The sequence below is a fragment of the Mesoplodon bidens genome, assembly GCF_964165515.1.
Source record: "Mesoplodon bidens genome assembly, chromosome: 2".
Taxonomy (NCBI): domain Eukaryota; kingdom Metazoa; phylum Chordata; class Mammalia; order Artiodactyla; family Ziphiidae; genus Mesoplodon; species Mesoplodon bidens.
The window spans coordinates 13,504,120-13,648,298 of NC_138177.1; positions in this window are offsets into that span (position 1 = coordinate 13,504,120).

Here is a 144,179-nt window from a genome sequence, read left to right on the forward strand (position 1 = left end):
TTGTCCCTTGATAATCGTCCCACACACACAGTAGCCAAGGAGATGCTTTCTAAATATAAACTGGATCATGTTCCTCACCTGCTCAAAGCTTTCCTGTGGCTTCCCATGTCTCTCAGCACCAAGTCCAATGCTTTCCCACAATCGATAAAGCCTTCCCTAGCCTGGCCCCTTCCCTATAGAGCTTAATCTCCTGCCGCGCTCTGTCTAGCTCACTGCCACTGGGCCACAACTGGTTTTCTTGCTATTCCTCAAAATACCAGACTCAGTGCCGCTTCTTCAGGGGATGTTCACTTGCTGCTACCTCTGACAGGGATTCTCCTTCCTCAGAACGTCAACCCTGGCAGGGTTCCCTGGCAGTCCACTGGTTAAGGACTTCCCTGGCAGTCCACTGGTTAAGACTTTGCCTTCCAGCACAGGGGGTACAGGTTCGATCCCTGGTCAGGGAGCTAAGATCCCACATGCCTCGAGGCCAAAAACCCAAAACATAAAACAGAAGCAGTATTGTAACAAATTCAATAAAGACTTTAAAAATGGTCCACATCAAAAAAATCTTTAAAAAAAAAAGAATGAAAACCCCTGTCACCCTCTCACTTCATCCAATTCTCTCCTTGAAGGTCAGGTTCCATGCTCTTGACCTCCTCTTTCTGAAAGGGCAGCCCCACCCATCACCGCATCACTTTCTACCTCCTTCCTCTGCCTCATTTCTCCTCTTAGCACTCACCACGCTCTCAGGTCCTATTAAATATTTACTTGTTTGTTTCCTTCCTCTCCAACTGGAATATTAGCTTTCAGAGGCCAAGGACCAACTCTCCTTCCTTGAAAATATTTCCAAAAGCTAAAACAGTCAGATCTTGGCACATTATGGAACTCAATGAAGATTTGTTGAAGAAATAAATGAAAAGGCATTGCCTTCAACCATTCTTGCTTATAAAAATAAGTATTTTATAGATGCCTTAATAAGATTGTGTCTTCTTTTCTACCTTCCATAATTTGTATCTAGTGCTTTCTCTATGATTAACAGTAATCTTATTTTATATTTTAATCATTTGAAAAAAGAGCAAACTGGAAATAGTACTTTATCTAAATCAAATCATCTTCCATCTCTCTCCCATGAGATCAGTCTGTGCTAAGTTCCATAGGGGATACCTGGATACTATTCCGTGACCTTAAATCACAAACTTTTTTTTACTACATTTTATCAATCAACTTAAATAAGATTAAATTAAAATACAATTATACCTTAATGTGAAAAATGGAAAAATATTTTTGATACGGAAATTGAATTTTCTTATTAAGATAGACTATAACATTTTAATCTTATACATTCCCCAGAGGAATAGTTCCTTTTGCATGAAATACTTAGAATATCACATATAACAGCCACAGCAAGAGAAAATTAATTGCAGGCAAGATGAATGGGAGTAGTAGCATAGATAAAGAATTATTAACAAGTATATCTTCTTGTAATTTTTCAGAGGGTGCCTCACAAACTTTTTGTTTGGTGACAACTAGGTCATAGGAAGGAGAGAACAGGAGGGGTAGTCAGTGAGCACGGCAAGACTCCATGTATTTTCCAAAGTTAGAACCTTTGATGAAGCAAATCAGAGAGGGAGTTTTCTGCCATATTCCAATTTCCAAGGCCTGGCACTTGTAACTTGGTTCTGAAAGTGCTTAATTTGGATTGTATCAGGCATGCTAGAAAGGAGAGTATTCCACTAGGAATCTTCTATGAAACCGACTGCCTGAGGAGATCCATGAAATTTTTCACAGGTTAACTTTTACACTCATCAAGAGCACTTGTACCAGAAAGAAATGAACCAGTTTCCCAAATGTTACTTAAATTGGAAGCATGTGGAATATCTCTCACATGCACTTAAGTTTATTAGTACAACAGATAATGACATTGCATTATGGTACTGTTAATATCAAGCTTGATTTTAAATACAATATAATTCATAAAGAAATAGTTGTATCAGAATAAATATTAATAAAATGCCTAGCATATGCTACAGATTGGTGTTGAAAAAATGAGCTGCCTAAGATATATTATTTACCCTTAAGGAACTCCTAGTTTAATATGCATATATAACCATAAGGTACTACCCCTAACTTTCTCACCAATCAAGATCATCACTACTACCCAGATATTACTCCAACTCTTCAGGAAATTAAAGAATGTTTTGACATCACTTTTAAATGTATCTCATGTGATCATGACCTTGCAGCTAAATAAGAAGAGCCAAGCAATAATATCAGAAATGATACTGAACCCAAAGGTTAATCTTAAAAATTATCTGAAACTCAAATAATTCTACTCCATCTCATTTTATCTGAATTTGTCTAAAGGCAAAAGTGCGTGGATGTCCAGATAACTGCATGTCTATTTTGTTTTTTTTTTGCGGTACGCGGGCCTCTCACTGTTGTGGCCTCTCCCGTTGTGGAGCACAGGCTCCGGATGCGCAGGCTCAGTGGCCATGGCTCACGGGCCCAGCTGCTCCGCGGCATGTGGGATCCTCCCGGACGGGGGCACAAACCCGTGTCCCCTGAATCGGCAGGCGGACTCTCAACCACTGCACCACCAGGGAAGTCCTTCCCATAACTTTTTGATTATAGATTTTATTACCTCTGAAATAAGCTTAGACAACCTACTTATGCGTATACATAAGACAACTTGAGATTTGAAAACTCAAATGCTCCTATTGGTTATGGGAAGAGTAAGATAGTTCAAAGTTTTAACTGTTTTTTGCTTTGACAAGTACTTATCTGCCATACCCCAACTGGTGTTTTAGGTTTCTTTCATGCAAAACTCAAGTAGTATTTATGGAGCATTTATCATATAACAGGCACTGACGTAGCTTCTGAGCAGATAATAGCGGGCAAAAGCCAAACAAAACAAAACAAAAACGCAGACGTATCCTCTACCCTCATGAAGTTAACAGTCGACTTGAAGATTCAAATACTGATCAAAGACCCACATGAATACATAATAAGTAGAAAATAGCAACTGTATTAAGTGACATGAAGACAAGGTGACTGGGGGAGAAATCGAGTGAACTGTAGAAAGCGTTTGTAGTCAGCAAGTCTTTAAGAAAATGAGCTGGGGCTTCCCTGGTGGCACAGTGGTTGAGAGTCCGCCTGCCGATGCAGGGGACATGGGTTTGTGCCCCGGTCCGGGAGGATCCCACATGCCGCGGAGCGGCTGGGCCCGTGAGCCATGGCTGCTGAGCCTGCGCGTCTGGAGCCTGTGCTCCGTGGCAGGAGAGGCCACAACAGTGAGAGGCCTGCGTACCGGAAAAAAAACAAAAAACAAAAGAAAAAATAGAAAATGAGCTGATATTCAATAGCAAGGTTAATCTGGTGAAGGAGGGAGTGAAAGTTCTAGAAAAAGAGAATAATATTTTAAAAGCACTGTGATGAAATAATGGCAGGTCATAGATCAAGAAGAGGAATAAAGCCAGTATGGCTAGAAATCAGACCGCAAGGGAGAACACAAGAAGGCAGGACATATAAGCAGGGACCAGTCCATAGAAGACCTTGTAGGCAAGCCACAAGAAGTGCTTTTAGGGCTAGAGAATAAAAACCTGCTTGGGGGGGCTTCCCTGGTGGCGCAGTGGTTGAGAGTCCGCCTGCCGATGCAGGGGAGACGGGTTCGTGCCCCGGTCCTGGAAGATCCCACATACCGCGGAGCGGCTGGGCCCGTAAGCCATGGCCGCTGAGCCTGCGTGTCCGGAGCCTGTGCTCCGCAACGGGAGACGCCACAACAGTGAGAGGCCCGCGTACCGCAAAAAAAAAAAAACAAAAAAAAACACCTGCTTGGGTCTCCATGTCGAACAGATCACTGTGAGTGCACTGCGGAGAAGAGGCAGAGAAGTTTCAGAGTGACCAATTAGCAAGTTACTACAAACTAGAAGAAATGATTGGACTAGTGGTGGGCAATGAAGGTGGGAAGGATAATACATTAGAAGGATCTACAGAAAGTAAAATTTAGAGGATTTAGGGGTAGATTTGATAAGTGGTTAAAGGTAGAGGAGTCTTACAGAGGGCCACTAGATTTCCATCCAGAATAATTGTATCATTCACTAAGATCATGAGTTCAGGGCTGGACACATTAATTTGGAGATATCTTCAAGAACTACAAGTAGAAATCAAAGCAGGTGGTTGGGTATATGGCTCTGGATATCAAAGAAGAACCATACATTAGAGATACGCATGAATCCATCAGCAAGACGCCCATTAAAGCCATGATCGTGGGTCATATCTGTGGAGGAGTAGACAGTGAGAAGAACCAAAGGACTGTATCTGAGCTTTGAGGAAATCCAGTCTCTTAATGGTCAGGAAAAATTATGGCCTGAAAAGAAGCAAAGCAGGAATAGCCAGCGTTGAAACAGAACATCCAGGCTAGAATTAGAAGCCCAGCTGAAGATGAGGGAAGAGATTATGTCTTAGTCAGCACAGGGTGCCATAACAAAATATTACGGTTTAAACAGCAGAGCTTTATTTTCTCATGGTTCAGGAGGCTGAAGTCTGAGGGCAGAGTGCCAGCATGATTGGTTTCTGGGCCCTCTGCCTTGATTGCATTTAGCAGCCTTCTTGCTATAGGCTCACATGGTGGAGCGAGAGTGATTCTTTCTCTTCCTGTCCTTACAAAGCCACAAATCTCATCACAAGGGCCTTACTGTCATGACCTTATCTTCCCGTAATTAACTTCCAAAGGCTCCATTTCCAAATAACATCACTTTGGGGATTTAGGCCTTAAACATAGGAATTGGGGGGGGGGGTACCTTTCAGTCTATAGCAGAGAACTTGCAATGAGAAAGCCTCAGTCTGTTTTAATGCTGTTGAAAAATTAAGTAAAATAAGATCTAGCCACAGAGAGGTCAATGATGACCTTGGTAGGAAGAGTCTTATTAGAGTGGGTGGGCTTGCTGGACATGCAGACAGCAAGCATATAAACCCTCTATAAGTGGGAATTCCCTGGTGGTCCAGTGGTTAGGACTCCGCGCTTTCACTGCTGAAGGCCTGGGTTCAATCCCTGGTAGGGGAGCTAAGACCCCACAACCCACACAGAGTGGCTTGTTAAAAAGAAAAACAGACAGACAAACAAACCCCAAAACCCTCTATAAGCTGGTCAGTGAAGGAGGGGAGAGAGAGAGGGCAATTTGGCAATAAGTGTCTCTTATATTTGTAGAAAAACAGCTTAGAGGTAACTTGGGAAGTTATTGGTGCTTTGAAGCTTATAAAATCTGGCTCTCCCTAAAAAAAGCTCTCTGAGCTTTGGCTTGGGATGAAACTTAGCCTCTTGTGACACATTCATTTCAGGAACCAATTAAACCTACCAAATTATTTCTGCCTTCTATGTTACATCAGGAATCAAGGGGCCACATTTATAGGCAGTGTAGATAATAGAAACTTAAAGTGTAGGGATGTTAAGTGACCTGCTTAGAATCTCATAGCCAGTGAGTAGTAGTCCTGAAACTCAAACACTTTTTCCTCCTGATTTCTAGTTGTGACAAACAGAGTATGCTCTCCAATCTCTCCCCTCCATCACTCTGTCAGCAACTCTGACCTTCTGACTGGTCCTTTAGCACACGAAGTACTCCACTGCCTCAGGACCTTTGCACTTGCTGGCTCTTCTTCTTCAGATACTCTGCTACTGAATGTCCAGATGGTGTACTCCTTCCCTGCCTTTATATTTTTGATTAAAGGTCACCTTGCCACGGGGACTTTCTCTGGCTACTCTAAAATTGCAAAGGTCCTTATTCTCATACATTCCTGCTTTACTTTCTCCAAAACATTTATTACCCTGTACTATATGCCCTTTACTTATTTTTGTTATCATTTATTGTCTGTACCCTACAACAACTAGAAAGTATGCTTTGTAAGAGCAGAATTTTTTGTATCTTTTTTCCTCACTATATCACTAGGACTTTGACCAGTGCCTACTCCAGAGTAGGTGCTCAATAAATGCTTTTTAAATACATGAATGAAAGAAAAAATCCTTAAAATATGCACAAGGTTTTGATTATGTATTGCTTCTAATGCCTATCAATTTGACTGATGCTAGAAAAAAAATTAAAAGCAAATAAAAGCAATTCTAAGAGGAGTTAAAACAACATGGTCCAAATATTCATCGCTATTATGGACTGGTTTGATTCAGTGAATAAATTTAGAACATGAGCTCTTAATTTATGTGGATCTTCATGGACCTCTGAGAATGGATTCAGGGGTCAATACATTATGAATAAATGTATAAATTAAACTATATGCTTTTAGCATGTTTAGCCAGAGGAGTCCCTCAGAAATCCTGCCACAAGAATATTTTTGAATATATTTCATTGTGCCAGGTGCCCCTCCACCCCTAAGCCCCCCCCAAAATACTGTTTCCACTGGCCTGGCTTGACGAGAATTGAATATGCCTACTACCCAGGGCCAGTCCTTCACAGTTTAGTCTTATTGTGTGCATTTATGTATGAAATAAAATACTATCTCTATCCTGATGGGAATGATGATATAGTTTATATTTATTTAAAAAATCCTACTATGGGTAATTTTTAATATGAAGTAAAAGAAATATTCACCATAAAGATGTCATTGACTTATTGGGTATTATTCTTTTTATTTTACTTTGAATTGGTCTTTACCTGCAGTTGATAACATCCCAATTTATGTATGAGTATAATTAGCCCATTTTGCACATAAGTAAACTGAGGTTAGGAATGATTCACCTCCTTGTCCAAAGTCACACAGCAACAGAAAACTAATACACTATATTGGATATTATTCTTAATGAAGTTCTTTATAAATTTAAATTCTATAACTAGTTTAGCATTTGGTGTGCTTATAAAAATCTGAATTAGTTGATGTGGCTATTTTGAAATTTGAGAGAAATTTGGTATTAGACTGCAAATAAAAAATATATTGTAGTTGTCTCTCTCACTTTAAAATGTAGTACTGGAGGATTTAAATCATTTTCATTTGGAGGATCACTTATTTCCCCTAGGTTTTTCTGAATTCTCAGTTATTATTACCACCACAATGAAGATTAAGATAGTGGGCTCCAGAGTCTTGGTCAGAATGGAATATTAAGTGGATGATTTTCATAGACTTAGGATTCATTACTATCGATTTGGCTACTTTGAGTACTCCGCCTTGTCACTCTTCACAATTACACATGACATAAGCCACAAAGCCTCCCTTGCAGAATGCTAGTACTTATAATATCTTACACTAGGTTTGGAATCAAGTTTTTAAAGAAATAAATAGAATGGGGGGGATGAATTGGGAGACTGGCATTGACATATATACACTATTGATACTATGTATAAAATAGATAACTAATGAGAACCTCCTGTATAGCACAGGGAACTCTACTCAATGCTCTGTGGTGACCTAAATGGGAAAGATATCCAAAAAATAGGGGATAAATGAATATGTATAGCTGATTCACTTTGCTGTACAGTAGAAACTAACACAACATTGTAAAGCAACTATACCCCAAAAAATTTTTTAAAAAGAGAAATAAATAGAATATTGTTTCTGATGTTTTACAATTCTGTTCCCCCAGAGCAATGTACTTGAATGTTGACTCAGGTGGGCCTGAGAGGCTGTGAATTAGATGTGTGATCTAACGAAGTATCTATCGCACAGTCCAGAAGCACCGCCACCGCTGGAGGAAGGGGACCTGCACGACCCCGATATCAGAGCATCTGAACCGCCTCAGGTGCTCGGAGACCAGGAAGAGCTGCATCCTTCAGAGAAAGCATATGGAAAGGCTGCCGCTGAGGTCAGGCATCCTGTTGTGAGGCGGCACTGTCAGGACCATCTGTGTCCATATGTTTCAAGACTATGTCCCCAGGCTATGAGTTCTACAGAAAGGTTTGTGGAAATGAAACGGTAAAGTTCAAGGACAGAAAAATCTGCAAGGTGTGGATTATTTCTGAATCGCCATCTTGCAAATAATGGTATGTTTCTTTTGTTTTGTTTTAGGTTATTGCTACCACCTTCCTTCTCTTCTGGAGTGAGAACAAACGTACACAAGTGAATAAAATTACCTGTTCTTGGCAGTCAATTAAGGAGGACAAGAATACTGAATACATTTGAGAAAGATTTCCAGCAAAAATGGTTACATATTAATAAATAAACTGACACTTGAACATGATTTACCTACTTGTCTACCACATGTAGTCTTTCTTGCATTGGGGCTGTGGCATGGCTGGCCACGTAATGAAGCGAGGAACCGACCAATTACTACCGACCGCTAGGAAGTTTAATCCAAGCCTGTATGGATTTACCAGAGAACCCATCCTAACAAAGTTTACTTTTTCTAGGGATCAATGCTATCTTCTTCAGAATTAGTACACAGGGTTGAGCTGGTTAATTTGTTTCCTTCTAGTCCAAATATTCTAAAATTATGTAACTTCAGGGAGCAAAAACAGTGAAATGAAATTGCTTAAATAAGGTATTGGTGTAAACTATTCTTAGCAAATACTTTTTTTTTTTTTTGCGGTACGCAGGCCTCTCACTGTTGTGGCCTCCCCCGTTGCGGAGCACAGGCTTCGGACACGCAGGCTCAGCGGCCATGGCTCACGGGCCCAGCTGTTCCACGGCATGTGGGATCTTCCCGGACCAGGGCACGAACCCGTGGCCCCTGCATCGGCAGGCGGACTCTCAACCACTGTGCCACCAGGGAAGCCCAGCAAATACATTTTTAAAAATGATTATTCCAAAGATTCAAAATACAGACAGAAAACACCATCTGACTGCTTGCTAAGTAATCAACATTAACAAATTCATCAATTTAACCTGAAATTATCAAATGGAGATTATGATGATTATGGACTTAGTGAAGAAACCAAAAAAGTCAATGTGATCTTTGACCCAATTGGGAAAAATTCTTACTCTGTACTTTTAAATTATATGTCAATAACATTAAGAGTGGTTACCAGGAAAATAAAATTCTTTTAAATGTCATGTTATTGCCCAATTCCATTAGACCACCTGAGATATTTAAAATAAGCCTGAGGCAGGGAAGGAGCAAAATTAAGTCATTCATCTTTTGACTAATTTGTTCATGAAACAGACTCATGCAGGACTCCTTTCAGATAAAGTACAACAAATGCTTTCCTGATGTTCAAAGTCTTTTTTTTTTTTTTTTGCGGTACGTGGGCCTCTCACTGTTGTGACCTCTCCCGTTGCGGAGCACAGGCTCCGGACGTGCAGGCCCAGCGGCCATGGCTCACGTGCCCAGCCGCTCCGCAGCATGTGGGATCTTCCCGGACCGGGGCACGAACCCGTGTCCCCTGCATCGGCAGGCGGACTCTCAACCACTGCGCCACCAGGGAAGCCCCAAAGTCGTTTTAATCTACATACTTTGATTCATAATTAACTGTCAAAATTATGATATTTTATTTAAATGGACCCCTATTGAAGAAAAATCTTATGTTAGAAATTTGTGTATTTTCAAAATGAATTTCCACAATGCCCATGATAGATCATAGCATAATACCTTTGAAATCAAAGCTACACGTCAGCTGTGTTTAATTCCCACTAACAGTTTGCTTTATTCACTATCCAGTGGAATCTCCATCCCTATTTATAACCATATATAGATCTCTGGAATTCCAACTCTAGGAATAAATGTCTGCAAACATAAAATTTAGGATAAGAAAGGATGGAGAAAGTGTCATAACCTTGGTTTTGGTCTATTCTTGCTAATTTGTTGCTGTTGGGTGTAAATTCTACTAAAAAAGATAATTATAACCACAATAAGATATTACTTCACACCCACTAGGATGGCTGTTATTAAAACAAAACAAAATGAAACAAAATAACAAGTGTTGGTAAAGATGCAGAGAAATTGGAACCCTGTGCATTGCTGAGGGGAATGCAAAATAGTGCAGCAACTGTGGAAAACAGTATGCTGGCTCAGCAAAAAATAAACAAACATAGAATTACCAAATGATCAAGTAATTTCAGTTCTGAGACTCAAGCAGATATTTGTACACTCATGTTTATAGCAGCATTATTCACAATGGCCAAACAGTGGAAGCAACCCAAGTGTCCACTGACAGATAAATGCATAAATGTGAGATAGATACATACACACACACACACACACCATGGAATATTATTCAGCTTTTAAAAAGAAAGATATTTGAATAGATGCTACAATATGGATGAACCTTGAGAACATTATGCTAAGTGAAATAAGCCAGTCATTAAAGAACTTTTTATAATGTTCCTAGAGTAGTTCAAGTGATAGAGACAGAAAGTGGAATGGGGGTTACCCAGGGAGCAGGGTGTGGAGGAATGGGAATAGGAAGTTACTGTTTAGGGGACACAGAGTTTCTAGTTGGGGAAGATGGAAAAATTCTGGAGTTGGATAGTGGTGATGGTGGCACAACCATGTGAATGTACTTAATGCAGTTGAGCTGTGCCCTTAAAAATGGCCAGAATGATATATTTTATGTTAAGTATACCATTACAGTTTTTAAAGGGAGAATTATGGCTCAGAAATTGCAAAGTGCTAAAAACAAAAACAATAACCCCCTTCAACATAAGCTGTTTCTGGTACATACAGAATTTCACTGTCCTAGAAATCTAAACATTATAGGTCTTTCAGATTCTTTAAAAAAAAAATTAAGCAGAAAAATATCTCCCTCCCCTTAGTAACAAGGTTTTTTTGTTGTTGTTCATTTTAGCTTACAGATAGTGCTGCCAAGGTGGTCTTTACATTTACTAATCTTCCTAGATGTCTTTTCTTTTTTCCTGCTCATCCCAAGTTTGTGAACATCCACTATGCCAAACAACGCACAACTGACTATGCCAAACAACGCACAACTGAAACATCCTGTTCAATCGAGGAAACGTGGAAGGTTTTCTTTGGCAATGCCAGTAACCGTCTGCTCCAGATTAGTCTCTGCATGGAGAGCGTTAGTCTCTGCGTGGAGAGCTACTGCCCTCTTCTTAAAATTTATCTTCTGATTTGAAGAGTAGATAATTTTACCTAGTTAATTCAGAAATATACTGAATTTCTCTTTACTTTATAGTTTGAAGAACTGAAAAGCAAAAATATTGCAAGGTAGAAAATCCTTTCCCCGTGTAGGCATATTTTATTGCCTGCAAGATGAAAAGGAACTGTTTTTTCCTTCCAGCACATCTGATTTTTCTACATATTATGAATAACTAAATCTAGATAAACAAGCATGTTCCAGAATAACTGGTTTTATCCTTTGCCCACCAGATATAAACTACACTTCTAATTTTCCCTGCTCCTTATTCATTATTGATATAAATGTTCAATAGGGGTTTAAATCCTTTTCCCAAGTTTCTCTTTTATCATGTTTCTAATTACCTAGCCTAATTGCTCAGAACCTTTAAGAGCCTGTGAAGTTTTTTAAATGGTTTTCATTAATTATGATTCTTTAGTGAAGAAAATGCTGCTAAACAAAAGTTAATAGTGAACACTGAATATCTGTGTTATAGAAATAAAAAGGAAAATAAACATTTGCTTTAAATCATAGTCTAAGAAAATTGATTTGTCTAATGGTCGTTGACAGGTTGCCTGACACTATAAAAGACTCAAGATTCATGGTGATCACATTGATGAGAAAATTCATACAATATACATATAGCCTGTTCCTTTTATGTCTTCATACTTTGCACATGCATTCAGTGTCAGAACAGTAAGACAAAATTCATTGAATATTTAAGATAGATATTTTTCTGCCCCGTATAGAAATTTAGAACCCTACTTAAATTTTTAAGACAAAGACAGTGAACATCAGCAGTAGGTATGGTTGACACCTTCTCAGTAGTTAAAATTACTAACTGGACTCAAAATTGTTTTTTAAAAAAAGTAATTGAAACCTCTGTAAAAAAAAAATGGTGGTATGGAAAAACATTATTTTACATGCTTTTGTCTTTTAAAAGATTTTAGTGAACAGAACTATATTAAAAATTATTTTCCCCATAGTATAAACAAAACTGTGTAGATACAAGCCAGGTATTAGAATTGGAATTTAGTTTGTTATGGGATGGCTAGACCGGAAGGCCATATTTATTTCCAGAGATTCTGATAGCTGGAGGGTCAGGAGGAGATGCAGGGATGCAGTTGAGAAGAAGCACGAGACAGTGTTCCTTTAGGTATCAGCATTTGGGAATGGCAGCCCAAAAGGTAAAAGAGAAGGAGATATGAACTTGAGTAGAAAAGCAGGATGAGACTGTCTGAGGCAGTACAGGTGGGACTCAAGGCATCTTATGAACAAATCTGATAAGGGAACAGAGTAGATATGTGAGCTGGAGGGGTCCGGCAGCTAGTTAAGATGCAGTTAAGGCAGATTAAATTGTGGGCTACCAATGGGCTGAGGACAGGTCAAGATACCAAAACAGGGTAAGGGATCGCACACCCTGAAAATCACTCTGAAGCAGAAGCAACAAATTGCCCACCGTCATCCCGACTTGGACTTGCTGCCTGAGCAGGTCCCAGGCTTCTCCAGCAACCAGGAGCATCTAACGGAATATCACGGCCCGCCCGCCAGACCCCGCCCTGCAAAGGCTGAAGCAACCTTCCGTTTTGCCTTCGGGGGGGAACAGTCCCCGTAAGTAAATTAGGTCTTGTGATTAGGCATATGCCTTGTTCCTCAAGGGATTGCTCCGGTGACCCAGCATCTCCCTGCCTTTGCAGAGTTGCAGGCCCCAGCCTTCCCGCAGCTGCACAGCCCGCTCATGCGCAGTACGCGCCCCTTCAGCAGTCCTCTGCGGACAGGGCTCCGAATGTAGGCCTTCAGGGCTATGTCCCCGCCCACACCTACACAGCCTGCAGGGTGGAGGGAGCCCTCGCCCCAGAAACCACTCTGAGGCGGCAGATGCAAATTAGCAGCCGAAGTCCCCATTTGGACGTGCTGCCTGAATGGCTCCCAGGTATCTCTTACTAGAGTAGAGCACGGCCAGCACGCGCGCCCCAGTGCTTTCTGGGCAGTGGAGTAACCTTGCGTTACTGCTTCCGGGAGAACATTCCCCACTGGGTAGGTTAGGCTTTACGGTTGGGCTTACTCCTTTTTTCAGCAAATGCGCGCTATTCACCAGCCTCTCCCGACACTTGCTCTGTTCCAAGCCCCTGAGTACCCCCCAGAAATGAGCTGCAAACGCATGCGCAGTACGCACCTCGCCCGCAGATCTTTAGCACCTGGGCCCTTCAGGCCTGTGGAGCGAAGGCCCGACTCTGCCCTGGCAAAGAAGTCGAGCTCCCTTGCGTTTTGCCTTTCGGAGGAATAGGCCCCACTGGGTAGGTTAGCGCTTGTGGCTACACGTGCACCTTGTTCCGGAGAGTGCGCTCCTGGGACCCAGCGTCTCCCTACGTTTGCCCTGTTCCAGGTTCTGGCGCCCTGACCTGCTCCGCACGCTCAGGGGCAGTAGCACCCCTTCTGCAGGCCAAGGGCACTCCGGGCCCTCCAGCTTCTAAGTTAGGTCACGGCCCAAACTCCAGCACAGACTCCAGAGTGGAGGGAGTCCACCCAAGGAAAATCACTCTGAAGCAGCAGAGAAAAATTGGCGACCATCTCTCCTCTTGTCCCCCAAGAGCCTCTTCCTGTGACCCCCTTTCCCTTGACTTTTACCTTCTAAAAGGCCCCTAGCTACCCTGCCCTGCACGCACATCCGCAGGACTTACCTGGTCAGCGGTCCTCGGGCAGCGGGGCCCTCCAGGCCTGTGGAGCTCGGTTCAGGTTCCAAACACCGGCAGAGCCTCCACGGTGGAGGCCGCCAACACCCCGAAAATCATTCTGAGGCTGCAGCTGCAAACTGACAACCGACAGTCCTCATTTAGACCTGCTGCCGGACCAGGGCTGAGGCTTCTCGAGAAATCACGGCTCCAAGCAGTCTCTTATGGGGCAAACCCTGGTGAGCCTGCGCGGCCCCTCCCTCAAACGGAACTCGAGTACCCTGGCGTTTTGCCCGGAGGGGGAATACGCTCCGTTGTTGTAAGTGAAAATCACTGTGAAGCGTCAGATGCAAATTGGCGACCTTCAGTTCCCAATTGAACTCCCCGCCTGATTGGGCTCCGGGCTTCTCCAGCAACTCGTGCTCCCTCCCAGCGGTCGCTTGGATACCTGGCCAGGTGTTTTCCATCAAGGCAGTACGGTGCCCACCTGCTCTGCCTTAAGGATGATCATGCGCACTTGTGTAGATGAGGGTTTGGAATTAGGCAGAAGCCTTGTTTCCCTCAATACTCCGCTCCTGTGCGCCGGCCTCTCCAGTCCCAGGCCCTGTTCCAGGTCCCCGGCTACCCTGGGACGGGCAGCGTGCACCTTTTGAGCCGGCCTTGGCAGCTGTGGCCCTCCGGGACTGTGGAGCCAGAGCCCGGCCCCAACCTCCTGCATAGCTACCAAGTGGAGGGCACCCACCACGCAAAATCACTCTGACCCGGCAGTGGCAGGCTGGCCACGGTCAGTCCCCGTTTGGACTTGCTGCCTGACGTGGTCCTGGGCTTCCCAGCAACCAGGGACCCCATGAGTCTCTGATTGGAGAACACCGCAGTCTCCCGACAGGCCAGCCCCGGCAAGGAAGTCGAGTAAACTTGCATTTTGCCTTCAGGGGGCATATTCCCCCTTGAGGAGGTCTGGGTTTAGCGATTACACATGCTCCTTGTGCTTCAAGAGCCGGGTCCTGTGACCTGACGTCTCCAGTTCCCTGGCGAGGCTGAACCGCGCTGGACGCGCTTGCGCAGTACGCACCACGTCAGCCTGCCTTTTGGCGACCCGCGCTCCAAGCCTTTGGAGCGAACTCCAAGACCCAAACGCCTGCATAACCTCCAGGATGAGCGAGCCCACCCCCCTCGAATATCACTCTGAGATGGCAGTGGCAGATTACCCCCAGCCCCCATCTGGACTTGCTTCTGATTGGATCCCAAGCTTCTCTAGTAAATAAGCCTCCCAGGTGTTTCTTATTGGAGAATATTCCAGTCAGCCAAGACCATCAAGTAACCTTGCGTTTTGCCTATGGGGGAATATTCCCCATTGGTTAGATTAGGCTAACCCCTTGAACCCCTAATGCCTGGTACTGTGACTGGGCTTCTGATGACTTCTGCGCAATTCCAGGGCCCTGACTACCCACTGCTGCCTGGGGGCGCATGCACATTACGCATCCCTTCAGCCCTCCTTGGGCCCCCCAGACCGGTGGAGCTATCGAGACCTCAAACACCTGCAGAGGCTCAACACTGGAGCGCACCCACCCTCCATAATCACTCTTGAGGCGGCAGGTGCAAATTGGCAACCATCAGCCCCCATTTGGATTTGCTGCCTGATAGGGTCCCGAGCTTTTCCAACAAAGAGGGCTCCTGGTGTCCCTTATTGAAGAAAATACTGGAAGCTACTTGCCTGAAAGGCATCTTCGTGGGACACGGCAAAATGAGCCTGTGCTCCGCAGACACAACTCCATGGATGTGTAATGGGAGTAGCACCTTTATGCAAAGCAGAAAGAAAAAGCCCCTCCCTCAGCGTGGACGCATCTCCACAGCAGTTGGTCAAGGATGATTCCAGAGGCCACAAGGGTTCTTGCCCTGGTGTCTCTGTGCAGTGCTCACCAACTAACCTGCTATGGACAGTGCAGTATTCCTGCCTCAGGCACCATTTCCTAAAAGTGGGCTATAAATGGGATCAACAGAAAGAGCTTCATTCTTCTGTCATTTGTTTATTCATAAATACATATGGAAAACCTGACCTGTTCCAGGCATTGTGTTTGAATATAATCCAGACATTACTCAAAGCCCCACTTCAAAGATAATAGCATGGGTCAGACTGAAGCTGAAAAGGGTAGGTGATCAGACAGACTAGATTGTGGTGGAGTAATGCCCCATCCATCTAGCGCCATCAGGAAATCTACACACACTTCCACATATAAATGCATTTCTAGAAAAAAGTGAAAGCTTATCTTTTAAAGAATGAAAACATTTCAACTTACAAAGTTGAGGTAGAATTTTTTAAACATGCACTGTCAGCAACCCCACAGGTAGACTAAATATGTTTAACCTCTTCTTGGTAACTAGGAGCTCTTTTATTAACATACATTACTATAAAAATTACTAGGTCCTGACATTGTCTCAGTTACTGCTTAGCCATGTGAATAGAAACACCATATTTCGTGTTCTTAGATCTCGGTAGATGATCTGTAAATTCTCATCCAGCTTTGTAGTTCTCAGTTTATAAGCTCTGTTGGTCTATGAAATGTCTAGATGAGAATTAACATACAGCAGTTACCATGTGACACTGTTCTTAGCAGTTTATAGTAACAGATTGAATCCCCTTGAAAGCCCTAGGAAAGGGCCACTTTTATTATTCCAATTTTACAGCTGAGGAAATTCATGGAGAAAGGGGTTATCTGACAGCTCTAAAGTGACAGAGATTTGCATGCAGGCAATGCTTCCGCAGAGTCATTGCTCTTATCCAAGATGCTACTGCCTATCAGATTTCTCTAGCAGCGAAAGTCTTATCCAAACATCAGCTCAAGTGCAATCCTAATACATAAAACAAATCAATGCTGAGATGCTTCAGTAGGAGATGGGGTACTGGGGTGCATGAGGCAGAAGCCCAGACCACTTGGCCCTCTCTTCTCTCCCTCCAAATCCTTCCATTTTAGGAAGAGATAAAAAATTACTAACAAATTCAAAATACGTGATCTCTGATTCTTTTCAAGTTCCAATATTTTGACTCTATAACTTCAGAGAGCACAGGTGTTCACTTTTGTTTAAAACATACTTATTGCCTTTTAGAGATCCATCCAGAAAGTAAAAACTAATAAATCTTCTTGTACAGAAAAAGATGATTTTGCAGATTCTCCTTGTGAGCATGGAAGATGAGTGTTATCCTGTAGCTGTGCTTGCTACATTGCAATTACTTTCTCAGCAGCATATTAATTAGTCAACTCCAGTAGTCTAGAACTCTTTGATGCTAGATAATGAGATTAATAACAGATTCCTATCAAGCCTCCCAAAGCTACTACAGGCATCACGTAGTTCTAATCTGTACTGCCTACACATGGCATGAAAAAGCTCTTCAGGTGTCCAGGGCTAAATGGGGACCCTTTGTGTTCAGCACATCACAATATCCAGTGCTTACATGAGTAACATCTATGAAGACAGCATTGCAATATTCCACTACACACCTGGTGTAGAATGGATTGGCTTGTTTAAATTATGCACATAACATGCTTTCTCTGTCAGAGTGGTCCGATGCTAGCTCTAGCCTGATGGATGAAAGCCTCTAAGAAACAAATGGCCTGTAGATTAGGGGGTACTAGACACACAGCAGAGAGTGTGTGTTGAGAAACATCTACTGTAAAAAATATATATAAAGAATTTACCTTCTTGAGGGGTTCATCATTTTCTGAACAGAAGACCTGTGCATGGAAAGAAAATAAGGAATCATATATATATATAAAATTTAAAAATTAAAGCTGGACTGTGTCTATCTTTAATATACATGTACACATAGAAATGCTCAAATGCACACCTACCATGTGTATAGTTTTTCTGCCATGTACAGTTCAGATATATTCATTTCCTTTTTGTGTGTCTCAGCACACCTGTATTTGGCCTGTGAAATGCTTCCACGTGTCACCTGACAGGCAGAACTTCCTAATCATCACGTCAGAAACTCAGTGGAGCTGCCTCCTCCTGTGGCCCCTCTGAGGAAAGACCCCCTAGAGGAAGTGGAAGTCCTTTCTACACGCTGGATTATGTCTCATGTTTGCTTGGAGCATAAGCATTATGAACATGAATTTTAAGGCTTTTTTATTTTCATTTCCTTACCAAAATGTGGGGTAATATATATTTGTGTTGGTGGTACTTTCAGCTGTATCCAGGTAGCATCTCTAGATATAATAATTATAGAGAATAAATATTAGTTCAAGATTATATTCATTGGCATATATATATATATATATATACAATTTATTAAAAATGAGTTCATTGCAGGAGATGTTTGGTCAGATTCCCATTTATGGGCCTAATGCTTCCAAATGCTCATAGTGTGTTCAGATTTTTCTCTCTTGTAACATAAAAATATAACACACATGGGGGTTACCTTTTCTTCTCACTTATGGTTTCCTTTGCTGTGCAAAACCTTTTAACTTTAATTAGGTCCCATTTGTTTATTTTTGTTTTTATTTTCATTATTCTAGGAGGTGGGTCAAAAAAAGATCTTGCAGTGATTTATGTCAAAGAGTGTTCTTCCTATGTTTTCCTCTATGAGTTTTATAGTGTCCAGTCTTACATTTAGGTCTTTAATCCATTCCCTCAGAATGGGAGAAAATATTTGCAAATGAAGCAACTGACAAGGAATTAATCTCCAAAATATACAAACAGCTCATGCAGCTCAATATCAAAAAAACAAACAACCTAATCAAAAAATGGGTGGAAGACCTAAATAGACATTTCACCAAAGAAGACATACAGATGGCCAACAGACACATGAAAAGGTGCTCAGCATCACTAACTATTAGAGAAATGCAGATCAAAACTACAATGAGGTGTCACCTCACACCGGTCCGAGTGGCCATCATCAAAAAATCTACAAACAATAAATGCTGGAAAGGGTGTGGAGAAAAGGGAACCCTCTTGCACTGTTGGTGGGAGTGTAAATTGATACAGCCACTGTGGAGAACAGTACGGAAGTTCCTTAAAAAAATAAAACTAAAACTACCATATGACCCAGCAATCCCACTATATACTGGCATATACTCTGGCATATACCCAGAGAAAACCATAATTCAAAAACACACATGCACCACAATGTTCATTGCAGCACTATTGACAATAGCCAGGTCATGGAAACAACCTAAATGCCCAGTGACAGATGAATGGATAAAGAAGATGTGGTACATATATACAATGGAATATTACTCAGCCATAAAATGGAATGAAATTGGGTCATTTGTAGAGATGTGGATGGACCTAGAGCACTTTACACTACCTTCCCTTTCTTCTACATCTACCCTTTAACATGGCAGTCATATTATTGTCCTGTAAGATCAGACTGAGACAGTTAAATTAAAGAGAAAACTGAGGCCACTGTTTCAGAGCTGACTTTTTAGTGTATTCTACATTTATTATTATGTGATTTTATTACTGAAATTTGAATTTGGTGCATTAAATTGACAATATTAAGTGCACTAGAATGTTCTAAATGTCTGCTAGTTTGCCAAGACAGAAAGAGACCTAAAAAACTTTCCAGTCAGGGAGATTTTAAATGCATTTCCAGAAAGAATGAGTTTTATTATCAAGTCACATTCCTGAATTCAACAAAGATCCCCTTTAATTGTCATCTGAGCCAGAAGTTGATCCTTTGTAAAAGGTTTTTTGTTGTTGTTGAATTCTCAGCATGCAGGTGTTCCCTGATGTCAAGTACACTCTTTCCCTGTGCTCTTTAGCACAGCATAAAGGGTCCTTACTCACCTGACTGCGTGCATGTTTGCCAACCATTAGCACTTTGCCTGGGATTACAAGGACTTGATAGAAGGTTCTAGAACAATATCAGGGCCTGGAAAAGCCCTTGTTTCCTCCATATCTTGCCTAGTGATGGCTGATGTCCCTCTGTTTTATTTGATTATTTGCTTTAAGGCAAGGGTAAGAAAAATTTTTGTATTATTAGAACCTTAAATATAAAAACACACTTTGAAAAGCTCTAAAAATATGAATTTTGTTCAATTTTCTGTAGTTCATTATTTTAACTGTATTTTATCTATAGAGAATCCTTTTTTTAAGGATATATAGATTAATATCTCTTAGAATACTGGTATTCTGAAATCAGAATTTGGGAAATTCTTGTTTAAGGTGTTGGCCCCTGTTGAATGCAAATGAGATAGCACATTAAACTTTACCATTTTACTAAGTACAAAATCTATTTGTCAAATATTTTCTTAACAGATTTCAAACATGAGGACCTCAATGTTGGTAGAAAATTAACCTTGGCCTAGTGTACAGTTTTGTTGAGGCACATTCTTGAGCATATTGTGGTCAGAAGACTATATTTTACATCAAGGTACAGAGATTCTGATTCTACCTGGGACAAAGGATATTTAGAGGCACATTTGAACAGATCATTCGTTTATTGAAATCAAAGAATTCAGTGGTTTTCTCTACGTGGTTTATCAGTATTTGTGTTAGTCACCTTTCTGATTATTAACACTGTTATATAATATTTATGGAATAGATAGATAATAAGTAAATTATAATTTTTTTCAAGTTAAATTCAAGGACTTTTAAAATTATGATGGTAAGTCACAACTATTATAATACTGGTCTCTCAGGTTTTATTACTATTACCATTATTGTCTCCTCAGTACCATAGCTACCACAAAGTCTCCTTTGTTTTCATGTGATCACATAGTTGGTGGTTGTTAGGCAGTGAATTGTGCCCCACCAAATTCTACGTTGAAGTTCTAACCCCCAGTACCATAGAATGAGACTGCATTTGAATATAAGATCTTTAAAGAATTAATTAAAGTTAAATGAGGTCATTAGGGTCAGCCTTAATCCAATAAAGAGGTAATTAGGACACAGAGAGGTGATCAACATGAGGACACAGGGAGAAGGCAGCTATCTACAAGCCAAGGAGAGAGGCTTCAGTAGAAACCAAACCTGCTGACACCTTGATTTTGGACTTCCAGCCTCTAGAACTGTGAGACAAGAAGTTTCTGTCATTTAAGTTACTCAGTCTGTGGTTTTCTGTTATGGCAGGCCTAGCACACTAATGCAGTGATTATACAGGATATTTTCTATTTACCCCTTCTAATCCAAGTTCTACCCTCCTCCTGCATCATGGAAGCTGATATTTATGAACTCTGATCAGTGGTTTCCCCTATACAATGGCTTCAAGTCGCTTTCAACGAAAGGGAAGCCTTAGCAGAGGATCTGCAGCCAGAAGGAGAGTGAAATATGACCATTATTCATTCTCCTGGCTTCTTCTGGCTGCATGTCTTTAGATATCCTTGAAAACCACAGCTCCTGTCCAGCAGCCCTCAATCACAGTGTCAGCTACTGGCTCAGGGTCCCTAACCTCACTCCACTGACCCTTCAAATGTAAGCCTGATAAGACTCCTGTCTGTTACGCCCCCACTTGTGGTACTGTCCTATGCCTTGCCCACACCTTCATACATCACCCTCTTCTTAGCCATCCTCAGCTCCCCGTTTTGAGCCTGCCTGCTGCCCCTGCCAGGACACAGAGGAAGCAGTTTAGTGGATGTGAAGGAAACAGTCTTCTCTTAGCAAGACCAAATCAAAAAGTCAACGTTACCTGGTTGGAATATGTACTTTATGTTAATATACTGTCTCGTTTTTCCTTTTCTTTTATATTCAATCCAATAGTACCTGAAATAGATGGTGTAATCACTGGAGTAATTAGTGAGGGACTATCTTACAATACCTTTTAAAGATGTCCTCTGCTAGAGTTGATGCTTTTAATCTCCTAAACGTAATTGCAGGTTGCTCTGAGGAATCTAAGAGGCAGAATTAATGTTAGCATTTCTTAACTCATATGGTCTCAAAACTTTTGCTCACTCAACCTCACCTTATTTATCATTTTCCTACAAGAGTTTAAAGGTGTTCACAAATCTAGGAATTGAAAAAAGTGAAAAATTTAGTTCAATGAATGTATTGTATATTAAATATCATTAACTGTTATTTATATTGAGGTGTAGTCCCTTGAAATTAAAACTATGTTAACATTTTTATACCATAAATAATATGAAATGATTACCAAACATACTCTCATACACAAATCACTTATCAATTTTAACCTTATGTAATTTCTTCATCAGACTTCAAGATTTTTAAAGTTTTCTGTTTTTCATGAGCAAACTGTCGTGTGCTAAATATTTATAATTGTACCTCTGCTGCCACCTAGACGTTAAGAGAAAGCATTGCATGCAGATGAGTTGATGCATAAAAAAGAAATGATGCATAAGAGAATTATCTGACAATATTCGGTTGCATTCTTTTTAACACACTCTTGCAAAAAAATTTATCAGAAACTTACAAACACATTAATTTAGTTATTACATAGTGTGATGTACCCAAACTTACTTTGTTAGTTATCCTCTAATGGAAGAGGGAAAAGAGGGAAATAATATATACCTAAATCGATGAAGTAACTCATATTATTTCAAGACGTTTTAAGTAGAACAAGCAACTCTGTAAATTAGCATGATCAATTAAGGTTATAGCACACGTATTTACTCTTTTAACATTGATCTCTGCTCAACTAAAGTTAATCTACAATCATTAATTGTTCTTTTATATTATATCTGCACTCATCCATGAAATATTCATGAATTTCAAGGGGAAGCATAGAGTGAAGCTATTTAATGTCAGGCTCTGGAAAGAATCAGAAACAGGTTCAAATCCCACTTCTGACACTTCCAGGTTATGTGCACTTCAGCAAGTAGTTCAGCCTCCCCAGTGTCATGTTCCTCATTCTTAACAGGGAGATAATAATACCTGCTGGGTAGATTTGCCTTCAGGATTAAATCCGATGACACAATACCTGTGCTGGACACAATGTTCAGGATATTTTACTTATCAGACTAGATACAGTCTCTCTCAACACTCCAGCCAGGAGTCTCCCTTAATTCTCTAAGGATGCTGCAGTCCTCCCCTACACAACCAAGAAGATGTGTCAAATATTTATCATGTACCATCTTTGCTGTTTGATTTTTCTGATTGGAAACTTAACTCACGTTGAATTTACAAAATCCAGACTCTGCAGAAATAAAAATAGATCGAGAGATATAGATGCTCATTTCCTCACAGTTCCACCCTCTTGTCCTCCTAAAAAGACATCCACTGTCAAGGTACAATGCACATTGCCCTCTTCATTTTTCTTTTCTGTACATCTGCTGCCATAGATTTTGTTATTTTTACACTGATGAGATTATTCTATGCATCCTCTTGTGAGCCAGCTCTTAACTGTGACTCCCCAATCTGAATTCCACTCAGTTTGGTACCTATTCCAGCATGTTTTCACATCTAAGAATTAGATTTGATTTGAGCAACACTGAAAAATAGTGCAAAATATTGCTGGAGATTTCTTGGGGAAATGAAGGTATTCCCAAAATACCACTCACTCCAACTGCTGTGTCTCTCCTCTTGCTTTGTCTCCCGCCTCCAGACTCTGCAGGCCCCAGGCTTTAGCCACCCACTCTCTCATTCACAAGTATCCCCATTGCCTGCCGTTTCTTTCTTTCCTTAGAGCAATTTACCTCTCTCATGGCTTATTTCATAAATTGAAGATTTCTGTGGATTCTCTTCAAAATGCCTAGAAGGGTTGAAGGGTCAAGGGTGGTTAATTCTAAGTAACTTTTTTTTTGGTTTGTTTTCATTACATTGCTTTCCCACAAACTTTTTCACTTACAGATATTTCTTGGCTATTGTAACAACCAAGGTGTCAGCAAGAAAAACATGGCAGACCCAAAGGGTTTAACTGAGGAACTGTGTGTTACGAAAGGAACATTTACAGAAGCCTGGAGAGGATTGAGGGAAGATGGTTCATTCGCCCAGGGAATAGCAACAGTGGGAAGCCATTAGCAACCCTAGGCTGGCAGAGGAAGCAAAGGTGTTAGAGGCGCCCCAAGAAAGCTTCAGGGCAGTTCTATCTTCCGTTCTAACCTCAAAGCTTAGCCAGAACCCTGGGCTGAGGCAGAAGCCGGGAGTGAACTAAAATCCCTGGACTTTCTCTCATTCTACCTTCCCTTAAGCTGAACCTACCTGGACAGTGGAGCACAGAATAGTGCAGAGAAAGGAGATGGAGGAAGGAGGAAGGAAGAGGAAAAGGGGGAGAAGGTGGCTGACAGTAAAGATTACACCTCACAGACTTCCTTCAATCCATGTGGGATTTCTTCTCAGCAATGGGTTCTCCTAGGGCCAGGTGGCAGAAAATATGTAGTCTGTCTCCCACTTCTTTTTCTAAAATTTCCTCTTTAGTGAGCTCTAGATTATTTAAAAGAAAATGAATCTGTTTCTTAATGACATGGATTTAATTATTTTATATCTACTAACATAAGCTTAGTATAATCTGAGAGCTTGATAAACTGAATTGAATTAAGATATATAATAGAATTATAAAGAATTCCTGCATTCTTAATAGGAGCACAATTTAAAGCATAGGGCTATCCCAAATTCTTGAACACTTACACATGCAGATTATTGAATGTAGGTAGTGTATGCTGCATGGGACTCTCTTTGTTGGTACATAGGTTAAACAACATCAGTTTATTTAAAAGTCCACACTGATGGAATTATTTTTAAGAATGCCTTTGTTAGCTACTGTTATGCATCAAAGCCCATCCAAACTTAGTGGCTTAAAGCAAGCACAATGTATTAACTTCTCATAACTCAGTGAGTTGTCCATCTGGGAATTTCTTTATCTGGGCTTGCTTATAATCACTCATATGACTGCAATCTGATGGCTAGGCTATGGCTGGAAGCCTCACTTGCATGTCAAGCAGTTGTTGCTGACTGTCATTCTGAGTGTCCTTATTTTCCTTCACAGGCCCACTTATCCTACAATAGACTAGACTAGACTTCTACACAGCATGAAAGTTTTGAGTTCCAAGAGAGGGAAAATATCTAGCCTGGGCAGTAACTCTTGGTCACTTCTTCTACATTCTATTGGTCAAATCAAGTCAGCACAGATTCAAGGGGAGAGGAAGTAGACTCCATCTCTTTATGAAGTAAGGAGGAAACAAAATCACATTGGAAAGAGGCATGCTCAGCAGAGAAGTTACTGTCACCTTCACAAAGGGTCTGCCACAAAGACTTTGCTGGTCATTTAGCAGTATTATCAAAATTGACAAGTTCTAGTCAATTCTTTTCTACAGCTTAGATTGTTCCCTGCTCCTGTGAGATCACATTAATATGTGCATATAGGTCAGTACTGACCACCATACTCTAAACTCTTAATAAAATGATGAAACGCCTTTATCTTTGTAATACAAAGTCTGACTCCAGTTTTTAGTATTTGACTGTCAACAGTATTTAAGTCTCACCCCTTCCCCTTTTTCCTCTCTCCCACATCTGGCAAGAAAACCTAGGTGCTCTCTCCTTTGGCGCCAATAGGAATTTAAACCACACAAATATCTACTGTCACAGGAAATTTCAACCCTGGCCCCATACCCTAAACACCATAAACATCTCAAGCCAGTCACCTTTCTCTACTTTCTCAAGTCATTTTGGACCAGCTTTGGAAGACTGCCCTGCCACGTCAATAAATCTTCATTATATAAGTAATGAACGCTTTTGTATTCCCGTGGTGCATGTGCATTTGTGGGTGGGGGTGAGGTGAAGGGGGGTTCCATTAAGTTTTGACAGCTGAACCAAATTTTGAGTGGAGGCCCATGCTCTGTCTTAACAGTGGCCATGACAACAGCGGCATTGTGAGCAGGATGGTCTAGACTATGGCAATCACCACCAGTGGTCTTTCTCTCCTGGTATGGCCTGCTAACTGGCTCTGCTGCCTGCTGATGACCAAGCACTTTGAGCTGTGCTGCTTTGTGCTGCATTTGCCGAGTTCTACCAAGGCTCTGTTACAAATTTAACTCACCTAAGCTAGCATTTTTAATTACTAACATTGAGGGACAGGAGTATGGGATTGGATCCTCTTTATTGTGGTTCTGGATCATGTGTCTATTCCCAGACTTTTCTGTGTCTTGGATTGAATCATGTGTCTTGACTTCCCATAAATTGAGACTGATACTAGACCCTAAAGAAAGACCCTTCTTCTGGGACCAGCTGGTTATGTATCTCACAGGCATTGGCCCCTGTTTCACAGAGTGCTCTGTCCAATACACAGACCCATTGCATAGTTGTCCATGTGGAGGATGAAAGCACTGTTTGAGAAGTAACCATGTGAAGGCTTGACTTACTGAGGCCTGCGGTCCCAAAGGCTGATATCTCATTATGATGCTACACAATGCCTTTGCTGCTACTGCTGCCTATACCTCTAATTCCAGAAAACATCCTTATCCTCAAGGTTATATGGAGAGACACCTATGGCAACTCTGGGGCACAACCAATGGGTTAAACGTTTCCATGGAGGAGATACCCTTAAACCTGATGATGCTGATTTGAGACTCTCTGGAGGAAGGGATTTATACATAATAGGAGGGTAAAAGGAGTCTCTTGAAAGTTCATCCAGTAACCACCAAAGAAAGAAAAAAAAAAAAAAGAGAGGAAAAAAAGAAGAGAGAGAAAGAGAGCAAGAGAGAGAAAAGAAAAACAGAAACCTGCATAGGCAAATGAGGAAATTAGAAAAAAAAATTGAAACAGAGGTCCACAAATTGACTGAGTCAGAAATCCAAAATTTTGTAACATAATTTCTACAACAAAAAATGAAAGGGCAATGATTGGCTTGTGCGCATCTGCAAAACAGATCCTGAATTAAGATGTTAAATCCGTTGAAATGCACCTATTGGAAAAACTTCATGGCCTTAATCATTACTGAAGCACAAATTACAGTTATACTGAGATTCCACTAAATTTAAACAAGGTACTACCTATAGTCTAGGGGGAGTTCCCAAGTGTAAAATAAAGGATAAACAAGTATGTCTCACCTTAACCACCGGAACTATTGTCTTGCCTAAATTCCCAAGATCATAACATCCATAGCCCTAAAATATTGTGGATGTGGACACATCCACATAGTGGATGTGGACAACATGATGCAATGAGTAATAAATTAAAATCGAATTAAATTTTTAGCAACTTACAAATTGACTAGACACAATCAGACTCCATGGACACACTGACCTCCTTGTCCTCCATTAAAGTAGTTCACACAATCGAAAGTAAAGTAAAATACTATTTTCAAAAATTGAAACCCATTAGACAAGACCTATTGAGAAAAGGGGTGATTATCCCCACTAATCCTCCATTTAACAGCCCAGTTTAGATTGTGGTTTAACTTGGAAAGAATAGTGACTCAGAGTGGATAACTAAAATTGTGACGCCGTCGCCCCACCCATTAAGGTCCCCATAGGGTTCCAGAGGAAGCCACTGCTCTCCTTAGTCCCTTGTGTACCTGGGTAGTCCCTTGGGATAAACTGGGTGAGCAGCAATGAGAATTCATGCAGTTGACTGACGATATAATCACCATGTTCACTGGAAAGCTGCTGCTTTATATTCCTCATCCACGATGACCCTGATAAAAGACAAACACAAAAGTTAGCACCATTGGCCACATTTCAGGTAATCATCTTAGCACTGATCGCCTGGCTAAAAGTCAGCCTCATCTGTACACTTTTACTGACTCTTGGGTTATTGCCAATAATCTCACTGTCTGGTCTGGCCATTATCATCAATACAATGCCTTGTCCAAGGTTGCCCACTTTGGGGTGAAGAATCCTGGGAATTTTTTGCATTATAGGTCTTTGACATATACATCAAAATTACATATATCTCTGTACGTATTAAAGTCACAAAACAAGTTCTCATCAAGACACTCTTTACTCTCTTTTTGGAGTTCCATGCATTACCAATAGTGACTCACTTCACTTCCCAGAATCCACAGGGCGGGGCTCTTGAACAGACGTTCAACAGAAGTTTTACCTCCTTTACTGGCCTCTGGCTTTAGGCCTCAAAAGCACAATAATGACATACTTAAACAAGTTCCTATTCAGTGAAATAAAATATAGTACATATTAGTCATCAATCAAACATCAGGAGTGAATAAAGAGTCTGAATCCATTTGTTGATGTTTGAGGGCTGCCATGTTTGAAGCTTCATACTTCCCTTTTCCCCCTTTGGCTGAACATCTTGTCAAGTAGATAAGAAATCTTGGGTACTCCCCCCTTTACTGCCTGTGGAAGTTTAAACTCACACAAGCCCATGCCAGTGTGGGAACTCTCACTGCATCCTCACTCCCTAAACACCATCAAAACTCCAAGCCGATCTTTTTTCCCTGCTCTGTCAAGCCATGTTCAGACTAGCTTTGGAGGCTAGCCCTGCTCTCCCATGAAAGCCTCATCACATAAGTAATAAAACTTTTCATTTCATTTTGGTGCATGTGCGGTATCATTAGTCTTGCCAACCAGATCAAATTTGGGGTCCAAGCAGGGTCTATTCTGCTTCTTCTGAGAGAATATAACAATCCTTTTATCTTATTTTTAGAAAGACAGTTTGTTACAGTGAAACAACATCGACTTTGAAGTTAGACAAACATGGGTTTTATTTCTGAATCTAGCTGCCATAGTATGTCTCAGACTCAGCTTACAAATATGAACAAGGATTTCCAAGATCAAAGAGTTTACACCTGATGTGAAAGGTACACTCATGTAAATAAGGAAGGACTCAAATAAGATTCTCCCATTTATATGTTTTTCACATTCATTTGATGTTTACATCCTAAATCTGTATGCAAAGGTGGCCAAACTTCCAGTGTCGGTTGAGAAAGAGATTCCATAGAATTAACACTCTTATCTTCACACGGTCACCACCTTGAAAAGGTTTTCTTCTTTCTGGCCTTCATATTACCTGTCTCATTCTCTTTCCTTGTTGCCAGGGCTAGTTACTCATTTCTATGCTTTCTTTTTATTCCTCAAACCCAAGAGACACCTTTATTAACTTTTTTAACATTGTGGTTTTAAGAGAGTGCTTAACTCAGGGGACCTATGTAAGGGGACTAGGAAAACTTATGGAGGTTATCTATGAGTTACACAAGTTAGTCAAGAGTTACACAAGTCTTGTGGTGGTAGAAGAAATCTCTTCTAACTGATGTATGGAGACATGTCAAACCATGGACACATCCCTTTGGTAACATTCAAGAAGGAAGAGCTTGTTGATTAGGAGATAAGACAGTATTTTAATCTTTGTATATCTCCTTATTAGCTAAGACTGAGGGTAATTTACTTAACTTTTTTAAACCTAGCTTTCCTTACACATAAAATAAGGAATATGATAGCACTTACTTAGGGCTGATTTGAGAATTAAGTGAAGTAAAGCACCTAAAGTGTTAAGAACAATGACCAGCAGACAATAAGAAGAAAATAAATATAAGCTGTCATCACTACATAGTGCAAGAATGCAAACTCCCCCTGAAAAGATGTATGCTTTCCTAGATTTCCTGCTATGATACTGTATTTTAATAATGTGGTGGTTGATTATTCTATACACACACACATCTAATTGCATCAGAAATACAAGATTAAAGTTACTTTCCTTCTCTAGCTTGGATGATATACAGCTTTGCCAGGCATAGGCTGAATACAGGTAAGATTTGATATACTAGAAAAACAAGATACCATGGAATGTTCAACCTAGTAGCCTTTATGGATGATCACTGTGACTGTAACACATAGAATGGGTCTGGTGGTTTTAAAAATGTGCCCACAAACATATTTTTATGCCTCCCTTCAAGAGATGGAGAATAAATTTTCTCCTCTTGAGTGTGGTCTAAATTTAGTGACTCATTTGTAATGAATAGAATACAGCAGAAGTGATGGTACATCACTCCTGAGATTAGCATATACAAACACTGCAGCTTCAATTTGGGGTTCACTCACTTTTTATTGGATCACTTACTCTGGGGAAGCCAGCTGCCACATCATGACAAGCAGCCTTTGGAGAGCCCCATGTGCGAGGAACTGAAGTCACTCAAAATTAGCCAGGAAAGTACTGCGAACTGAAAACCACCATGTGAGTGACGTTAAAAGGGAATCCTCCACCAGTTGAGCCTTCAGATGAGACAACAGCCCTGGCAACAGCTTTACTACAACCTCACAAGACAACATATGCCAAAGGCACTCAGTTCTGTGGCTTCCTGGTTCCTGACCCATGAAACTGTGAAATAATAAAATTGTGTTGTTCTAATTTGCTAAGATTTATAGGTAATTTATTACATAGCATTAGATATCTAATATATAATAGCTAGAGTAGAGGTTGCTGGATTAAGTATGAAAAAACTAGATATTTGCCCAAATAGAGGTACTGAGAGTGGATAGAAAATACCTTTTATGAAAGACTAGAAATAATCAGTATATATATATATAGATAGATAGATATAGATATAGATATAGATATATAGATATATAATTATATCCTAATATAATACATATTATATTCATTATTAGAAAAAGTTATTAGTAAACAAATCAATTTTAGTGTCCAACTAGATCAAGTAGAGGTATGGATGCTAAAGTTTGAACCTACAAGAAATCACAATTATGCAAATTACTGACCCAACATTAACAAATCACAGCAATTCATAATTTCACACTGTGCCAAATCAGTAGCTCCAATGATATGGGCAGCAACCTCAAAATTTGTACTAAGAATAATATATAGCAAATTATAACCATGAATTTGTGAACAGATATACCCCATACAATAATGACATTTTTCGTTCACTCACAGATAGGGGACATTTTTGAGGACTCGCTCATATAACCTTTATCTGCCTGGTTTTTAATGAAAAAAAAAAGTCCTGGAGATTTGACAAAGGTATTTCTGTGTGTAAAAGTTATAGAAAATTTAGAGGATAATGGCCATAGAGCAAAAATTCAGGTTCTGTCAGAACATGTATGGAAACTTGACACCGTAAAACTATAATATGAACCATAAAACTTTAAAAGGAGTAACTTCTAATGAGGAATGGAATACTCGGTTCATAAATTTTATGGTTCTGCAATTAGGTTGTGGTTGATAGAGCAGGGTAAAGTTTAAAACTATGGGCTCATGACACCTGAAAACATGAGAAACTGCAACTAGTATTGTTAGGACATCCCCCTTAACATACACAAGCATAAAATGTCCACATTCAAATATGGAATTCACCATGTTATCACGTACTAGATAGTCCATAACCTAGAAAACTTCACATTTGTTCCTGGACAGACATCATTGTAAAAGTTTGCTGCATCCCTAAAGCCTAATTTTCAAATGAGAGATTTTTAAAGACTCATACTCCAGCAACTGCCAGCTTTTAGGAGCAAAATCCTGTGTACATAGTGTTGCAGATTTTGCCAAGGTAATCCTACAGTCCAAGACATAAATTAAGTGTATTGAAAAAAATACCTATTTATCTACACATAGTTGCACATATTTTAATTCATCCCATAAAGCTATTTTCTCCATTGCACAATTTTCTATGTGAATTTCTTTTTCTGAAATTTAATCTGTCAATACTGCTTCCAGTTAATACGTAATCAAGATGGTTATTTCTTTTCGGTAAATGTTGGTATTTTTTTCAAGGACTTTGTGGAGCCATTGGAATCCCAAATTGGACTTGTGATACAAATATGGAGAATTTATATAGCATTATAGGAAGACTTACCTAAGGTTCCAGAAACCTTAAAATCACACTATGTATGTTCCTTCTTTTTAAAAAATCTTTTGTTTCTCAAGAAGAAATATAATAAAAATCTATGCAATGAAAAGTACCTTTTACTCATCTTCTTGGGCTTCTGGTACATCACTGGTTCTGTTAGAAATTTTGAATCAAATGTTAAGGGAAAAAAATAAAAAGCCAAACAATGTAAGGAACTGTCGCAGATACTGAAAAAGAATAAATCAGGTTGCATACGTAGCAAAAAAATAAAGGATGGAAAGGTGAGGAATTTAGCTTTCTCTTCTTCATACTGGGGTTTGAATTCTGGTTTCTCAGCTAAACTCCAAAATAATCTTGACTGTGATTTTAGCACGTTATGGACTACAGTTTCTTCATCAGTAAAATGAGGATATTAAGAGTATTCACCTAGGGCTTCCCTGGTGGCGCAGTGGTTGAGAGTCCGCCTGCCGATGCAGGGGACACGGGTTCGTGCCCCGGTCTGAGAGGATCCCACATGCCGCGGAGCGGCTGGGCCTGTGAGCCATGGCCGTTGGGCCTGCGCGTCCGGAGCCTGTGCTCCACAGCGGGAGAGGCCACAACAGTGAGAGGCCCACATACCGCAAAAAAAAAAAAAAAAAAAAAAAGAGTATTCACCTTGAAGAATTGTTGGGAATATTATGGAAGATAGTATATTTGGAACACTTAGCATAGAATCTAGCTATCAGCACACTGCTGGCCATAATTATATATATATATATATATATATATTATATGTACATATATATATATAGAATGTGTTCACTATTATCACATTAGTGACATAATTAATATTTTCACAGTCAACAATACTACAGATATTATTATTTATTTTGAATTTATAAGGAAGTGAAGGTGCAGAGAATTTAAGTAATTTGCTTATATTTCCACCCCTAGGTAGTGGCAGAGCTACAATATGATGTTAAGTTTCTTGACACAAAACTCATGCTCTTTTAATGCATAACACTTCCATCTCTTGTTTTAGAGGCAGAATAGAATTCATCAATTCCTCTAGTACTGCATAGCCTAGCTAGGTTCATGGTGAGGTTGTCAGAATAGATATAAATTACTAAGATAGTTATCTTTTACATAGATAGACTTTGAATCCCCTTGAGGAGTGACTGTAAAATTAAGGTAGGATTGTATATAATATCTCTATGTAGTTTTTAAAGTCAAATGAATGGCAAGCAAGATATGCCAGTTGTTGCACTGACAAAACAGAGAGTATTATGGCAGCTTTAAAAATCCAGAATATATATTTATAATAGTCTTTTTCACCATCTGTCAAACTTGCTTAAGTGACTGACATGCACAGCTGGTGACAGGCTGCTGGAATCCATCTGCATATATGCCACTTGCCAGTTGCCTGACTGGTACTAATTTAAGAAGCCTGTGCCCTAAAAATACTCATTTAGTGGCTAATAAGTATTTATTCACTGATATGTGTGCATATGTGTGTTCAAAATGTCTCATATAAAACAGTGCCAAAAAAAAAGAAAAAAAAATTTAAAAGACAGTGCCATTAGGAGAATGAGATAGACTAGAATTTGAGTTTTCATTCTTACTCCTTGTAGCATATGGTTCTAACTATTGTAAGTACAATTTGTTCATTTGTAAAATAGTAATAATAAACTTTCCATTGGATTGTTGGATTCAATGACATAACACAATTCACTAAGTATTACGTTTTGCACATAGTAAATTCACATTAACTACCACTATTATTTCTACTACTACTTTACTACTACAGCCAGTACACAATGCAAGAAAAATTAATTATTTGTGATAGGAAAAATAAATAAAGTCAATTAGAGGCAGATTAAAGAGTCTAATATACATAAAATGGAGCTAGAAGAAAATAAGGATGTTGTAATCTAAATTGGATAGCCTTTTAAGCATTAAATGATAGGAAAAAAGTCAATAGAAATGCAAGTATGAAAGAGAAAATTTCTGCACATCAAGAATTATCAAAAATTAAATAAGAGGAACAAACAAAACCTACTGTGTAAAAATTATTCACAACAATAAAAGAAATGATTAATACTCTTAATATGTAAAGATATTTTCAATCAACAAGGAAAACACGGAAACTCCCATTTGCAAAACAGCAATATTACATGAACAGACAGTATACATAAATAGTAAAAATAATTGTTAAAAACAGGAAAAATGTTTATCCTCATTAATAAGTAAAGGTAGTTAATTAGTGCAATGATAAGAATTTATTTTCATCTAACAATTAGAAGCTATTGTCAAATGATGTTAATATTGTTTAGGGTACAGTAGATCAAGTTGTTAATATCTGCAGGGTGTTAGTATAAATCTGGCAATATATATCAAAACATTTAATAAAATTAACCTAGTAATTTAACTGGTACTAATCTATCCTGATTTAATAGCAATTCAGACAAATGTCTGTGTTCAAAATATTGATTTTAGTATTCTTTTATATCAAAAATCAAAAATAAGTCAAGTATCCTTGACTAAGACACTTAATAAATCATTTCATGTAAATTTGTATTATTATATTACATTACAAAATAAAATTAATAGTCATGAAAAATTATGTGACAAATTACCGTAGTACAAAATTGCTAGGAAGAATTGTAAGTTTGACAATAGGGTTAACTCTTTGTTTTTCTGCTTCTGGAAGGACAAACAACTTGGTCAACTCAACTCACACTCAACGCTTGTTACTCAGTAGTGCTCTGAAGAAGTGCTGATGGTGGAAATAAAGATGCAGGTCCTGGCTCTGGGGAGAAATACTCAGAGGTGCTCTGTAGGACGTGTGGAGGGCAGAGTTCAGGCCTCCTAGGGCCCAGTTACCAAAACCTCCCGTTCCACCATCTGTCAGCCCAGACTCCATAAACCCCCCATGGCTTTCTGCAGTCTGGGCTTTGTGTCTACAGCCTTCATTCGTGGCATTTCCCTGTCTTCACTGGGACTCGACCCTCACTGCCCAGATCTGGCACTGGGTACCCTGTGCAGGCACGCCTGCCCACTGCTGCTCTCACTGATAGTGAATGTGGAATTACAGAGGATGTTTACTTGTTTACTTTACATTTATATATTTTAGACTCTTTGTAAAGATTACAAAACTGCTTTTATAATTAGATTATAATTAGAACAATGCTGCTTTAAAAGTCCATGGAGGTTATGCAATCAAACTTGGAGTGTCATATAAACTCTGTATATTAAAGATACTTTTTAAAATTGATGTTGATGATTTCTTACTGTCCAGGTTGTCATCCTTCAATGAGTAAGACTCTACAGGCATCGGGGAATGAGTAGTCAGAAGGCCATGAAACAAGGACAGGTAAATACATCCTCATTTGTGTCCAGTGAGAGCCAACTCACCTCCAGCTTGAATGAAGAGAGACCACTGATTTCCTTACAAAGGTGGAAATAGAAGGAAATCTTTGACTGTTTGTTTGTTTCTGAAAACCAACATAATGAATTGTTTGATTCTGCTATGCTGCATAGCAATTATACCCGGTGACGACAAATTGTCTCTTGAGATGGGTTCCAGGTGCTGCACTTGATGCGTAATACAGGAAGTCAGAGAAAAATGAACAGTTTTCATTTTTCATAAGGGTTATGTGAACCAAATGATTAGAACATCTTAAATCCACTTTCTCTCTCTCTCTCTCTTGCTCTCGCTCTCTCGCTTTTTCTCCATTTAAGACAGTTTAGTCCTGACGCATTTTCCTTTTTCCAAGAAGAAATGTGTATGCAACAGCAACAAATGAAAACAATTTTAAAGATGTGGTTTTTAAAAAGGCAACAGTAAATGACACTTATTCTGTTTCAGAAAGAAAACAATTGCTTTAGTTGGAGGAAAGTGGAAGGTTCTAAAGGTTTATAGTAATTGAAAGCAAAAACAGGCAACCTGTGATCAAAAGGAACTACTATATTAGTAACAACCAATGCCCACTGTGAAAAATATTAGATAAGTAGGTAGGTACATACAGATATAGATATAGATATATACACATACACACAGTACATATAACTATATCTATATACACATACTAATTCATATGTATGTATGTATATACATAAATGTATTTCCTTGATATGGATATATAAATAAATATATATTATACTATACTGTATTATAACTTCCTTGATCAGTGTTAATACATAGTAAACATTTGGAGAACTATCTTAAACTCACCATTTTATAATCCCTGGGGAGGACAATTATATGGTATAAAAGACATGTGCTTGGGGAATTAAAAAGATAATTATCTCTCTCATTTCACTGCAGCATTCACCCTTTACCAGGTTGACAATAAGACATTATAACATAGTTGGCAAACTAGGGGACAACTCTTATTTGTAATATTTAAGGAGAAAGCACTAGACTATGACTTTCATACTGAAACAACTTCATGCAAAACATACAGTTTATGCTGTGAAGAGTAGTGAAAAGAGGAGGGGGAAGAGAAAGGAAGGGGGGTAGAAAGGAAATTTCTTGTGTCTCTCTTTATACATTCATTTTTATATTCTGCAAATATTCATGGAGCTCCTAGTACGAACTGGGTGCCCTTTCAAACACTGTGGGACATGCATGTAAAATAAAGCACCCAGAAGTAACTGCTCCTCTCTCTACTTTGCTTCCTCTTCACAGATGGACAAAACCCATATAAAATTCACTCAGATGTGTTGATATGGAATTTCATGCTTTTAAAAATTCTATTCATATTTAATTTATTCTAAAACAGAAAATGTGTTTTTTAAATCTTTGTTCTACTCTATACTATACTTAGCCACTTAGTGTTAGAACACTCTGTATGGATAATATCTAGCACAATGAAAAGATTTTTGGTGGAAAAGGAATGATGAGTTGTTCTAGCCTTCATAGGTGCCTCAAACACTTTTCCTGGATATAAAATTTTCAGCAATAAAACATTCAAGGAAGTTTGAGTATTTTCTCCTCATGTTTCTTTATTTTTCTTTTCTTTACTTTTTAAAAAATCAAAACCTTGGTAGATGAAGGAGATGACTGATGTGTGACTTAAAAAATAAAACTTAAAGATCCTTAAAAAAATATTACTCTGAAATATTAAGTACCTCAGACATTTATATCTAAAGTAGAAAAATCTTCTCTACTAACAAACATGTATTGCCATTGAGAATGTTTTTGTTACTTTATTAAAGGCTAACAATATTTTAGTAAAATATTTCAATGAGAGCTCAAGAAAACCAAGCCTCCTTTGTTCATTTATGTATTAATTTACAAATATATATATATATTAGTTCTTATATCCTCATAAATCTTCTAGGACCTGGGAACAGAACTTTAAAAAAATAAATAAACAAAAAGTCCCTGCTTTCTACTTGGGAAGGGACAGATAATAAACAGTATAATAAATAGTATATTTAAATTAGTGGTAAGTGAGGAAATAGGGAGTGCTGGGGTTTGTTATTTTGTACAAGGTAATCGGGGCTATGGCACGGCAAAGGGGATATTTGAGCAGAGCTCTGAAAGGAGTGAGAGAGCATGTTTTGGGATTCTCTAAAAGAGACCATGATGGGGAGGAACAAGGGCAAAGTCAAGAGTCAGGAGTGTCTTTGATGTGTTTCAGATACAGCAGGGAGGCCAGAGTGGCTGGAGTAGAAAGAACAAGGATAAAATTGTGGGTGAAGAAGTCAGTGCAACAGGTGTTTAGGGTTGAGTACAAATCATATACAGTTCTTGGTCATTGTAAGGACTTTGACTTTTACATGGTAATACCTAGAGTTATTTTGGACAGAGAAGTGACATGAACAGACTGTTTTGATGACTATAGCTTTGTAGTATAGTCTGAAGTCAGGGAGCATGAGACTCCAGTTTTGTTCTTTCTTCTCAAGATTGCTTTGGCAATTTGAAGTTCTCTGTGGTTCCATATGAATTTTAGGATTATTTGTTCTAGCTCTGTGAAAAATGGCACAGGTATTTTCGTAGGGATTGCACTGAATCTGTAGATTGCTTTGGGTAGTATGGACATTTTAACAATATTAATTATTCCAGTCCAACAACACAGGATATCTTTCCATTTCTTTGTACCATTTTCAAATTCCCTCATTAATGTTTTATAGATTTCAGGGTATAGGTCTTTTACCTCCTTGGATAAGTTTATTCCTAAGTATTTTATTCTTTTTGAAGTGATTGTAAATGGGATTGTTTCCTTAATTTCTCTTTCTGAGAATTCATTATTAGTGTATAGAAAAGCAAAAGATTTTTGTATATTAATATTATGTCCTGCAACTTTATTGAATTCATTTATTAGTTCTAATAGTTTTTTGGTGGAGATTTTAGGGTTTCCTATATGTCAAGTAACGTCATATCATCTGCAAATAGTGACAGTTTTACTCTTCGCCTCCAGTTTGGATGGCTTTTATTTCTTTTTCTTGTCTGATTGCTGGAAACACAACTAATCTTTGTGTATTGATTTTGGATTATGAAACATTCCTGAAAACTTAGTTCTAATCATTTTTTGAGGCTTTAGAGTTTTCTACATATAAGTTCATGTCATCTATGCCCACCACATCTGTGGCAAAATACTGAACTATTCATTTTTGGGGGAAAACTAAAAACCAAATTGAAATCTGAGCTACTGCCCACCACAGGCATGGCAGAGTATGCTATTAAAATCTAACAAGTTAATCAACTGCCAAAAGAAAAATGTTAGCTTTAGAGGTATATAAATGAATCCACAGTCTCTACTACATGCATTTACAATGTCTAGGATACCAAAAAAAAAAAAAAATTCGAATTGTGACTATCCAGGAGAAAGCAATCCATCCTCAAGGAAAAAGGCAAACAGATCCCAACCTAGAGATGATCCAGATGTTGAAATTATCAAACAAGGACTTTAAAACAGACCTTATAACTATGCTCAATGATGGAAGAGCAAATGTACTGATAATAAATAAAAATACAGAAATTCTTTTTAGAAAAACATGCATCTAAATATGAAAATAAACTATATCAAGATGTTGGAAAATTGAAATTTTGAAATTGAAAGCAATACCTGAAGAAAAATTAATTTGATGCTCTGAATAAAAAGAAAATGGGGATGACAGAGGAAAAAACTAGTGACTTTGAAGATAAATCAATAGAAATAATACAACTAGAAAAAGAGAGAACAAAAATATTTTAAAATTGAACAAATCCTCAGGAACCTGTGAAACAATAGCCTAAAGGTCTAACCTATGAGTATTTGGAGACCCAGAAGGAAATGAAAGGCAAAATGTGGCAGAAATACATATTTGAAAAACTAAGGGAGTAAATTTACAGATTCAGAAAGCTTAGTTAACCCCAATCAGAATAATGCAAAAAACAAAAAATGTCTAGGTACCCCATAGTCAAACTGCTGAAAGCCAATTATAAAGATAAAAATTATAAAGTAACAGGAAAAAAATTTCACATTACATAAAGAGAACACTGGAGCAAACAAGTATAGAGTTTTTATCAGAAAACATGGAAGCCAGAAGTCAGAGAATGAAGAAAAAATTTTTGAAAAGTTTCACATCTATTCATTATTAAAATTCTAAGCAAACAAAGAAAAGAAGGGAGCTTCTACAATCTGATAAAGGACATTTATAAAATATACAATGACAAGTAGTAAACACTCTCCTTCCCCCAAAGATTTTGAACAAGGCAAGGATGTCTGATATCACCCATTCTATTCAATGTCATACTAGAGGTTCTAGCCACTGTAATAAAGCAAGAAAAAGAAATAAAAGCTACAACTAGAAAGTAGGAAGTAAAATCTTGCCTATTTGCAGATGACATAACCACTTAGAAAGACAATCTTAATAAATCTATACTAAGAAAACAACTTACCAGAGCTAATATGTGAATTTAGCAAATCACATGATATGTTTAATATATAAAAATTAATTGCTTTTATATAGAAGAATCTAATGATTATAAAATAAAATCTTAAGCCATCTGTTTTACATTGGTTTCAAGAGCATAAAATACTTAGAAATATATTTAACAATGGTGTAAAAAACCTTTTCACTGAACAGTAAGTAGAGAATGCTGCTGAGAGAAACTGAAGAAGACCTAAATAAAGAGATAGGCCATGTTCATCAATTGCAAGCCTCAATATATTAAGTTAATAGAGAACTCTGCTGAGAGAAACTGAAGAAGACCTAAATAAAGAGATAGGCCATGTTCATCAACTGCAAGCCTCAATATATTAAGTTATCAATTCTCCACAAACTGATCTATTGATAAAATTCAACACCAATAAAAACTTGAATATTTTTTGTAAAATTAACATATTGATTCTAATATTTATATAAAAATTCAATTTAGAAAACCAAGACAGTTTTAAAAGAAAAACAAGAACTGGGGGACTTAAACTGTCTGATTTCAAAACTTCCTTTAAAGCTATAGTAATCAAGAGAGTATGGAATTAGTGAAATGATGAACATATAGGTTAGTGGAATAGAAAAAATAATCCAAAAATTAATCGACATATATATTGACTACTTATTTTCAACAAAGATACCACAGTAATTCAGTGGGAAAATAAAAGACTTTAAGATATGCATAGGTTTTACTTTATACATATAGATGGTACTGAAATGTTTTGTATAGAAAGACATGAACATCAGTCCTTCCCTCATGCTATACACAAAATTAACTCAATTATTAACTTAAAGTTAATTATCTGCTGACCTTAAAATAGGAGATTATCTTGGATTATCTGGCTCAGCCCAGTGTAATTACAAGGGCCTTTAAATGTGGAAGACGGAAGCAGAAGTGTTAGCATCAGAATGATGCCATATGAGAAAGACTCCAACAGCCACTGATGGCTTTGAACAGGGAAGTAAGCCATGAACCAAGGAAGGTGGACAGCCTCCAGAAGCTGGAAAAGGTAAGAAACTGGATTCTCCTCTACTGCCTCCACAAAAGGATGAAACCCTAATAATGCTTAAATTTTAGCCCAGTGAGACCCATTTTGGACTTTGACTTCCAAAACTGTACAATAATACATTTGTTGCTTTTAAAAAATAGATTATAAGCCTAAATGCAGATGATAATACTATATAACTTCTAGAAAAAAACATAAGAGAAAAGTTTTCAGCCTTGGCATCAGGTAGCATTTCTATACAGGAATTCTTTCTCAGTAATCCTTAGTACATGGCTTTTTCTCCAAATTCAAAAATTAAGAAAAATCAGTTGAGAGATTGGAAAAATATGAAAAAAGGATCATAACTCTGCAAGTATTAAATTTTTCCAATCAACATAATGACAAAACTTAAATAAATCAACTAATATCAAATTGAGAGATAAAATGGAAGACATTAACACATGGGCATGAGGTTTGAAGTCACCATTTGTGTAAACTAGATCAAAAGCATGTGAGAAGCAGTCACTATGGCAACTGCTATAAGCATGGTGAGTGCTTCTCACATGCTGATAGCAGCTGCCATGTTACATGTGTGAGTTTGTGGTTCTATCTGCTGCTAACAATAATTCATTGTTGCAAGTAAAGTAACTTTTAATAAGTTTAAGTGCATCACGTGCTTTTTGAAAACCCTATGAGTGGTGTTCCGAGAATTAATATATTTGGTGAGAATAATATGTCTTCAAACTGGCAATTTCAGCAAGTAATTTTGTTTAATGTTATTAAACTTTCTAGGCGATCCAAATGTTACATTATTCAAAAATCTAACTAATAATGTCCACTGGTGTTTTCCAGTATTTGAATATTTACTATAGCCTTTAATTCTTTGTAACTACTTTAAAAGAAAATATTTCAAAGAGAAAAACGTGGATATTATTGTGGAATTGTCCAACATGAAATCAGAAACTCATCAAAAGTGATATTAATGTTAATGGCAAAGCCAAATCAGAGTAAGCAGATAACACAGTTTCATCACTTAAAAAGGAAATGTTTATGTATTGGGAGACAACGTCCACAGGTTTCACATATGTAGGCATTAACGCCCGATTTGCTCCAAATGGCATTTCCAAGTATGTTTGTATAAGCAAGCCATCAGGGGAGACAGAAATGTCTCCAACCCCAAAGAGTTTTCTCTCTGTCTCTCTCTCCCTCCATCCCTTCCTCCATCTCTCGCTCTCTCTCTTTTTCCTGCCCCCAATAGATTTTCTTCCATTCCAGGATGATAGAAATAGTATTTCCCTCAAGGCTTGAATATATGCTTACATTACAGAGTAATACATAATGTTCTTCTCTGGACAGAAGGATGGGCAGATTTGCCAGCAGCTTCCTGTATAAGATTGGGGCTTCCTAGTATCAGCATTCCTCTCCTGTGACAGAGTCTACTCTTTACTGTGTGTAAAGACAGCAGCCAGCTCCCATCGCATCACCCTTGGGGGATTAGGGGCTGGGGTTACTGCACAATAGTGCTACTCTGGCTACTGCTGTTGTGAGTAATAAACTGTCTTTTGTCTCTGACCCTGGACTCTCATGTTTTCTGCCAATATATATATAAAACTGGCAAGCTAATAGTTAAATTGCAAACAATAAAACTCTCAGATCCTTTGCATGTTCTCGAAATATAAAGCAACATGTACTTTAACATTCAACTTAAGATTCTTTGTATTGTTTATTTTAAAATGAAGAAGGTAATTTGGAAAGGAGACTGAGAAAGAATAACCAGTGAAATAAGAGTTTCACCAAAAGAGAGTCACACCCGAGGAAGTCAAGTTAAATGAGTTGTGAAATGTTGCTGGCAATGAAGTGAAATATGGATGGAGCCCTGATCATCAGATTTAGTATTACAGAGGTTATTTGTGACTTGGGCAAGAGTTCTCTCAATGGAGTGATAGAAATGAAAGACTGGTCAGTGTGGGTCAAAAAAGAAGGGAGGGAGACAGAGGACGTAACGAGTATAGATATTCCAATTTTAGAGTTGGGGAGATTGAGGTTCAGGACATTTAGAAAAAATTTACCCCCCAAAACTTTCCTATTAACTAATGATGTCAAGAGAATCCGGTTCTGTCAGATTCTTTCCATTGTAGCATGCAGCCTACCATACAGAATGTTAGAGATGCCAGGGTCTTAATTTTCTTGACAGATGAGAATTTAGAAGTCATTGTGAAATAATAGCACAATTCTTAATTATGATTGAGATGGACTCTGCATTGGCTAGCTATACATTTAGATTAATGAAGATATATTAGATTTAAAAATGATGGCTAGGTAATTTACATTTCAATTGACTCTGGGAATTTAGGGTTTATTGCCTGGGGAAAACCCTAATTCTCATAAAGTATGATTGACTACTCCATTGTTAGGGGGATATAATTTGGTTTTAGCCAGGTCTTACAATGCAATTTAAAATAGTTTTTCTCTCGTTAAGTTTCTTTCTTTTTATATATGTTCTTTCATTTATATATATATATTTTTAACATAGAGTAGCATCTATTTTGGTGCTTGCATGATTATGTGCCAGAATGACCAACTCAAATTTCACAGCTGCTCTCGAATTCCAGGGAGTTTTGGTTAATGCAACATCTGCCTCGCCTGTCTTGTGCTTGCCCATGTATTAATACCCAGATTCCTGCAGCTCAAAGACTCTCTCAAGCATATAATAAATAAGTTCCAATGAATTAGAACCTTCTGCTTCAGCTGATATTGGAAAAAGTTTTAGCTGTGGTTGTTGTTTTGTTTTTCTCTTTTGGCTAGTTTAAAATTTCTCTTGTTCTCTCAGGATGGCTCGAATAGTCAAGGATTAAAACATATTTTTAAAAGTGTAGAGTTTCTTTTTAAACCCAGGACATTTCAGCATCCCCTTAAAGGAAAAACAACTGGTTTAGAAACAATTTTAGAAGCTAGATATCATGAGTTTTTTGTCACATCACTAAAAATGATTTCCATTTCATAGTGATCTGGAATACACTATACTGAAGTCATTCTAAAAATCAGGATTAAATTTTTAAATTTTGATGTATTTTGATAAGTATATATTTTCTTACTACATACTTTAAAACAATTGCAAAACAAAAATATTTAAAATGTGATTTTCCCTTAATGGGGTTTCTACCCAAAGAGGAACATAGTAGAGAAAAAGGAATACAGTACTAACTTTCATCTTCTATAAGACAGATGACAAGTGAGCATTACATTTTTAAAATCTATAGGAAAAATAAATGAAATATTACCATGCCAGGATAATTCATGGACATACTAATTTCTACTTTTTTTTTTTTTTTTTACTTTTCAATCATATATCCTTTTTCCTTTTCCAAGAGTTCAGTTAAACACATGGAACTCCTTTGCAGCAAAGCTTTCTGCTGTATGCCTAAATGCAGTTACCGATAGACAACCTTTCAACTCAGCTTTTGCATTTCAGCTTCCCTGTATCTTTGCAAAAGGATGCTGGAATAAAGGGGGGAGAGGCTAAGGCATTCAGGAAGTGAGAGATTCCATATTTTTTCTAGAGATGGGGTTCTGTAGATTACTTGCCTTTATGCTTCCCCAGGTTGGTGACAGTTTTTTCTGGTGGGGAGAAGCTTGCATGAAGCACCTAGGCTGGCTGAACCATAAGGTATGGGGATCCCCAGACTCAGCAAAGATCATGAATTATAAGCAAGTGACAGATCTTCCAATGTCAAGTAAGCAGTCTTGAGTAATAAGTATGTCAGCATAGAAGATCTTCACATAAACCTGGGGGTTAAAAAGGAGTCCCAATAATGACAAATTGAATTTCACCAGTTAGAAAATATAATGGCTTGGAGTCTGATACAATCTGATTTAAGAAAAATAAATATTAGTCATAATATTGATGACTTCCTGTATAAAGTATATCTAACATGTCAAGTAATATTTTGATAATTGCTATTGAATTAAAAGTTTAATTATGCATACCAAAACTTTTATGTAATAAAGGATCTAATATTTCACACTCATTTCATATAAGCTTCACAACAACTGCATGACTATAGACAATATTATTCGCCATTTTCAAGATTCATTGATTTATACTCAGAAAGTTAAATAGTTCATCTAAGAAGTGAAGGAGGAAGATTCAAATTCTATCCAATTCCAAAGTCTTCCCATTATATGCTCCAGTTTCAAGGAGATAATTTTATTTTAGGGAATAACAACTATATGTCATGGCCTCATGTAGGAATTCAGTTGAAATAATAATGTTGGCTTTTCTTTGAATATTTCACTCCATCTTCCCCCCTGGGTGGAGATAGAGGCTTCCCTCTATGTTTTCTTTTTGAATCAGCCATGCTACTATAGAATATACATTTTTTTTTGCCACTTCACGTCTTAAGTTTCAGGAAACATCTGTTCAGAGACCATGTGGTTTCTCAGCTCTGACAGTGACCAATGGAAAATTTAGTTCTTGGGTCCAGAATTAGGAAGTCCATGCACATCCAATCAATTGTGATTTTGTTTTGGTAATATAAGTAATATCTGTATCTCTGTCTTTCAAAAACATGTGCTTTGTTCTCAATTTGTTCTAAACTCATGGAAGTAGAAAAAGATACTAATTTTGGTTCCTGTCAGGCTCTACCAACTGTGTTTATGTAGCACTTTTCAATTTCTTGTACTTAAACTCATTCAGTAGGTCTTCACGTGAACTTGTTAGGCTGCAAATGGTAGAAATATAAGCCAATTAAACTTGGTCATGAGAAAAAGTTAATCAAATTGCAAGAGGTTCTGGGATCCAAGTAGGTATAAGGAACATTGAAATAATGAACTTGAATCTTCTAGTCTCTTATCTCTGCTTATTTTTATGTTGCTTTCATCATTCTCACTGTACCATGACTTTCTCCATGGGGAGGGAACTATGGCCACCACACTTCTGTTGCTTACTTCTGTACTCCTATCTTATAGGTGCCACAACTGCAGCGTAGGTAATAATAACAACTATATTTATACTTTAAATGCCCTAAAAACTTTAGATACAGTAATTCTTTTTATCCTCACAACCTGCTTACAAGATGTTTCTAACATCCTGACAGTTCATAGTGACACAGCCAGTATTGGAAAGCAGGTCTGAATACATTCAGAATCAACTTGCTAACCTAAACTGCTTATACTCCATTCCTAATTCTATACTTCCTCTTTTGACTTGATTAAAAGTATAAAATTAACAAAATTTGGGCATTTTTTCTTTTTTCCTAACAATATTGATTTCTAATATGCATATAGCTCTTTACTGCATGAACAAGTAACTGTAAAATGAAATGTCACCTCTAGTTACATGTACAAATTAATTTGATTTTAAAACATAATATTTAGCAAGGAAAGCAGTATTTTTTGATCATTTCTTATTTTATGAAAAATTTGGTCAGGTTGAGTTTTTCATTCCCCAAAAGTTACGTTGTTACAATGCAGACTGTTGTTTCTTGGAAAATTCATTGGCTTAGGTTATGAAAGTTTTCTCTCTGAAGCTGGAACCCACAAAAAGCAAAACATACAATTATGAATATGTTTAATGGAAATGCCACAGTATATCACTTATTTAATACTTGATAGTCTATCATGAAATTCAGGTTGGAATTGCCTTAAAATTAGAACTTTGCCATTTCTGATTATAACAACTGTTAGCAATACTTTTTTTTTTTTAAGATGTTGGGGGTAGGAGTTTATTAATTAATTAATTTATTTTTGCTGTGTTGGGTCTTCGTTTCTGTGCGAGGGCTTCCCCTAGTTGTGGCAAGCGGGAATCACTCTTCATCGCAGTGTGCGGGCCTCACACTATCACGGCCTCTCTCTTGTTGTGGAGCACAGGCTCCAGACGCGCAGGCTCAGTAGTTGCGGCTCACAGGCCTAGTTGCTCTGCGGCATGTGGGATCTTCCCAGACCAGGGCTCGAACCTGTGTCCCCTGCATTGGCAGGCAGATTCTCAACCACTGAGCCACCAGGGAAGCCCCTAGCAATACTTCTTAACTCTTAGTGGAGAAATGTACTTGAAGGAGAACGAAGAAAATTTTGTTTTAAATAGGAAGGTTCCAAAGCAAGATCATGGTTATAAAAATAAAGTCCATCCTTTTGTGAGTATTGTTATCTCTGGCAGAGTGAATGTGTTTTGATAATACAAATCAGGAAATATCAATTGATAGGTATAAATATACTTAGAGGCTATACAACATTTGAAATGAGGACTCTCATGCTTAGAATACTTAGTTGCTAAAGCAAGTTGCATTTGATTATCTATCAAGATTTAATAAAAAGATTACTTATGTTCCAGTCTTTCACTTGAGGTGGAGTAAGGGGCATTTAAATCTCTCAAACTAGTAAGGTTTTAAGAAGTAAAATGCTTTTTCAAACTAGTGTTTTCTTCAATCTTGGTACTATCAGTTAAATGTGACCATAAAAAGCATTAATCCTAAACAAAGTTTTTTTTTTTTTTGGTTTCAACAGTTTTCCAGCTTGTGCCACTGCCTATTCAAATGAGGATCTCTCTGTCAATCTTGTAATTCATTCTCCTATTCTGTGCCTCCCACAAAGGTCTGCTATCATGGAATTATCCTTCTGCTAGAAATCATAGGAAAAAAAGCAAGAAAGTTATATAGAAACGAGATTCCCCTTACATACCTTATTGAATGAAAATGCCAAAGTGTGCTCTGAATATTTCCACAAGTAAACAAAATCTTCCTGAGCTCTTTCCTGGACAACCACATAGAGACTTTAATCCTTGCATGAAGATGAATTTGCAGTATCAAGGCTTTTAGTTCACATACTATTCCTAAAAATGGTCATAAGTCTAATTTTTTCTCACTTCAGCTCTCTATATTTTAGATGTGTGCTGAAGATGTATTTAATGTTTCTGTGATTTAACCTGGAACAAATGATTTGGGGTTGAGTTCAGGCAACATCAATAATCCTGTCATGCCCTTTTGACTGTTTCAGTCTTTAGATCATGTTAGTATGTCACTTAGCCTTGAAGGAAGTTCCTCAATCCATTTCCTTTAAGGAGATTACTCAATGTTGTACTAACTAGAACTGATCTCGCAAGTAATATTTTCATGTACTTTATTTAGAAAGTGTCAGCCCTGTGAAAAACAGGCTCCTACCTTTTCATTTATGCCAGGGCCATGGCTCGGGGATTGAATATTCTTCAATGAAGAGTAGCAGGGTTGGGTGCATCAGCACCATTTAAATATTGCACTGGTGCCTCCAGGAGTAAAATGCATCCATTTTTTCACCACCTAGGACTCTAAGAGTAGAGTTGTCTAGAGTTAGTGCAGGGCATTAGGAATAGCTGGAAGAGACTTATAGGTACTGGAAGATATTTGCAGAACTCAGTGAAGGTTAATGGCTCAACAGATTTATTGCTTCATTCATTTATTGCATATATATTGACTGAATGTTTTTTCAGGTTCAAGGATAAACTCTGTGGCAGGGAGTGGGGTAAAAAAATTAATGAACTATAATCCCAGTCTCACATTCCTTAAATACCACTAAGTAACATGTACAAAAATCAGAAAGTAGAATTTTAGGATTTATTTTATGGTTTCTAAAATGGTACATTATAGGTCCAAATGACACACTTAGTCCAGACATCTCAGAAAGGGCAAAGGAGATCTACCTGATGCACCATACCTGGCATTGGAGGATGAAGTGCAGTTGGATGGGTAAGCATGGAAGGGGTCCAGATCTTGTACTAAATGTGTTAAAAATGTAAGGCATCACTATGGAAACAGTATGGAGGTTCCTCCAAAAACTAAAAATGGAGTTGCCATATGATCCCGCAATCCCACTCCTGGGCATATATCTGGAAAAGAGGAAAACTCTAATTCGAAAAGACACATGCACCACTATGTTCATAGCAGTACTATTCACAATAGCCAAGACATGGAAACAACCTAAATGTCCATCGACAGATGAATGAATAAAGACGATGTGGTATATGTGTGTGTGTGTATACACACACACACACAAACACATACACACAGTGGAATACTACTCAGCCATAAAAAATGAAATAATGCTATTTGCAGCAACATGGATGGGCCTAGAGATTATCATATTCAGTGAAGTAACTCAGAGAGAGAAAGACAAATACCATATGATATCCCTTATATGTGGAATCTAAAATATGACACAAATGAATTTATATATGAAACAGAAACAGACTCGCAAACATAGAGAACAGACTTGTAGTTGCCAAGGGGGAGGGGGGTGGGGGAGGGATGGAGTGGGAGTTTGGCGTTAGCAGATGCAAACTATTATATATAGAATGGATAAACAACAAGGTCCTACTGTATAGCATGGGGAAATATATTCAATATCCTGTGATAAACCATAATGGAAAAGAATATAAAAAAGAATGTGTGTATATATATGTATAGTTGAATCACTTTGCTGTACAGCAGAAATTAACACAACATTGTAAATCAACTATACTTCAATTAAAAAATATGTAAAGCACCAATAAAGTTTGGAGAAAATCTGAAACAGATTGTAAAAAGAATTCCAGTTGATCAGAGAGTAGTTCTTAGAAATTGTGGCAGGATGTAACAAGAGAATTCAAAGAAAAGCAGTTATTATTAAATAAATTCAGCAGAAACGAACAATGTACCCATAACCATGGCAACTGGAAAATAAAGGCCAGGAAATATTCAGAGATCCAAGTAGGCAGGGAGATGTCTTTCCGCAGAAAACATGGTCTTATGTACAAAATTTGGTATCAGGGGACTCAAACCCCTAGGTAAGGAGATTGACTTGGACAAGACAAGACTACAGTCCTAAATATAATAAGAAATTAGGCTGATTTTCATCATACATACTGAAATATGAGGGAATAAAAAATAAAATATTGGAAGGACCTGGTAGTAAAACAAAGATGAATCTCAACAGAATTCAACAGAATCCTGGATTTGATGCCGTCTACTACTCCACTGTGGCACTCAGGGGAAGGTGAACTCATTCTCATTTCTAGGAGTAGATCTGAATTAGCTGAAGTCAGCCAATTGATGGCAATCCCCTGAAGGCTGTTATCAGTCCGAAGATGAGCAAATGATCTAAACAGGCCCAGTTAGTTTACAGTAAGGACTTGTGTTCCATGCCTGGAGGATATATTTTTCTTTTCTGCTGTGACCAAGAAAGCAAACCATTATCTCTGGCAGTTACCTGGTGGCCATAAGGAGAACAAGCCTTGGGATTAATCAAATATTCAATACAGTAAAATGCTAAGACAGGAAAAGAGATGGCTGCTTGGTTTATCATGGAACCATCATGAAGAAAGTCACCCAACCTCTGGACTTCTAGACACAGGAGATAAAAAATATCTCTATTGCTTAATCCAGTTTGTTTTTAGTATATACCCTTACTGTTTAAAGTAGTTTGTGTTGGGGTTTTCTACTCTTGCAGCCAAAAGTAAGAGTAGAAGTTTTATTGGCTATCCTGGTGCTTAATTGTACATAGTAATATTTACATTATTTATCTTCCCTTCCTGGGTCTAAGATTCTGCTCTCCCTCCACCATTATTAGTGTCACCCTGGCCACATGGCCAGTTTCTGAGAATATTTTCTCCAGGTATTAGGACAATTTTTTGTACTTTATTTAGAGATTCAAAAATGCAAGTATCTTTGAGGGCAAGGAAAGTAATGAAAATGTTGACATTTGCCGAGGATAAGAGAGTAGATCATATTTTTCAGACTTCAGTTTGAATTCAGTGGGCCACAACCAGCCCTTTTAAATGAAAGAATAGAATAGAGTAGGATTAGGATAGGATAGGATAGAATAGAAGTATCAGAATATATTCCATGGATGTAGTAAGGATAAGTACCGTTTTGTATTTATGTGTGTGCAGGTGCATGTGTACATGTGTGTGTGCAGGGGGGAGGGAGAGAGAGAGAAAGAGGAGTATGTGTAACAATGTGAAATATGTGTCTTATATTGTGAGCAGCTTTCAAATTTTGAAACATGCTGAAGCAGGTAATATATGCTTCATTTAAAAACATTCAAATTTAAAACAAAATAAATAAAACACTGCTCTAGCCAAAGAAAACACATACGTAGGTAGAACTCAGCCTAGGTACAACCAGCTGGTGATGCCAAGTTGAGTTTTTCATGTATAATACTGATTTATTTTCCAATTAAATAAGATCAAGAATTAATATTTTGGAATTAAATTACTTAGACTGAATTTACCAGTGCTTGTTAAATTTCCAGTTCATTCTGATCTGATTGAGGTGAGTATAACTCTGTTACTCAGTCATCTTACTTTTCTCGGCTCCGTTTCTCATTTCTCCCTTAGTAGTTTTCAAAATCTTGTCACCAGATAACAACTTGATAATGTCCTGTCAAAACGCTATCTTGTGAGACATGAAACATCAGAATTTTTAAACTACTTTGAAGGCAAGATAACTGTTAAATATGTGTTAAGATATGCTCAATGCAACATTATGTACCCAAACTTCCTGACCTCCTGAAATTTTTCTCCTCAGTGCATAAAATGGATTTTTTGCCCACAGGTAATATATTCTTTTTTCTTTAAAGGAAAACAATATTCATTCAAAATATATATCTGAGATATCTTTCACAACCCAATCTTTCATAAGCATTGTAATTGATGACTTTAATTGGAGATAGCCTTTTAAATCAAATATTCAGAATATCTAATAATATAAAAAAAATTCACATTAGAAAATTTTAAAAAATGCAATCTCTAAATCTGCTTCTTTCTAAAGGATAAGGTACTTGAAATATGGAAAGAAAATATCCTATATTAACTTCTGTCTTATAAAATTTTTAAAATTAGAAGAAACAATAACCTTGAGGAACAAAACTGTAAACACAGCATATCAAACTATTGGGTTGGCCAAAAAGTTCGTTCCGGTTACGGAAAAACACAAACCAACTTCTTGGCCAATCCAATATTTTTCTCCTGCTCATAACAATTAACACTTTTTGCCTTCTCATTCATAGTCAATACTCTCATTTTAGTAATTCTCTCTTTCTCTCTCTCTCTATCTTTCTATACCTTTTTAACACTTTAAAACATAAGTGTGAAATTCAAGAGACTAAAATAGGTAGATAAATTTAGAAGCCAAAAGCATGGAAGAAAACATCAGTCACCACATTTTACAAAGATGAACTCCTTTTCTGGCCATTCACCTTGATACATAGTATCCCAATACCACATGCCACTAAGTACACAAGGTCTTCCTTTAGGATTCTGAGGCAATCAACCACCATATTGTCATAAACATGGGTCCTGCAACCACTACTTTGGCCTTCAGGTGGGACCCATCCACAGTAGTCTGGGTCATCTCTGGATATTTGAAGAAAAGTACTGATGGAAATTTGCTTGGACTGGAAGCTTTCTTTTTCTTCAACTATTCTGTTTTTCTCACATTCATTCTTTGATGCTGGGGGTTCCTTGAGTGATGAAATTGTTTTGCAAATCTTTTGATAATAATTATTCTGTTCCATCTGGCTGAGACATGTGTTCGTGGTTTTTCTGTTTCTTTAGAGCATGTAAAATCTGTGGGAAGACTCGTTCCCTCCACTGGTTCTTCTGTCTCTAACTTCTACCATAACCTACTGCTTCCATCCACCAGTACATGACCTCAGTCAATTTATTGTAATCAAGTAGATAGACAGATAAAACATTGCCTAGTGACCAGCTTTACAGTGAGAATACATTTTCTTATTATTTTAATCAGGTTTAAACCCACACCAAAAACAAAGTATAATTGTTTTAAATTGAAATCTCATTCTTAACTAGTATAAATTAATGTATGTTTAATAGATGATATTGTAGTGGCTAGTAAGGAACTGCTAATTCTTTGGTTTGATATGGCTTTTTTCTTAAGTAATTATTTTATAATTAGTACTAATTTATAGTAATGAAATGTGTTACTAATGAAAAAATACTGAATAATGTATTGACTAAAAGCATAATTAGTCAATGAATTAATGATTTAGCCCAATTTGAGAGTAATAATAATTAAATTCATGTTATTTTGACTCTGACATTGAAATACATCATGTACAAAAAATTTTGGAGTACATGGTATTTTTTACAAAAAAATTATGCATTTATATTTTAAAAGCAGAGACAGAAATATTACGGAAAAGCTCTATTTTCTGCTGATTTACTATGCATTTGGGACATATGAATCTAATTAGATAAACATTTCAACCATTCAATCCAGTTAATGTCATTAAACACTACACAACTTAAATATATATTCCTTGTTTGAAAAGTTAACCATTAATGATAATCATCATCATCATCCTGATTCAATAATCACAAGTCAGGGCATGAATATAAGGCTGCCAAGAATATTCGACCCTAGATTTATTTTAGTTTTGGTGACAAAAATAGGTTTCCTTTACCAGATTCTATTATTTCAATATATGGATTTAAGAATTTCATATTTTCATAGATATATAATACATAATAAGGTTAGAAAAGAATTAAAATATAACAATTTAAAATAGAGAACAAGAACTATCTGTATTAAATTAGAGAATATTATAGTGCATGTATAATCATGACCTAATTGTAATCAGTACACAAAAGGCATTTAGGTAAGGGATGGGTCACTATGGACGGACTTCTGAAGTCGGCTCAAATGAATGCAGGCTTTGAGCTGGGCCTCCAGTGGTTACATAAGATTCACAGGGAAAATGAAGCTGCTTCAGATTTTGTGAAAAGCACAGGCAGAGGGGGAAATGAGCACAGGCTAGAGTAGCACTGACTACTAGAAATAATAATGTCAGCTGTAAATGAAAACCACATAGGTAATTTTCTATCTTCTATTTTTTCTCTTTTCCACTATGGTTTATTAAAGGATACTGAATACAGCTGCCCATGCTGTACAATAGGACCTTGTTGTTTGTCCATTCTATATATAATAGTTTGCATCTGCTAATTCCAAATTCCCAATCCATCCTTCCTCCACCCCTCCTCCTTGGCAACCACAAATCTGTTCTCTATATCTATGAGTCTGTTTCTGTTTCATAGATAAGTTCATTTGTGTCCTATTTTAGATTCCACATATAAGTGATATCATAAGGTATTTGTCTTTCTCTGTCTGGCTTACTTACTTAGTATGATAATCTCTAGGTCTACCCATGTTGCTGCAAATGGCATTATTTCATTCTTTTTATGCCTGAGTAATATTCCTTTTTATAAATATACCACATCTTCTTTATCCATTCATCTGTCAATGGACATTTAGGTTATTTCCATGTATTGGCTATTGTAAATAGTACTGCTATTAACACTGGGGTGCATGTTATCTTTTCAAATTACAGTTTTGTCCAAATATATGCCCAGGAGTGGGATTGCTGCATCATATAGTAGCTCTATTTTTAGTTTTTTGAGGAACCTCCATATTGTTTTCCATAGTGGATGCATCAAATTACATTCCCACCGACAGTGTAGGAGGGTTCCCTTTTCTCCACACCCTCTCCAGCATTTGTTATTTGTAGACTTTTTATTCTGATCAGTGTGAGGTGATACTTCATTGTAGTTTTGATTTGCATTTCTCTAATAATTAGCCTCATAATTTTCCATTTTATAGTGGTCACATTAATAAAAGTTAAAGCAAACGAATGAAATTTAACTTAATATACTTTGTATAGCTCAGTATATTCGAAATACTGTGGTTTGAACATGTGATCAACATGAAAATTATCAGTGAGATATTTTACATTTTATACTAATGCTCTGAAATCCAGTAAATAGTTTACACTTATAGCACATCTCAATTTGGACTAACAATATTCCAGATGTTTAATATCCACATGTGGCTGGTGGGTACTGAAAGTTCAGCCTTAGATGCTTTCCTCAGGCCTGGCTGGCTATTCATTCTCATCAACATTTTTGAGTGAAGAATTTCTTAGTGGAGTCATATAATGGGTTTATGAGAAAAAAAGAAAAGCAGAAAATACCCTGATAATTTAGAACAATGTATAAATATTATAAAAGCTTAACCCAAAGGGCTCTTTTGGGACCCTCTCTTATTGGACCTTCCTGCTGCATTTGCCACCATAAATTACTGCTTCCTTCTTAAAACTACACACTGATGGTTCTCTCCTATTTCATCTGTTACACAATTTGTGTCTTAATTGGGTCCTCTTTCTCTGCTCTTCAATGTTGGTGTTTTACAGGGTTCTCTTTTTTGATCCCCACTTTGTCCTCACCCCACAAACTCTCCCAGAAGTAGCTCAAGCTCTTATATATGCTGATGTCTCTCAAATCTTATCTTTAGGCCTCACCTCTTCTGTTAACTTTTATTTCCAGACGCCTGTTGGATATGTCTAACTGGCTGTTTTACAAGCACATGAACCCATCATCCTCCCTTCAACACACATATATTCCTCTAGTCCATAGTTCACGTTGTGCCACCACCATCTACTCAATTAGAACCACGATGGTAGACTTCATCAAAAGTCTACAAATAATAAAAGCTGGAGAGGGTGTGGAGAAAAGGGAACTCTCCTACACTGTTGGTGGGAATGGTTGAGAATGTAAACAGGTGCAGCCACTGTGGAGAACAGTATGGAGGTTCCTTAAAAAACTAAAAATAGATACAGTCCTGCAACATATGATCCTGCAATCCCTCTCCTGGGCGTATATCCAGACAAAACTATAATTTAAAAATCTACATGTACCCCTATGTTCATGGCAGCAATACTCACAGTAGCCAAGAAGTGGAAGCAACCTAAGTGTCCATCAACAGATGAATGGATAAAGAAGATGTATATGTACACAATGGTATATTACTCAGCCATAAAAAAAAGAATGAAATACTGCCATTGGCAGCATCATGGATGGACCTCGAGATTATCATACCTAGTGAAATAAATCAAAGACAAATATCATATCACTTATATGTGGTATCTAAAAAAAGATACAAATGAACTTATTTACAAAATGGAAACATATTCACAGACATAGAAAACAAATTTATGGTTACCAAAGGGGAAAGAAGGGGGGAGGGATAAATTAGGAGTTTCGGATTAACAGATATACACTCTCTATATAAAATAACAACAAGGATTTAATGTGCAGCGCAGGGAACTATATTATAACAACCTATAATGGAAAAGAATCTGAAAAAGATATATACGTGTGTGTGTATACATATATATACACACACATAACTGAATTACTTTGCTGTACATCTGAAACTAACACAGAACTGTAAATCAACTCTAACTCAGTTTAAAAAAAAAGAAAAAGAAACCTGATGGTTAGTCTTGACACTCCGCACTCTCTCACTAATCAGCAGATCCTGTTGATTTCAGTATCTATCAATCTTTCCCTCCAACCATTCCTACTAAAACAAGTACAATTCACTTGCCTACTGCCTGTTTCTTGGAATGAGGCAAAACCTTCATTGATTCCCTGTCGGCTAATCATGAACCCTTAAACCCATTCTCCAAACCTCTGTCCGAAGGATGGAAAATGAAACACTGACTGTCTTTACTGGCTTAAAATACTTCAGGTGCTGCCACAGCTTGAAAAATAACGTCCAGTGTCTCTGGTCCTTCATGTCCTCCTTACTGCCTTGTTCTTTAACTTTATGACCCTGCCCCCACGCTCCACAAATATAGGATTCCATGTGGCTCTCCACAAACATCAAATTGTGCACGTTGTACTCACATGATTTCTTTTTTCAGTTCTTTTCTTCAGCCCTGGACTCATCCATCAAGAGCCCACGTATGTATCACATTATTTCTTTAACAGGTTGTAAACTGACCACCATCAAAGAATGCTTCAGACGGGGCTGGGTACTCTCACTGCAATCTAAACATACCTCTATCACAGCATTAAACATGTATATTAAATTAATTCACATATGTGTCCACCACCAAGCTGTACAGGCTTACCTCGGAAGTATTGCAGGTGTGTTTCCAGGCCACTTCAATAAAGCAAATAGACCAAAGAAAGTGAGTCACATGAATTGTTTCCTAGTACTTATAAAATATATGTTTACACTATACAGCAGTCTATTGTGTTATAGCTTTTGTCTAAAAAGATGTGCACACCTTAATTTAAAAATTATTTATTGCCAAAAAGTGCTAACCATCTACTGGGGGAAAAAGGGGAGAGGGATAAATTGGGAGATTGAGATTGACATTTACACAGTACTATATATAAAGTAGATAACTAATAAGGACCTACTGCCTGGCACAGGGAACTCTACTCAATACTCTGTAATGGCCTATATGGGAAAAGAATCTGAAAAAGAGTGGATATATGTATAGTCTAACTGATTCACCTTGCTGTACACCTGAAACTAATACAACACTGTAAATCATCTATACTCCAATAAAAATTTTAAAAACTGTTAACCATAATCTGACAGTGCAGGGTTGCCACAAACTTTGAATTTGTAAAAAACACAACAATATTGTGAAGCTCAATAAAGCAAAGTGCAGTAAAATGAGGTCTGCCTATACATACCTAGATGAAAAGTGTCGGTTGTGCCCTATTCCTATTTTCCTCTTTGTAGCCTTGATATTAGCATGTCACTTCTTATAAGGATTTGATGAACGCACTGAAATCAGGTTTAAGACACAAACATGTGTATGTGCTCACTTGCACATACAAACTTATGCACACATAGATACTCAGGTGAAATAGAGAATACTTAGTTTAAAAGCAGCACATATAAGGAAACAGAAACATTTTAGTAAATTAAAAGCTGAATATATGTGTGAACAGTGAATGCAGCTTGCTCAAAACATGATTTGTGTTTAGGTTGCCTTATTTGGAAAGTATGTGACAGTTTCAACTCCAACTTTCCTTGTCAACACCTAAGGGACTATCTTTAGTTCTCGGTGAAGAGAGAGAAAGAAGGTTACAGAGATTAGCGTTGAAATTGCCCCTTATCATCTATGGCACCAGTCACCTCTCTACCCCTCAGTTTCCTCATTGGTAAAATGAGAAAATTAGGCCTCTAAGAGCCCTTCTGGATTTAAGCTTCTATAATTCAATGCTATGTCTACATGACATACAGAAGAGGTGGACACATGGGGTGGAGAAGAGGAGGGAAACAATGAGAGGAAAAAAACAAAACTTACATCCCGATTCACTCCACTTGCACCTATCGTAACACATACACGTGATTTTGATTAAAGGAGTTGCATGAATTTTAATGTTTCAAAATATTATACATGAGTATTTATATTATATTATAGAAATATGTAGTTACAAGGGAATGTGAATATGCTTTACTCTTTTAAAGTCCAATAGGTATTACAGGATAACAATGTCCATAAATGTTAATGATCTTAGTTTCATTTTTCTTTTCCCAAGATAAAATAGTTGCATTACGATAATGTTTGAACCTGGTAGGGACCTAATTCCTTATGCAGCCGTGCTCAGGAAATCAATGCGGTAGAGCTGAGGTGCCAGTGCACATTTATTTGGTCAGTCATGTCATAAAGAAGTGTTAAAATCTTCATATTTTTCTATGGGAAGTTTTGAGTGCCATTAAAAATATATGTGCTTGCTATGATGGTACTTAGTGCACTGGTACTTAGTGCATTATTGTGTACTTTGCTGGTGTGCAGTAAATGATTGTTTAGTAGCTGATGCATTAGCATCCTAGTAAAAATGTGCTACGCAGAGCACAATGGTATAGGTTTAAGGGCATCAGCAATGACTAAGAATATACAGAAAAGCAAGATTTATGATGATAGAGGACAGTGTGATTTCTGCCATGTAGGGGGACTCTAGAGGAACATAAATTTAATTAATTTTTCTTCCATATAAAGAGCACATGTCTGTTGAAAAGATGCAGACAGTACAGTATGGATCAAATAAAAATAGAAATGTCACTCTTCTTTCCATCCCATCTACAAAATAACTTCCCAGATATAACCATCGATGACAGCTTGGTGTATAAGGGTCTAGATATTTTCTATGCCATTGTAGTCAGATGTCACACAGAACTTTTCCTGCTGTTCTGGAATTGTTGGAGGCCAAAGCTGAGGGAAAATGTGTGCAAGCTAAAAATTGGCATGGTTAATTGATCCTCAGTTTCCTCATGTCAAGAATGGGGGGACTTCCCTGGCGGCCCAGTGGTTAGGACTCCACACTTCCACTGCAGGGGCCCCGGGTTCGAGCTCTGGTCAGGGAACTAAGAGTCTGCATGCCACCCGGCATAGCCAAAGTAAAAAAAAAAAAAAAAAAAAAAGAATGGGAACAATAATAAATTTCCTCCCTAACTCAGATTATTTTTCTTTTAATTGATGAAACATAAGCAGAAATCGTCTATATAAATCACTACACAAACAGGATATTATTCTGATTCCTAAAAAATGAAAATGTTTTGACACTAGAATGCCAAAAACAGTAAGCAAGAAGCCCTGAAACCTATGAAAACACACCTGATTTAAATGTTAATTAAATTGAATATACATTTTGTGATAAAATCAGTGCCTGCTCCATAAAATTCCTGCTAAACTAAAGAGTGCTCCCTAAATAACAATAGATTTTAACATTTCATAAACTGTTCCTGAAATTACCAAATGACATATTATACAAACATTAAAACTGATTATGGTATTTTTTCCTCTTGTTTCAAGAAAATCTATTACATGAACTTCAGAATACAATAATATTCTGTGCATGACCACTGCAGCATGAAAGGCATACACAAGTACAGAAAGCAATGAGTGTAAAATGAAAATAGTTGCAGTCAGCTTGTAGAGCTGTAACTTTTAAAAACTTTACATAGTTTATAATGCCTTTTCACTTTTTTAAATACAGGGGAATGTAGGAGATAGAGAAAATCAAGGGCCAGCAGTTATTTTTTACTATAAGATAAACTAGGAGATAAAATCCGTACACACACTAATATAAGAAATGTATCTCCACGGTCCTTGCCTTGACTCTGTTCCCCCAAATTCATATGCTGAAAGCCTAACCCGTAACGGGATGGTATTAGGAGGTGGGGCCTTTGGGAGGTAATTAGAATTAGAGGAGGTTATAAGGGTCAGCACTCACGGATGGCATTAGTGCTCTTCCAAGAATCAGGAGAAAGCTTGCTTCAATGGTTCTGATCTCCGCCCTGTGAGGATGTAAGAAGTCAGGAGTCTGCAGCCTGGAAAAGGGCCCAGACCAGAACCAGAATGTTCTGGCACCCTGATCTCAGACTTGCAGCCTCCAGAACTGTGGGAAATAAATTTCTGCCATTTATAAACTAGCCAGTGTATGGTATTTTGTTATAGCAGCTGGAACAGACTAAGACAGTCCTACAGTAATACATCCCTAACACATCTACATATTTGTATTTATGCATAGTTGCTCCATAGACATTTAGTAACACATCTCTAAATACATAAGAATGAATGGAGGAAAGGGATTCTTTCTCTAGTGGCTTTGGACTTCACTAATAATGTTTATTTTTGTTTTTTTAACATTGTTTCTTCAAGCCCAGAATCTCACAGTAGGTTGAAGGATTCTCAGTTTCTGCTCAGACCCTCCTTAATTTGGGGCACTGAGCAAGGAATGGCCTCTCCAGACTTAACAGGAATCATTATCATTGGAGAAATTGTTCAGAGCAGAACCGCGTCTACAGGAGCACCCAATTACCCATCACTTCTTGCTTTGAGCCAGGGCACAAGAGAGGAGGAGACCCAGGCCTGCCCTCAGGGAAAGACCCCTCTGGCAGAGAAGTCGGAAGTCTTGGATGTCAGTAATCTCCATCCACTGTAAGCCTAATTGAGATGCAGGTGCCTACACAAGGTGCCCTGGATCTTCAGGGGAGGGCAGAGGGGCAGCTTTCCTTGCAAAGAATGGTGTCTTCAAGACATGGGCCTTTGCTAGAGATTTCATTCCTCATGTCTCAAAACTGCACCAGCTGTAGGAGTCAGGGTTGGAGCTGTATAACACTGTGAAGGTTGAGGCTGAAGGGCTCAGAAAAACCTGGAGCAGCGTATCTGGAAACTTCAGATATGGTTCTGTTTTCCCAAAGAAACTTTCTGTGGGAAATATGGAAATAAGCATGGTTGGAACAGGGTGTCGCACAAGCAGCCAAAGGGAACAGGCAGAGGAGGAGAGGGTTACAGCCACAGCTGGACTGGATGCCAGGGTTGAGGAGTCCAGCCACTTCCTTCGCCTCCAGGGAGCCTGAGGCCCAGAGAGAAGGGACTTGTCTTTTGAGGCTGAAAATGGCGGAAGGGCCAACCAGTGGAAGGCCTGTCCCTATCCTCTGAGGACCAGCAAGTGGTTATGTGGGTGCTGCTGGACCTGGGAACAGCCTAGGACTAGCTTTGATGAGGGAGGGAGGAATAAAAGCCAGTGGCAGTGTTGCTCTTGACCAGCCCCTGCCACCTCGCTTCTTGCTCCCATTCTCCCCCAACGTCCGCCAGGCCCTTCTAACCACCCGCTGCCCCAGGCAGATCTCACACCCGCCCCAGCCTCGACCAATGGAGTCACCACCCAGGCACAGGAAGGAAGGCAGATATAATGCACAGCCTGTGGATAGTGAGGACATACTTTTGCCCTTGCACTTGTGTTTCTGCAGCAGCCTGGAGTCCATCTCCAGGGACTTCTCCCCACCACCCCATCTTGGTCTGGCCACAGGCAGAGGCAGCCTGTAGACACAGGTCCAAAAGGGGACAAAGCACCATTTGCAGCAACATGGATGGACTTGGAGGGCATTATGCTAAGTGAAATAAGTCAGAGAAAGACAAATACTGTATGATATCGCTTATATGTGGAATCTAAAAAATACAACAAAATGGTGAAGATAACAAAAACGAAGCAGACTCACAATAGAGAACAAGCTAGTGGTTACCAATGGGGAGAGGAAAAGGGGGAGGGGCAATATAGGGGAAGGGCATAGAGGTACAAACTATTAGGTATAAAATAAGCTACAAGGACATATTGAACAACATGGGGAATATAGCCAATATTTGATAATAACTATAAATGGAGTATAACCTTTAAAAATTGTGAATCACATTATATACCTGTAACTTATATAATATTGTACAGCAACTATACTTCAATTTTTAAAAAAGGGGGGTGGGGAACAAAGCAGAAGCAATGGCCTGCAGGTCCCAGGCATGGGGGTCTGGGCGGTCGGGGCCCCATGGCGCCCCTGCCTGCCACAGTTGTCCCCACGAGGGCAGCCCCACCTGTGCCCCCAACTGACCGGCTCCCACCTGCAGTAAGCACTGTCTACCAGCTATCTGAACTGTATTTTTACTGAACTGAATGTTCAAAATACCAAAACCATATTCAGCACTACATTGTGTTTTCATAGATTTTAGTTTCATAAATATGAATATCTGTTGAAATTTCCCAAACTGCCATGTGAAGTGGAATCAAATATTCTTAAACTATGTGAGAAACTGAAAATTTTATTACTCATCGATAACCAAAACTGACAGGGAGGATGCATAAAATAGACTCAAAATACTTCTAAAATAATGTCTTTTTCCAGATAGTATTACTCTGTGAAACTGACCTGGAACTCTGATCTCTATAATCTGTCTAGTTTTTAAAGACATTAATGCTTAGTCTTTAGACTGGAAAAAAAAAAAAAGGCATCGTGAATGATAATTCCAGAATCAGCCTGTGACCCATTACATCTCAGTGGATTTGGTGGCCTGATCTTTTCTCATTCTAGTGTAACCCCAGCATCCCTGGTTCTTAATTCTTTAAACTTTAATTAAAAAACAGCAGGAAAAGCCAAGAAGATAAAGCAGATGAAAATCCTTTTATAGCCTGTAGTACAGTGAATAACAGTTTGAGGGGATGAGGAAGATTTTGTTCAAATATGAATATGATCCATGAAAATTTATTTCTTGTGCACTACCATTTCACAGAGGAAAACCATATCAATCTTTTGTCTTGTTGCAACAGAAATATCAGAATCACACTATCTGAAAAGTCTGTGTATCAGATATACAGGGTTCTTTTACCTAGCTCAGTTTCTCCCCTTCGGCAGTATTATTTAAGCTTGTTGTTGAATTTACTGTGGTATCAGATTCATACTCTTGCAACGCCGTCTGCACTGAATGATGCGGCCATTTCAGTAATGTAGCAAATAGTAGAAGTTAGCTGTAGGTTTGTTGAAGGGCAAATTAACCTTCCTGCAGTCTTCTATGCTATGGAAGTGATCTGGGTGCAACATAATTATAGCCTGAATTGGGATCCAGAGTTAATATAAATGAGACTAGTGCCTCGCCTGGTGCCCTGCACATAAGATGCATTCAATAAATGTTTCCTCTGTAAATAAATGAGTATGCAAATGAGGAAAGTATTTGGGGAGGTAGAAAATAAATTAACATAATGACTTTTTTGTACTGGAAGTATTTATGGAAAATAATCTGAATAAAAATTCTTTAATACTTTCCATCTTTTCCACTGATCCATTTAGTGTGTTTTAAGCTTGATTTCTTTATTTGAGATAGAATAATTAATCATGGAGGTTTACTTATTCGATTAGATTCGCTGATTTTCCCGAGCTGAGTGCAGTTACAGGCTATCACAAAAAGGCTGGGTGACAGTATCTTGCAGTGAGAATTATAAGTAGAACAAATTATAAGTAGAACAAAGCTCCCTGAAAGCTTGCAAGCGAGACGCAGAAGAAAAAGAAAGGGTCGAACAATAAATCACAGAGGAATAAATGTCTTTGCCCGGGATATGCAGGCAGCTCTACCTAACAGGAAGTGAAACATCTCCCTTCTATATTTTCTTTTCCTAACGTTGGTGGCGTATCATTCTTCCCATCATTCCATCGTAAGACTTCAAGCTCATTGTATGGCCTCCATGAAAAGCTCTCTGACTGCTTCAGTTTTTCTCCCCCAGAAATTTTGGCTGAAGTTTTTTGGGGGGTTTACTTTTGAATTCTTTATTATATTCCACTGACTTATTTTTCTATCCTTACACCAATACCACAGGGGGTTTGGGGGGGGGGCGGTATTTTGGCTGTGCCACTTGGCTTGCAGGATCTTAGTTCCCCGACCAGGGATCGAACCCAGGTCCATGGCAGTGAAGGCACAGAGTCCTAACCACTGGACGGCCAGGGAATTCCCCTGGCTGAAATTTTTATACCCCAAGTGCATAATCCTTTAAGGGAACGACCCTCTCTGACCCGTGCTTTGCCTCCTCCCACAAAATCATGTAAGTCTAGGAAGAACTGAGTCACCCTGGAGTTCAAATACCTCCCAAGTGCAGCTTCTCCGAGGGTGGTTCTCCACGACCAGTGTGTCTTTGCTCCACCTCCCTTGTCTTAGTGCCAATAGTGGACGCTGAAGTTAATCTCTTGCTTTGCCACAGGGAGTTCCATCCCACCATTCGGACAGGACTCCCTCTGCATTCTGCTGGTCCCATGGAGGCAAATCTAAGAACCCCTCTTCCCTGTTGTGTTCTTTGCCAGACTCTGACATCACACATCTCGCATTCCTTCTCCATTGCTTTAAAATCCCCGGTGGCACATTCACTTGGGTTTTACCCAGAACTCATCATCCCTGCCGAGGTCACCTTGCTGCCCCTCAGGGTCCTCCTTTGCATTATTATTTCTGCTGAGATAATGAACACATAGGGCTTCACAGCTCATTTACTCCTTCTCAAATTCTACTTGAATATCGGTCTCTTGTACTAACTAGTGGCAGTGTCAGCGATGCAAGACTAGTGATGGAGTATGATAACTAACACAGTAATTGTAATCTTCTGAATGTATTCATATTCAAGAAGATATTCATATGGTCCTGAGACCCAAAAGTACACTGAACATTATTTAAATACCAAATAAATATAAAATTATTTTTCAACTATATATACATAATCTGATACTGAATAAAATAACATACTTAAGTTATAAAATTCAGAGTAAATAGGGCCATTATTTACTTCCTCCACCAATGTACAGTAATAGTAATAGCAGCTCCAAACACATTTTCCATATTGATATAGGTCATGAAATATTCTCAAAGTGTGACCAGAGACTATCGCTTTACCTATGGTTATTTACTTTTTGAATTTTATTTTATTTATTTTTTTATACAGCAGGTTCTTATTAGTTATCCATTTTATACATATTAGTGTATATATGTCAATCCCAATCTCCCAATTCATCACAGCACCACCCTCTACCTATGGTTATTGGGTCAGGTACTGCTCTAAGTGTTTTGTATGTATTTTCTTGCTTTGCTCACACAATGACTCTATTAGTAGGTTCTATTCATATTTCTGTTCTGGAAATGCAAAGAGTGGGGTGCAGAAAGTTTACATAACAAGGAAATATTTTTTAGAAAGTGAGTTAATATTTTGTTAAGTGTCTGGAGGATGCTGGCATTGTATTAACTGGCAGTAAAACACAGTTGCTGCCCTGAAACCACATACACTCGAGTTAGGGAGACAGTTAAAAGGAACGTGATGGGGGCAGTAGAGGTGCCATGGGACAGCTTAGGAAGCACAGTGCAGGGTCTGGGGGTGGACAACAGGAATGACTTCTCGAAGAAAGGACAGTGAAGCCAAGACCTGAGGTTTAAGTCAAAGTTTCCCTGTTAAGGGGGCCTGAAGGAGAGTGATCATTCCAGGCAGAGAGAACACAAATTCAAATGCAGAGTAAGGCCTGTTTGGGGCCATGGGAAATGAGGAAGTGTTGACACCATGCAAAGTGTGAGTGGCAGGGAAGTGTCTGATATGATCAGCTTCTTAGGAGGCAGTTTTATCATGGTTAATAATAAAAATGGAGGTAGATATAAAATGGAGGATTCTCTTTCTACGAAGATTCCCGCACCCTCTGGGAAGGACCTCGTACAAAGGGTGAGCCAGTAGAAAGGGTGTTTCTCCCATGTGATGGCTCTGCCCTGTAGCCAGTGTTGGTAGCTCCAAGAGCAGCATTTCACCCAAACAGACAGACTGAAGGCTTTCCTAGGATTTCTCAAGCCAATACATGCTGGGCATTTCTTGCCCAGTGGTTTGAACTTCTAAGTCCATGAGACATAACAGCTCTGTGTTCTTTTCATAGAACAGAAGATAATCTGAAGTAAGAGAGAAGCAGGGATGAGAAGTAAAGTAAGTCCTGGAAATCTCTCTCCCCAGAAGCAAATACCCAAGAGTAACAGTGGATATGTATGATACTCTGGGTTTAACAAGGCTGGGGCTTGCTGGTTCCTTGTTTAAATATGAACATAAACAAACCACTCAGTTGTATGTTTGGTACATTAATAATAATAAATGTTCCCCCTTTAAAAGTTTTTACTAAAAATCCTTGATGCTTTAGTTCTGCCATGACTTCCACACCTCTTTCCTTTTTGTCTGCAAGTCAGATGAACTCAAACCACTCATCACGGAAGAAATAAAGAATCAAGTAACACTGTTTTCAGTGTTTTACATTTACTGCTACTCTCGTTGTGCTTCCTTTCTGCCTAGAGTGACTCTGAGGAAAGTAACAAGCTTAGGTAGGAGTTAACACCTTCTGTCAGATAGATTTCTCAATGCCCCTTAACTGATACTGCAAAGAAAACTGTAGAGTCCCCAGGCATAAAGCCAGCTCTGCCTGAATTCTTCCTAGATTATTTTACTCAAAGACATTCTCTCTTCGGATCTCCCTCTGTTTATCCAGGTTTCTTTAGGCTTAGGGCACGAATTAAAGAAAGCTTTCCCATGATGTATTGTAGTAGGCGGAATAATGACTCCCAAAGCTATCAGGTCCTAATACCTGGAACTCGCGGATGTTACCTTACTCTAAAAAGTATCATTTCAAGTAAAATCGATAGCTACTGGGAAGCAGCCACACAGCACAGGATGATCAGCTCAGTGCTTTGTGACCACCTAGAAGGGTGGGATAGGGAGGGTGGGAGGGAGGGAGACACAAGAGGGAAGAGATATGTATATGTATAGCTGATTCACTTTGTTATAAAGCAGAAACTAACACACCACTGTAAAGCAATTATACTCCAATAAAGATGTTAAAAAAAAAGTATCATTTCAAGAAGCAGACATAGAGAATGGACTTGAGGACACAGGGAGGGGAAAGGGTAGGCTGGGATGAAGTGAGAGAGTGGCATTGACATATAGACACTACCAAATGTAAAATAGATAGCTAGTGGGAAGCAGCCGCACAGGACAGGGAGATCAGCTCCAGCTCAGTGCTTTGTGACCACCTAGAGAGGTGAGATAGGGAGGGAGGGAGGGAGGGAGGGAGACACAAGAGGGAGGAGATATGGGGATATATGTATATGTATAGATGATTCACTGTGTTATATAGCAGAAACTAACACACCATTGTAAAGCAGTTATACTCCAATAAAGATGTAAAAAAAAAGTATCATTTCAGATGTGATTAAGTTCTCAATCTTGAGATGGGAAGATTATCTTGGATTATCCGGGTGGACCCTAAATGCTATTGCAAGTGTGCTTATAAGAGCGAGGCAGAGGGAGATTTGACACATATACAAATGAGAAGGTGATATAAAGATGGAGCATACAAAGATTTGAAGGTGCTGGACTTGAAGACTGAGTGATAGGCCCACAAGTCAAGGCATGCCGGCAGCCACCAGAGGCTGGAACAGACAGGGCAGGATTCTCTCCTAGTGCCTCCAAAGGAAGCACAGCCCTGCCAACATCTTGATTTTGACCCAATGGTACTGACTTTGGCCATCTAGTCTCCAGAGCTGTGAGAGAGTAAGTTTCTGTTCTAAGCCACCAGGATCCTGGTATTTTGTTACAGCAGCTACAAAAATCTAACACACATGAGACAAAATCTGCCTTTCTTGTATTTCTCTTTTCCCTTTGCCTGTCATTTGTATTTAATTGGCTCTTCAACCTTCCACACATATTCATGTAAATTTTATTTTAGTTTCAAGCAGTCTCTATTTCAAATCCAGCTCTGGACTCTATTAAATCCACATCATGGAGAGAGAGAGAGAGAGAGAGAGAGAGACAGAAAGAAAGAAAGAAAGAAAAGAAAGAAAGAAAGAAAGAAAGAAAGAAAGAAAGAAAGAAAGAAAGAAAGAAAGAAAGAAAGAAAGAAAGAAAGGAAGGAAGGAAGGAAGGAAGGAAGGAAGGAAGGAAGGAAGAAAGAAAGAAAGAAAAAGAAAGAAAGAAAAAGAAAGAAAGAGAAAAGGAAAGAAAGAAAGAGGGAGGGAGGGAAAAAGAAAAATTAAGAGCATACCTTATCAAGAAGTTGTCACCCACATTAAAAACAAAGACAAGAAACAATAAATTGATATGTCATTTCTAGAAATAAAGTGAGTTTTTCTATTTTCTTAAATTTTTCGGTTATTTATAGGAAACAAGAGTTAGGCCTTCTATAGGAGGAAAGTTATTTGTTCCCAAGCTTTCAGTTATTATTTTATAATGTATGACTTTCCCTCAGGGGACTTGGATTTGTGCTCATATATCGTGACAGCCAGGTTGCCAAGGATGGCAGCCAGCCATGTGGCAGGGTCAGTGATGTTTGCCAAATATTTTCTCCTCTCCAACCCCACACACATATTTCCTGGCACGCTTTCAGCTAAGCAGGCCCATGTTACTAGTTCTGGCCAATGAAATATGAACAGAAGTGACACGTACCAATTCTTTACTGAGGAGGTAAACTTTCCAAGGTTTATTCCACAGGGGCTCCCCTTTTCTGAAGCAGTGACAAAGACTGTCTGTAGCACAATGTGCAGTTGCTACATGGAGTCTGGATTAGCCTGTGTGTGGGTCCTGCTGACGCAGGTGAGACCTGTATGGTGAGAGAGAATAAATCTGTGTTATGTTAAACCACTGACATTTTGTGGTGTTTACTGGAGCATTTCCTAGTCTATTTATGACAAATGAAGGATGTTTCTTCCTTGCTCCTAAGTTTCTGAGAGTATTAGTGTTCAATCAAGAACTGGTAAAAATTTGGACTTAATTATGATTTCTTAGTAACTTTACCTGGAAAGAAATTCGGATTCAGAAGAAAACACTGTATTAGCCCAACTTGAAAATTAGCATGATCTGAGATGAGAAATAATTACTTTATAAGAATGGAAGTAACACATAATTTCTGTGCAAGAGTGTCTAATTCTTTATAAACACATTTTAGTTATGACTGCAAAACACATGCTTGTCATTGTCTCTTTTTTTTCTTTCCACAAATTTAGGCTATTAACCTCTTACCAAAAGCAATAGCTAGAAAATGTCATTTTTATGGAACTATATTATAAAATAGTATTTTCCCTTTAAGCAACTACTTTGATAAAATTTCATAAATTTTAAGAATTTTATTTTCTCGGGTATAGAAAGCATTATAAGTTTGATGAAATGTGATAAAATATTTGAATTATGAGATTATGAAATAAATGGCATGCTTTAAATAAAGGCATACATGATCACCGTTAGTAATATATGTTTTGAAACAATTTCTATGTCAAGATATTTTAGAGACAGAAATAGCCAATATAATGGAAATATATGATCAATGAACTTAGATAAAACAATAATTGGTTCAGAAATCTTCACTTATTGAATTGAGAAGTTGACTTCTGATCTGAAAAAAAAAAGGCATTCACTAGCTTGTCATGCCTTCTGAAAAACAGATAATCTGTAATTTCTTGTTCCAGGAATTCCTCATTAGAGATGTTCTCATCAGAGTTTTCCACCAGATGTGAAAGCTCAGAGAATTCTCCAGAGAGGTTTATCACAATCAAACCTACAGCCACCTGGAGAAATGTGTCGTTATTCAAACATTTAATAGTAAACATAAAATGCACACGACTGACACAGAAAATAACAAGCTGAGATCCCTCAGGAACTTGACGACAGGGATATCTGCTGGAATAGGAAAACTTAATGATCCATGGAAATAAAACAATAATCAAATTTGTAGATACAGGAAGTTACAATTATAGCAGAGGTACTTAAAAGACTATGGTACTGTAGAGAAAGGTCAACTGTGTAGATAAGCAGGTAAAATCATTATTTTGCAACTGATGAGAAGTCTTACCCTTTCTTCTCTGAAAATTATATCTATCTAAAACTTATTTCTATGAAAATCTGACTGGAATCCTGATCTATGAGCTCTTTTGAGACTTATTTGCACCAATTTCCCATCAGGTGTATTATAATACATATATTTAATAGTATCTCAAAGTCGACATTTATTTAACATGATACTTAATTTATTCAAGGGCCAAAATGAAAACTCATAGGAGGTATTGAACAATAAAATAGCTTATGCAAATGGCACAAATTGAGATGAGAACAAGTTATCCCCTTGATTCTCTGTCTTGTAGTTAAAATTAACAAATCTAAAGTCATTTAGTAAAACACATTTCCAGCTCAACAAAATTCATACATAATTTTCATTTTCATATGAAGCATCTTATATTCAGTCAGTTTAATTATCTACAACCCTTGAATGACATTTTTTAATCCTCTGTGGTTCACTGAAAAACTCCATAAAATCTAACTAAGTGGTGTGTTCATTAAAATGTCAGAAATATTTTTGAGTCCAAATAGCACAGCATATTTTTCCTAAGTGCAGTAATAATACAATAACTGTGCCAGGAGGGTGTAATCAACAACCATTTAAAAGAACAATTGTCTTAAATTATTCAGGAGCTTTATGCATAGCATCTTAATTAAGAAACAAAATTATTTTTAAGTTCATCCATAGGAAAGAAAGAAGAAAAAAATGAATATAAACTTAATGAAAAATACAAGTTTGCATAGCTTATTTAATATGTTTTACACATAACATAGCTGCAATTGTTTTGACAGGGCACTTCAAGTGCCATTAACATTGACAGAATATTATAGTTTATACAGAATTTCAAAAAGTATAGCAGTGATAGTATTCTACTTGGATCTTGACACTAGCTGTTGGGAACAGGGAAGTTGAGAGCCCTGTTGTGTAGCCATACTCTGTTAATCTGTTTTAACTGGTAACAGAGGTATAACTAAGTCCTTGGGTGACAGTCATATACCTTTTTATTCCTAAGCCCTGCTCAAGTTTTGTGGCAGGAGCTTTAAGAACCATTCTCAACACTGGTGCATGAGTAATTTAGTTGACTAGGCTTCCTTAGCAGCAACTGGTGTGGCTTTCTACAGGGGTAGATATTAGTTGTCAATACATGAACATCTTGTGAGAAGGCTGTCCCTCCTGCCTCTGCTTGCAAAAGGGAAGCTGGGCTATTTGCCTGTCTGTTGGCCCTGCCATAGGTGCTTGCCTGTCTTTGGGAGACGTTCCTTTCCCCTGAGTAAATACCTGTCTTTCAGTCTACCTTAGATAGTTGGATTTTGAAAGGATTACAGTAAATTTAGAGGCACCACAGTTTTCCGTAAATGGACTAAATACTACAACGAAAAGAGGGATTATCAAAGTGGACATTTTTTAAAAGGAAAATTCAACTATATATTGTTCATTAGAAACACTTTAAAGACACTACTGAGTTCAAAATAGAAGGGTTTCAAAAGATAAAGGATACAAACGCCAAGAACAAGAAAATGATTTGGCTATATTAAGGTAGACTTCAAAGTAAAGAAATAAAGAGGGACATTTTACAATGACAAAAGCATCAATTTATCAAGAAGATACATGTCAAAATGCTTATTTCGTCTCAGAACAGAGCTTTAAGTGCATTAAGTAAAAGCTGACAGAATTCAGGAAGAGACAAATCAATAAACAAGGCTGAAGATTTTAATACTCCTCTCAGTGACTGATAGAACAAATCAAGGAAAAACCAACAACAAATATATAGGACATTTGAAAACCACAGTCAATTAACTTGACCTGATTGACATTTATAGAAAACTACATCCACCAATCAAAAAATACACTTTTTTTCCCTACTGCACAGAGATGTTCCCTAAGATAGATTATATGTCATGCGGTAACATATGTCTCAATGTATTTCAGAGGACTGAAATCACATGGAACATGTTCACTGGCAAAATGATATTAGAAGTATGACATTAAGATATCTAGCAGAGGGCTTCCCTGGTGGCACAGTGGTTGAGAGTCTGCCTGCCGATGCAGGGGGCGCGGGTTCGTGCCCCGGTCCGGGAAGACCCCACATGCCGCAGAGCGGCTGGGCCTGTGAGCCATGGCCGCTGAGCCTGCACGTCCGAGGCCTGTGCTCCACAACGGGAGAGGCCACAACAGCGAGAAGCCTGCGTACTGCAAAAAAAAAAAAAAAAAAAAAAGATATCTAGCAGAAAAAAGTAAGTAAAAACACTTCAAGAGAAACCATTAGTCTAAGAAAAGTCAAAAGGAAAAATATAAATATGTTAAAAGAATAATTAAAATTTATCATAAAACATTTGGGAGTTGTAGCTAAAGTTTAAAAGTTAGAGAGGACGAGATCTATAAAATCAATGATCTAAGCTTTTTACTTTAAGAAGTTAGAATAAGAAGAACAAATCAAATGTAGAGTGTCAAGACTAGAGGATATTTTTATGGGGAAAATACTTTTTTTTTTTTTGCGGTACGCGGGCCTCTCACTGTTGTGGGCTCTCCCGCTGCGGAGCACAGGCTCCGGACACTCAGGCCCAGCGGCCATGGCTCACGGGCCCAGCCACTCCATGGCATGCGGGATCCCCCCAGACAGGGGCACGAACCCGTGTCCCCTGAATCGGCAGGTGGACCCTCAACCACTGTGCCAGCAGGGAAGCCCTGGGGAAAATACTTTAATCGTTACCTCAGACTATTGTCTGTTCAAAACAGTAATAAAAATGTTTTGTGGCATATAAGACAAAAGAAGAACTAAAATTCATAACAGTAATAACAAAGGGCAAGAATAGCTAAATAGAATTAAAGTTTTCTCAGGTCCTGACACAGTCAGGAAATTTGTACAAGTTATAATTTGCATTAGACTAAAATAAGCCTAGTATGCAGGTAGTGATATTTAGGGTAAACTAACACATTCAGTAGTGCACAATAGTATCTGTAGGTATAAAAAGCAAGTTAATAAAGAGAAAAATGGAATGTTAGAAATGGTACATATTCCAAAAGAATGTAAGAAAGAAGAGACAAAAGAACTTAAAACATGAGGGTCCCATAGAAAGCAAATAGTATAATGGCAGTTATGAATCCAGTTTATTGATAATCACATTAGATATAATTAGACTAATTTTTAAAAGTAAAAATCTAGAATTATAGCAATAGATCTTTTTACAACCTCACCATATATATTATTTAGAAGAATCCCCTAAAACATTAGGAAACGGAAAGACTAACAGTGAAAGTGTGAAGTTATCCCATGTAAATCTCAACTTCTATTGTTATACTAATATCAAACAAAGCCAATTTAAGTCAAGAGTTTTTACTAGAGATTAATGTGGACATTTCTTAGTGATAAAGGTATCAATTCTCAAGAAAGACATAACAATGTTACATCCAAAGATATCACATAACCTCAAAAATATAAAACAGTATAGTGATATTTGTTTCAAGATGACCTGTGTTAAAGCACCTAACAACGTATGAGAAAGTGGGTACTCAGTATCACTCACACCAAATCAGAAAATAAGAATTCAGAAGAACTAGGATATACCTCCTATGCTGCAAACAGCTAGCTGTTAAGACTTCCATCTCTCACCTTCCTCAGCCAAAAATTGAGTGATCGGTCTTCATATAGCACTCACATTTTGTAATTGTAAAGAAGGAAAAGTAATGATAATGTTAAAATGTAGTTTATAGAAAGAAACTTTTGATAACTAAAGAGCAACTACCTCACAAACCCAACCTCACAAACACTGGAGCGATGAGGAGACATGGGATAAAACTTGGTGTTAATATTTCTATACACCCACCGAATTCTAGGTGTAGGAACGGTGAAAAGCTAGAATTTGTAGAGCCAAGTCCCATTGGCTCTTTTATGTATCATAGCCCTCCTATGTATTATTCCAACTCTTCAGCTGAAAACACTGAAGCTCAGAGAAATTGCCTTATTTCCCCAAGTTGGGTAGATACCAGGGCTTCTGAATTCTCCATGCCTTAAGTAAATTGTCTCAAAGTTTAATCCACACTTCTGAAACACTTAATGAATCAATTAAGTGGTTGGAATGATTCCTAATTTTGTTTCACAGAGAAAGAGGATTTTAGAGTCTGAAAGTCCATCATATAATGTGTCTACCCAATCTCACTTTATAGATGTTGACATTGATTGACTGGCCTAACATTGTTGCTAATAAATATCTGTTGACAGCATAAATGCAGTAAAATTGAATAACACTGCACAGAGAGTTCAAAATTTGCCACCAATTAGCTATGTGATTTCTGACTTCAATTTCTCTAATTATAATTAGTTCAAATTTACTAGCTTCAAATACTAGTTTCCAATGCCTGGGATGTTATAAATCTAAGTGACTTGCCCATGGTTGCATATCCATCTGGAGATAAGAGCTGGCACTGGAACCTTCTACTGAAATAAGTTTTCTTATGAAACAATTCTCTTTTAGACCAACAGCATTTTTAAATTGCAGACTCTGTGCTTAAGGGATTCATTTTGTACTACTGGCTACTATTGATTTGTCAAATCAGTTTCAATAACGAGAGCCTGCAGTGCCATCTTTAGATGAAATGCTGCATATAGTACTCTAACTGGCACATAATGAATAATAAAAGCCTGTATTTACTCTACACTTACTATCTGCCAGGCAATATTGTAAGTGCTTCACATTAACACAATGAATCCACATCAGTGAGGTAGATCCTATTAGTACTTCCATTAAAGAGTGAAAAACACGTATGTGTAAACATGCACACACACACCCACACTCAGTAACTTGTCCAAGTTATCTAATTTATACAGTAGCCCCACCTTATCCACGGGACTTCCAAGACCCCTAATGGACACCTGTGGAGAGTACCAAACCCTCTATAGACTGTGTTTTTTCCTATATATACATACCTATGACAAAGCTTAATTTATAAACGAGGCATAGTAAGAGATTAACAACAATAACTAATAATAAAATAGAACAATTGTAACAATATACTGTAATAAAAGTTATGTGCGTGTCGTCTCCCTCCCTCTTTCTCTCAAAATATCTTATTGTATGGTACTCATCCTTCTTCTTGTGATGATGTGAAATGATAAAGTGCCTAGGTGATGAGATGGAGGGAGGTGAATGACTGCATATTGCGATGTAGCGTGAGGCTACTACTGACCTTCTGACAAGATGTCAGAAGAAGGATTACCTGCTTTGGATGATCCTGGGTCATCAAGCCATGACCATGTGGGTGGCTGGATGGCAGGAACTATTATGTCCATCATTGGGGATCCCAGGCAGGACAGAGTGGGAGGGCGTGAGATTTCATCACCTTACTCAGTACGCAGCAAAATTTAAAAGTTATGAATTATTTCTGGAAACTTCCATTTAATGTTGTTGAACCACGGTTGACCACAGGTAACTAAAACACTGGAAAGCAAAACCACAGATAAGGGGGGAGGGACTGCTGTATAGCTAGTAAATGGCAAGGTGAGAATTCCTCTTCTCCTACATTTAGTGGTTTGTTTTAGATCAGGATAAAAGTATAGCTGCTTTCCTCAGCAGGAAAGAAAATACAGTTCATATTAGGAAAGTTTTAAACATACAGGATTTCACATACATTGAACAGCTAAAAAACTACCATCCTACATATGTCAGACTGAAGGGAGTCCTAAATGCAGGGTCTAGATCGGTAATAGCAACTGAGAGTTTAAAATATTTCTGCTGTACTTGTAATTGCAAATAGATGCAGGGAAGAAACAAATGTAGATTCACATCAAACTATTTTTTCTTCTCCCCACCCCCAAAATAGAGAAAACACTGTTCAAGAATGAGATGAAGCTTTTAGTTTTGATGAAATTAAATGTAATGCATTGTTTTAACCAGCCACTAAAGTAGTGATTCTTTCCTCTACTGCACCTGACATTCTTTTCAAAATATCATCAAATGCTGACATGCCATCATTTGACAGAGATTGCTTGTCAAAAACGAAACATATTCTTAGTGCCTTTCACTAATAACAGTCCTCACGGCTGTGAAAACGAGGAACAACACCCCACCCCTGTCCCCCTTTGTTATCTGTGCTTTTCTAAAATGTCAACTTGCAGAAATCTCTAACACGTAGAGGATGATTTATCTAACCATAAACACCACTGAATTCATAAAATGGCCCTGCCCCCTGAAAGGGCAGTAAGTTAAGAATGAGACGTGGAGTACACGGTGCTGGTACAAGTCAGTTTACATTTTCTAAAGCGCACTAGCTAGCCGGTTTTTAGTTTATAATATTTTCATTTGCAGAAGACTTTGCACAGTTCACTTTGAAACAAACCATTAAATCACGTGGGGTTTATTGCATAAATAATGAATGAAGAGAGAAAATGGGATCATTTAATTTTCTTTAAAAAGGAATAGACTCTGGATTAAATGAGAAAGTTCTTTGGGGAACAAAATTCACTATTTTGCCACATAATGTTCAGAGTCTTTCTATTTATGATTTTACAAAGAACCCATAGTGCAATTTTATAACCTGCATGCATCTGTGTGCATTTATACTTAAAATGTAATCAAATAAATTTAACAAAATCAACAACATATACTATAAGAACATGGAACATTTTTTAACATCTTTATTAGAGTATAATTGCTTTACATTGTTGTGTTAGTTTCTGCTGTATAACAAAGTGAATCAGCTATACGTATACATATACCGCCATATCCCTTCCCTCTTGTGTCTCCCTCCCACCCTCCCTATCCCACATCTCTAGGTGGTCACAAAGCACTGAGCTGACCTCCCTGTGTTATGCAGCTGCTTCCCACTGGCAATCTATTTTACATTTGGTAGTGTATATATGTCCATACCACTCTCTCACTTCATCCCAGCTTAACCTCCCCGTCTCTCTGTCCAAAAGTGCATTCTCTATGTCTGTGTCTTTATTCCTATCCTGCCCCTAGGTTCTTGAGAGCCATTTGTTTTTTGTAGATTCCATATATATGTGTTAGCATATGGTATTTGTTTTTCTCTTCCTGACTAACTTCACTCTATATGACAGACTCTAGGTCCATCCACCTCACTACAAATAACTCAATTTCATTTCTTTTTATGGCTGAGTAATATTCTATTGTATATATGTGCCACATCTTCTTTCTCCATTCATCTGTTGACAGACACTTAGGTTGCTTCCATGTCCTGGCTATTGTAAATAGAGCTGTAATGAACATTGTGGTACATGACACTTTTGGAATTATGGTTTTCTCAGGGTATATGCCCAGTAGTGGGATTGCTGGGTCATATGGTAGTTCTATTTTTGGTTTTTTAAGGAACCTCCATAGTGTTCTCCATAGTGGCTGTATCAATGTACATTTCCATCAACAATGCAAGAGGTTTCCCTTTTCTCCACACCCACTCCAGCATTTATTGTTTGTAGATTTTTTGATGATATCCATTCTGACCAGTGTGAGGTGATAACTCATTGTAGTTTTGATGTGCATTTCTCTAATGATTAGTGATGTAGAGCATCCTTTCATGTGTTTGTTGGCAATCTGTATATCTTCTTTGGAGAAATGTCTATTTAGGTTTTCTGCCCATTTCTGGAGTGGGTTTTTGTTTTTTTGATATTGAACTGCTTGTGTATTTTGGAGATTAATCCTTTGTCAGTTGTTTCAGTGGCCAATATTTTCTCCCATTCTGAGGGCTGTCTTTTAGTCTTGTTTATGGTTTCCTTTGCTGTGAAAAAGCTTTTACGTTTCATTAGGTCCCATTGGCTGATTTTTGTTTTTATTTCCATTTCTCTAGGAGGTGGATCAAAAGGATCTTGCTATGGTTTATGTCATAGAGTGTTCTGTCTATGTTTTCCTCTAAGAGTTTTATAGTCTCTGGCCTTATGTTCAGGTCTTTCATCCATTTTGAGTTTATTTTTGTGTATAGTGTTAGGGTGTGTTCTGATTTCATTCTTTTACATGCAGCTGTCCAGTTTTCCCAGCACCACTTATAGAAGAGGCTGTCTTTTCTCCATTGTATATTCTTGCTTCCTTTATCAAAGATAAAGTAACCATATATGTGTGGGCTTATCTCTGGGCTTTCTATCTTGTTCCATTGATCTATATTCCTGTTTCTGTGACAGTTCCATACTGTCTTGATTACTGTAGCTTTCTGGTATACTCTGAAGTTAGGGAGCCTGATTCCTCCAGTTCCACTTTTCTTTCTCAAGATTGCTTTGGCTATTCAGCGTCTTTTGTGTTTCCATACAAATTGTGAAATTTTTTGTTCTAGTTCTGTGAAAAATGCCAGTGGTAGTTTGATAGGGATTGCAATAAATCTGTAGATTGCTTTTGGCAGTATAGTCATTTTCACAATGTTGATTCTTCCAATCCAAGAATATGGTACATCTCTCCATCTGTTTGTATCATCCTTAATTTCTTTCATCAGTGTCTTATAGTTTTTTGCATACAGGTCTTTTGTCTCCTTAGGTAGGTTTATTCCGAGGTATTTTATTTTATTTTATTTTATTTATTTTATTTTATTTTTTTTTCTTTTTGCGGTATGCGGGCCTCTCACTGTTGTGGCCTCTCCCGTTGCGGAGCACAGGCTCCGGATGCGCAGGCCCAGCGGCCATGGCTCACGGGCCCAGCCGCTCCGCGGCATATGGGATCCTCCCAGACCGGGGCACGAACCCGTATCCCCTGCATCGGCAGGCGGACTCTCAACCACTGCGCCACCAGGGAGGCCCAAGAGGTATTTTATTTTTGTTGCAGTGGTAAATGGGAGTGCTTCCTTAATTTCTCTTTCAGAGTATTCATCATTAGTATAGAGGAATGCAAGAGATTTCTGTGCATTAATTTTGTATCCTGCTACTTTACCAAATTCATTGATTAGCTCTAGTAGTTTTCTGGTAGTGTTTTAAGGATTCTCTATGTATAGTAACATGTTATCTGCAAACAGTGACAGTTTTACTTCTTCTTTTCCAGTTTGGATTCCTTTTATTTCTTTTTCATCTCTGATTGCTATGGCTAAAACTTCCAAAACTATGTTGAATAATAGTGGTGAGAGTGGGCAACCTTGTCTTGTTGCTGATCTTAGTGGAAATGGTTTCATTTTTTCACCATTGAGAATGATGTTGGCTGTGGGTTTGTCATATATGGCCTTTATTATGTTGAGGTAAGTTCCCTCTATGCCTACTTTCTGGAGAGTTTTTATCATAAATGAGTGTTAAATTTTGTCCAAAGTTTTTTCTGCATCTATTGAGATTATCAGATTGTTTTATCCTTCAATTTGTTAATATGGTGTATTACATTGATTGATTTACGTATATTGCAGAATTCTTGCGTTCCTGGGATAAACTGCACTTGATCATGGTGTATGATCCTTTTAATGTGCTGCTGGATTCTGTTTGCTAGTATTTGGTTGAGGATTTTCACATCTGTGCTCATCAGTGATATTGGCCTGTAGTTTTCTTTTTTTGTGACATCTTTGTCTGGTTTTGGTATCAGGGTGATGGTGGCCTCGTAGGATGAGTTTCGGAGTGTTCCTCTCTGTTATATTTTGAAAGAGTTTGAGAAGGATAGGTGTTAGCTCTTCTCTAAATGTTTGATAGAATTCACCTGTGAATCCATCTGGTCCTGGGTTTCTGTTTGTTGAAAGATTTTTAATCACAGTTTCAATTTCATTGCTTGTAATTGGTCTGTTTATATTTTCTATTTCTTCCTGGTTCAGCCTCGAAAGTTGTGCTTTTCTAAGAATTTGTGCATTTCTTCCAGGTTGTCCATTTTATTGGCATATAGTTGCTTGGAGTAATCTCTCACAATCCTTTGTATTTCTGCAGTGTCAGTCGTTACTGCTCCTTTTTCATTTCTAATTCTGTTGATTTGCATCTTCTCCCTTTCTTTCTTGATGAGTCTGGTTAATGGTTTATCAATTTTGTTTATCTTCTCAAAGAACCACCTTTTAGTTTTATTGATCTTTGCTATTGTTTCCTTCATTGTTTTTTCATTTATTTCTGATCTGATCTTTATGATATATTTCCCTCTGCTAACTGTGGATTTTTTTTGTTCTTCTTTCTCTAATTGCTTTATGTGTAAGGTTAGGTTATCTGAGATTTTTCTTGTTCCTTGAAGTAGGATTGTATTGCTATAAACTTCCTTCTTAGAACTGCTTTTGCTGCATCCCATAGGTTTTGGGGTGTCGTGTTTTCATTGTAATTTGTTTCTAGGTATTTTTTGATTGCTTCAGTGATCTCTTGGTTATTTATTAGCATATTATTTACCCTCCATGTGTTTGTATATTTTACAGTTTTTTTCCTGTAATTGATATCTAGCCTCAGAGTGTTGTGGTCAGAAAAAATACTTATTACAATTTCAATTTTCTTAAATTTATCAAGGCTTGATTTGTGACCCAAGATGTGATCTATCCTTGAGAATATTCCATGAGCACTTGAGAAGAAAGTGTATTCTGTAGCTTTTGGATGGAATGTCCTCTAAATATCAATTAAGCCCATCTTGTTTAATGTGTCATTTAAAGCTTGTGTTTCCTTACTTATTTTCATTTTGGATGATCTGTCCATTGATGAAAGTGGGATGTTAAAGTCCCATACTATTATTGGGTTACTGTCGATTTCCCCTTTCATGGCTGTTAGCATTTGCCTTATGTATTGAAGTGCTCCTATGTTGAGTGCATGAATATTTACAATTATTATATCTTCTTCTTGGATTGATCCCTTAATTCTTATGTAGTATCCTTCTTTGTCTCTTTTAATAATCTTTATTTTAAAGTGTATTTTGTCTGATAGGAGAACTGCTACTCCAGCTTTCTTTTGATGCCCATTTGCATGGAATATCTTTTTCCATACCCTCACTTTCAGTCTGTATGTGTCCCTAGGTCTGAAGTGGGTCTCTTGTAGACAGCATATATATGGGTCTTATTTTTGTATCCATTCAGGCAGTCTATGTCTTTTCATTGGAGCATTTAATCCATTTATATTTACTGTCATTATCAATATGTATGTTCCTATTACCATTTTTAAAATTGTTTTGGGTTTGTTATTGTAGGTCTTTTCCTTCTCTTATGTTTCCTGCCTAGAGAAGTTCTTTTAGCATTTGTTGTAAAGTTGGTTTGGTGCTGATGAATCCTCTTAACTTTTGCTTATCTCTAAAGGTTTTAATTTCTCCGTCAAATCTGAATGAGATCCTTGCTGGGTAGAGTAATCTTGGTTGTAGGTTTTTCCCTTTCATCACTTTAATTATGTCCTGCCACTCCCTTCTGGCCTGGAAAATTTCTGCTGAAAGATCAGCTGTTAACCTTATGGGGATTCCCTTGTATGTTATTTCTTGCTTTTCCCTTGCTGCTTTTAATATTTTTCCTTTGTATTTAATTTTTGATAGTTTGATTGTGTCTTGGCATGTTTCTCCTTGGATTTATCCTGTATGGGACTCTGTGCTTCCTGGACTTGATTAACTATTTCCTTTCCCACATTAGGGAAGTTTTCAACTATAATCTCTTCAAATATTTTCTCAGTCCCTTTCTTTTCCTCTTCTTCCGGCACCCCTATAATTCAAATGTTGGTGTGTTTAATGTTGTCCCAGAGGTCTCTGAGACTGTCCTCAATTTTTTTCATTCTTTTTCTTTATTCTGCTCTACAGTAGTTATTTTCACTATGATATCTTCCAGGTCACTTATCCGTTCTTCTGTTTCAGTTATTCTGCTATTGATTCCTTCTAGAGAATTTTTAATTTCATTTACTGTGTTGTTTATCATTGTTTGTTTGCTCTTTAGTTCTTCTAGGTCCTTGTTAAACGTATCTTGTATTTTCTCCATTCTATTTCCAAGAATTTGGATCATCATTACTATCATTACTCTGAACTCTTTTTCAGGTAGACTGCCTATTTCCTCTTCACTTGTTTGGTCTGGTGGGTTTTTACCTTACTCCTTCATCTGCTGTGTATTTCTCTGTCTTCTCATTTTGCTTAACCTACTGTGTTTGGGGTCTCCTTTTCACAGGCTGCAAGTTCATAGTTTCTGTTGTTTTTGGTGAATGCCCCAGTGGGTAATTTTGGTTCAGTGGGTTGTGTAGCCTTCCTGGTGGAGGGGACTGGTGCACTTCTTCTGGTGGATGAGGCTGGATCTTGTCTTTCTGGTAGGGAGGACCATGTCTGGAGGTGTGCTTTGGGGTGTCTGAGAACTTATTATGATTTTAGGCAGCCTCTTTGCTAATGGGTGGGGTTGTTTTCCTGTCTTGCTAGTTGTTTAGCATGGGGTGTCCAGCACTGGAGCTTGCTGGTCGTTGAGTGTAGGTGGGTCTTAGCACTGAGATGGAGGTCTTTGGGAGAGCTCCCACCAATTGACATTACATGGGGACAGCAGGTCTCTGGTGGTCCAATGTCCTGAACTTGACTCTCCCACCTCAGAGTCTCAGGCCTGAGACCCGGCTGGAGCAGCAAGACCCTGTCAGCTACATGGCTTAGAAGAAAAAGGAGAAAAAGGAGAAAGAAAAATAAAATAAAATAAAGTTGTTAATATAAAAAATTAAGAAAATATATTATTAAAATAAAAAATTTTAAGAGTAATAAAAAAGAGAAGAGAGTAAACAGTACAGTAAACAATTCCACTAAGGATACCAAGCACTAAAAACTAAACTAAGATAAACATAAAAGTTGAAACTAGTCAGTCACATACAGCAAATTCCAAATCTACAGGTGCTCACAAAGTCCACTGCCTCAATTTTGGGTTGATTTATTCAAGTATTCCACAGATACAGGATACATCAAGTTGACTGTGGAGATTTAATCCACTGCTCCTGAGGCTGCATGGAGAAATTTCCCTTTCTCATCTTTGTTCACACAGCTCCTGGGGTTCAGCTTTGGAGTTGGCTCCCCCTCTGCATGTAGGCCACCCTCTGGTGTCTGTTCTTTGACCAGACAAGATGGGGTTAAAGGAGCGGCTGATTAGCGGGCTCTGGCTCACTCAGGCCTTGGGGGAGGAGGGGTATGGAATGCGGGGCAAGCCTGTGGTGGCAGAGGCCAGCTTGATGTTGCAACAGCCTGAGGCATTCCATGTATTCTCCCATAGAAGTTGTTCCTGGATCATGGGACCCTGGCAGTGGCGGGCTGCACAAGCTCCTTGGAGAGGAGGTTTGGATAGTGACCTGTGCTTGCACACAGGCTTCTTGGTGGCTACAGCAGCAGCATTAGCATTTCATGCCAGTCTCTGGTGTCCACGTTGACAGCTGCAGCTAGTGCCTGTCTCTGAGTTCGTGTAGGTGGTGCTCTGAATCTCCTCTCCTCATGCACCCCAAAACAATGGTCTCTTGCCTCTTCGGCAGCTCCGGACTTTTTCCCAGACTCCCTCCTGGCTAGCTGTGGTGCACTAGCCCTGTTCAGGCTGTGTTCACGCAGCCAACCCCATTCCTCTACCTGGGATCTGACCTCCAAAGCCCGAGCCTCAGCTCCCACCCCCCACCCACACTGGCGGGTGAGCAGACAATCGTCTCAGGCTGGTGAGTGCTGGTTGGCACCGATCCTCTGTGCGGGAATCTCTCCACTTTGCCCTCCGCATCCCTGTGGCTGCGCTCTCCTCTCTGGCTCCGAAGCTCCCCCCTCCGCCACCCGCAGTCTCTGCCCGCGAAGGGGCTTCTAGTGTGTGGAAACCTTTTCTCCTTCATAGCTCCCTCACAGAGGTGCAGGTCCTGTCTCTATTCTTTTGTCTCTGTTTTTCCTTTTTTCTTTTGCCCTTCCCAGGTACTGGGGGAGTTTCTTGCCTTTTGGGAGGTCTGAGGTCTTCTACCAGCTTCAGTAGGTGTTCTGTAGGAGTTTTTCCACATGTAGATGTATTTTTGATGCATTTGTGGTGAGGAAGGTGATCTCCACATCTTACGCCTCCGCCATCTTGAAAGTCCTCCGAACATGGGACTTTTAAAGACACAATTTTACCAAAGAAATGTATTAGAAGATAATCATCTTATATTACATTTAACTGTAAAAGTTTTAATCTCTGAAATACTCTACTTTTTAAGTGCTGTGTAATGGGCTATCAGTGTAATTAGTTAAAAATTATGTTTAAATGTGACAAGCACCCACAGATCTATTTACACAGGGGTTCAAATAAAAATTTTTCATATTTTTGAATCAGGAAGTAAGCCAAATCAATTGAATAATAATGGCTTCCATGTAGTAAAAGGAAACATAGTTACCAAAATGATGGTATAAATCTTGATTTATTGAATAGTCAATTTTATGACATATCACAGAACATTTAAATCAAATATATACATTTATTTGGTATGTGGATGTACAGATATATGGTATAGATACAGATCTTCAAGTAGAGACTTATATTCACAGTCTTACCACTTTTTACCTCCCGTACTACTTATTACTATATATTTGTGTGTGTGTGTGTATATATATATATATATATATATATATATATATATATATATATATATATATATACTTATATATAGTGAGTGTGTGTGTGTGTGTGTGTCTGCATGCATGTATATATAGAGAGATTTCAAAGAAGTGTCTTCCATGATTAGGGACGGACTAAGCAAATCTGAAATCTATAGTGCAGGATATCTAGAAAGGAAGGTGATAAGCAGGCTGGAATTCATGTGCATGACCAAAGCTGCTGTCCAGGAGCAGAATTTTTTCTACATCTATAAGGAAAATTCAGCCTTACTTTTAATGCTTTCCAACTGATTAAGTCAGGGCCATCCAGATTATCCAGGAGAACTTCCCTTACTTAAAGTCAACCAATTAGGGACTTTAATTACATCTAAAATCCCTTCACAGGAGCACCTAGACTAATTATCAATTAGATAACTGAGAACTGTAACTGAGTCTGATAACTGAAAACTGTAACTGAGTCTAACTGACACCTCAAAAAGGTCATCACATCTCTCAAGCACGATCATCAGTTGCTTGGGTCATTATAATAATCTCCTAACTAGGCTACTTGTTCCTGCCCTTAGCCTTGTTTAGTCTCTTCTTAACACAGAAGCCACAGCAATCCTTTTTTTTTTCCAAGACAGATTATGACACTCCTCTGTGCAAAATTCTCCAATGTCTCCCCATTTTGCTCAGAGTGAAATTGAAAGACTTCACTGTTACATACAATGCCCTCATTGTTTTGACTTCCTATTACGTCTCTGACCATACCCCTTAGTTCTAACTACCCCATTCCCACCCATGCCTGTTCACTCTGCTGTAGCCACACTGGCTTCCCATTATTTTGTGAAAATATCAGGTATGTTCCCACCTAAAGTCATTTGCACTTGCTCCTAACACTGTAAAGAATGCTCTTTCCCCAGGTGAACAGGTATTAAATCATTTCTTTACAGGTTCATCAGCAGACTTGTCACAGATGAGAAAATAATCAGTCAAAATAGAGTAATATAAATTATTCAGATTTATAAAACAAAGAAAGAAAAGTGTGTGGGGAGAAACAGAATGGAGCAATGAAGAATGTGGAAAATAAACTGTCTAGCATGAGGAATAAGAGAAAACAAATGGGACAGAGAAAACATTGAAAGAGATAATGCTAAATAAATTTCCTAACACATCATATTCAAATTGCCAAAAAAAAAAGATAAACAGGAAAAGCTTGAAGGTAGCAAGAAAATAAGGACATATTACATAGGGAAGAACAAAGATAAAAATTACAGCAAACTCCCTATCTGAAAATATACAAACACAATGACTTTCAAGAAATCTTTAAAGTATTGCAAGAAAAAAACATCAATTCATAATTCTATGTTCACTGAAAATATCTTCCAAAAATCATGTGTAAATAGAATGTGTATATAAAAACAAAACAAATAATACATTAAAAGAGATTCTTTTTTAAAATTGTCAAAGAAGTTTGTTAAATAAAATCTACTACCATCTATTTGTCTAATAAGCTTTGCCCAATCTCTGTTATCTGTTCCTTATGAGTTTCCTTTCCTTCACTTCAATTAACAGTGTGGATAGAAAAAAAAATAGACAAAAACCCCAGGCACTTGGGCTTCTCTGGTGGCGCAGTGGTTAAGAATTTGCCTGCTAATGCAGGAGACACAAGTTCGAACCCCGATCTGGGAAGATCCCACATGCCACGGAGCAAGTAAGCCTGTGCGCCACAACTACTGAGCTTGATTTCTGGAGCCCGCGAGCCACAACTACTGAGCCCATGTGCCACAACTACTGAAGTCCACGTGGCTAGAACTCATGCTCCACAACAAGAGAAGCCACCGCAATGAGAAGCCCATGCACCACAATGAAGAGTAGCCTCTGCTCACCACAAACAGATAAAGCCTGGGTGCAGCAACGAAGACCCAACACAACAAAAAATAAAATAAATTAATTAAAAAAAAAAACAGGCACTTGACTTAACCAGAAATCTGGGTCACTACATATTTTGTAAAGCAAGAAAACTGGGGGGTGAAAACCTTGTCACTACTCACTCGACTGGCTAAACTTGCAAAATATGCAAATCTAGTTTCAATTAGCCATTTTGATGAAGGAAATAGAGTGTTTTGATAACTTTTTCTTTAGGGTGAATCTGGACAATAATTGTCATTTGTAAACAACATATTAATAGTAGGTGAAATATTTTAACTAGGTCCTTCTTTCAGTAATTTTTGAAATTGTGAATAGAATCCTTTATTTCATTACCATATTATAATAAGCAATCTTACCACTATCATTTTAAAATAAATTTAAAGAAAAAACATTCCACACATAATTCTCCTTCACATAATGCTCCTTTTCCTTCCCATTTTTTTTTTCTGTTTAAAAACAAGAAATAGCAGAAGCCCCTTCTTCATTCCTTCAGGGGATTGAAGAGCCTCCATCTGTTTCATAGCCAGGAGTAGAGATTCGCATTAGAGTGCAGTAATTCTTTCATTAAAATGTAAGTTATATCTCTCTTTTTTTGACTAAGGGCTGCCTTTGGCATGAAATAGAACAGGATTGGGCTATCCTGGAGCAAGGTACTAAAGTATCAGCAAGCACACCTTGCTGCCTGCTACTGTCTGCCAAAAGAAATTCTTGAGGTGGAAGGAATATACCAGGATAAATCACTGAGCATACATAAGGAAATTTAAAACTCTGGAAATGGTAGAAATAAAGGGAAATATAAAGTACATTCTTTAGCTGTTTTAAAAGATAATTACTGTCTAAAGCAAATATAGTAGCAGTTTATTCCATAATACATTTGTGATAATGATAGCAAAAAAGATGAGAAGGAAGATTTGGAAGCATATTGTAAAGATTTTACACTACACATAAAGTCATATATTATTATTTGAAGATAGACTATGATTAATCAAAGATGTATATTTTATTTTTTTTTTTTTTTTTTTTTTTTTGCGGTAGGCGGGCCTCTCACTGTTGTGGCCTCTCCCCTTGCAGAGCACAGGCTCCGGATGCGCAGGCTCAGCAGCCATGGCTCACGGGCCTAGCCGCTCTGCGGCATGTGGGATCTTCCCAGACCGGGGCACGAACCCGTGTCCCCTGCATCGGCAGGCGGACTCTCAACCACTGCGCCACCAGGGAAGCCCAAAGATGTATATTTTAAACCTTAGAGCAACCATAAAAGTAATACTTAAATAAATAAAAATTATACTAAATATAAATAAAATCTTTTTAGTGTACTAAAAATAACACTAAAATGAATAATAATAAAATAAGTAAGATGTCATTAGTAGAGATAAACAGATTTAAAATATTCAACTAATTAGAAATCAGGTAACAATAAAAGGAACAAAGAACAAATGAAACAAGGAGTAAAGAAGTAGGAAGATGGTAAATTTTGATCTAATCACACGGATATTACAATAAATGTAAATGCTCTAAACACAGCAGTTGATAAATGTCAGCTACTCAGAATGGATTAGTCAGGACATAGGTATATGCTGTCTATAGAAAACTTCTTTAACTATAAAGACATAGATAAGTTGAAAGCAAAAGAATAAAAAAATATGATGCAAACACTATGCAAAAGAATGCTGAGGTAGCTATATTAATATAAAACTAGATATCATTACATGAAATATTACCAGACTTAAAATGAGTCATTATACAATGATAATGATGTCTATTTACCAAGACATAAAAATCCTGAATTTGAATACATCTGGAAATGGAGCTGAAAAATGCATGAAGCAAAACTTGATACAGATAAAAGGATTCATCAGCAAAATTAGAAAACAGTTTGAACCAAATAAAAATAAAAACAAAACACAAAAATCTTGGTATAAAGCTAAAGAAGTGCTTACAGGGACATCTATAGCATTGAAGTCTTATATTGGAAAATTTAAAGATCTCAAATAATCAGTGATTTTTTTACTATCTTAAGAAATTAGAAAAAGACAAAAAATTAAACCCAAAATTAAATAAGGAAAGCAATGATAAAAACAAATTGTCAAGAGTTTAGCTAAACTACTTCATAGTATTGCTGCCTTGGCATACATTTTGTTTGGCCAAGCTACATGCAGTGACCTTAGACTGACACTAGCCTCCTCATGCAAGTTCATGGCCTAGATAGCAGCCTGCCTAGTCAGAGCACATATGTATTCCTGATATGACTTTCCCAATAGCTCTTGTGATCAACAATCTCCCCTGCCTCCCAGCTCCTTCCCCTTATGTGCCCCATAAATAAGACACCTGTGTGACTTACCTATTTTATTTGGTTTGAATTGTCCTATCCAGGCTTAGCCAGGGAACACAAAGCACTCACCCACAGACTCTAATAAAGGAGTGTGAACTAGGTCCTGCTTCTTTCTGCCTGCAGTCTGCCTTGACCTCCCTGAGTGGCCCTCTGAGGTGTGCTGGATACTCCCTCCAGGACCTGTGAGTAGTAAAATTACTCTTTAAATTCCTTGTGTGGTCTGTTGTTGAACTGTGGATCACCATCCAGCACCCTATACTCTGTTATGGGGTATATAGCATTTAGAAATAAATTGATGCTTTTGTCATTATAAAATATCACTCTTTATTTCTTTACTTTGAAGTCTATCTTAATTTAGCTACATCAAGTGTCAGTTTGACAAATTAATACCATAAATGTAACAGTTAATGAAATGGAAAACAGAAAAAATAGAGTGTAGCAATGACATCAACAGCTGATCCTTTGAAAAGTTTAAGTAAAGTTTATAAAGCTTTAATCAAACTGACCAAGTAGATAAAGAGAGAGGGAAGAAAAGGAAAAGAGAAATTACCAATATTAGAAATTAAAGAGGGGATGCCACTACTACAGATCACTACAGATTCTATGATCATTAAATTCACAATAAGAAAATATTCAGAATTATTTATGCCTATAAATTTGACAACTTAACATAAAATGAGCCAAAGGACACAAACTATCAAAGCCCATGAAAGAAGAAACCAATAATTAGAATTGCTATGTTTATTAATGAAAATAAATTTATAGGCAAAGCCCTTTCTGCAAAGAAAATTCCAGTACATGACAATTTCGCTAGCAAATTCTGCATAAACTCTTCCAGAAAATAGAAGGTGAAGGAATATTTCACAACTAATTTTATGATGCCATCATTACTGTGATTCCAAAATCAGATAAACACATTATAAGAACACTATATACCAATATCCATCATAAAAAGAAAAATGCAGAAATTTTCAACAAAACATTATCAAATTCATTCCAGCAAGATAGAAGATAGATAGGTAATAGATAGATGATAGATATAGATAGATGATAGATAGATAGATAGATGACAGTTAATACATCATGTCCAAGTGTGGTTTATGCAGGAGTGAAAGTTTGACAGCATTGAAGTATCAGTGCTAAAGAAGAGCATGCATGTGACCATCTAAATAGATCAAAAAAGACATTTGGCTAAATTTAATATCCTTTATAATAAAATACTCCCAGCAAACTAAGAATATAAGAAAAATTCTCAACTTGATAAAAGGCACTTACAAAAACTTATGACTATCATTACACTTAAAGGTGAGTGATGCTTTCTTCCTAAGACTGGAACAAGGAAAGGTCTGCTTTCACCTTTCCTTCACCATTGATGGTGCTGATGCCTTAGACTGGGCAATAAGACATAAAAAGAAACAAAAATATAAAATTAGAAGGGAAGAAATGCAACTATTCTTATACTCAGATGGCATGTTGATTGTATCTTAGAAGAATCTACAAATTGCTATTGTATCCAACATGAGTTTAGCAATGTCACAGAATATACAAATGGTTGGTGGGAAAAATTCAGTACCATTTAAAATAGCACCAAAAGAATCCATGAAATATTTAGGTATAAATTTTAACAAAATATGTTACAGTTCCATAGGCTAAAGATTATAAAACACTAGTGAAAGAAATAAAAGGAATCTGAAATAAATTAAAATAGATACTATATTCATGGACCAGTAGACTCCATGTTGTAAAGATTCAATGCAAACGGGAGAGGCCACAACAGTGAGAGGCCCGCGTACTGCAAAAAAACCCAAAAAAACAAACAAAAACAAAGATTCAATGCAGTCCTAATTTTTTTTGTAGAAATGGACAAGTACATTCCAAAATGTATATAGAAAGTCAAAGTATCTAGAACACCAAAAACAATTTTGAAAAAGAATAACAAAGTTAAGGTTCCATACTACTTGTTAAGTAATTATCATAAAGCTAAACTAATAAAGACAACATCATATTGGAAAAATTATAGGCATAAAGATCAATGAGGTGATATACAGTCCAGAAATAGTTCTATAAATATATGTTCAATTGATTTTCTACAAAGGTACAAAGCAATTTAATGAAGAAAGTATAGTCTTTTCAGTACATGGTACTGGAATATTTGAAGTTCAATACACACACACACACACACACACAAAATCTTGGCCCATATACTACAACTTATAAATATAATTCAAAATGGATTTTATACCTGAATTTCACATCTAAAACTATAAAATTCCTAGAAGCATTCTTGGGAAAAATATTTTGTGACCTTGGGATAGGTGAACTTTTTAAAACTTATGACATAAAACAATCCATAATAGAAAAACTTGGTAAATTGGACTTTATAAAAATGAAACACATCTGTCCTTCGAAAGACATTGCTTCAACAATAGAAAGACAAATCACATACTGGGAGAAAATATCAATAGTTGTGAAACACATGTCTGATGAAGGCCAAACTATTAGGAAGAAAAACAGATCAGTAATGTCAAGGGGGCTAGGGTTGGCTCTGGAGATGCTTGACAGCAAAGATGCATTGGAGAAATTTGGGGGAAAATAGAAATATTCTATATCTTGATAATGGTGGTAATTTGAAACTGTACATATTTGTCAAATATTACATAATTGATCACTAAAAGGACTGAATTTTACAGTATGTAAATTTATTTTTATTTTTTTAATAAACTTATTTATTTACTTTTGGCTGCGTTGGGTCTTCATTGCTGCGCACGGGCTTTCTCTAGTTGCAGTGTGCGGGGGTTACTCTTCGTTGTGGCGTGTAGGCTTTTCATTGCAGTGGTTTCTCTTGTTGTGGAGCATGCGCTCTAGGCACGCAGGCTTCAGTAGTTGTGACTTGCAGGCTCTAGAGCGCAGGCTCAGTAGTTGTGGCGCACGGGCTTAGTTGCTCCGTGGCATGTAGGATCTTCCCATACCACGGCTCAAACCCTTGTCTCCTGCATTGGCAGGTGGATTCCTAACCATTGAGCCACGAGGGAAGCCCTGTAAATTTATTTTAAAAGTTTTTCCTTGTCAATGTATTAGGAGGTTATTTTCTTTTTTCATTTTTACATAGATGACTAGGTATTTGAATTTGAACAGATCTTAACGTGTTACCAGAAAAAAAATCATGAAACTCAGTTCTAATGTTCCTGTTTTGACCAGCTCAAGAAAAATCATGAGAAAATATGTACAGATACTCTATTGCATGCCAGATGCACATCTTATCAAAAACTTGAAACAATCTTATTAGGTCTTTTTTCCATTTTTAGAGTAAAGAAAGCTAAGGCTCACAGAAGTCAAATAAGTTTTTAGTAGTGAGTTAACATCTCTGTTCTTGTAAAATTAAGCAAATAATACTTACCTCTCAGGGCTTCACTAAGTATTATTCATTTAATAAAGTTTTCTTTAAAAAAATCATTATTGAGCACTTTGTACGTGGCTGGCACAGGTCCAATAACAGGAATAAAGAAGTGAATGACAGAAGTAAGGGCTCCTGATCATGGAGTTTACATTCTAATGGGAGAGACAGACTATATTCAAATAAATGAATAATTTTAACAAATAAATATATCAACACATGTCAAATAATATGCAGCAAATTGTGATAGAGAGGAGCAGATCTGCTACTTTCTATTCAGTAACTGGGGAAGTCTTTTAGGAAGCTACATTTAACAAAGATGCAAAACCAGAAGAAGTAGCTGAGGTTTTTGACCTCCACAACCATGTGGAGAGTGATGCCACTTATGAAGATGGAGAAAATTTTGAGAGAAATAAGTTTGGGGCAGAACTGAAAGACTGGTCTTGGCTTACTGTGGGCCAGACAGTTTGATCACTGATTTATAAGTAATCTCATCTAATGGAAGCATCTCTCTCTGATCCCAAAGCCCATGACCAAATGAAACTGAGGTCTAGACTCACACCAAATCTGAGGGGTGCCCTTAGTGAATGTCCCATGAAGCACTAACAGTACAGCTAAAGAGAATTATGATTCACATTATTAAAATTAATGCATTCAACTCTTCAAGAACTATGTTCCACATATGCCAACCAGCAAGATAGTCTGCGTGTAGGATCACCTACCTAAAATTGTCTCAGCCTGGTTTAGATTTCCTGATGTATTAGTCAGCTTGGGCTGCTGTAACAAAATTCCATACACCAGGGGGCTTAAACAACAGAAATTACTTTTTTCATAGTTCTAGAGGTTAGAAGTTTAGATCAAAATTTCAGGTTATGGTGAAGGCACTCTTCTTGGCTTGCAGACATTTTCTTGCTAGGTCCTCACATGGCTCTTTCTTGGTATGTAAACATGAAGAGAGAGAGTGAGCTCTCTGATATTTCTTCTTATAAGGACACTAATCTTATTGTTCTAGAGCCCCATCCTATGACTTTATTGAACCCTAATTAACACCTAAAGGCCTCATATTCAATATAGTCATATTGGGGTTTAGGTCTTTAACATATGAATTTTGAGGGGAGACAATTCAGTCCAAAGCACTTGACTTGTTACATTTTTTATTCTTTTGCTTGAAAAGTCATAATATTCTTGCCCCAGTAACTTTAAGTTTAAATATCTATCAGTTATTTAAAATGCACTGATTTTTTTTTAATCTTCATTGCTTTCAAAAATTATAATTTTCAGTATACATTCAATTGGAAAACAGTTTATGACAGCTAATTTACACAGTAGTAAACTGAAATTTTAAATATATGTAAAATATTTCAGTATTCTGACTTCTATATGTTACATAGGAAAAAAAAGGTGTTCTTATTCAGAAAAATTATCTTTTTTGAATAGTACAAAAGTAAAAGAAGACTTGAATTTTTGCAAGCATATGTCATCATTTTCTTCTCTTATATTGATCTCACCTAATTGTTAACATTAATATCTAAAGTTAGAGGCTTTGTAATTAGTTAGCCAAAACAAAACAAAAATCTCCTTGTATCTAATTTTAAAAAAATTTTAAATAGATATGGCATTTCATACAATATAAATATTTAAGGTTGACTTCAATTTTTCTCTCCCACAAAGAACTGTCATCTTGTGAGGAAAAAAATAGACAATTAGCTAAGAAATAAAAATAAGATACTAGATTTCACTTTTTTAATTTAGGCATAGTTTTCTTTCTTTTTTGTTGCATCCTTCATAAACCTATCTATGATGGTTAATTTTATATTTCAACTTGACCGGTCCATTGGGTGCCCAGATATTTGGTCCTACATTCTTCTGGATGTTTCCATGAGGATGTATTCAGATGAAATAAACTAAGTAAACTCTGCATGTTGTGATTGGGTCTCATCCAATGAGTTGAGGCCTAAATAGAACAAAAAGCTGACCCTTCACTACCCAACAGAAATTTCTCCTGCCAGGTGGCCTTTGAACTGAGATATTGACTCTTCCTGGTTCTACAGCAGCTTCCAGCTTTTGAACTCAAAGTAGATACTGGCTCTGCAGATTTTGGACTTGCCAGCCTCTATAACTGTGTGAGATAATTTCTTATAACCAATCAATCAATCAATCAATTAATCAATCAATCCTCTTGGTTCTGTTTCTCTGGAGAAACATGTCATCCCACATTCCCTTCTTTTTTTCCTTAAGGATTACAGTTCATATATTTCCATACAATGCATGTTAGAGTACCACCTGGATTTCCCATTTTCACATTAAAAATTTATCATACAAGAGAAATTAAAATTGATTAGGGACTTATTAAAATATCAGCATTAAAATGATGATTATACAGTCTCCTGTAGATGTCAAAGTTTAGTTTAGGAAGTGAAATGAATAATTTAAGCAAAAATTCATGTCACACTGAGTAATATTGGAGTCAATCAACTTTTGTTCTCACAGTCTCTATTTCTATTTTTATACCTGTAATCTTGCAAATTGTTTTTTTCTTTAGCTATTTTAATGAATGCTGGCATAAAGATTTTCATTTTAATACAAATTTAATAAGGAATCCATTTTATTTAATGGCCAGTAAAATGGCATTAGTCCATAGCTAAAAAGTTTATACTTTCAAACTGTGATGGCTCTAAGTTATGTAAATTAGTTAATAAAATATTAACATCAAACTACTACTAACTTATGTCACTTGCATTACTACGTGGGTCTCTTAACTTTTTGCAGTGTATTCAGTCTTGCTCCATTACACCTAGTTTGGCTAGATATTGAATATGTTGTAATATGAGAATATGAATATGAACAAAGTGAACTTTTCAAAACACTGTGTGACTACATCAATCCCTTGTCACTGACTTGTTTCCTCACTTTAATTTTCCTGTTCTCTCATGCCAAAGTTCTATGTATTTTCTCACTAGAATGTTTCCCAAGTTTCTCGATTTTCCACATTTCTATCCCTCCCACTTCCTTTCTTCAAAATGATTCCACCTTCAGACCTTCCCTCAATTTCCCTTTTCTAAGAGGCAGCTTTTCAATCCCCCTAAGTCATGCCCCCATAGCATGACATTCCTCACCTAGCACAATTTTATATTATTTACTTTTATATATTATTTATTTTTTGTTAATTTTATTTGATTCCTCTCTTTCTCACTGGATTATAAACGCTTTGAGGGCATCAACATGCTTTGGTTGTTATTTTTTAGCTTGTTTTGCCATGGACTCCCAGAGCCCACACAACGTTTGGCACATACTAAATGCTTAAGAAACAATTGTTGAGGTAGTAAATAAATAAATCACAGTGCTTTATGATCCATTCAAACACCCTAGTTTGGCTTAGAAGTATCAACAATTCTAGAGAGAAAAAGCATGTATAATAAAGGTGTTATGTGAAAAAAAAGCAACATTCTTTTTAAGCACTGAACTTAAATCTTTGTTTTAACTTATTTGTAAAATGAAGCAGCATTTAAAATTTAAGTAGATCCTTCTCATTAACTGTGTTGAGTAATTTTTGTGCTAAGTAAACTTTTTTATTTGACTCACCCTCATAATTTTGCCTAGCTCCTGTCTTTTCCTTTTCTCCTTTTACTCATGAATATAATAAAAAAATCTAAAGAGAAATGCTGAGTAGAAGGGAAAAATGCACTCAATAAACTGTGGAAAAAAGCCTAACTTTAAAAGAAATCATAGATATCCACAGGATGTAAAAATTAATTTTTCACTAAAAATTCATAACCTATAGGTAGTAAAATTATAGATCTGAAAAAGATAGCTAATAGAGCAATATTTTTCAAAGTCACTCTGTTACAAGTTTGAGGTAACTATTTGATTGTGGCTGAGAGTATGTTATATGATATATGGTTTTCATTTTGCAATATGGGTATAAAGTAATTTACTTGAATTTAAAAATAAAGGACATATGAGCACGCTTAATTGGAAAAATACTTTTATGCATTCTTTTCCCCTGCTCTTTTCCATTTGCTGTCAATTGAAAATTGCATTGGCTAATAACTCATGCACATTCGCCAGTTACTTTATGTACAACAGAAGATTTTGGAGTGTGAAGATGAAAGAGAAAACCATACTGTAGCAGTCAGAATGTGGAGAAACAAAACTGGGGTTTTCCGGTGGAGAATTTTGGAAATCAATGGGACCCATACTGTAGGAAAGCAGCAGGCTCCTTTTAGCAGATGCCCCCTTTCTGCCTATTGCTGGAACATGACACATGTCTTTATGCAGGTGAGCCTGCTTCATCAGTTGGCTCCCATTCAATTCAGAATTTGATCTATCTCATGCGCAAAGTCACAACAGATTTCATTTGGTTCCAGGTGGTATAGGCTTCTTCTGTATCACAGAAATGTCCTGCACCTCCACCTTCAGGTTAATGTAATATTTGTGTCAGCCTTGACTTCTTCCTTTTGTTTTTGATTTATGGCTTTGTTTTGTTTTGAATCAGCCATGGTAAGTGTTGGCATCTCCTCAGCTGCCACTTCACAGAACTGTGGTGACCAGAGCTTGAGACGAATTCAAGTACATTGCTATTTACTGAACTTGCTCACAAACATGTGCCCTTACTAGTTCTCAGAATTGGCTGCATATCATTTTAACTTCCTGGAGATTAAAAAAATTCTAATATCTTGTTTTTGTCACTAGACATTCCCATTTATCTTGCCCAGGGTGTGACCTGGAGATCAGGATCTAAAACTCTCTAGGTGACTCTAATTTGGATGTTTTTGAGTTAGAAATAAAAAAGATTGATATTTAGTTATTGAAGCTAACATTGTTATTAATGTGCTTCTAAAGATGTATAACTTTCAAAAATGGGATATTGGAGTTTGTGATATTAATCATCTTTAATTAAGAAATTTTATAGGTAATACGAAATGTTTCTAATGCTGTTATAAAAATATAGGACTGAGAGTTCACTGCCCGGGGAGCAGCAATAAAACAATGTCTTAATTTATAGATGGCAAACAACCTGGAGAATTCATTCAGTAAGTACTGGTGCTAACACACAAACAACTGTAAATATTTTATGGGAAAATGGGCAGATTATTTCACCGAACAATAGGTACCCTTCATGTTAATTACTTATGGGGATTGTTTGACATACCTTTATTTGTCTGATTTATGCATATGCATTTTTGTAAATTTCTTTTACACAGGAGAAGATAAAGGCATTACAATTTCATAGTTCCTTCCAAAAGGAAGTGTTAAATTTGCACTTATATAGGACCAAAGGGTTTAATCAGTACAAGAATGAATGCTGTAAAATATGCTAAACATTTTATATAATTGAAGAATGGAAATATTTCTTACAAGTAGAATGCCCTTGACTATTAATGTCTGCACAGAAACTCTATCAGCATAACATTAGTAAGATTGACTTGGATGGGTCTTTCAGCTTACAAAAATAGACACCGTGAAAAAAAAATTTCTTAATTCATATATAAGACAAATTATGGATTTTTCTAATTATTTAAGGTATAAGTAACCTATGAATACATTTTAATTTCTGATTATTATATTCACTAGTGAGTGAAAAGGTAGCCATTTATAATTTTCAGTATAGTCTTAAACTGTGACAAAAGTAAAAGAAGATATGTAAACCATGCTGCTTCATATTTTAGTAGATTCAGCAATGCTATAAATACTCTAGTTGCATCTGTGTCCTCATGGCAAATCCATTTACCTTTACATATTATTTGCCCCTTAAATTTTTCGCAGACCTTTTAAACAGATTTTTTTCTCTGTCTTGTCCTTGGTTAAATAATTGAAAATCATTGGAGACATTGGTTATCTAGCAACAGTCCCTTGTGTATTTATCAAAAGCTTCATTGAGTGTCTCTTCAAATTTTTATTAAAAAATATTAAGCTTTAATGGAAAGGACAGTTATTAGAGGTAGCCAAAAGTGGACTAAAGCCTGTAAATGATATTTCATAACTGTCCCAGGCAAATCCCTAAGCCTCTCTAATTTTAATTCTCTCAGCTGTAAACAAGGGATAAGTCTACCTACAATTTCATTTTCGGAGACTTTTCAGTGCTATTCTGGTCCCGCTGGACTCCCAGCCGGATTTCTGCTGATGTCTCTAGTAGGGTGGAGTAGGCCCTTTCCAAGGGCCTAGGGCCTGGTGTGGCTAGGTGGAAATGCCAGCCCCACAGAGAGGTGAGCGGTTCTTTGCCTCCTCCCCAAACCCCAAAAGGAGGGATTCCTTTGGTTTCCTTGAGTGATGGAAGGTCCTTCCCTGAGCCACCAAGTGCGTCGAGGTGGGGTGTGTGTGTCGCTGGGATCACAGAACAGTATTTCCCAGGTCTGATCTCTAGCTACACAGTTCCAATGGCCTTCCCTCCAGAGAAGGGATTTGCCTACCTGGGCCACCTGGAGGACAGCGGAGAAGCCTGGCCTGCTTGCACGCAGAGTTGGAGGCAGGGATGTAGCCCCCTAAAGGGTCTGCACCTGGCCCACCCCTGTAGGCTAAGCGGCCCCTGCAGGAGCTGGTTAGGGCATGGTGGTGGGTTCCCCAGCCCTGTCTTCCTTGGCTTCCCTGTTGCTAGTGGTACCATCCTTACCTGTAACCACCTGGAGAGAGATGGAATGCTCATGTATTTTTTTCTTTTGCTCCTGTTTTGTTTTGTTGTGCTTTATTTTTTGTGAGCTTCTTTAATGTCATCTTCCAAATTTCCTATTGGATTTTGAAAATTCTACTATTTTATTTATTTATTTATTGTTTCTTTTTAAATTTTTATTGGAGAAGAGTTGCATTACAATGTTGTGTTAGTTTCCGCTGTACAGCAAAGTGAATCAGCTATACATGTACATATGATCTACTATTTTATTTTTAATTTAGGTAAATTCCTTCTTGTTCTTAAAAACTCCTTTGAAACAAGCATTACATTACTTTTTTTGTGGCAGTTTCAACTTTATCTTTAAGATGTTAAAGTTTATTTGACAGTTTCTTCTTTTCTCTTAGCATGGAGACTTCTGATTTCCATTTTTCTGTTTGCTTATTTTGTTTTTGGCTTTTCATATTTCAGGCTTTCCTCAAATCTCTGGGGACCTTGGTTCACCATTCACATTTGCTACTAAGGAACTAAAATGACAATAAGAAATTCTGTACACCCTGCGGCGTGTTGCTAATGAGTTTCTCTGGAAGGAATTGGGCCTTTTTTTCCCTTTTTTTAAGACTTACAGAATCTCATGATGGATGAAATCCTAATGGCACAAGTTAGTATGATTCTCAAGACTTCTGAGAAAACTTTGGTTTCGTTGTACAGAAAAGAATATAGCTGGGGGAAAGTCAGAGGGTGATGGGGGGAAATGGTTTTTGTTCTGAGTATACAGTACCTTACAATCATATTATATAGCACTTGTTTCAAAGAGCTATGAGGTATATTCATCCAGATGAGATGGTCTCTGCCTATGTGCTACAATGATGGAGTTCAGAGAGAGATGTATGTGCTTCTTGGAGTTCTGAGATGAACCTCACTCACTCAGACATTATTATTGGACTCCATACATTTTGTGAGGCATTTGGAAGATGACTGCAGCTCTCTGCCATGTATCCTGAAGGACCAACTTTCTTATGGATCCTCTCATCAATAAACCTTTTGATTTACCGTGAAGCTCAGGTTTGTTCTTTTTGTTCATCTTTAACTTTCTCTTTGTTATTTATTAATATACTTATCACATAAAGTATATTTGTAGAGCTACTCAGTTTCTCTGCAAAGGGACTTCTCTAGGCTCCTTCCAAGTGTCTATAAGCCCGCCTGTCATTTTTCTGGGAACCAAGGGTGAGGGTCTGGAGAAAATTCATTTGTAAGTGTGCAAACTTCAGTTTCCTCATTCTGTTTTTATTATGGCACCTATCCCAGCTTCAGTTAGTCCTAGTGTCCACTCATTCAGATCATCTTTCATTCAAGTTGCTAAGGACCAGTTTCCTATTTTCTGCTGAGTTGGCAGAGGAATAATTATGTAGTCTGCTAACCAAGAGATATCTGGGCACAGTAATACTCCTTATACAGACTTCCAATCAGTCCTCCTGTTGACCATCCTAGAGGGACTCTTGTGTCTCCAGTTCCTAAGACTTATTTAGGTTCTATGACACGAACCACCTTGGCTTTAAAAAATTTTTTCTCTAATCTGCTAAATCTGTTACCATCATATATCTAATTTCCAGCTACCCAAATTCTGTTGGCATGTCTGTTGTGGTTCTTCTTCTATTTTCATTAATTTTGGGGGGGAGGCTTATACTTTTTAAATTAGTTTACTGCCATTTTATGGGAATTTCAATAGGTAATAGAGATAAATATATGTGTTCAGTCTGTTACATTTAAAAAGAAGTATATATTCATTTTCTGTATGAATTTGGACATCAATTCAATAAATATGATCTGGTACTATATACTTTCTAAGGTTTCTTACTGTGTTAACATTACATACATTGCATATAAATAGATGACTATGCTCCAAATAAGTCTCATAGAAGTTTCAAAGTTAACTAGACACAGGGTAAGGAGAATGGAATACGAATGCTGTTGTAATGGTGAAACATTTTATAGAATTATTCCAAGAAAACTTTCCTCAAAGTAATCAACATGAAAAGTCTACAATATGATATAGTCCAAACAACTTGTTCCTTAGGGTCCTTGCTATACACAACAACATACACAGATCACTTTTCATCTGTTGCCAATCAAATAGAAAAACCTTTACCCAATGGTGGCAAAGATAGCAGAAAGACCTTATTCTATACATTTACAGTGAAATCAATTCTAGTTTAAGGTATTATGAACTGATAGATTTTAAAAAATAATTTCTAAGAATTAGAAATTTGTAAGAATGCCCATAATTGATTTTTTTTTGTTTTCCATAAGATTTGTTCATTCCCAATGTCAATCTAGTTGTGCTGTTAAGTATTAAGAAAGCATATGAATTGAGATTGTCAGATTTTGTCAATTTTAATGTAGTTGCTGTTAAGCATATGTGACAGTAATGAGTAACTTCATTTCTTATCCTTATGGACATTATGTGAATCTTATCAGATACAGTCACAGAATACAGAAGAGAAGCTTTAATGCTGCAGCTACCTCTACACCTAATATTTATAGTACCTGAGTAGTTATTCCATGTTTTAGGTAGGAAAATCATCAAAAATATGCCTAGGATGGTAAAATTGGATCATTGGCAAGAAGAATTTCATCAACACCATATCTTATAAATAACTGAAGTGAAATAAAATCACATCAAACTATTTTCCAGATCTTATACATAAGAGAAACAGGGGCATTTTTAGTTCCAAATGTACTCCAAGGTTTTCAAACTTAATTTATAATTTAGACTCTGCCCACTTATCCAAAAAAAGCATATTCATTATTCTTTGATTGAAAATGAGAAAAGTAGAGATTGATCAACTTATGTGATAAAGGGACATGGATCAGTTCACACAGCCAAACTGCAAGAAGCACAAAGCTGACTGAAAACAGATTTGAAAGTTACAGAACTCATTCTCTCTCGCTGCCTCTCTCTATAGGCCTTCTTTATTCCCTTCAATAAATAGACCACAGTTTTCTCTAGGTGGAGGAGGGTGAAGTTTAAGTCACTTACAAAATGACATCCTCCCAGCTTTGGAACAGTGAGGTTTAAAGCTCTGAGTTCCAGCTTGAGCTCAAAAGTCCTGGGAATGAACTTTCACTGGAGTTAGAGGACATGAGTACTGTTACATCTCCCCCCCCACCCCCGCCAATTTCATCTTCCCCCCACCCAGTTCATATATTGAAGCCCTAACCCTCAGTACCTTAGAATGGGACTGTCTTTGGAGACAGGGCCTTTAAAGAAGAGATTAAGTTAAAATGAGGCTGTTAGGTTGGGCCCTAATCTAATATGACTGGTATCCTTACAAGAAGAGGAAAACTGGAAGCACAGAGAGACACCAGGGGTGCACAGTACAGAGGAAAGAACCTGTAAGGACACAGTGAGAAGGTGGCCACCTGCAAGCCAAGGAGAGAAGCTTCAGGTGAAACAAAACCTGCTGACACTTTAATCTTGGACTTCCATCCTCCAGATCTATGAGAAAATAAATTTCTTTTCTTTAAGCTACACAGTCTGTGGTATTTTGTTATGGCAGCCCTAGCAAACTCATACAAGTACCATAATTGGCTGTGATCCTTGACTCTCCCTATGGCCATGGGAACAAAATGCTATAACTACTAGTTCCAACCAGAGATGTATAGTTGTAGTGGTGATAAAAATAAACAGTTCTACAAATAAATGGAGGCGGGGAGGCACATTTCTAGAAGAAGAAAGGAATCCTCAGCAGACAAAACAATGATGTCAGTAAATCAAATCATCTAGTAATATTAAACTGTATATGGTAAGGATTATATTTTTATATTCAAATTATGAAATATATATGAGTAAAAGAGTGAAAAATAAAGTTAAGGATAATATTAAAATGGACACCCATGTACTCACCACCAAGGGAAAGAAATCAAATGTTACCGATATTTTTGAAGCTCATCATGTGACTTCCATCTTAGGCCCTTTTTACCCTATCCTTCCCTCAAGAAGTAGTCATTATTTTGAATATTTTCCTTCTCTTTCTTTTCATCATAGTTTTAGATAAGTACATAGCCCCAGAAATAAATATATATATGTACTTTATTTTTTAGTTTTGCATCTTTTCAGATTTTACATAAATGGAGTCAAACTCTTAAGTATTCTTCGGCCCTGTTCTTATTTTTTCAATGCTGAGTGTGAGCTGTTTACATTTCATTTAACAGTAGTTTGTTCTTTTTTTTCATTGTTACACAATATAGAAACTATACAATATTTAATTGTATTAATGTATCATGATATACTCACACATTTTCTAGAATAACTATTTTTCTGTTTTATAACAATGCTACTCTGATTCATGTGCATGCCTCTTAACACAAATATATGTGTTCTTTGCCATAAATATCTAGGAGTAGAATCACTGAAAACAGAATGGCAGTTTTCAACCAGGGGTGAATTTTCCCTCCAGGAGACATTTAGTAAAGTTTGGAGACATTTTGGATGTTGCACCTAGGAGGAAGAAGGGATGCTGCTGGCATTTAGTGGATAGAAGCCAGAGATTCTGCTAAATATCCTTCAATACACATGGCAGTCCCCACAAGAAAGAATGGTCCAGCTCAAAATGTCAATATTGTCACGACCAAGAAAGCCCCACATAAAGGATGTGCACCTTCAAATTTATGGTCCTACTGTTTTACCACTGGTCTATAGCTTAGAAGAGTTCCTTTCACTCTAAATCTTGCTAGTGCTTTATATTGATATATTGACAGACTTTTTAATTTTTGATCATCTTTATTTTCTGAAGTCATTAAGAGTTTGACTTTATTTTCTGTTGTTGTTGTTTTCCTAGTAACCCCTACTCTGTGAATTTCTTCTCCATTGGTTTTGTAACTTTTTAGATTTGAGATTATGGATGGTATTGTCCTACAACACAATTTTTCATCTCTCCTCAGCTTTATCTTCCTTCTCATGTAGAGGACCATTAAAAACTGAAGTTCCCAGGCCTCAAGGTAATGTGAAGAGAACCAGTCACTGGCTTCAGTGCTTGGTATCTGCTCCAGTTCTGCTTGCTTTATTTTTCCTTTTCATTTTCCCCCTTTTTATTTCCTTTTTTCTTTCTTTTTCCTCCACCTTTCCCCTTGGTAATTTACCTTTTGGTCTGTGAATTTATATGTATTTAAAATATACTTTATCTAGTATTTTTGGTGTTTTATATAGAGCAGGTTTATCAGGATATGCAGTCTACAATAATTATTTTAACTAAAGTTTGGGATCATATTTTAAGCTTATTTTTGCATTTTATAAAATATAAAATCATATACATTTATTGAATTTTATATCAATTTCATTTTCTCCTAAAAGCCTATGGTACTTACTAAAGGCAAATGTTTTAGTCCCTAATTACATGGCTAGAAGGCACAATTGAAATTATATAAATATACTATTTGTTAAATGTCAAGAAAATTTCTCTTACCACCCATACCTAAGGTGACACTGAACCTTAAAGAATATATGACATGTATGTTATACCTGATCTTTTCCCTTCGCCCCTTCTGCAAACCCTTTACCCCTTCATCATCTCTCTTTTTGATTGCTCCAAGAGGCTGCTTTATCACCTCCCCAACTAGGGGCCACTTTCACATGGTTGCCAGACTTAGCTTCCTCTGGATATGTCAGTTACGTGCACCACAGACCTTTGTGGAGTAGGTTGCACACCAAATACAAATGCCTTCACTACGTCATCTGGCCAGCACCATCTCTCTAGTTTTAACTCTCCACCCTCTTCATCATGCACCATGTGGTTAGAATGAACTTAATGAACGAGCTCCTAGGCTCGGCTTTGAGGCGGAAGCTCATGTTGTATGCATACAGGCAGACCTCGGACATATTGCAGATTTGGTTCCAGACCACTTCAATAAAAAGCAAATATCACAAAAAATGTGGGTCACATGAAGTTTTGGTTTCCCAAGTGCATATAAAAGTTATGCTTATACTATTCTGTAGTCTATTAAATGTGCAATAGCACTATGTCTAAAAATTGTACATATCAATTTAAAAATACTTTATTGATAAAAAATGTTAACCATCATCTAAGCTTCAGTGAATCATAATCTTTTTGCTGGTGGGGGGTCTTGCCTTCATGTTGATGGCTGATCAGGTGGTTGCTGAAGGCTGGGGTTCCTGTGGCAATTTCTTAAAATAACACAAAAACGAATGTTGCCACACTAATGGACTATTCCTTTCAAGAACGATTTCTTTGTAGCATGCAATGCTGTTGGATAGCATTTATTATGCACAGCAGAACTTCTTCAAAATCGGAGTCAATTCTCTCAAACCATGCCCCTGCTTTATCAACGAAGTTTATGGTATATTCTAAATCCTTTGTTGTCATTTCAACAATCTTCACAGCATCTTTTTTTTTTTTTCCACGCTGTGTGGCTTGTGTGATCTTAGTTCCCCCACCAGGGATCGAACCCAGCCCCGGCAGTGAAAACACCAAGTCTTAACCATTGGATCACCAGGGAATTCCTACAATGAAGTCTTGAACTGCTCTGCATCATCCATGAGGACTGGAATCAAATTCTTCCAAACTCCTGTTAATGTTGATATATTAACCTCTTCCCATGAATCACTAAGGTTCTTATTGGCATCTAGAATGGTGAATTTTTTTCCAAAAGGTTTTCAGTTTACTTTTCCCAGATCCATCAGAGGAATCATTATCTATGGCAGCTACAACCTTACAAAATGTATTTCTTTTTTTTTTTTTTTTTTTTTTTTTTTGCTGTACGCGGGCCTCTCACTGCTGTGGCCTCTCCCGCCGCGGAGCACAGGCTCCGGACACACAGGCTCCGCGGCCATGGCTCGCGGGCCCAGCCGCTCCGCGGCACGTGGGATCCTCCGGGATAGGGGCACGAACCCGTGTCCCCTGCATCGGCAGGCGGACTCTCAACCACTGCGCCACCAGGGAAGCCCCAAAATGTATTTCTTAAATAATAAGACTTGAAAGTCAAAATTACTCCTGGATCCATGGGCTTGAGTAGAAATATTTTGAAAGGAATCTTTTTCTAAGTAGTAGGTCTGAAAGATGGGCTTAATATATTCAGTAAACCGTGTTGTAAACAAATGTGCTGTCATCCAGGCTTTGCTGTCCCATTTAAAGAAAATAGGCAGAGTAGATTTAGCATAATTCTCAAGCGCCCTAGGATTTCCAGAATGGTACATAAGCACTGGCTTCAATTTAAAGTCACCAGCTGCATTAGCCCCTAATAAGAGTCGACCTGTCCTTTGAAGCCAGGCATTAACTTCTCCTCTCTAGCTATGAAAGTCCTAGATGACATTTTCTTCCAATATAACGTCATTTCATCTACATTGAAAATCTGTTGCCACCTTCATTAATGATCTTAGATCTTCTGGATAACTTGCTGCAGCTTCTACAACAGCACTTGCTGCTTCACTTTGCACTTTTATGTTACCAAGATGACTTCTTTCTTAAGCATCATGATCCAACTTCTGCTAGCTTCAAACTTTTCTTCTGCAGCTTTCTCACCTCTCTCAGCCTTCAAAGAATTGAAGGGAGTTACAGCTTTGTTCTGGATTAGGGTTTGGCTTAAGAGAATGTTGTGGCTGGTTTGACTTCTATCCAGACCAGTAAAACTTTCTCCATATCATCAATAAGGCTGTTTCACTTTCTTATCATTTGTGTGTTCCCCAAAGTAGCACTTTTAATTTCCTTCAAGAACTTTTCCTCTGCATTCACAACTTGGCTAACTGTTTGGCACAAGAGAACTAGCTTTCAGCCTGTCTCACCTTTCGATGTGCCTTCCTGGGTAAGCTTAATCATTTCTAGCTTTTGATTTAAAGTGAGAGCTATGTGATACTTCTCACTTGAAAACATAGAGGTCATTGTGGGGTTATTAACTGGCCTAATTTTTTAAAAAAAATTGTGTCTCAGGGGATAGTGAGGCCCAAGGAGAGGGAGAGAGACAGGGGAACTGCTGGTCCATGGAGCAGTCAGGAAACACATTTAACTATTAAGTTTGCCATCTTATATAGGCTTGGTTCATGGTGCCCCAAAATAACTACAGTAGTGACATCAAAGATCACTGATCACATGGGCTTCCCTGGTGGCGCAGTGGTTGAGAGTCCGCCTGCCAATGCAGGGTACATGGGTTCATGCCCTGGTCCGGGAAGATCCCACATGCCGCGGAGCGGCTGAGCCCGTGAGCCATGGCCGCTCAGCCTGCACGTCCGGAGCCTGTGCTCCGCAATGGGAGAGGCCACACCAGTGAGATGCCCACGTACCGCAAAAAAAAAAAAAAAAAAAAAAAAAGATCACTGATCACAGATGACCATAACAAAAATAATAATGAAAAAGTTTGAAATATTGTGAGAATTACCAAAATGTGACACAGACACAAAGTGAGCAAATGCTCTTGAAAAAATGGCACCGACAGACTTGCTGGATGCAGGGTTGCCACAAACCTTTAATTTGCAAAAAACACAGTATCTATGAAGCGCAATAAAGCCAGGTGCAATAAAATGAGCTATGCATGTACTGTGTGTTTCATCTGCCTAATATCTCCATCCCCCCTGCTTTTCTGGTAAATCACTAGGCTTAACATCTAAACTGAGCTAAAATCTACCTACTCTATGAAGCCCACTTCTAATCTCATGGCAGAATTGGTGATTCCCTTTAGTGGGTCCTGTAACATTTTGACATTTTGTTTAATCGCTCTGAAACAGCATTTATCCTTTGGTGCTAGGTTGGTATTTGACAAGACTGATAAATCCTTGTTCTCCTTCTCCCATACTTGCAAAGTTTGACATCTACTGAGGGAAGACAGAGGAAACAGCTATATGGAAATCAAAATGTCAGCCTTGTTACCAATAGAACTGTTGGAGAACGTGGTCCCCTGGTGTTGCACTCCAGCTTGACACAGGCTCACCCATCCAGTGACGGCACTGGAAAAGCACAGCCTTGACCACAATGCTGAGGCTGCGAATACACCAGAGCGCACGATCTCATTTAGGTGAACAGGTCTCAGAGGAAGAAGGGCGGCTAAGCCAAGCATCCTCTTTCTCAAAACTTACTCAACTAAGGCTGGAAGAAGTAAATGAAGAAGCAGAAAGAAAGCTAGGGCATTAGGCCACTGAAACACAAAACCGGAGGAAAACACTGCCTGCATTTTCTTTTTCCTAGCACCATGTTTATTGCCAAGAGTGTATTTGTTGAAGAAAAAGCCATATTCACACCAACTATTTATATAGTATTTTGGCTAATATTATAGGATTTGGAGCTAAACTGACAGATTTCAAATTCCAGTTTCTTCAGGTGTAATATTAGTACAATATCATACAAGATGTTTACAAGGTTTAAATTAATTTAAATTAATATAAATAATGCCTTTATTGAATGGCACATTAAGCTTCAGTTACTTTAATATATAGTTAATGGTTTTCTATGATTTATACTTAAAATTTTCCTTTCTCCATACTCCTTTCATCTATTCAAATTTTTTGGTTAAACAGTCTCAGCTATTTTGTTTGGAGGGTTGCTATTAGTCACATGATTAGGAAGACAGAGGAGAAGGGCAAAAGGTTAAAAGGTCAGTGAGGGGGACTTCCCTGGCAGTCCAGTGGTTAAGACTCTGTGCTTCCACTGCAGGGGGCACGGGTTCCCTGGTTAGGGAACTAAGATACTACATGCCATGCAGGGTGGCCAAAAAATTCAAGAAAAAAAAAAAGTCAGTGAAGTTAACCCACAAGCTGGTTAGATATCAAAAAAAAAAAGGAACATTGGCATAAATTTAATTTTAGAACATTATAAAGGAGGCTAAATTTTCTTAAGCAAATGCTTAAATTAATACCGAATGCATTGTAACTGTATCTAAAGATCTGTATTACACAGGATATATAATTCTTCATATTTAAATATTAATATACTGTAGATAACTCCAAGCCTTATGCTAAAGCCTAATAAAACCCCAAAGGTTTTGTCTTAAGTCTAAAATTTGCAGTAAATTATTTCAGTTTTGATGACTTTTTCAAGCATATTTCAAAAAGGGAGTCCATTTTCCTCTACATTTCTATAGCAGTAGATTTTAAATGGTGCAGAATATGGGAAATATCCAAATGGAAATTCAGCAATCTTGTGTGAAAATTAAATCTTTTTGTGTAAAATATGAATTAGAAAAACAACATTTCACAGCATTCGTTTCAGCATTTAATTCAAGTGGAATAACCAGAAAACGCTCATTGTTTTCAAGGGGAGATGACCTGAAAGGGTTGGGCAAAAGGGCGATGTGACTTAGGGAGAAAGAGAAAAGTGATTACATTAATTTTAATGGCATAATAGCAGTTTTCAATAAGCTTTATGACAGCAGAAAAGATTTCTTTTTTGCACTTTGCATTTTTTTTTTTGCACTTTAGGACACATGCAGTGTCCTAAACTGCATTTTGCCAGAAATCTAATACATATAATTTATTGTATCCCATATTCTCAAAGTTCAAAAAAGAAAGTCTGAGGGCTTAAAATATAATGGACTCTAGAGTCATTGTGAAAACTCAATTGGAGTCCTGAAGAATTGCTTTTAATTTTAAAATGCACTTAACAGAAATTTTAAAGTACAAGAAAAGCTGTAAAATGGTATCAGAACACTGTGTTTTCTACATTCTTTCCATAAGAAATAACATGAATTTCCAGAATCTGAAAGTGTAAGCAGAGGGCTTGTAGCTAAAATAGAAGACACACTGTTTTAAAGAAAGACTTCATGTCTATTTGGAACATTTGCTAGACTAAGAGGCCAGCAACCACATTTGCCTTAGGCAGACTTACCTCTCAGTCTAGATGTCAACTACACCCTCTTGCTTTGTGGTCCTTTTTATACCCTACGGTCAGAATGATACTGTCCAGGTCTCTCTGCTATTAGCCAATTCCTTGGACACTATGAAATGTAGTTTTCTTTAGGAACTTTTTTCTGCACACCATAATGTGGTCTTGATAACCATAGAAGTGATTTCAATGAAGACTTTAATAGGGAGAAATCTAAGAATCTTATCCAGATGGTTATTGAATGAAGATGACCTAGAGCTTTTAGTTTTCCTTAAGATCAGGATAAGCCATCAATATAAAGCAACTGCTGAAAGGTATTGAAATAAGACAGTCAATAGAAATTATTTTCCAGTTGAGAAGAAATATTTTATTCAATATGAACAGGACAATGAAAAATGATAGGATCTTCAAAGGGGAAGAACTAAAATGATGAAAAGTCTGAAGCCGTATTATATAAGGACTCCATTAGAAACCCAAAAGTGCCTTATCTTAAGAAGAAAGGACTTGGGAGGAAGGGGAGGAGGAGAATGATCAGTGGTTTTAGATACATGACCAACTTTCATTCAGGAAAAGGATTAGAATTCTGGTTAGCTTCTGATGGCAGAGCCAGGACAAAGAGGTGAAAATTCTGGTGAGTTAGCTGGTTGCCCATTATTCAGGACTATGTGACAATCAGGGTTGTTTTGCAGTAGAAGGGTTTGTTTTAAAAAATAATGGTCTATCACTGGAAATGTTCAAGGAGAAGCTAGATGTTCTAGAGGAGTGAAATTATTCTAATAATGATAGCACAGGTGATATTGAACTTACCTTCTGTCTCTATCACATAGATATTATTATCTTTTAGACCTATTGAAAGAAGAAACTGTCATCCAGTTTTATCCTATCAAAATGTGTCTAGTTATACATAATACATGCCTCATTTGTCACAGAGTACACCAAATATATATTAAATATTTAATTCAACAAATATTTATCCAACAGCTATATGTTCCAGGTAGTTTGCTAGATGGTAGGGATAAAATAAAAAAACAAGATAAACAATGTCCTTGGCCTTATGGAGATTCTCTTCTGCTAGTGGTAATCTCCAATATGATAAGTACTAAACAAAAGTAGAGTATTTGTTGTAACTGAAGCACAAAATAAATGCACAAAATGCAGAACATTTGTATTTGTAGAGGTGGGAAGTATTTTTTCTGAAGATACAAAATTCATATTGACTGCTGCAGGCTAAAAGGTACTCATCCAATGAAAAAGATTGAAGGGTTGGAGGAAGGGGACAGAGCAAATCTGTTCCAGGCAGAGGGAACAGCATTTGTGAAGCCCCGAAGATGAAAAGGGAGTGAAAACGAGACAAGAACACTCCAGGTTTGATGAACTAAAAGAAATTCAGAATCTATATTAAAAAGCACTAGCTAAACTCTAAGCTCCCTGGCATCAACAACTTTCTTTTTAACCATGGAATCACAGTGTCCATCACACGAGCTGTTAACTAAAAGAGTTGTTGTATAAACATGATTTCGTACGTTATCTCAGTAAGGAGTTGGTGTGAAGAGATGTTAAACTCTTACAAAGTTAAGCAGAGGGCCTAGTAAGAAATGTTAAAATTTTTGATTGATCCTAAGAGAAATTAGGGATCCAGGAAATGGTTTTAACCATATAGCCAGTCAAGGGCTACTGCTTTTGTAAAAGACCTAGATATGGCACAGGGACAAAGCCTACGTGATATTATGATCAACTATAATGCATCAATCCAGACTTCCACAAAGTACTTTTATATCAGTCATACCTTATCACAAGTCTTCTTAGTAAAAGCATTCCCGGTATCAGACTCACAATATGTGGGTCATTTACCTGTAATTCATAGAATTGGCTTTATTACTTCTATTTTTTAAAAAAATACAAACTCAGCCTTTTATTTTTAGTTAGATATTTACAAATATTTACCTGTTAATTTTTTTTAAATAATTAATTAATTTATTTTTGGCTGTGTTGGGACTTTGTTGCTCTGCTCAGGCTTTCTCTAGTTTTGGCGAGCAGGGGCTACTCTTCATTGCAGTGTGCAGGCTTCTCATTGCGGTGGCTTCTCTTGTGGAGCACGGGCTCTAGGAGCACGGGCTTCAATAGTTGCGGCACATGGGCTCAGTAACTGTGGCTCACGGGCTCTAGAGTGCAGGATCAGTAGTTGTGGCACACAGGCTTAGCTGCTCTGTGGCATGTGGGATCTTCCCGGAGCAGGGCTCGAACCCATGTCCCCTGCATTGGAAGGTGGATTCTTAACCACTGCACTATAAGGGAAGCCCTAACTGTTAATTTTTGAATGTTAAAAAATATAATACGGGGCTTCCCTGGTGGGTGAGTGGTTGAGAGTCCGCCTGCCGATGCAGGAGACACGGGTTCGTGCCCCGGTCCGGGAAGATCCCACATGCCGCAGAGCGGCTGGGCCCGTGAGCCATGGCCGCTGAGCCTGTGCGTCCGGAGCCTGTGCTCCGCAACAGGAGAGGCCACAACAGTGAGAGGCCCGCGTACCAAAAAAAATAAATATATATATATATATATATATATATGTATATATATAAAATATGGATATTTTAGGGAAATTTATTTTTAATTATTAAATAAGTCAAACACAACTATTTCAGATCTATCTTTTAAAAAATTAGGTTCAGTTAAGGAAAACAAGTGAAGACAGACCTAATTGCACATACTTAATAGTATGGAGATGAGTACGTAACTAAAGGACGTGGGGGTAACATTTCATGCACAGAAAGACATCATTTCCTAAATTATACCTTAGTGCCCTGGAAGAGTTAATTTACCTAACACGGATGAGCAGTTTGCTCACAAGGAGTAGTTTTCTCTTTTCAGACCCATGATATTATCTGAATAAAAGAACGAACTAAAGAAATGGACAGAAGTAATCCGTCTTTTGTATATTGATTATAATTAATATGAATCTCAGTGGTTGCTACTGATGAAGACAGATTTATTCCTGCTAAAATGGTGGAGTCCTTGCTTTCAGAGTTAACTTCTTATTTTCTTTTTTACGTCTTTATTAGTCTTTCACAAAGTACCCGATTAATCTTCAGCGTCAAATTAGCAAGCCCATCAAACATCTGTCTCATCAAATGCAGGCACTGGCAATTCTAGAATAAAGTGATGCTTAACCAAATTAATTCCTGAATCAGAATCATTGTTCATGTGAATTCAGTGTAATCCAGCAAGCTCTATAGTTCATCGATAGACTTATCATTTATACTTCACCCACTTTTAAGAAATAATTTGATTTGTTCACAGTACAAAACACACCCACTACTGGAACATTCCCTTTCATCTCCCAGTAAAACTAGAGCTGAAGAAAGCGTCTCAGTGTAGTGAGAAGCAGCTAGTGGTAACATGCTAGAGGACTAATAGTCCAACATCCTGAGAGGTGACGAAACGAATTCTTCAATGAGAGCACAAAAAAATTTTAAAGTCTACAACGCTATGAGCAAGTGTTGATAGGGCACAATAGGATATGGATGAACTATAAAAGAGGAAGAGTTAAATTTATATCATGAGATGATTACTTGGCAGTTAAATGTGAAATAATAATTGTCTTCCAAGTTTTAAGTGATCTTTCTCATATGAAATAGATATTATATATCCAGCCTGATGATTTTCATTTATTTATACAGATTTAGAACACTAAGATCCAAGGCTGGGTTCAAAGGCTACCTCCATACTTAGGTAAAAATTTTCTTTGCTAAGTCCTGTTTTACCTTCTGCCAACTTCAATTATCATTCTGGAAATATTAGTTCTCTTAAGTTTTGCTTAATTTACATTTCTGGCCATAATTGGGGTATTATAGGCTGAATTACATCCCCCCCAATTCCTATGTTGATGTCCTAACCCCCAGTATCTCAGAATGTGGTTCTATTTGGAGATAGAACCTTTAAAGAGGTAATTCAGCTACAGTGAGGTCATTAGGGTGGGCCCTTTTCCAAGGACTGGTGTCCTTTTAAGAAGAGGAGATCAGGACACAGATAGACACAGAGGGAAGACCATATGAAGACACAGGAAGAAGACCACCACCTATAAGCCAAAGAGGGAGGCCCTCAGAAGAAATCAACCCCTTGATCTTGGACTTCTAGACTGCAGAATTGTGAGGAAATAAATGTATGCTGTTCAAGTCTCCCAGCCTGTGGTACTTTGTTTATGGAAAAAAAAAACAAAAAACAAAAAACTAAAACTAGAAAATTAATCCATAGAGGATTGTGGGAAATTCTGGAGAAAGTTATATTATAGTCAAAAGAACTCATAATCCTAAGAGTTACTGGTGCTTAGAAAAATACCACACTATAGGGGAAATGATGTGCTGCAGACAGATTTCTCTAAGTTTGCAGTTTTCTGCTTTAATCGTATAAGACAGGCATGAAATTCAGTGATATTCAATATCTTTAGCCATCTGGCTGTATATGGTTCATTGTACCAACTACTTGTGACATAGAAAGTTACATTTTGAACTTAATCCTATTTTTTTAAAGAGATACAAGATCAAGAATGTGCAGGTCTGAGCTGAGAGGTGATTATCATAAAGCAATTAAACCTCTAAGTTTCATGTGATTCCTAAGTCAATGCAACATATCATTGATTAATTTTATTATAAACAAACAGACACCACAAAAGAAGGGAGAACAGTTAAATTGTTAATTAGCTAAATGAGCCCCAATAAAGATATCATCCATTTGTTTATTTTTGTTTTTATTTCCATTTCTCTAGGAGGTGGGTCAAAAAGGATTGTGCTGTGATTTATGTCATAGAGTGTTCTGCCTATGTTTTCCTCTAGGAGTTTGATAGTTTCTGGCCTTACATTTAGGTCTTTAATCCATTTTCAGCTTATTTTTGTGTATGGTGTTAGGGAGTGATCTTATCTCATACTTTTACATGTCCCTGTCCAGTTTTCCCAGCACCACTTATTGAAGAGGCTGTCCTTTCTCCACTGTACATTCCTGCCTCCTATATCAAAGATAAGGTGACCATATGCGCGTTGGTTTATCTCTGGGCTTTCTATCCTGTTCCATTGATCTATCCTTCTGTTTTTGTGCCAGTACCATACTGTCTTGATTACTGTAGCTTTGTAGTATAGTCTGAAGTCAGGGAGCCTGATTCCTCCAGCTCCGTTTTTCTTTCTCAAGATTACTTTGGCTATTCGGGGTCTTTTGCGTTTTCATACAAATTGTGAAATTTTTTGTTCTAGTTCTGTGAAAAATGTCAGTGGTAGTTTCATAGGGATTGCATTGAATCTGTAGTTTGCTTTGGGTAGTAGAGTCATTTTCTCAATGTTGATTCTTCCAATCCAAGAACATGGTATATCTCTCCATCTATTTGTATCATCTTTAATTTCTTTCAGCAGTGTCTTATAGTTTTCTGCATACAGGTCTTTTGTCTCCTTAGGTGGGTTTATTCCTAGGTATTTTATTCTTTTGGTTGCAATGGTAAATAGGAGTATTTCCTTAATTTCTCTTTCAGATTTTTCATCGTTAGTGTATAGGAATGCAAGAGAGTTCTGTACATTAATTTTGTATCCTGCTATTTTACCAAATTCGTTGATTGGCTCTAGTAGTTTTCTGGTAACATCTTTAGGATTCTCTATGTATAGTATCATGTCATCCGCAAACAATGACAGTCTTACTTCTTCTTTTCCGATTTGGATTCCTTTTGTGTTGAATAATGGTGGTGAGAGTGGGCAAGCTTGTCTTGTTCCTGATCTTAGTGGAAACGGTTTATTTTTCACCATTGAGAACAATGTCAGCTGTGGGTTTGTCATATATGCCCTTTATTATGTTGAGGTAAGTTCCTTCTATGTCTACTTTCTGGAGAGTTTTTATCATAAATGGTGTTGAATTTGGTCAAAAGCTTTTTCTGCATCTACTGAGATTATCACGTGGCTTTTATCCTTCAGTTTGTCTATATGGTGTATCACACTGATTGATTTGCATATACTGAAGAATCCTTGTATTCCTGGGACAAATTGCACTTGATCATGGTGTATGATCCTTTTAATGTGCTGTTGGATTCTGTTCGCTAGTATTTTGTTGGGGGTTTTGAATCTATATCCATCAGTGATATTGGCCTGTGGTTTCTTTTTTTGTAACATCTTTGTCTGGTTTTGGTATCAGGGTGATGGTGGCCACATACAATGAGTTGGGGAGTGTTCCTACCTCTGCTGTATTTTGGAAGAGTTTGAGAAGGATAGGAGTTACCTCTTCTCTAAATGTTTGATAGAATTCACCTGTGAATCCATCTGGTCCTGGGATTTGTTTGTTGGAAGATTTTAAATTACAGTTTCAATTTCAGTGCTTGTGATTGGTCTGTTTATATTTTCAATTTCCTCCTGGTTCAGTCCGAACGTTGTGCTTTCCTAAGAATTTGTACATTTCTTCCAGGTTGTCCATTTTATTGGCATAGCTACTTGTAATAATCTCTCATGAACTTTTGTATTTCTGCAGTGTCAGTTGTCACTTCTCCTTTTTAATTTCTAATTCTATTGATTTGAGTCTTCTCCCCTTTTTTTTTCTTGATGAGTCTGGCTAATGGTTTATCAATTTTGTTTACTTTCTCAAAGAACCAGCTTTTAGTTTTATTGATCTTTGCTACTGTTTCCTTCATTTTTTTTTCATTTATTTCTGATGTGATCTTTATGATTTCTATCTTTCTGCTAACTTTGGGGTTTTTTGCTCTTCCTTCTCTAATTGCTTTAGGTGTAAGGTTAGGTTGTTTGAGATGTTTCTTGTTTCTTGAGGTAGGACTGTATTGTTATAAACTTTCCTCTTAGAACTGCTTTTACTGCATCCCATAGTTTTTGGGTCATTGTGTTTTCATTGTCACTTCTTTCTAGATATTTTTTGATTTCCTCTTTGATTTCTTCAGTGGTCTCTTGCTTATTTAGTAGCGTACTGTTTAGCCTCTAGGTGTTTGTACTTTTTTTACAGTTGTTTCCTGTAATTTATTTCTAGTCTCATAGCATTGTGGTCAAAAAGATACTTGCTATGATTTCAAGTTTCTTAAATTTACCAAGGCTTGATTTGTGACCCAAGATATGATCTATCCTTGAGAATATTCCATGAGCACTTGGGAAGAAAGTGTATTCTGTTGTTTTTGGATGGAATGTCCTAAAATATCAATTAAGTCCACCTTGTTTAATGTATCATTTAAAGCTTGTGTTTCCTTATTTATTTTCATTTTGGATGATCTGTCCATTGGTGAAAATGGGATGTTAAAGTCCCATACTATTATTGGGTTACTGTCAATTTCCTCTTTCATGGCTCTTAGTATTTGCCTTATGTATTGAGGTGCTCCTATGTTGGCTGCATAAATATTTACAATTGTTATATCTTCTTCTTGGATTGATCCCTTGATCATTATATAGTGTCCTTCCTTGTCTCTTGTAATAGTCTTTGTTTCAAATCTATTTTGTCTGATAGGAGAATTGCTACTCCAGCTTTCTTTTGATTTCCATTTGCATGGAATATCTTTGTCCACCCCCTCACTTTCAGTCTGTATGTGTCCCTAGGTCTGAAGTGGGTCTCTTGTAGACAGCATATATATGGGTCTTGTTTTTGTATCCTTTCAGCTAGTCTATATCTTTTGGTTGGAGCATTTATTCCATTTACATTTAAGTTAATTATCAATATGTATGTTCCTATGACCATTCTCTTAATTGTTTGGGGTTTGTTATTGTAGGTCTTTTCCTTTTCTTGTATTTCCTGCCTAGAGAATTTCCTTTAGCATTTGTTGTAAAGCTGGTTTGGTGGTAATGAATTCTCTTAGCTTTTGCTTGTCTGTAAAGTTTTTAATTTCTCTGTTGAATTTGAGTGAGATCCTTGCTGGATAGAATAATCTTGGTTGTAAGTTTTTCCCTTTCATCACTTTCACTATGTGCTGCCACTCCCTTCTGGTTGCAGAGATTCTGCTGAAAAATCAGCTGTTAACCTTATGGGGATTCCCTTGTATGTTATTTGTTGCTTTCCCCTTGCTGCTTTTAATATTTTCCTTTGTATTTAATTTTTGATAGTTTGATTAATATGTCTTGGTATGTTTCTCCTTGGATTTATCCTGTATGGGATGCTCCGTGCTTTCTGTACTCGATTGACTATTTCCTTTCCCATATTAGGGAAGTTTTCAACTATAATCTCTTCAAATATTTTCTCAGTCCATTTATTTTTCTCTTCTTTTTCTGGGACCCCTATAATTCGAATGTTGGTGCATTTAATGTTGTCCCAGAGGTCTCTGAGGCTGTCCTCAAATCTTTTCATTCTTTTTCTTTATTCTGCTCTGCAGTAGTTATTTCCACTATTTTATGTTCCAGGTTACTTATCCATTCTCCTACCTCGGTTATTCTGCTATTGACTCCTTCTAGAGAATTTTTAATTTCATTTATTGTGTTGTTCATCATTGTTTGTTTGCGCTTTAGTTTTTCTAGGTCCTTGTTAAATGTGTCTTGTATTTTCTCCATACTATTTCCAAGATTTTGGATCATCTTTAATATCATTACTCTGAATTCTTTTTCAGGCAGACTGCCTATTTCCTCTTCATTTGTTTGGTCTGGTGGCTTTTTATTTTGCTTCTTCATCTGCTGCATATTTATCTGTCTTGTCATTTTGCTTAACTTACTGTGTTTGGGGTCTCCTTTTTGCAGGCTGCAAGTTCATATTTCCTGTTGTTTTTGGTGAATGTCCCAGTGAGTAATTTTGTTTCAGTGGGTTGTGTAGGCTTCCTGGTGGAGGGGACTGGTGCCTGTGTTCTGGTGGATGAGGCTGGATATTGTGTTTCTGGTGGGCAGGACCACGTTCAGTGGTGTATTTTCACGTGTCTGAGAACTTATTATGATTTTGGGCAGCCTCTCTGCTAATGGGTGGGGTTGTGTTCCTGGCTTGTTAGTTTTTTGGCATGGGGTGTCCAGAACTGGAGCTTGCTCGTCGTTGAGTGGAGGTGGGTCTTAGCATTGAGATGGAGATCTCTGGGAGAGCTCTCACTGACTGATATTACATGGGGTTGGGAGGTCTCTGGTGGTCTAATGTCCTGAACTCGGCTCTCCCACCTCAGAGGCTCAGGCCTGACACCCAGCCGGAGCACCAAGACCCTGTCAGCCACATAGCTCAGAAGAAAAGGAGAAAAAAAAAAGAAATAAAATAAAATAAAATAAATTATTAAAATAAAAAATAAATAAAAAGTAATTTTAAAAAGGTGAGCAATCAAACCAATAAACTAATCCACGAGTGATAACAAATGCTAAATACTAAACTAAGATAAACATAAAAATCAGAAACTAGTCAGTCACATACAGCAAAGTGCAAGTCTACAGTTGCTCCCAAAATCCACCGCCTCAATTTTGGGATGATTCGTTGTCTATTTAGGTATTCTACAGGTGTAGGGTACATCAAGTTGACTGTGGAGATTGAATCCGCTGCTCCTGAGGGTGCTGGGATAGATTTCCCTTTCTCTTCTTTGTTCGCACAGCTCCCAGGGCTCAGCTTTGGTTTTGGCCCCGCCTCTGTGTGTAGGTCGCTGGAGGGTATCTGTTCTTCACCCAGACAGGGCAGGGTTAAAGGTGCGGCTGTTTAGGGGGCTCTGGCTCACTCAGGCCGGGGGTAGGGAGGGGTATGGACGCGGGGCGAGCCTGCAGCAGCAGAGGCCAATGTGACACTGCAACAGCCTGAGGAGCACCGTGTGTTCTTCCAGGGAAGTTGTCCCTGGATCACGGGACCCTGGCAGTGGCGGGCTGCACAGGTTCCCAGGAGGGGAGGTGTGGATAGTGACCTGTGCTTGCACACAGGCTTCTTGGTGGCTGCAGCAGCCTTAGTATCTAATGCCTGTCTCTGTTGTCCACATTGATAGCTGTGGCTCCTACTCATCTCTGGAGCTCGTGTATGTGGTGCTCTGAATTCCCTCTCCTCGCACACCTCAAAACAATGGTCTCTTGCCTCTTAGGCAGGTCCAGACTTTTTCTGACTCCCTCCTGGCTAGCTGTGGCGCACTAGCCCCCTTCAGGCTGTGGTCACACAGCCAACCGCAGTCCTCTCCCTGGGATCTGACCTCTGAAGCTCGAGACTCAGATCCCAGCCCACACTTGCCCGGGTGGGTGAACAGAGAAACCTCTCAGGCTGGTGAGTGCTGGTTGGCACTGATCCTCTGTGTGGGAATCTCCGCTTTGCCCTCTGCACCCCTGTGCTGCGCTCTTCTCCATTACTCTGAAACTTCCCCACTCCGCCACCCACCGTCTCCACCCGCGAAGGGGCTTCCTAGTGTGTGGAAACTTTTCCTACTTCACAGCTCCCTCCCAGATGTACAGGTCCCGTCCCTATTCTTTTGTCTCTGTTTTTCCTTTTTTCTTTTGCCCCACCTGGGTACGTGGGGAGTTTCTTGCCTTTTGGGACATCTGAGGTCTTCTGCCAGCATTCAGTAGGTGTTCTGTAGGAGTTGTTCCACATGTAGATGTATTTTTGATGTATATGTAGGGAGGAAGGTGATCTCCACGTCTTACTCCTCTGCCATCTTGAAGGTCCTCCAGAGGGCTTAATATTTTTTCAGGTATTTTTAACAACCATAATGTTCTCTTCATATTTTGATGTAATTTTCCAAAAGGTTTTATATACACAAAATATAAATATATATAATATAAATATATATGTGTGTGTGTACATATATATATATATATATATACACAAACACACCTACATATATATATGTAAAAAACATGATTAAATGATTAGATACAAATCCTAAAAAGTATCTTATCCCTCTTTGCTTTAAGTGAAATTTACATAGTATGTAAATATGTAATTATTATTTGACCAAGATGTTTTTCCCCCTTAGGACATTTTTTCGAATTCTGTGAATCATCATTGCTTTGTTTGCAGGAGATATGTGCATTTGTGTTGTCTTATTAAGCAATTTGGAAAACTGACCCAAATTCAATCACCGACATACAAAAAGAAAATTACTTTCAAGATATCAGTCTGACTTCCATCCTTCAAAGAACACTCTGACATTAGAAGTTGATAGTTTAGCAGAAATTCTGGGGTCCAAGGCTGTTTTACAGCAGTTGCTTTATTGATCCAGACCACATTCAGTTATTTGTCATGGTCTTTTCTAAAAATCTAACTTGCTTGTGTTCAGAGATGGAAGAAAAGAGCAACAAATGCTTGCTGTTGCCGCCTAGCAAAATAAAGGGAAAACTCTGCCACTGTCCAGTAACTGGAAACTTTCACCATCTTCAATTCAAACATTTCAGGAAAATACAGATTTTCAGAACTACTAAGTGGATAAACACTATAGAAAAGTATATTGTAGTGTTAATAACATGGGCTCTGGATTCACATAGACAGACTCCTTTATTAGCTGTGTGATCTTGGGCACATTCCTGAGTGTCTATAATCTTTAATTTCTTCATTGTAAAATCAGGATCATAATCGGAGCTCTGCAATAATATTATTCTGTGATGATGCCTATACCATGACTGGCTCAGAAAAGTTTCCATTAAATGTCATCTATTATTATCCACATTAGTAATATAGTTATTTTACTAATGTGAATAAGAGTAGCTTGTTCCCATATAGACTTAATTCATTGGCTTACACTAAGTTTCAGAGGAATGAGTTTTAAAATTTTCACTTTTATTAGTTGGTGACGAAAACTGAAACTAGAGAAAGAGAAAAAACTAAAGTGTGTCTGGTGTAACAAATGTTTTAGCAAGTTTCCCTGATATTATGTAATGTAGTTGTTACCCTAACACTGTGAGGGAGCTATGAACTGTTCAGGCTCACTTATCAGGTTCCCTATCGTGTTCAGGTTCATAGTGTTTGAAAGAAAAGGAATAATGTCCTCAGAAGAGATCGCATATATTCTCTGACTACCTTGTGATGTAATTATCATAAATGACAATAGAAGTCCCAACTCAACCTACAAATTTCTTAAATGAAAATTCTCTCTTAAATAAACTAAATTTGCTTCCTTCTACATATTCAAGAGAGCAAACCAATCAACAGATGTTTGTTTTACCTATAAGAAAAAACTTGTAGCACTATTCCAATGCCACTATTTAAATATAAGTAAATACATAAATTATACACGCACACATGTACTTTGAATGCAAATACTCCTGTAATAAAAGTTGTTAATGAGCCCCTGCAAGAGTCCCAGGCATGGAATTGTAGGAGAGGGTTGCCTAGAGAAGATGGCCAGTGAAATTCAGAGATATCTCAGAGCTAAAATCCTCCAAGATATACAGCATAAACCTCAACTGAGGTCATTTAAATGATATATCAAACTAAGGTCTTTGATTATGTGAAAATGTTTTAGGTACTGGAACTCAATATCTAGTGTGAAAGATGGCAAGCTTTGAAGAATCTAGAAAAATTGAAGGTAACTGACAAGCAGGCAAAGGCAATCTTGAAATCTATTTTGTGAAGACTCTCTTCAAATTCCTGGCATGTATGTGTTAAAGATTCTCTCTGTTGTTCGGTAGGTTTTTCTATGCACAGACTCATATTGTACTGCATTTATTTATTTTGTAGTTAATCTTTTCCAAATGTGCTCACTCACACACACACACAACTTCTCTTTCCCAAGGATACATATATTTATTCTTATCTATTTTGTAGGTTATAGGCCCTCAAGTTTGAAGATCTTTATCAGAAAACAATAAATAGTGGCTTAAACCAGACTGAAAGTTTATTTGACTTTTAGTTAAAGCTAGTAGGCAGGTCAGGGGAAAGGGAAACTACACCATGAGGCTACCCAGGAACACTGATTCCACCTGTTTTTTGTTTTAATTCCCCCATCACTGAGTATGGTCTTTCTCTTCACAATTAGGGCCAATTCACTTTCACTGTGTCCACATTTCAGCCAGTGAGAAGAGAGAAAGAGAGAAAGAGGAGGTGGCACATAGGTTGCTTCCTTTTAAGCTTTGGGGACAGACTATGCAAACTGCTCCACACCCCGATCCTACTGGCTTCATTACATGGGCATATCTAGCTGCAGGTAGAGGGGCAAATGCAATCTCTAACTAAGCAATCATGTGCCCTGGCTAATGGGGCGGATGTTGTGATTGAATGAAGAAGGGAAAATGGACATGAGGAATTCAATTAGCAGTCTCTGCCACATCATATTAAGGAAAAATAACATAGTCTTCAAAGAATTAAGGACAGTACAATCTTCAAAGAACTAAATGGCTGGTCAAAATCGTGATGGCTTATCTTACACAGTGATGCCAGACAGTTTTTAGGTCCTGACAATGAGTCCACTATCTGTTCCCAATTCTCCAAATCCATCTACCTGCTTTGAGACTCCCTTAGCTACACAAAGGATGTACCAAGGGACACAATAGAACAGAACAGACACAAATGCCTGCCCTCATGGAGCAGGAGGTATGATGATCATAACTAGGCATCACAAGTGGTAACATTTCCCAAGAAGTTAGGCCCCAAATACTGAGAGCAATACATGAGGGAAAGGAGATGGAGAAAAAGGAGGTTATGTGAGAATACTTCTTATGAGATGAAATTGAGACTCATATCTATCATTTCACTGTTATGGGTCTCATTTTCTTCAAAAGGAATGTGATTGGATTCATCCATTTCTAAAATTTATTCCAGCTCTCCTATCCTATTAAATAATACTTTCAAGTCTTTAAGGAGTTAGTGGGCAAGTGCTTAAATCCAATAATTTATATTTTCTTTAGTTTTGCTAAAGCTTTTTAATATCCACCCTTCAATTCAAATTCTGCAAGTGAAAACTAATGCTCACATGAAATCATTAAATTCAGTGATATTAAGATGATATAAACACACTTCCATTTTCTAACTGATTCCTTACACTAGATTTAGTTCCTTTTTTGTTGTATCTTATAAAGTAAAAGGTGGTAAAAATAATTATATTGTCCACATATAATAACTCCATAATTTGGTTTCCACTCAGAGACTATTAGTATAGCTGACTTCAAAGATGTTGTTAATGCAGTTTTGAAATTTAATTTTGATGTATTGATTTTTTCCTAGAGGAAGAGAACTATTCCAAATGGAAAATATGATTTGTAGTTTATTCATTACAAGTAGGAAAGGCCTGAGGAAATTTTAATAAAATAAGATTTAGTTATAAAATAAAATGAAAATCAGAATTAACTTTTGTTTACAATCAGCCAATTGTTAAAATAAGCCAGTTATGATCATTTTGTGCAGTTAGTTAATGCTGGGGAGGGGAGATAATGATGTACTTTAGTTTGAGATTTTTTTTTTGAGTAAAAAAGTGTCCAACTCTACAAAATTAATCACTTCATCCACCAAATAGAGTTACTTAGGCAAGTCTACAGCATTGTTAGTGAAGGAAAGGATATTTGTAAATTATCAATCTTTTATAAACCAACAAAAGTAGTATTTTTTGTTATAAATTATTTTAGTTTAAACAAGCAAGATTAGGAAGAAAATCTCCCAATACTCAGAGATCAAAATAATCTGTCCTTTATCTTAACACCCAACATTTCAGTGACATTTTGGCTCATCTTATCATTATAGTATAATCATATGTGTTTCCTTTATTCTTCTCTTCAGTGCCAACCACAGTGCATGAAACATGGTAGGCACTCAATATGCGTGTGTAAGTATGTCTGGGACTAACTTCAATTGGATCTTGAAAGAATAGAGTTTAAGTTAGAATTCTGCAGTATATTTACCAAAACATGATTTGAAATTTTACCTATATTGTATATTTGTGTATATCTTATATATATACCTTGCTTATATATTTCTACAGCTTTATTAAAATCTAATACTCATTTCTCTTACAAGGCAAGGGTAAACTTCTTTGTTAAAGTACCCTTTAGCAAATCTGGACTTTTATATTATTAATCATATTGGCTTCTTTTTTCTTTTAAAATAGTTTTGTATTGAAACCTCTGTTTTACTATACAGAGCGATTGTCTCCCACTGTTTTCCGGTTTCCCAGTATTATGCCAGCTTCCTTGCTTTCTCACTAATGCTTGGAGTTTCTTTTTTAAAGTGTGCCATCCCCTTGTTCCTGTCCAAAGGGCAATGACAGTATCTACCCTGTAGCTCCAGTGCCACGCATGGCCTGGCGTCTGATAGGCACTTAACAATGGTTCATAAAATTACAATTATAAGTTACAAAATTCCTTGATTCATCTAATAGTTTAGGCAATACATGTCATTGAATTACAAGACAGTTCAGGGAGATGATAACATAACGCAGAAGGGAGAAAATATATCCTTCTGAGATGGGCCACAGAATTGAACACCAAATTCACCTTGGTGATGTGCTCGCTGGGGATTTAAATCTGGAAGTAAATAGAGTGCTTATTCTGCTGTTTTCCATCTGTGCTGGTCCCAGGAGCAGAGCACACCTGCACTGAGGAAAACATACAATTTTGTGACTTTATTAAAGCCTTGCCCAGCAGTCAGGACATCCATGAACCCTTATGGGACCCAGAAAGAGCTGCACACAGCACTCTTTCCTTAAGGGACTGACACTAAAATGAAGAAACTCTGAGTTTCTGATTTTTATGGCCACAGACTGAACTTGCCTAAGTTCATTACTTATAAAATGTAAATCTGACATTTTTGAGCAAAAGGTCAGAAACAATCATCTATACATATTCCAAGCAAATTAAGCTTAAAATGTAATTTTTTACAAGTCAAAAGAAACTGGTTGAATTTTGAATCAATATAAAGGTGTTTTAATTTACTTATTTAAAACATAAGGTTTATTTTTTCTCTTATGAAAGACTGAAATAATTTAAATCATCTTGTTAAGAGTTGAGCGGGCCTAATTTATATAAGGCATTGCTTTCAAATTAACCTCAGGTTTTTCTCTTATCAGTATGTATAGACCCCATCATTATCATCATAATCTTTTTAATGATTCAATTGATTCAGTGTACTGATAGAACCCATCCCAATTTCTGAGTTTCACATCTGAAGATACTTCATTACATCACCTCAATAGTGATTTCCTTCACACAAAATCAAGCAACTGATAAAACACTTTAAAGAATTCTTTGTTATTCTGGCAACCAGCCCACTTGTAAAAATGGCATTTAATCTTTATTTATAGCTTTGTTCCCAATTGTGTCTCCCTCTTTGTGAGAAATCCTTTTAATTTCCTCTCTCAAATATTTCCACAAACATAAACACAAAGTGTGACTTGAAAAACCACTAGTCCTTTAAAAATTAATCAGAATGTGCAAATTGTATTTCAAAATTAGTTTCTTCGAATTCAAGTGTGTTAATTGCAGTGTAAAAATGTGGAATTATTTGGTCATACAGGGCAAAATAACACTGCTGCTATAAGGCCGAAAGGCATGAGGTTGGTCTTAAGAAAGATCTTAATCATTATGTACACCTTAATTTCGAATGTTCAGTTTAGAAAAGTAGTGACCTATGTGCAGTTTTCTTGGTCAATACTCAGAGCCTTCCTCCATGCTTTCTCTCGGATGGATTTCCCCACCAAGGCCTGCCTTCCAGTTGGTATTTATTATTTCCCTCAGACTACAGCTCTTCCAGAATATATGCCTGGCAGGCCCATACTATAAAGTTCCTAAAATCAAACCATAAACTATCAGAAAGTGAGGCCAACCGAAAGGAACAAAAGCAATCCTGCTAACACCCTTCTCAGGGTTTGGGACATAGTGCATGACAGCAGGATCCCATTAAATCTGAGATCTCCTGGTGCATCCAAGGAGCACACTTGCTACTTAGCTCTAAGTAGGACCATCTACATCTACATAAGCTGTGGGTACCAGAACAAAATGAAAATGTAGTCTCCTATTCAAAAAGCAGAAAAGAAGCATTTTCCTTTTTTTTCTATGATTTCTCTCCTGACTGGTGTTTTTATGGTGCTTTTAATTGCAATTTAGTGCTGTACTCCTTGAGACAAAGAAATATTTATTAGCAGGGTTTGAGCTGAACCTCAGTTGCCTGAGGCCCTGCACAGCAACTTGCTGTTTGGTGTGTGTCTGAACCTGATCTTCTCTGTGCCTCAGGCCCTGATCGCTGAACAGAACCGTTGGTGGGCAAGGCCAGGAAAGTGGCCAGGTGAGAGCCCATCCTGAGGACACAAGGTGACAGTGGGAGGGGAGACAGCACTTAAGGTGAGACTCCAAGTCCATGGTTGTCTGATCAGGGGTCCTATTTGACTTAACTTAAAAAACACAAATTCAGACTTCCGGGGAAGATGGCGGAAGAGTAAGACGCGGAGATCACCTTCCTCCCCACAGATACACCAGAAATACATCTACACGTGGAACAACTCCTACAGAACGCCTACTGAACGTTGGCAGAAGACCTCAGACCTCCCAAAAGGCAAGAAACTCCCCACGTACCTGGGTAGGGCAAAGCGGAGAGATTCCCGCACAGAGGGTCGGTGCCGACCAGCACTCACCAGATGGAGAGGCTTGTCTGCTCGCCCGCCCCAGCTGGGAGCTGAGGCTCGGGCTTCGGTCGGATCCCAGGGAGAGGACTGGGGCTGGCGGCGTGAACACAGCCTGAAGGGGCTAGTGCGCCACAGCTGGCCAGGAGGGAGTCTGGGAAAAAGTCTGGAGCTGCCGAAGAGGCAAGAGACTTTTTCTTCCCTCTTTGTTTCCTGGTGCGTGAAGAGAGGGGATTAAGAGCGCTGCTTAAGGGAGCTCCAGAGATGGGCGCGAGCCGCAGCTAAAAGCGCGGACCCCAGAGACAGGCGTGGGACGCTGGGGCTGCTGCTGCCTCCACCACAAGGCCTGTGTGCGAGCGCAGGTCACTGTCCACCCCACATTCCGGGGAGCCTGTGCAGGCCGTCACTGCCGGGGTCCTGGGATACAGGAACGGCTTCCACAGGAGAACGCACGGCGTGCCTCAGGCTGCTGCAACGTCACGCTGGCCTCTGCCGCCGCAGGCTCGCCCCGCACTCAGTGCCCCTCCCTCCCCCCTGGCCTGAGTGAGCCAGAGCCCCCTAAGCGGCTGCTCCTTTAACCCTATCCTGTCTGAGCGAGGAGCAGACGCCCTCCGGCGACCTACACGCAGAGGCGGGACCAAATCCAAAGCTGAACCCCGGGAGCTGTGAGAATAAAGAAGAGAAAGGGAAATCTCTCCCAGCAGCCTCAGAAGCAGCAGATTAAAGCTCCGCAATCAACTTGATGTACCCTGCATCTGTGGAATACATGAATAGACAATGAATCATCCCAAATTGAGGAGCCGTGTGGATGAAAGGTTCTTGGTGCTGCAGCCAGGAGCCAGTGCTGTGCCTCTGAGGTGGGAGAGCCAACTTCAGGACACCGGTCCACAAGAGACCGCCCAGAACCACATAATATCAAACGGCGAAAATCTTCCAGAGATCTCCATCTCAACACCAGCACCCAGCTTCACTCAACGACCAGCAAGCTACATTGCTGGACACCCTATGCCAAACAACTAGCAAGACAGAAACAAAACGCCACCCATTAGCAGAGAGGCTGCCTAAAAGCACAAAACGTCTACAGACACCCCAAAACACACCACCAGACGTGGAACTGCCCACCAGAAAGACAAGATCCAGCCTCACCCACCAGAACACAGGCATTAGTCCCCTCCACCAGGAAGCCTACACACCCCACTGAACCAACCTGAGCCACTGGGGACAGACACCAAAAACAACGGGAACTACGAACCTGCAGCCTGCAAAAAGGAGACCCCAAACACAGTAAGATAAGCAAAATGAGAAGACAGAAAAACACACAGAAGGTGAACGAGCAAGATAAAAACCCACCAGACCTAACAAATGAAGAGGAAATAGGCAGTCTACCTGAAAAAGAATTCAGAATAATGATAGTAAAGATGATCCAAAATCTTGGAAATGGAATAGACAAAATGCAAGAAACAGTTAACAAGGACCTAGAAGAACTAAAGATGAAACAAGCAATGATGAACAACACAATAAATGAAATTAAAAATACTCTAGATGGGATCAATAGCAGAATAACTGAGGCAGAAGAATGGATAAGTGACGTGGAAGACAAAATAGTAGAAATAACTACTGCAGAGCAGAAGAAAGAAAAAAGAACTGAGGACAGTCTCAGAGACCTCTGGGACAACATTAAACACACCAACATTCGAATTATAGGGGTTCCAGAAGAAGAAGAGAAAAAGGGACTGAGAAAATATTTGAAGAGATTATAGTTGAAAACTTCCCTAATATGGGAAAGGAAATAGTTAATCAAGTCCAGGAGGCACAGAGAGTCCCATATGGAATAAATCCAAGGAGAAATACGCCAAGACACATATTAATCAAACTGTCAAAAATTAAATAGAAAGAAAACATATTAAAAGCATCAAGGGAAAAACAACAAATAACACACAAGGGAATCCCCATAAGGTTAACAGCTGATCTTTCAGCAGAAACTCTGCAAGCCAGAAGGGACTGGCAGGACATATTTAAAGTGATGAAGGAGAAGAACCTGCAACCAAGATTACTCTAACCAGCAAGGATCTCATTCAGATGTGATGGAGAAATTAAAACATTTACAGACAAGCAAAAGCTGAAAGAGTGCAGCACCACCAAACCAGCTTTACAACAAATGCTAAAGGAACTTCTCTAGGAAAGAAACACAACAGAAGGAAAATACCTACAATAACGAACCCAAAACAATTAAGAAAATGGGAATAGGAACATACATATCAATAATTACCTTAAATGTAAATGGACTAAATGCTCCCACCAAAAGACACAGATTGGCTGAATGGATACAAAAACAAGACCCATATATATGATGTCTACAAGAGACCCACTTCAGACCTAGAGACACATACTGACTGAAAGTAAGGGGATGGAAAAAGATATTCCATGCAAATGGAAACAAAAAGAAAACTGGAGTAGCAATTCTCATATCAGACAAAATAGACTTTAAGATAAAGACTACTAGAAGAGACAAAGAAGGACACTACATAATGATCAAGGGACCGATCCAAGAAGAAGATATAACAATTGTAAATATTTATGCACCCAACATAGGAGCACCTCAATACATAAGGCAAATACTAACAGCCATAAAAGGGGAAATCGACAATAACACACTCATAGTAGGGGACTTCAACACCCCACTTTCACCGATGGACAGATCATCCAAAATGAAAATAAATAAGGAAACACAAGCTTTAAATGATACATTAAACAAGATGGACTTAATTGATATTTATAGGACATTCCATCCAAAAACAACAGAATACCCATTTTTCTCAAGGGCTCATGGAACATTCTCCAGGATAGATCATATCTTGGGTCACAAATCAAGCCTTGGTAAATTTAAGAAAATTGAAATTGTATCAAGTATCTTTTCTGACCACAATGCTATGAGACTAGATATCAATTACAGGAAAAGGTCTGTAAAAAATACAAACACATGGAGGCTAAACAATACACTACTTAATAACGAAGTAATCACTGAAGACATCAAAGAGGAAATTTAAAAATACCTAGAAACAAATGACAATGGAGACACGACAACCCAAATCCTATGGGATGCAGCAAAAGCAGTTCTAAGGGGGAAGTTTATAGCAATACAATCCCACCTTAAGAAACAGGAAACATCTAGAATAAACAACCTAACCTTGCACCTAAAACAATTAGAGAAAGAAGAACAAAAGCATCCCAAAGTTAGCAGAAGGAAAGAAATCATAAAAATCAGATCAGAAATAAATGAAAAAGAAATGAAGGAAATGATAGCAAAGATCAATAAAACGAAAAGCTGGTTCTTTGAGAAGATAAACAAAATTGATAAACCATTAGCCAGACTCATCGAGAAAAAAAGAGAGAAGACTCAAATCAAGAGTATTAGAAATGAAAAAGGAGAAGTAACAACTGACACTGCAGAAATACAAAAGATCATGAGAGATTACTACAAGCAACTCTATGCCAATAAAATGGACAACCTGGAAGAAATGGACAAATTCTTAGAAATGCACAACCTGCCAAGACTGAATCAGGAAGAAATAGAAAATATGAACAGACCAATCACAAGCACTGAAATTGAAACTGTGATAAAAAATCTTCCAACAAACAATAGCCCAGGACCAGATGGCTTCACAGGCGAATTCTATCAAACATTTAGAGAAGAGATAACACCCATCCTTCTCAAACTCTTCCAAAATATAGCAGAGGGAGGAACACTCCCAAACTCATTCTACGAGGCCACCATCACCTTGATACCAAAACCAGGCAAGGATGTCACAAAGAAAGAAAACTACAGGCCAATATCACTGATGAACATTGATGCAAAAATCCTCAACAAAATACTAGCAAACAGAATCCAACAGCACATTAAAAGGATCATACACCATGATCAAGTGGGGTTTATTCCAGGAATGCAAGGATTCTTCAATATATGCAAATCAATCAACGTGATACACCATATTAACAAATTGAAGGAGAAAAACCATATGATCATCTCAATAGATGCAGAGAAAGCTTTCGAGAAAATTCAACACCCATTTATGATAAAAACCCTGCAGAAAGTAGGCATAGAGGGAACTTTCCTCAACATAATAAAGGCCATATATGAAAAACCCACAGCCAACATCATCCTCAATGGTGAAAAACTGAAACCATTTCCACTAAGATCAGGAACATGACAAGGTTGCCCACTCTCACCACTCTTATTCAACATAGTTTTGGAAGTTTTAGCCACAGCAATCAGAGAAGAAAAGGAAATAAAAGGAATTCAAATTGGAAAAGAAGAAGTAAAGCTGTCACTGTTTGCAGATGACATGATACTATACATAGAGAATCCTAAAGATGCTACCAGAAAACTACTAGAACTAATCAATGAATTTGGTAAAGTAGCAAGATACAAAATTAATGCACAGAAATCTCTGGCATTCCTGTACACTAATGAGGAAAAATCTGAAAGTGAAATCAAGAAAACACTCCCATTTACCACTGCAACAAAAAGAATAAAATATCTAGGAATAAACCTACCTAAGGAGACAAAAGACCTGTATGCAGAAAATTATAAGACACTCATGAAAGAAATTAAAGATGATACAAATGGATGGAGAGATATACCATGTTCTTGGATTGGAAGAATCAACATTGAGAAAATGACTCTACTACCCAAAGCAATCTACAGATTCAATGCAATCCCTATCAAACTACCACTGGCATTTTTCACAGAAGTAGAACAAAAAATCCCACTATTTGTATCAAAACACAAAAGACCCCGAAGAGCCAAAGCAATCTTGAGAACGAAAAATGGAGCTGGAGGAATCAGACTCCCTGAATTCAGACTATACTACAAAGCTACAGTAATCAAGACAGTATGGTACTGGCACAAAAACAGAAAGATAGATCAATGGAACAGGATAGAAAGCCCAGAGATAAACCCACGGATATATGGTCACCATATCTTTGATAAAGGAGGCAGGAATGTACAGTGGAGAAAGGACAGTCTCTTCAATAAGTGGTGCTGGGAAAACTGGACAGGGTCATGTAAAAGTATGAGATTAGATCACTCCCTAACACCATACACAAAAATAAGCTCAAAATGGATTAAAGACCTAAGTGTAAGGCCAGAGACTATCAAACTCTTAGAGGAAAACATAGGCAGAACATTCCATGACATAAATCACAGCAAGATCCTTTTTGACCCACCTCCTAGCGAAATGGAAATAAAGACAAAAATAAACACATGGGACCTAATGAAACTTAAAAGCTTTTCCACAGCAAAGGAAACCATAAACAAGACAAAAAGACAACCCTCAGAATGGGAGAAAATATTTGCAAATGAAGTAACTGACAAAGGATTAATCTCCAAAATTTATAAGCAGCTCATGCAGCTCAATAACAAAAAAACAAACAACCCAATCCAAAAATGGACAGAAGACCTAAATAGACATTTCTGCAAAGAAGATATACAGACTGCCAACAAACACATGAAAGAATGCTCAACATCTTTAATCATTAGAGAAATGCCAATCAAAACTACAATGAGATATCATCTCACACCAGTCAGAATGGCCATCATCAAAAAATCTAGAAACGATAAATGCTGGAGATGGTGTGTAAAAAAGGGAACACTCTTGCACTGCTGGTGGGAATGTGAATTGGTACAGCCCCTATGGAGAAGAGTATGGAGGTTCCTTAAAAAACTACAAATAGAACTACCATATGACCTAGCAATCCCACTACTGGGCATATACCCTGAGAAAACCATAATTCAAAAAGAGTCATGTAGCAAAATGTTCATTGCAGGCCTATTTACAATAGCTCGGAGATGGAAACAACCTAAGTGTCCATCATCGGATGAATGGATAAAGAAGTGGCACATATATACAATGGAATATTACTCAGCCATAAAAAGAAATGAAATTGTGCTATTTGTAATGAGGTGGATAGACCTAGAGTCTGTCATACAGAGTGAAGTAAGTCAGAAGGAGAAAGACATATATCATATGCTAACACATATATATGGAATTTAAGAAGAAAAAAAATGTCATGAAGAACCTAGGGGTAAGATAGGAATAAAGACACAGACCTACTAGAGAATGGACTTGAGGATATGTGGAAGGGGAAGGGTAATTTGTGACAAAGCGAAAGAGAGGCATGGACATATATACACTACCAAACGTTAAGGTAGATAGCTAGTGGGAAGCAGCCACATAGCACAGGGAGATCAGCTCGGTGCTTTGTGACCGCCTGGAGGGGTGGGATAGGGAGGGTGGGAGGGAGATGCAAGAGGGATGGGATATGGGAACATATGTATATGTATAACTGATTCACTTTGTTATAAAGCAGAAACTAACACACCATTGTTAAGCAATTATACTCCAATAAAGATGTAAAAAAAATAAAATAAAAAATAAAGGAGTTAGTCAACAAGGTTTATGATATGGAAATAACCTAATTATGAATAGCAAACATTTTCATCTTCTTAAGCAAATCAACCCATTATTAAAACTAACCTGCATCACAAAACAAAACAAAACAAAAGAAAAACACACTAATTCAGAGATCAAGTTATTAAGATTTCAAGGCAGTTTCAAACCCAAGTGTGAGACACATTTCTGAGCGTGTGCCCTGGGCTACTGCTCTGTTCTTACGCCCATGAGCACGGCCCGCATCTAGGTGATAGTTGTGGGAGGATTTCAAACAAAGAGCGGGGAGGTGGGGGAGGAGAAAGGGTGAGAGAAGGCTGCCCTTGAAATTCAGTCTTTTCTATATTTGACTTGCATCTTAAGACTAAAATGACGTCACCATTCTATCTGATCCCCTAAAAATAGCAATAAACTCTGACCTTCTCAGTCACATACAGACTAGAAATTAAGGGATGAATCACAGGGTAGGCCTGAGTGCACAGTTGGGCCTAGAAAGGCCATCTGCCTCAGCATGACCACCAGCAGCCCCTGGGAGCTCCAGAGCTGGAGGCTGCCAGCCGGAACCAGTAATTATGATTTCCTCACCATTATCTTTTTCAGGGGACCTGCTCCTGGCTCCTGGTTCCAGGGCTGCTTAAGCCTCCATGGGATTGGGTTTGGCTCCTTTGTATGTTTTAAATGAAGTGCCTGTAAATGCTGGACATATTGGGATGAGTTGCCTCAGGAAAAAGCTAGTAGAGGTGCCTCCTTCCAATGACTTTTTTTTTAAAGACAGAGTTGATCTTCTCCTCCTGTTTCAAACCTTTGTTTCCCTTTGTCCTTAGAATAAAATCCATTTTCTCTTTGCAGATGCTTTACCAGGCTCTGTCCTATACAACCTCTTGGTTAGGAATCTCTCTTCTGAACGCCCATCGTTTGCCAATAACATAGCCCTTCGTTATGGAATGTAGATTTTAACATATATATTACTTTCCCCATAAGTCTTAGGCTCCTTGAGAGGAAAAATGTTCTCTTGTTTCTTATTGAATTCCTAGGATCTCACAGTGCCTGTCACATCAGAAGCTCAATAAGTATTAGTTAAGTGAATAAATATTGATCTTAGAACTATGGAGGCACAGGGACAACAAGCCGATGAGATTTTGGGGAAAGAAAACACCCAAGGATATTCATTGCAGAATGAAAGGCTTCCAAACCCCAAGTGTAGCAGCTGGCCCATCTCCTTCTCCCTGTTCATGGCAGCTGGCATGATAGTAGACAGAGAATGGTGATTAGATTTCCATCAGCCCAGCTTCGTGGTCTTTTGGAACCATGTCAACACCTCCATGGGCTCCATCACTGGAAGGTCTGCTGCAGCCACAGCTGCTGCCCTGTCCACTCTGAATGCTGCTTTCCATGCACTGGGCCGTGTTCTGTAGAAGGCACTTTACAATGTGAGAGCAGCTGCTGAAACATCTGCCGCAACCTGACAGTGGATGCTTCCCAAGAATGCTCATCAATTTTAAAGCACTTTCACAGCAAAAGGCAGGACATAAAGAAGACTCTGATAACAGAGATACCTGTGGCTCTATATGCAAGCCCTTCAGAATTGGTGCCTTGTTTATTTGTCATTCGTGTGCCCATTAGTAACAAGTGCTTTCAGAGAAGAACATCAGCGATCATCGTTTCAGCTATCATGGACCTGGTTTTGACTCTACTCGTTTATATCTAGGGGAAGTATTACAACAATTTTCACACTGAATATACATCACTCTTGTCCTTGAGACCAATATTTCTGAAATTTTAGTTTTCCAGTTCCTGACTTCACAATTTTTAGTGTATGTATATACAGCCCTGTACCATAATTCATTTGATAAACTAAATTAACTCATAATTTTATTTTATTTATTTATTTTTTTTTTGCGGTACGCGGGCTTCTCACTGTTGTGGCCTCTCCCATTGCGGAACGTAGGCTCTGGACGCGCAGGCTCAGTGGCCAAGGCTCACGGGCCCAGACGCTCCGCGGCATGTGGGATCTTCCCGGACTGGGGCCCGAACCCGTGTCCCCTGCATCGGCAGGCGGACTCTCAAACACTGCGCCACCAGGGAAGCCCTCATAATTTTATTTTTTAATAAAAGGAAATTTTTCTAACACTAAAACAAATGGGAAGCAAGCAAAAATTCTCCTAAATACAAACTGTAAAAAGAAATAAAATGGAAACAAAAGTATTCAACCAAAAAGTAAGCATGGATCATAAAATCTTAAATAAGAAAATAAAAACTAAGACAAACTGTCTTGATGTCACTTAATTTAAGTCCAAGAAGAAATACTTTATCAACAATAAAACTATTTGTGTATGTGTTAATCAAATCTGAGAATGGGATCTCATTTGTGTATTCTTTTGGAAAGGGTAAAATATCTGCCCATCTCCTTGGGTACAATTGCAGTAAAGAGGCACATCACTGCCCCATTCCTCTGGTTTACATGAAGGGAGGTTTTCCATAAACAGGCTCCAGCCTCTCTCTACATTACCTCTTCCTCCACCATAAGGAAGGTGAAGAACCTTACCTAGCTGCGAGCTTGTTAGAAAGAACTGGGCATGTGCGGTGCTGCTTCTCCCTCTTTCCTCCCGGGAGCAGGCTCGGCCTTAGGGATTTCTGCCCTGTTGGGAGGGTTGCCTGCTCTTCTGTGGTGGCTCTTTTTCAGAGGGGCCATTAGCATCAGAGGAATAAGAATGCTATTTTGCTACCCTGGAGGCTAGTTTTTACTCTTACGGAGAAGTCTTCAGTGTTGCCTGGATTTACTCTCAGGAGGAAGTGGATTTAAGTCTGTCTAAATTGAAGGCTCAATATAAGCTTGCTCATTTCACTAAAATTGTCTTAAATCATGTCCTCCAATTTGGAGTAATAAAAATAATGTATTGGCTTCCCATCAAATGCTCTTTTGTTTCTCAAATTGTTCAGAAACAGGACAAGGAAAAGGGTTTTTCTTTTGAGAGGTGGTCCTCTGTGACTCTCAAATTTTTGGACAGCAAGAATGAATTTCTAATCAGAATGATGTGATTTTATGGAGTTTCTTTATTCTGAGAAGCCAGCTAAAATGATTTCTTAAATTTGTTCTTCTGAGTGTGTTAATTTATTTGGTCATATCTGAAAGGTGATGAAAGAGAGATTTCTTATCTATTCCTATCTAACTTAGGAAAAAATATGTAAGAAGAATTCATCAAAGCTTTACAATTCTTCTTTATAATGTTAAAATATTCTCAGGGAATTTTCAAATAAGTTAATAATGAAGTGATTTAAAAAGTAAGAGTGTTTAAACAATTTTAGTTGATTGTCCATATAGATGCAGTGAGAGGACTTGCTCCCAGAGCCCTAGGTATACAATGTCTGGAACAGTAATGGTAATTACAGCACTTTTTTTTTTTTTGCGATACGCGGGCCTCTCACTGTTGTGGCCTCTCCCGTTGTGGAGCACAGGGTCCAGACGTGCAGGTTCAGCGGCCATGGCTCACAGGCCCAGCCGCTCCGCGGCATGTGGGATCTTCCCGGACCGGGGCACGAACCCGCGTCCCCTGCGTCGGCAGGCGGACTCACAGCCACTGTGCCACCAGGGAAGCCTTACAGCACTTTTTGGTATTAGTAGTAGTCTAAGCCCTAGAGTGTATCTTTAATTTTGACAACCCATGAGATAGGTGCTCATTTCTTTCCTTTCAGCAGCTTAAACCAAAACATAGAAACATGGAGTTGCATTAATCATACACATTATAAGTGAAAGAAACAGTTCAAGCCCAGTTCAGGCCTGTCTGACCCTAGGCCCACCACTGATGGCTGCATTTTCTTCCTCATTGGAACTGAATTGGAATCAAGAGACAATAGCTTGGTCTTTTAAGAGCACGTAGTCTTCTAAGAGCAGACAGAGAGAAGCTAGGGCTTGTCATCAGTGCTTTGGCATATCAGAGAGATATGAGTGGATGGAGATGGAGTGAGGGCTTCCCAGGTGGTTTAGGAAGAGTGAGCAGAAGCTTAAGAGAGAACATGACATTCACTAAGGGCAGGCAAAAAAATATTTTGATTCCACTAAATAAAGTGATAAGTGAATAGGTTAACAGAGACGATGAAGCATCTGAAAATCCAGACAGAAAGGCTTAACCTGTTGTGGAGGACAATGGGAAGGGAGGGACAACAACTGACTTTAAATGAATTTCTTCCTGGAGCCAGGCAGGGAGTAAGACACATTACAAATGATGATTCTTTGAATTCCCATGACATCTTATCAGGGAGAAAGTTTAATTCCTATTTTATAGTAGAACAATTGAGTTTAGTAAGTTACTGTGAATCACACAAGTAGTAATACATAGATCTTAGATTTAACTTATACCTCAGAGTGACCCTAAAGCAAAGTGGGACACTTAGGAAGGGCAATGAGTAGGGGGAGAATGAATTCAGTTTGGGATGAGTCATATTTAGGGTAGAAACATATTATCATATAGAAAAAATCTTATTTGTTGGTGGGGTGTAGGACTGTTCAAGATTTAAGAAGGATATTGGGAGCTACAGTACAGTAGACTTGATAATTCTCCCCCAACCCTGCTCCTCAAGAACTCACTTCTCTTCTCCACTTCTCTAGCAAACAAGAGGCCTGGAGGGATTAACCCCACCCCTCCCCTACTTTGTCATAAAAATTCCATCTTCATGACCACAGTGACTGAACAGGAAAATGCTAGTACATAGGGTACTCTGGCCACAAGCTCTGATTCAAGGGTGGTCTAGTCAGTGTAAAGCTTAAGATTTTTATTTGACAGTTGTGAAAAAGACCTATTTCTCTCCTTGAATGTGAACACATAGTGCTGTTGCTGTTAAAACACTCTTTCTATCATGCCGGACGTGGGCCTCAGAATGCAGCTAGCACATAGAAGAGGGCAGATTCGGTAAGCCTGAAGCTGCCTATCTTTGGAAGTTTTAGTTGATTGAGTCTTTAATTTCCCCAAATCAATTCATTATTTAAACCAACTTAGGTTGAGTTTTCTTAATGCCATAAAGAATTTTGAGACAGAATTTGATACAATAAATGTATTCATAAGAAGCAGACCCTAAAATGGAGCTAGGTGGAGCAGTAGGGTAGAGGCAATAAATACCAACTTACCCAGAGACCAAAAGGGCCCTAATATTCCCCTCTGCTTTTAGACAGGCTTCTTCCTTACTCTAAGCCCCCAAGAACATTTACTTTAGAAAACTTGTAATTATAAATTCTTGTTCTGCCCCTCTGAGATGTAAATCTTTTTGCAAGACTCTTTCCAGTTTTACAACCCAGGAATGTCTTTCTCAAGGACCTGGGAGCCGTCCCTTTCAAATGTAGTCATTGAAGGACTTAGAGGCCCCTCTCTCCCAAACTCTCCGGTAGGGTTGAAGCCTAACTTTGATGGGCCCCTTGCTCCAAGTTAGAGCATTACCTCTTATCATGAAGACACAAGAAAGTTTACTTTTCCTTTGGGTAAAGCCAATTAGCAAACACAGATGGCCTATGACACTCTCCCTTCTTCCCAAGCCCTTAAAAACTCTACTTCCTTTTGTTTTGACCAGGTTGAGCTCAGACTTACTTCTGGTCTCTCCACTATTGAAACAGCATTGAATAATGTCTTTCTCATCTTCTTAACCTTGGTGCAATTTTTTTGACACCAGTCACTGAAGTTAGCAAAGGCTTGTTAAATGGTCACATAAATTTTAATGAAACTGTACCCTATTATCCTTTGGGATTCATTGAGAAGCACTGGGGGATTTGACAGCAATGTTCTTAGGATTATTAAAATCCTGTTGGCTATTTTGTACATATTTTTGTAAGGTTCTACTAGAAAGCAATATACTTACTTTGAAACTAAAAACAGAGAAATAAGGAAATATGGATTTGTTAAGAGAGATCCTTTCTGCCTGAGGGCTGCATTTCAGGGTTATCTATGGTCCATTAATTTGGAGACCCAGAGATAGAAAAGCAAACTTCTCCAGATAAAACTTAGATTTGTGTGAGGTAGGTTGGTGGGAGACTTAGCAGGAGATAAGATTGCAACCTAGGAGAAAACTGGCCCTTTAGGTCTTTTCCAAGCTTTTAAAGCAGTATTTGGCTGACAAGAGACATAATCACTCCAGTCACAGTGCAGCCTGAGGGCAAAGGACTAGACACCTGTGTCTTCCCAACCTAAAGCCTTATTTCTAAGTAGAAATGATGTATTTGTTAGATACTGGAAATACAAACTACAGTGTTATTCTACAGAAATTAAATTTCCGATCATTTGAACTTCAGATGTCTTTGTATTTGATGCTTTATCATGATATCAAAATATTATTGAATTTGTATATTCAAAGTACTATGTCTAATTTTAACTCACATAATTGCAACTAAATTGTGCTATTATTAATTATATGCTATAAAACCCAGTCCACCCCATTCCTCAATGAAGGATCTGAGTATTACAATATTAAGTGTTCTGCATATTTAATTATAAAATACCCAAGTCATTTATTCAACTATAATCTATTATGGGTAGAAAGTATATAATCTGCTTGATGATTTGCTTGATAAATGTATTTGTCTTTTTAATGAGCTTCTTTGTTAAGGTAGTTAGAATGATTAATTTGCCAGAGCACATCATCAGTAACCTTGAAAACTAAAAGTCAACATTTGGGAAAAATCCTTACACAGTGAAATGCAGTGCTTAAAACTGCAGAAATCTCCATGGGGATGCCAGCCAGTTGATTAGCAGAAGTGTTTGACATGTTGCTATTTAAACAGGATTAAGTATATTGGGGAAGTGATGGGGGAAAAGGCAGGCAGAGGGAGGGGCCTCAGAAAAGCAATTATAACACAAGAACTGATAAGCTCCATTATCTCCAAACGGATTTGACAGTTTAGATTACTGATTGCCCTGTCAATGGGCCCAGAAACTATAGCAAAAGAGCTATGACTTGATCAAAGAAAACACATTTAAAAGCAAGTATGCATTTTATAGCATATCCATAATTACCTTTCATTTTAATCAATTGCTTGACCCTAAGGATTGCACTACTTTTTGTGTTTTCTATGGACGAAAGCTATCTATTCTAGCATATAATCATTTCATATCATAAGAAGTTACAGGAAATAAAATTCATAAAATATAAGGCAATGAAACAGAGTAAGAAATTCATAATTAAAACGAAGATTAAATACTTCTTGTCAGTCCTTTTGTTTATTTCTCCTGAGCCCACAATAATTTTGTGGAGCCTAAAATAATTGACTTGACACCACTCAGATTCATTTTTGCCAATCTCTTATTTCCTTTTTCACCTTTTCTGCTCTCTTATTTCTAAGTTAGCATATAACTTTTTCTATAAGTAACATATTCCTATGACGATAAATGAGGAAAGGATTAGAAAGATAGAGCATATTCATATTTTTGTACAACTGATTTCCTTTACATTTACAATTTTTATTTAGACCCCAGGCAACAGAATGAGTTGTAATTTCATGAATTATATAATAATAACTGTTTAAAGAAATTGCTGGATTCTTTTGAACTAAGGTACATAGGAGCTACAGGATTATCTATTTTGTAGAGCTTTTTGAGGTAAATGTGTCAAACTATTTTGTTTCATGTTTTCAGTAGTGGCAGTTTGAATAGAGCTGGGCTGGCATAGCTTCTGCTCACCTCACATCATTTGAGCATAACATGAATTTGACAGTGTGGACTCTTGGGCCAGACTCCCTGTGTTTGAATCCTGGCTTTGCCCTTACCTTAGAAGAGGCTTATTATTCCAGGATTTCATTTGGGAGGAAGTCAAAGGAAGCAGGAGTCTGTTCTGCTACCAAAAAATGGGTGCAGTTTGGTGTTTGTAGTACATAGTCTGTTTTTATCCTTTTTCAGACATGAGAGTGGGATGGTCATGTAGCTTCCTGGTCAGATGACGAGACTGTATGAAACTGACCATGTTCATCAGTTAGTAGCAACTGGGTCAGCCAATAGTTGACAGTTCTTCAGGCTGCTTCTGTTTTTTTGTGGGTTTTTTTTTGGGGGGATGTCTTTTTTTTCTCAGTACTTCTTTTGGCCAAGGGCTGATAAAGGCAGGCAGCAGGACATTGTTGAGTTTACTGATCAGAAAGCTGTGCAGGCAATGTTTCTCTAATTAACTAACTAGTCTTTTCTGTTATAGGATAAGTTATCATCCAATTTGATAATGGCTACACAGTAACTTTTAGGACTCTGGAGAGGATTCATCACCCAACTTCAATATAGGCATTTACCAGGAAAAAAAAAAAAAAAGACTATTAGTCCTTATAACAGATGGAAGCCAGGAGCCTAGGTGACCAAACTCTGAATACATACCACATATCCCAAAGTTCAGATGGATTTTTTCAGAGAGCTAAGTGTCTTTTATTTTTTTTTAAATTGGCCTGACTGTGGACTGTCCCATATAGAAACACCAAGAAGCGTTTGCTATAGCACACTTCCTTTCTCAGCAAGCCAAAAGGAAATCAAGGGTTAATGTGATTGTCCATAACAGTGCTGGTTAATCACTGTAAACCTGTTTGTTGGATTTCCAGAGAAAAATTTATGCCCATAGAAGGAATAATACTGTGGGACCACAAAATGTATCAGGAACGTAAGAATCATGGATGGCAGCAGGAGTGACAATCTTTGATACCTTCAGGAGAGCAGATTTTCTGAGTAAAGTTAAAAAGGCCCTGCAAAGCAACAGAATGTGACATCAAAGGATAGTCCTGCTATTCGTTTCCACTCTTCTCAAGCTATGTTTTGATGAGGGGACTACACTGATTTCAGTAGAAACATCTTGTTGACATGGGGTCAAGGTCTACTTTTTATGAGATTGGAAGTTGGAATCAATAGTGAAATAAAAATATAAGTACTTGTGTAAGTAAAAAATGTGAAGAAGGAAATTAACCTTCTGAAGAACTGAAAGAACAGTGGTTGAATTTTTATCAGCAGGATCAGGGGTGACAGCTGACATTCAGCAATGGTTAGGTACAGATCAGTAGTTATGGTCCAAAAAAAAAAAGAAACCTCACAAGGAAGTTTTCTCCTTCCTTAAGTGGCAGTTAAAAAACTAGGGTGTAGAGGTAGAAAGATAAAGTTGGAGGGGAGCATATTGAGTACCCTTTAATGGATCACAGAGAGCATGGAATTATGATAACAGATAAGATTAGTATTACAGGAAAGAGAAAAAGTGCAGAAGTATTGAAACAGTAGTATTATTTCAGCCTTTTGGTTGAAAATTGTATACTTTGGGTTTTTGTTTTTAGTGGTGGTTTTTACTGAAATACATGTATACTTTATCACTTAAACCAAGAGTCTTGGAGTAAGCTATCTACAGTTAAAGAAAACTGCACCAGACAAGACAAGCAAAGAGTCACTGATTTCATTCTGATACTATTTCCAGTAATAGGAAGGAGCACAGGCCACGTCTGGATACTCAACTCTGCGAAGACAAAGGCCTGGAGAGTTTTTAAGAGCTGGATTAGAGGGACCTTAGGTCATGTGTGTTAACTAATTGGCTTTACCCCAAGGAAAAGTAAACTTCCTTGTATCTTCGTGGTAAGAGGTAGTGTTACAAATTGGAGAATGGGCTCACCTAAGTTAGGCACTTACCCTAACACAGAGACTGCAAGATAGGGGCTGTATCTCCTTCAATGACTATATTTGAAAGGGATGGCTCCCACGTCCTGGAGAAAGACATTTCTGGGTTGTAAAAGTGGAAGGAGGCTTTTAAAAGGATTTACATCTCAAAGGGGTAGAAAGGTTTTGTAATTACTGCAAGTTTTCTAAAGTAAGTGCTTTCAGAAAAGAAAAGTAAGAGGCCTAGAGTCAAGGAAGAAGCCTGTCTAAAATGTAGTCAAGCTGAGGGGATAAGGATCTTGGTCACTGTCTCCCAAGATTATCCACATCTGGAGGATTCTGAAGGCTGCTCAATGGCATGGAAATCCAGTGAACAAGAGATGATGACTATATCTTTTTAATTGGAAAACACAAATCCAAAGTTCAAGGTTCGATCATTCTTGGTAATAATAGTTAATAATGTGATAAACTCCATTCCACAGAGGTGGAACTGTGTATACCTCTTTCTCTTTCTTTCTTTCTTTCTCTCTCTCTCTCTCTCTCTCTCTCTCTCACTCACACACACACATACACACACACACACACACACACACACTCTTTCAGGTCTTGCAGGAGCAGTTATGTGATGATCTTGGAAAGGCTGCTTCTTCTGGCTTAATGATAAGACTTTGTTGGTACAAGATAAGAAAGGTTTGTATTCATATTAGTTTTCTATAGGATATTGTCTCTGTTCAAATATGAGTTTCCATTGGTACATGGGGTAGACTTTTCTAAACTTAAAAGGGGAGATCCTCTATCGTCAAGTCTTCCATAGAAAACCATGGAAGTTCTGGAGTAGTGATTGCCAATAGGACTCTTTATAAAGATGATTATGATCTTTACCTGTGCAGACTAATACGGTAATTATTAGACACCCATAGATATTGAATACTTGAAATGTGGCTAGTGCAACTGAAGAACTGGATTTTTATTTTACTGAACTTTCATTAATTCAAATTTAAGTTTAAATATCCACATGTGGTTAGTAGCTATCATATTAGAGAATGCAGTTCTAGAGTTCTTAGAGCTTTGCAGTATTGGTTTTAGAATCCTATCTGCACTTCTACTTTTTCCTGAAGATTCAGGTTAATAACAGCACTATTTTTTTTTTTTCAGTTAAAGGCCTTACAAAATTTTAAAATAAATTTCCTAGTAAAATGTAGTTTACCAGCAAAGAAAATCCAGTACCCAAACTGAAAATAAGCAAAAAATGACCAAAGCATTCTAGAGCATATGTAATGCTTGTATAAATAATTGCTCTTTTTGTTTTGCTACCTGGCAGGCCCCATCAAAGTTAATTAACTCAGCCATCTGAATGGATTTAGCTCCTGGGAGCTAATAATCCAAAAATGAATTTGAATCTGTGATAATATTGCCTGCTGGAAAATGTCCAGTCTTGGTTTTTAAATATGACCTATTAATTAACAAAATTAAATCAGGATTATCTCATGGAGTTTCTTAAAGTTCTGTATAAGGTGCACATACATTTTTAAGAGGCTTAAAAATAGAGGAGTTTTCATTCCTCACACAAGGGAAGGAGATTGCTAGTTTCAGGTTGCTATAGTGCTAGATAGTGATATGTGAAGGGAAAAGGAATCATGAGGATATTAACATATCTCTAGAGCCTTTAATTTATCTCATAAAATACATTATGATAACCTCTGATTGACAACAGTGTTTAAACCTGGATATCTAAAAACAAATACTTTGTCGACAATTATCGTACCAGTAGCTATTCTTAAATATGAGAAAGTTTCTTTTAACTTGAAAAGCCTATATATTAACCTGCAAATACTGTTGCAAACGAATTCTCTGAAGTTTCTAAATCATTAAAATTTATAGAACGCCAAAACGCCTGATTACTTTTGCTTTACCTCCACTCGCACCCACTTAACCTTTAAAAAATAAGATGAAGAAGCAAATCTTTGTTTTACTTATAGCCATTCTAGAAAGCTAAAAGATATGTTAGGGATAAAAAGGATACCTTAACTAGTTTAGGAAAAGACAAATTCCGAATTTGCCAAAGGAGACAAGATGTAAACGTAAGGCAT